The following is a 141491-nucleotide window of genomic DNA, read 5'->3' as shown; positions in this document are numbered from 1 at the left end:
TTGTTTCACTTTGGCAAGTGTGAGTCAAGCTTTCCCTCGGAAGCATTTCAAAAGCTGCACTCCATATAACCACATCTGTACACAACCTTCTTTTAGAGGAGGAAAACGTGCATCTAACAATTATGTAGTCAGATAATGTTATACAAAGAAATAAATGGTACTATAGACAACACAATTTTATAATATGTAGATGCCTTGTCACTATTTCTAGTAATTATTATTTTCTTTTCTTTACTAGGGACTAACTTCAGGGACCGTTTTTTTATTCACTGTTTTATATCTTTGATGCAACATTTATACTTTTGCTGACACATGTATTTCCATGACGATAAAAAATACAAAAACACAAGCCAAATGTGTTTGCTTCTTTTTTTTTTCTTCCCATCCCATTTATTTAATGCTATCAAATACATCTAATAAAACTTCACAGGCATATAAGACATGTACTGTGAGATTCTTTTTTGGCTTGTAGCATCAAATTGGTAATAGGTTCAGACAACTCATAGAAAATAAAAAGTATTCTCATTTCTTCATATGTTAGAAGCACAACATCTTGAAAATTATGACCTTAAAAGAAAATGTCATTGTAGAGCTAATAAAAACTTAAAATGAAGGGGTCCAGTTACAGTTAAGGTTGGGATTTTCAAGATGTATTTCAGAGGTAAGTCTGTTTTGAGACATAGCAAACAAACCATAGAACATATAGAAATAGGGTAACAGCTGGGCTTCTTGGCAATGACTATTACTTTATAGAAATTTAAAATGGGTGATCATATTTATTTTGCTTTCTTGTGAATGATTGTGGCTTTAATATTGCACTTGGAATCTCGTATTTCTGACGTGCATGCTGCTTTCCAGGAGAGGGCAGTCCATATCCAGGATCAGTAGCTTTTCATCACACTATTAATCCAAGGAATATAGTTGGAGACTCGAGCATAAACACCAGGTTTCATGGGTTGGGCACAGCCAAGGCCCCAAGAGGTGACTCCATGTTGGACAAATTTATCTTGGTCCAGACAGACTAGAGGTCCTCCACTGTCCCCCTAAACAGAGAAAGAACAGGATGATTCCTTCCTACAGGAGGCACAGAAATAGAAATACCTCCTACATGTGAAGGACACAGTACTTATAATGAAACTGAAATTCTAGCAAAGCAAGAGTTCTCCATGCATGTTGTTGAACACTTTTCTTAAGCACTTTTCATGTCTCCCAGGCATTACATTTATTTTTGAAGTAAGAGGATTTATTGAGAAAGGATTTGATTGTCCTTCTTAACTTAAACTGTGCTTCCTCCCTCAGTCTCTTTCCTGAGGTGTTCATGGGTTCCTGTTGTTACTTAGATGATCCAGTGGCACTGATACTTGGAAATTCATAGTTCCTTTGGCCCTTGTTTTGTCTGCATGGCAATCTCTACTGCATCCTTCCTTGATTGCTAACTGAGATGCTGTTAATTGAGTTAGCTTAGGCATTGGAGGTTAAATGGTTGAGGCCAGCAAGGGGGCCTGGGGAAAGAAAATCAGACCTTATGGCATTCTAAGCTGGCTCCCATACATCTGACTGGTGCAGCTATGGTTACCATGTGCTCTGGAGGTCAGGCTTATCTGAAAAATTGCCCCCCTTCCCAGCAGCAGACAAGGGATACATAGGCATTTTTCAGCTTAAATACCCTGTGGTGTTGTAACAACCCAAGGATAATTCTGGGCCTCTAAAGCCCCAAAAAGCAGTGCCCTATTTGATGTGAATGTGCTTACAACTGACTCTGATGCTCACAGACTTACCTGGCAGGTGTCTGTGCCACCATGAATATTCCCAGCACAGAGCTCGTGGTTCCTAACTCGGCCGTTCAAAAGTTCAGGGCGATTGCATATTTTATTCTCAATTACAGGAAAGCCAGTTTCCTTTAAGAGCCCTTCACCAGGAGTACCTTTGCAAATAAAGATGAGACCAACAATGGATGAATGACAAAGGTAATTATTATAGTCATAAAACAGAAATATCAGGGTATGGATAAGCAGTGAAATCAGCATAGTGTGCACTGTTCATACACTTCCCAGGCACAATATGCAGATACACCAAAATCAGCAAGCATTATCAGTATTATGGCACTTATCACCCTCTACCAGTCACCATTGACCTTCCTGTTCTCACAGGACATCCATGTGGATCCAGTGCCCACAGATACTTGTGGGAGTAATTCCCAAGCCATTTTATTTCTCTATATCTGAATTTTCTGTGGAAGAAATTAGGTAGGAAGCAAACAGTTGAAAATGGCATTATGGGTAAGAAGACAGCAAAGGTTCCAATGCACTTCTCAACCAAGACAGAGTAGGAGGTTTAGAAAATTTTAGAAATATTTGTGTGACATGTGAACCAGCCTGATTGGGAGGAAGAATAATTCAAGAGAATGAGCAAACTCACATCAATGTGATTAAGAAATAACCTAAATCTAGAAAAACTTTCCATCCAATTGGGCAAAAGCCCATTTTGGGAAAAAGCACGTGCACTGAGAGAGAAGTGGCTCCTTAGCTCAGCTTCTCCTCTTGTACCATCTGCTTAGAAGCTTTCAGTTTACATGGCATTGAACAATTCAGGATAATCAGTGTCAGAGACAGGCAGTAGAAAGTTTGGCAGGACCTGATGAATTTTGATTAAATAGGTTTTTCATGAATAGCTTGTGAGTGGCACAAGAGAGGGCACACTTTGGATACCAGTATATACCAGTCTGCAAACATGGAGCTTTCAAATGTGTTAATGTTGTCTCACCTTTTGTATCCCCCCAGCCTGTCACATAGCACTCCTCTCTTCCTCCCAACACAGAGTTTTCTTTTGGCAAACAAACTGGGATTACATGATTATTGATGACTGCTGGGCTGAAATAACAAAGAAGAGCAATCATTAGCACAATCATACTTAATACTACCTTCAGGTTTCTAAAAATATTTTATATCTATTTAGCCTTTTATAATTTAAATCCTTAGTTTCAGTTAAGGCACTTTTTTCTGACATGCAAAATTGCTTTTTAGACTCTAAACCCACAGAAAGTGATACACAAAAGAGAAAAGTCTGAAACGGAGGATAACATAAAAAGAACCAACATTAATCCAGGAGAATGCTTTGACTTAGGCTAATACACAGCCAACAGAACCTAATTACAAAGTTCTCACAAAGGGTATGATTTAGTGGCATTTAACACCTAGGTGTTAGCTTATTCTTTCTGCCTCCAGTCTGATTTTAAATAACTTTCTGTCAGGACACTTAGCATACAGCAGTACCTAAGTCCATCTGACTTGCCTTTGGGTGCAGCTAAAGCTCATTTAGAAGACCACATTTTTAAGATGACCCTGCCTTTGTTTTGGACATGCACTGCAGTCCCAGCAATGAAAGCACCACACATTTGCAAATTCCTTTTGATTGCACAGTTCCACAGAGAGCATTTCTGATGAATGAAAACTGATGCAAGAGGGGCCATATTGGGCATTACATCAAATTCTTTGCCTGCCCACCGGCCAGCCCTGCTGGAAGAGGAAATCTCCCCACCACAGCATGGAAACAGCATAGAGTGGCAGCATGCTAATGTTGTTTCAATCATCACCTTAGCAAGGTGCAAGCATATAGAAACACAGACTGAAAGCTCCTGTAGGCATTACCTCCTCCTATTCTGCTGCCACTGCCTCACCTTCCAGCAGCTGACAGCCAGTGCATTCCCAACCTGGCTCACTGTCCCTAGCCCTCCTCCCCTCCGGAAGGTAGCTTTCCCATTCTGAAACCCTGCAGCTTCTACAGAAAGGGAAGAAAGAGGGGGTCTCAAATCACTAATTGAACACAGAGTGTGCAGAAACACTCATTTCTACAACACCAGCAACCACTTTTCAGTCATCTTGTCCCATCAGAACTAAGGAGTGCTTCAGGTGAAAAGGTACATTTTCAATTTGAGCAGAGCAATGTCTGCTCCACGTGGCTCCTTGAAAAATTTCTCTACATCACGTATTTGCACTGATGGCTCTCTTGCTATTTCTCTGTGTAATCCAAGGTACACTTTGTAGGCAGATGGTCGTGAGAACCTGTTGGAAATGATTGCACATAGTGAGCTGATGAACACAAAACCAGAACAGAGACAACTTACAATGTTATTGAGCACCTTGTTCTATCAAAGCCAGCTTTGGAGTAAACTTAATCCCTTATAACAGCACATGAAATCAAACTGGCAAAATTTATCACTGTCACTCTGTTTTAGAGTCAAAATTCAGCTTTAATGAATGGCAAATAGCCTTGGCTCAATTCACAACTGCTTGCAAGCTGTTTGCAACCAGCTTGGGCTGGTTATTGGGTCTCTTGTTTCTCCTGTTATTTTCTACCTCGTGTAAGAAGTTTCTGGTGCAGACTATAACATGTACTTACTCTTTTAAGCAGTGGGCAGCAGTAAGAACCCATTGAGGATCTATCAGAGTGCCCCCACAGAAATGCAGGCCAAAACTGTAATAGACCAAAAAAGGGCAACGGTTTAAAATGGGGAAGTTACATGTGTGTCTTTACAAACTAAAGACATTATTCCACACTTTCATTAAGAAATGTTTTGCTTTTCTTGAATAATGTTTCTTAAAATGATGGTATGGTTCTGCAGACATTTTTAGGAAGCCTTGTATTAAAACACCTAGATCTTCATTCTTACTCAGAGTTTCTATTACTGGAAAACCCTGTGTTCAATGACATTCACCATTTTAGAAATTTTTACTTTTTCTAGCTCTTATCACAGTCATAAAGCCCTGCAATTGGTCTTGATTCCCAGTTTTATTAATAATTTTGCCAGTAGGATCAAATACTTGCATGGAAAGACTGATCAAGAGGTGTACTAGCCATACTTTTATTCACTGGAAACTGCTTCTACTGTAGAATGCCATGCTTTTATTCACTGGAAACTGCTTCTACTGTAGAATGTAGCAACAGATTTAAAGTTACTCTGCCTTTGACTGAAATTGGAATTTACAATTAACAATTGATCATCTTGCTATTTGTCACAAACCAGAGCGTTCTTGGTTGTCTGAATGACCTTCTTGAAGAATAGCACATACAATGTTTAGCCTTGAGCTATTTTTAAATTGAAATCAAGCTTAGAATGCTTAAACCACTTACTGTAACACTGCATGAGAGGTCAGGTCTTTTTACAGGTAGAGTCTAATGTAATGGGGAATAACCATACCTGGTACGGAGACTGATCTGCCAGGGCCAGGAGTGTGGATGTGAAATACACCCTGCAACAATCCTCTGAGCACACAGCTTTGGTCTGAACTTGGCTTTTCCACACTCATACTGAGGAGGAGCTTCGGAACAAGGGAAAAAACATCACTGTAAGGAACTTCAGTGATTTGCTTACATTCACTGTGAACTCAGTAAACTAAAAGGTGAACCTGTTACATTTGTCAGCCTCTGAATCTCTTCAAGGAATTCTATACCATACATCACATATATATATATTTTTAGGTTACCTCTATCTGGAACACCTTAAAATGCCTAGTACATTTGTTTTCACATACAGTTCTCAGTGGACAGCAAATTACACAATAATAGTTCTACAGTCAAAAAACAATCCAAAATAAAAACAGAAGGGAAAGGAGAAGGAAATTAAGAGAAATAAGAAATAAATTCTCCTAACATTCTTAAATGGACTCTTATGGATGTCAGCTGTGCAGAAATTGCACTGGCAGATATTTTAAACTAATCTTGGTACAGCACACAAAATTCTAATGCTGTCTCTGAGGTACAAAATTTTGTCAGCTCTTATCTTAGGATCATTTGGTACTTCAGATGCCTCTGAGTTATTAAAACTATAGATCTTATTTGGCTTTGGTGAACTGACTCTTATCAACAGAGAATTTAAAATTTTGTCAGCTAAAAGAGCTGACTAATGAAATTAAAGGCAAAAGCCACGTTTCCTCTCTTCTTTAGATTACCATCTCAACAGAAAACCTATTAATTTAAAGAAGAAATGGATCATCAGAATAGGGTACAAAAATAATTTGAAAATGTGATTTTTTTTTTCCCTTAAGAGTCACAGCCCAACATGTACACTGCAGCACTACTTTCAGAGCTCCAGTGTGTATAAAGCAACAACTTTCTTTTTCTTGTTTGCTTCATTTTTGGGTTTTGATCTGAGATTCTGCTCACCACTGAGACAATAAAGCAGCAAGACAGTCACAGTTCTTTTGAGAGCTACCTTTCTTCCTAGCATAGTTTTTGTTGTGAATAGACATGAAAGGACTGGAAACCAAAATGTTATAAAACTTTATCATTGCACACTTTGTTGTTCCATCTCATACTACTAACAAAGTGCATTTGGTTAAGTATTTAGGGTCAGATGCATTTTGCAGACACCAGATATGGTACAATAACCAAGGAGGGACAATCTGGTTGTCATCCAGAACAGAATCAGAGCCACATGAGCAGGCAGTGAAAACATTTTTCTGGTATAAGAGCATGCCTTGTTCAGCAAGGCCACACACAGAATTATGCCATGAGATTAGGCTGGGGCAGGGAAAATTTCTGCTGGAACTGCCCATTTTGGAACACATGGCAAAACCCTATGAGCTTCAGTGGCCTCCATATCTCATGGTATGTTTGGGGCTTTCAAGGAAGACCAGTCTTAAGTCTTCAGACAGAGATCTTGAACATCACTTCCCAAGGGCCTTAATTTCTAATCTAAATCTATTGCACTTAGATCAGCCTTTCAAACTGATCACCGAATATTTTCAAGATGTTGTAAAAAGGTACAGGAAAGGGAGACATTAGTCTTTGAGGGAAAGGAGGGGGGATCACTAGTCTTTAAAGGAATAATTACGGCACTTGGGAATGTCACAGTACTCCCAGGCTTTTCTCGGGTCTGTTGTGTAGCACCAAGGTCCATTCACATCTCCATCAGGATTCCTGCAATACTGTAACAAAGAGTAACGGCATCAGCTATTAACCAGGGAATTAAAAAGGCCAGCCAATTAAAGTTTCAAAATAAAATAAAATTTGGGAAATATTTTTTAATTTCCATTCTTATAAGTGATTTCCAACTCCTTTTGTCAAAAATTATTTCATTTTCCATTTGCTCTGTGAGTTTGGAAAAGGATAATAAATATCAGACTTCTTCAACTGTCTTCAGACAGTAATCTTCACTAGGGCAACCTTGGATCTCTGAGGTCTCAAAAATTATGAGATCTTGACTTTGAATGAAGGTATCTAAAGCACTGAAAATATCTACTGCTTTCCTTGCAGTCAATAGGAGCAGTAGGATCAGTCCTGAGGTCTTTTCACATCCACTCTGGCTGTGTGACTCAGGGTCAAGTGAGTGTTGTGTGAGCTGCTCTTGCTCGCCTTGATGGCTGTGGTGATGCAGGGCTGCAGTGTTCACCCTCAGGCAGGTGCTGGTTAGCTGAATCACTCTCTAGGTTTTTCCTGGGCATACTGACTGATCTCTGCTCAGCACAGACACCTCACACAACTGCATGCTACCAGGTATCTTTTCTAGCTCCCTTCCCTATCCTGAAACATATCCCATGTCTTAGAAAAAGGGAAAAAATATTTGCTACCAAGAGCCCTTGACAAATGCAAGAATAAGAATTTATGACAGGCTCATTTTTTGAGGGAGTTTCCCCAGACTGAGCTGGAATTCACTACAGGGTAGGTGATGCCATCAAAGAATTGACTAAGTCAAGTCCTAAGTCATTTACCTGGTAAAAAATTAGTTTAAGCTGTCAACATCAAACATGCTCTTTATATCACATACAAAGCTTGTCACAAATTAGGCAAATATTGTAAATGGGATGTTACAAGTCTAAAGAACTGGTGATTAGTACATTTGTTAAGACTAAGGCTGAAAAGGGAGATTGCCTTCCAGGAGGGAAATTTCTAGGGGATGGGGACTACAATCCATCAGCTATATATCTCAATAAGCTTGAACATCAGATTGATCACCATCCCACCTGTCCCTGGTACTACTGAAAATTATGACCCCAGGTGTTCTGTCTGTCAGAGGAGACAGAGGCACTGCCCACAGACCAGCTCTGATCAGTCTAGTCCTCAGCAGTGAGGAGAAGCAAGTGCCCATCTGAAGCCCCTTGGCTGTGCTGCAGAAGCATTCAGCAGAGCTTCTGGGCATCTCTGTGCCCCATGATGACCACATTGGTCATGTCAGCAAGAATTAGCATGATCAGGGTTTTGGATTTAACCGAGGAAAAGAAATTAACAAAGACTTGTCACCAAATGCTCGCTGAGGAACCCTGGAAAAGACAGGCAAAGCTCAATGACAATGAGCGTTAAGTGAACAGTTGTTTACATTTTTTTCCAGGCCTGCTCTTGGATGAGTTTTGGGAGTGAAATAGTCGTGGCTATGAGGTTTCTGAGAACTCCACTCTTGACAAGTCCTGCCTCTTGCAGTTTTTGCCACTGTGCCACGGTAGTCTATTCCATTTCCAACAATGCAGTCTGTGAAAAATGAAGGAAAGGAAATGGTTGTTAGCTGTGAGCTGTTGCACCATTTGATGGTGGTGAAGCAGAGATGAATTTGAGGAAATATTACATGTATTACAATTTACATGTCTCACATATTATGTAGATGAGGAAATAAGGGCTACCTAGTGTCAAGGATTGCTAACAAAAAAAAAAAGTTTTCTTCATGATCACAAAAGTCATAAATCAAAGAAGCTTACATTCAGTCAATCTTTCATGACTCCAGAAATCAGGACAAAGACTACGTATTCATAAAGTATTTTCCTTACAGACACTCAGATCTGTCTGATGCCACATTTTACAGTATGTAAAAAGCAGTAACATGCATTTAGTTAAAACTATTAACTTCTATCCAGTGAAATGCGTCATAGCAAAAAAAAAAAAAAATTAAAAAAGAAAGCTGCAGTACTCTAACTAACTACTGCACAATAGAGTTGCATCTGAACTGAATAAAAAAAAATCCAGGTGCTCTGTGATGGTAAATGTAAACTTAGAAATGTGAAAGCATGGCATAGGAAAAGACTTTTTTGGAGCAGGTGCCAGCAAAATGCCATCACTATTCCATTTTCTGACATTGCTAGTTGCCCTCTCACAGTAGTGCGGAAACAGCAGCCATCTGCTTCCTCGTGTTTCCAATATTTCCAGGTGCAGTGGGTAAAAGATGGGGTATTAGTCTAAAATCCAATGCATTCCCTGCTATCCAATCCCTACTAAAAATTATACTAAAATGCTCAGAAAATGAAGAGAGTGGATACAATACTATTGAATTCTGTATTTAATTAGAGTTCCCTGTATTTCATCCTCATTAAATTCTTGAACATGTTTCCATAAAAACCAGCTTCCTGGTTATTCCTGGCATTTCTGGGGAAGCTGAAAGTATCTCACCAGGGTCCAGGGTTGTCTGAGGAGGTTTAGGTACAGTCTGGTCATCACACTTCTTCAGGTCACAGTACTCCCACCTCACACCAGGGTCAGTGGTGTAGCACCATGGACGGCTGTCAGCATCTGGGTTTCTGCAGTAATTTTGGGTCAGGCCCCTACAAATGCAAACATATTATATTCCTATCTGTGCCACTGCCCTGGGGAGAGCTCAAAACAACATTTTAGAAAGCATATCTGCTGTGGAGTTAGCATATATCATTTATTATCTACATTCTGTCATGGCCAGCTGAAATCGTTTTTGCAGCAGAAAGAAATAGGACACATATATGGGATATTTAAATATGCCAAATACTTATTCACTGATTAACACTTCGAGTAGAATATAATTCAAAAATCCAGATAAGTAAATGCATACATGTATAGCAAAGATATAACTAATTTTATTTTTTCACATAGGGTAATAGTTTTTAAAAATAAATAGATTTTTGCATTTTGGAAAAAATAAGTAAATATTAGGAATAAGAAAACAATCTATCCCTTCCTCAAAGTTTTAATGACTTGCAGACTAGGAAGCACAGACTTAAACTCATGAATAAATTAATGCATAGAAACAGTTCATTTCAGCATAAGGGAAAATTTATGATAACTATTAATTGCCTTAGAAGCAATGTAAAAACACACAGTTAATTAGTCTAAAGTATAATAGCAACAATTGTGGTTTCTTCCAAGATGAGGCAAATAAAAAAGGTTTCCATGATAAATAAAGTAGAAAAGGAAGGGATTATTTTTATCTAGTACACTCCCTTTCCATCTTTATAATCATTGTTGTGCAATGATGATGCAAATCAAAGCGAGTTCACGAATGACCACTGTCCAATGGAACCTGGGAAGTGCACGCACGCGTTTGGGAAGTTCTCTTCCGTTTTGTTGTGCCGGTGCGGTGACATTGAGCTCCAGGCTTGACATTTCTTTCCCGAGAGAGTGAAAGAAGCTGTCCCACGGTAAGTCACCCCATTGCCCTGATAGCACTCCTCAGTAACTTCAGCCTGTCCAGGCCCATCAACTGTATCATCTGTAGGGAATTACAGAAACCAATCTCTTGCATCTTAATACTTTGACACTTATACTTGAGCACAGAAAGACAACAGAAAACAACAAGCCAGAGTGTTTCATTGACCACCACAGCATGCTCTCTGTAATGGAATCTTTCTCAGACTGTAGATCAAAAGGAAGATTTCAAAAGGTGTTTGCAAAAATTTCATGATATACTAGATTAAAAGCATTTGTACATAATTTTACTGTCACACGTGGGGATTTATTTCAGATAACAAGCCAAATAGTTAACATATTGATCAAATAGTGACAGCAACAATGCAGCTGAGCAGAGTCACACAAGATTTTTCAAAATATACCATGATGACCCTTCACTTCCACTTGTCTCCTGTTCTTACCAGGGGCCTCTGGCTTGGTGCTGTCACAGGAGGGGATGTTGCAATATTCCCACCGGGCAGATGTGTTGGTGGTGTAACACCATGGCTGCTTCTCACCATCAGGATTTCTGCAGTAGTTTTCATCTAGGCCGCTAAAACAGAAAACTTGACTAATAAAAAGTCTCTCACAGAAATCTATTAAAGGTTATGAAAATATTGCTATTTACAGTTGTATTTACTGGTAGGTAACTCTTGCTCTCATTTACTGATGCCATCTCTTACAGGAATAATTGCAATTCACTGCTGTTTTGCATGTGCTACACCAGATACCTGCTCGACTGCTGGATGAATTAAGAGTGTGTAGTACTTTGAGGTCAAGAGTAGCACAGCAGAAAGAATCTAGGGTGAAATAATCTAGCCCCAATCAAATATAATAACTGTACCATTCGTACTCCACATGGTTTCATTGAGCAGCCATACAGCAAAAGGAAGAAATGAGGAGGAAAAAAGTCAGTCAAGCTTGAAAGTCAGAAGAGGAAACACCAGTATTCAAGGACTAAGAAGTCCATAAAAATAAATGTATGAAAAAATGGGAAATATGAGATCCAGCAGGTGATGAATGCTGGTGCAACTGAAGAACTTTGCAATATCGATGAAGAGAACTGCAGTAATTTTTAGACTTGGTATTTCTCATGGGCACTGAAGAACAGAGGAGTTTCACTTACTGGCAGGGATAGTTTTCAGGAGTGCGAGCGTGCCTGTGTGGAGACTGAGAGCTCCAGTGCTGGCAGGTATTTCCTGATTCAGTAACAGATATTGTGCCTCGATAGTCTTCTCCTCTCCCTGAGAGACACTGACGGCCTGGTGCAGGAGGTGGTGGGGGTGTTGCTGTTACAGAAAAAGGAACTGAAATTAATCAGTGCCTTCTAGTTGTAGTAAAAAACTAAACCAACAAGCCACTCCGAACTTTATAATTATGTGGGCTTTTCAGATTTCATTGCAGGTAAGTTCTAATTACCAAAATATCTGAAAAGTCCAAAGGCAGAGAAAAAAAAATCTAAAGATATCTTTCTCAACTTTTCTTTCTACCATTTTGAGTTCTTCACAAGTCAGGCTGCCAGAAGGGCATTTGCATCTATACCTTTACATACAGGATACAAAAGTCAGGATATGAAAATGCTAGCAGCTTCATCAGAACAGAGCTAGAAAGTGAGCAAGTGACAATGGTGTGAAGAAAACTGGGGTGAAAGTGTCAGGCCCATCAGTGACACAGAAAAGGTGCATGTGTGAAACAGACATACTCTGGCTGGTGAGAGACAGCAAGGATGAGGTCAAGAGAGAAGTCCCAAGGAAAAGTATAATGGCAAAGACATGTCTTTAGGAGAAAAGAGAACTGAAAAGGTGGAGAATTGATTTGGAAGAGCAAAACAAAAGCCAAAGTATTTTCAGGAAGAGTGAAACTTCTTGGCATCAAAAGAGGAACATGAGAAGAAACACCAGAAATGCCTGGTCATAGAAAAGCACATCAAGGAAGGGAGATGTGCTCCAGAGAAAACCATCAGAAATGCCTATGACAGAATGTCTGGACTCAATAAAGCTATCAGAGGTTCATTCTAAAGTGATTAATTTTTTTCTTTGAGAAAAAATTCAGCTGTCTTTCATACTTTTCATTATCTTTGGGACCTCCTCTGTTCTAGAGGTTCTAGATCCTCACACTACTCTGACTGGAAGAAGTCTAGAAGTCAGACTCACTGCAACGAGGAATGTCACAATATTCCCAGCGTTTAGTTGGACTGGTAGTGAAACACCAGGGACGAGGTTCTCCATCAGGATTACGACAATAATTATTCTTCAGATCCTTCTCTGGAAAACTGAACCAGAAAAATAAGATTTTTAGGTTTTAAGATATGCTACCTAGTAGCTGTAACAATCATCCTGTCTGGTGCAGGTTCTTCAGCCCACCACTGATGATAGAGACCATCACAGAACCTGACTCACTTTTCCGGGAGGTATCCATGCGAGTGAGGTTGCTGGGAGTCCCAGCGCTGGCACTCAAGCCCAGATGTTGTTGTTGCAACTACTCCATGGTAGTTTTCTCCACTGCAGTGCATGCACTCTACTGTAGGAACAAGGCAGAATAAAGACAAGAGAGACAGAAAGCCCTTCATGAACTGGTCCAGAAACATTCCACCTCGTCTCACATGAAGCACCAGAGCCTGATCAGAGCACAAGGCTGAAGCACAGTCATTTTTTGGCAAAGTAAAAGCTTATTTTCCTTGGTAAGATGACTTTAACTAGTTGATTATATTTGTACTATTCCACTAAAAAAAACCACTAACCAGCATTATGGACTACAGGCCTTAAAAGAGCTAAATTGAATCCCTTTAGATATAATTTTGAATCTGTGCTTTGCTACTGTCACATTTATTGAGTTTTGCACTAGCAGCTGTCATTTGTCAATTCTAATTTTATGATATACAAATACACCCATACACTTGCTTTTTATCTAGGGGAAAAAAAGGACTTTGTATAGCTGTTTTCAGGGTCTTTTGATATCTTCCTTGTTGATGTTGAAAATGCTTTGAAAAGTTTTGTGCTGAACTAAATTCAGGTTTGAAGCAAATGCTAAATTAAAAATAAAAGTATCTGAATAACTTCTTGAACATATCTTGCAAAAAAATGGAAAGAAGACAGTATGTGTATCCTGACCTTCACACTCAGGGATGTTACAGTAGTCAAATCTTGTATCAGGATCTGTTGTGTAACACCAGGGTCCCTTTTCATCCCCATCAGGATTTCTGCAGTAGTTTTCCTCCAGTCCTGCTTTGGGATATTTTTCAGGTGTGTAACTGGAACAGAATTAAATGGGATTACAGAATAAAGAAAGTGTCTCACCTATTCAGCTGAGACATTATTTTTATTCTAAAAATAAAATCTTTATCTGAGGACAATTTTGAGATGTTGTCTTTAGAGGGGCCCCTAATTGTTACTGTGTGCCATTGCTGAAGCATCAGAAGTGCTACAACGATAGACTTCAGGAAATACAGTGCCTCTATGGCCACTTATGCCTTAATACTTGCATTTTCTTTAGCTATTTGTTTCCAGCAGTTATTGTTCAGTCAGGGTACCATGTGGCATGTAGTGAACTGTTTCCTCTGGGATATGTTCCCCGGGAGATGCAATGAGATCATATTTCTGAAATGTGAGAGACCTCTGCAACCTGAATGCTGCAGCTTCTGAATAGAAGGTTACTAAATAAACCCAGTTCAGTATTTTTTATTAAAGACAAGAAATACCACCTCGTTAATCGTGGATTCACTGATAAAATGATGCACCTCCACCTCATGTGCCTTGTTATACCTTTGGCCAAGAGAAGAATTTCTTGCTCTGGTGAGATTACTGAAAAATTCTGATTTCAGCAGAATCAGATGTTCCCCTGTCGTGTTTTGCTCATGTTAATAGCATAAAATTTAAATGTCAACCAAGGCTGACAGTGTCTCTATTCATCATGTAGCATCACTTAGAGGTCTCTGAGTAACAACTCAGATTAGAGAATGATCTTATTCTAGACAGGTATAGAAAAATATTTTATAAGGAGATTTCTAACACCGAAAAATGGCTTACAAGACAAATTTGCATATATGTATGGCTTGACAAAATTTCAGAAAAAAACATATAAACAGATATGAAAAGACCTTACTTTGGTTTATGTGGGGAATTCTCATCCCACCTCTGGCACCGCACACCGTTTCGAGTTTTGGATTCTGTTCCTCTGTAATCCACTCCTTTTCCCTCCTTGCATTCTAGAAGATAAACTGAAATGATATGTGCTTAATCAGTATCATGACATATCCACTGGATTCTAACATATATAAAATCTCTTTTCATGCTTACACACTTAAAAATGTTCAATCATATTTTGACTTTCTTAAGTTTCCTAGAAACTAGACATTTTACATTGTAAAAACCTACTAGTTAGTTGATGTCTAAGTTGACTTAATTGGGACTGAAAACTGTATGTGAAAGCAAAAAAAGTTCTACATTAGAATTCCAGAGAAATAAGTGTAACACAATCCAGTTATTTTGGGAACATGCCATCGTAAATTTAAATAATACAATATGCTTTAAAAATTTAAATAGATACTATAATAAAATAGAAACACATTCTCTTTTTCTTATCTCCTGTAAGATTATTATATTTACGCAGAGTAATTAAAATAAAATCTTTAAAGACAGTCACCCAAATTCAGGTGAAGACAAGGCAGCTCAGTTTAGGGAGTGTCACTGTCAGGTAACGTGTCCTCTGGCTCAGAAAACTAAGCAGGAAACTCATTTACCATTCCTCTAGGGAAGCCTTTTGGGTTGGCACCTGGTTTGTCTCAGTGACTTTAAGTAGTGTCCAAACCAAATACTTGTAGAGACCCAGTTTTGCAACAGTTTTTCTCAGCATCGAAGTTGTGGCAAAGCTGACATACAAGGAGAATAATAACAGAAATCTGGAGAAATAATGCCATTTTACACAGATCTGTCTTGCCCAAAGTGAAAAGAAGTAATATTTGAATCCAAAATATGGGTCAGATTTTCTGGGGGCTAATAGTTTAGACTTGAATTTATAGATGCACCTTCAGACATGCTTTTACTTCAATGCAAGTTTACTCTAGAAACTTTAGCTGGAAGCTGTTTGGATCCCTCAAACAATTTTGCAATAAAATAACATTAAACCTCTCAATTACTGAACATTGAATCAGTCAAGTGCTGACTCCTCTTGTTTGTGTAAACTTTTGACCGTTTATATAACCTTTAGGGCTCTTCCTTTCTGATGACAAATGGCTAACTTTGATCCCCAAACTCAACCCATGTCCTTTGGGTTAACTGTTTCCAAACAGATATGTAGATAACAATTCCCAAATGCAGCTTTAATTCTTGTTACTTTTACTCTAAGTTAGAGAAGATTAACTTTCTCTTTTATAGCACATACTATAGAAAAAAGAACTTCTGAAACTGTCAGTTTTATAGTAATTGTCATCCTTTATGTTGAATGAAATGATAAATAGCAACCAGGTCTCATTAAGTAATTGAAAAAAATTCAGCAAATAAGAAGATGAGCAACACAGACACCATCTGAGACATACACAGCAGGTTGTGTTTTTGATGATACCAAGGGCCGTCTTTTGGTTTCTGCAGGTAGAGATACAATTTTTGGAAATTTTAGTTTTGTCAAACAACAGTTTTTCACACCTTTAGCAGCCTCAAAACATTAACAAATACAGTGAGTATTGTGTTATAACCTCAGTAAACCCAAAGGATGTCTCCAAAATAAACCAAAATTGCACTCTAGCTCCTGATCACAGTAAGCAAAACCAATATGATTATTTACATACAAATTACTGATTTAGTCTTTCAGCTTTGTTACTTGTTAATTCATACACTCAGTTTTCCTTCTAAATAGGAATTGTAGAAGATTTCTTAGTGCTACTTAATTGTGTTTTATGGAAAGTCCCACCTGTTTCTGTGTATAATGAAAGAGCTAATGTTCTAAACATTTAATTACCCGCAGAAAAAATGCAGCTGGCCAAAAGCTTGAGAAATGATTAGGCTGAAAAGGACTTTCAGTTGTCTTTGGTCCATAGCCCCAGAAATAGCACATCCAGGTTCTAAGGTGGGTGAGACTGCTCAGAGCTGTCAGTATCTACAAGGGTGAAGGCTCCACAGCCTCTCTGGGCAGTGTGGCCCAGTACTTACCAACCTTTCTGTGAAAAATTACTTCCTTATATCCACAGTGCCTGGATGAAATCTCATCTGGATGTTAGGCTGCAACCCAGCTAAAGCTGTTGAACTACTATCTAAAATCTCCTTGCAGCTGCTAGACACACAGAACAGTCTCCACAGGGAGGGATAAGGACAGGTCAACAAAGAAATAAAGATACAGTTCTCTGGAGCTCACAGGTATTCACTGTAAAGTTATTAAGGAGATTTTTCTCCCTTACGTATTACTAAGTCAGGGAACAGCACAATGAAATTTATGTTACATTACAAATACACCACATTCCCTCTTCCCTGTGTATAGCAAGAGTCCCATGCTCAAGAACGTAATTTAAAAACAGTCTTAAAGCCTAATTGTTTCCTTGCACCTAGCATAAGGTAATAATTTTTGAAACAGGATAAAAAATTGGATAGCTGCCATTTCTCAGAGACACACTTCCTATTTTCAGAAAGAATTAGAGACCATTTCTGTCAAATAACCATAATCTATGACAAAAATATTCATAAATAAAATATGTACAAAAGGGGAACACAAAAATTCACCATGCCAATTAATTACGCCACAAAAATAACAATAGGATAAAAATGTTACCAAATTAATTAACTGAAGAGTATTAACATCTTACAACAATACACAAATACTATAAAAATAGATAATTTTTATCTGAACCGCAATCCAATAATATAAAAAATATATAGACATACCTCTTTTTTCATAAAGAACTGCATTTGCTCTTCTGAATATCATTGCTGTTTTGGTGTTCTCAGTCAATGTTAAACACTGTTGGTCTTTACTGGTAAATAAGAAGGCCCTGTTGAAATTAAGAGGAGAGAGCAATGTAAGAAACAATACTGCATATATGCTTATTTTCCTGAAAATATTTTTGGGTATTAAGTGTCATTTTATCAAACACTACAGTTCAGTGATATTTAAGACTGAGAAATACTTTCAAATCACTGAGTATTGCAGCTCACATTTTCGGTGGTGATTTTCACTTCTAAGTGTTCATATCAAGCTTATGTTGAAAGGGAGCTACCAGAACAAATCATAACAAGGGATAAAAGGTTTATAATTTGCCAGAGGTTGAAGAGACCGTGTTGAAGGGGATAGAAACACAAGGCACCTTGACTTTATTATTAACTTTATACTGGGGAATGTCTCACTGACAGAATGACCACTAATATTTTAGTGGCCATTCAAGGAGTGAGACATTCCCCAGCATGCAGCAGTTACAAAGGAGCAGGTAAAACACAGGACCAGGACCTTAAATTATCTTGTTGTACCTCTTCTGAGAGTAAAAACTTTATAAGCCATAGCCTTTTGTCTTTTCAGCAAGTGCCTAGGCTGTAAACTGCAAAACTGGAGCAGAGGGTTTAGCCTTTAGAATAGCATCTAAGGAAACCTTCTGACAGGCACAGTAATTCCTACAGCTGGCTTTTCTGAACTGAAAAAAGAGCAGTATCAGCATGGCATTCAGTGGGTAGATCCATATCAGGAAAGCTGCTACCCCCAAACAAGCCAATTAAGCTGTCAGTAATGTTAAATTTTTAAGTACTGAAGTAACTAAGGACACAGCCCAATCCATCTCTAAGGTGGGATAATATTGATCTGAAGCTTTAATTGAAGATTGGTCTGAAGCATTAATGTGAGGATGCTGCAATGTTGGCCTGGTCTTAAGCTCTAAATAACATTTATCTTTCTTCCCTCAAATCCTTCCTGCCAGATAGCACCTGTTCTTGCTGGATTGTAATAGATCTCACATAATTAATTAAGGAGGCATTAACTTGATGTTGTTTCCAGTGCCAATGATGGCAGGCTTAGTCCCAGGGCAGAAGCTAAGGAGTGATACCATGTCTGAAAGGAATATTAATTCCCTACAAGCTGTAAATACATGATCTGAATATACAGACTTGCCCTCTTTGCCTTCCTCCCTACTTTCCTGAAGTACATGCTACTGCAGCTCTGCCCTCTTTGTGGTTTCCAGAGTGAAGCTGGATCAAAGGGAATAGGTGTTATTTCATACAGTCAGCAACCTCTGTCATCCTTGAGGGTTACAGCTTCTGAAAATGTCTCCTTTTCTCTTTTGTTAAAACACAAAGTTACAAAACACGTATAAGAAGTCAGAACCAGTGTAACTCTGCCTTGATTAAACTCATTAAGCAAAACCAAGTGCTAGAAACAGCACTGCAGACAATCAGGTGTGCTGCAGAAGTGGTAAATTGGAAGAGAAATCTCCTCTGCCCCATCTGTGTGGACTGCTTCCCACAGCAGTAATGGACATCTCACTGCCCCAGTTTCCTGCTATTCTGCTGGAGCTCAATGGGCTGCAAGGCTTTGCTGGAGCCTATTGCTCTGAGCTTCAGGCATTGGATCTCCTGCAGCAAAGCAAAGACCAATGATACAGGCTCATCATCACCTTTCATGCTCACCCCTTGAGCCTGGTTAATGCAAATGCAGCAGGAGGACTTGGCTGAAAGAAGGGTTTAGAATCATGAAGGTTTAGGTGGTCATCTCTTTCTCAAAGCAAATAGAAACTACCCAAGTTCAGATTCTAGTAAAATTCCAAATAATGGGTTTATATGCGAGATAATCAATGCAATGAAAATAAGCGGTGCCATTATTGCTGTCCTAAATTTCCAAGAAATTAATCATGAATCCCTGTAGCAGGAGAGCAAGAGTCTTGATAAAACCATGTCAAGTTGGTTTGCAGCATGTCAAGCTGTGCATCAAGATATTGTGATGTTTTTCAATGAAAATTCAACATAACTTCCTTAATTTCTCTATATTTCTTGTCTTAATCTGTATGTCCCAGGCATTCTGTTTCTATGCCTTTTTTGTTTTTCCAACAAACCTCAAACCCCCACATAGTCACAAGGAAACCTTTGAAAGTTCAGACTGCTGATAAAAAAAGACACATAAAATAAAATAAAATAAAATAAAATAAAATAAAATAAAATAAAATAAAATAAAATAAAATAAAATAAAATAAAATAGTGGGAACAAGTGGAAATTACCTGCAAGCAAACTTCTCTTCATTTTCACATTTCTCTGCACATTCTTCCTCACTATTTGTTCTATAAACTTGCTTCATTGGGTTGAGCAACCAAGCTCCCTCTGTTTTCACATAGCGGTCTAGGATGCTTCCTTGCACTAAAAGGAAAAAGATAGAAAGGAGTGAAAAGGGGAATGATTATTTGATTTATTTCAAACTCTCATGTTAAATTCTTTGTCACCTAATCATGTGATATCATCATTTAATTGCTGGAATAATTGGGTTAATGGTGACAAAATATGGGTAAATCTAAAATGCCTTCCTGGTATGGTAAAAGGTGGCACCACTGAAAACTCAGTGTGAGGCAGGATAGAGAAATGGCTTGAATAGTGATAACACAAACCTGTGATGTAAAGTAATGGGAGCACAGAAGATGACCTGAGGAGCAAAAAAAAGTGAGGAGTTCCAGAAAGAAAATATTGGCCATGCATACTTTGGACATTTGGAGAAACAGGACTCAAGAAAGATGAGAAACAACATGAATTCAGATTTATCAGTCACCTCCTTTGAAAGGCTCCTCCTCTTAAAAGAATCAAACCACCCTGTTGTTTCAGTTTGTCATTTTTGTAATAACCCTGTACTGAATTTACTTAATAACCAAGGTAGAAGTTGTTGACCTCCATCACAATGAATCAACACAAGACACTAAACTGGTAAATAAATTCACCTAACAACCTCTGGGCTACAGCTGTCTGTCAGATATATAGGATACTAAAAGGTACAGCTATGAATAATGGTAAACTCAAAGAGTGCTCAAGAACAGTCCTCCTTGTAAAGGACTTTGGCATTTTCCTGTTACAGCTCTGCAATCTCAGAATTAGTGCATAGCACAGTGACTTTCATGACTTCCAGCTGCAGGGTCATGGAGTTGGACGAGTCCTGTGATTTTTAGTTTCTTTATCAGTGGAGCATATGACTCTTCTGATGAACATTTGGCACTGGAGTTACTTGTCCTGCAGGGTTTCAACCCCAAACAGACACCCTGGCCCCTGGTCACTGCAGGATATCTCAGTTCTGCTCTGTTTTTGTGCCTGGCTTTATGCAATTGCTGAATAAAAGGCAGACAGGGGATGAACCAGACCATGACTGGAATCTCAGCAATAACAGCCATGCTGCAGAGAGGGACTTCCTCACTTTCTCCAAGCCCTGTCTGTCTCAGCAATGTTCCAGTGCCAGCAGGAGGGACAAAAAGCCTCTTTGTCCCCCTCAGACCCACAGCCTGTGAGCAGGGGCTCCACTGGGCTGTTCAGTGATGTCTTTCCAGCTGAGAGAGGCAGCAGCTCCTCCCTGTCCTGAGTAAGACCCTTTAGTGTGGAGCAGGCTCATATGTGTCCTGCTATTAAATTCCTTCACCTGAGAGACAGCTGAGCCTGCAATTGGGTATTTCCTTACAGATCATTTTGCATCTACATGTTGAAGCTGGTAAAACAGGGATGAAGACCAAATTATGCTTTTTCTCATACAATTGCAAAAGCATAGAAGTTACTTTAGACAAGGGAAGAGTTTGTCAGAGTTTGTCCCTAAGGGTTGGCAGTTACTTTAATAGTATGCATGGAAGGAAAGGATAGCAGCTGGAAAACAAAAGAATAAGTGAAAAAGAGTCCAATGAATTTTCCACTAGTTATTTCAAAACAAAAACACTGAGAAGAAATGAGTTTTGAGACAAAACATTAAACTAGGTTAAGACAATATCATAGGGATGCTGCAATACTCTCCACAAGGAAAAGAAAAACAAGTAAAAAATTCCTATTATGGTACAGCTTCCATGCAAATGTAATTCTGTTCTGTTTTGACATTTTGCAATAATATTGTTATTATTATTACAACATTTGATTTTAGAAATATTGACAGGGTCATAATTGATTTGGGTCATAAAAATATTTTCCCCCTTTTGTGTTATATTTACATGGCAAGACATCATACTTTAAGAAAACAAAAAGGAAAATATGCAATCTGAATAAAAAAACCAGTAAATTTTCATGTTACCATTTTCCCTATATCTGTGGTGTTTTACAGTCTCAGGAATATGTATTATTATCTTATTCAGAAATGCAAATATTTACCACTGTTTGAGAAAGGATCTGCAAACAAAAATACAGTATATCAGATAAAAGCCCAAATTGTATATTTTTCTCCCTAATATAAAATTCCTACTTAATTAAGAAGGTATTTAATTTTACTAAGGCTGTTCTTTTGCAAAAGCAAAGCTTAGAAACTATAAACAAAGATTAAAATTTTAGCATTAAATAACAGAATTTTTTTAATGCTGGGGCATGTGTCTAATATTTCCAGCTAAAATCTACCCAAATATTTTCCTAACTGTTATCTCTTCTTGTGTTTTAAAACAGCACATGTAAAATGCTTGTTTATTTCACTGCACCTTTATACATGCATTAGCACATTGTATTACACATGTATTTTTTACTGCAATCACAACATACTGAGTGGTTGTATAGGTGCCTGCAAGAAACTGCATGGTCTGAATCTCACAGTTCATTGGAGTTTAAGGTTTTCAGGACAGGGAATATTCGTATGCATGAAACCCATATAAATATATCTAAAGAGACCAATTCAGTTCTTGTGTGTTCCCAAATATTTGTATCACCTTCCACAAAGTTATCTTTTCATACCAAAAATATTGCAGAAAGTAACAGTGATCAGATTTGGTCTCCCTATCACATGGAATGAAAAATTCACTGTTTAGAATGTGGTTATGAAAAAGAGTGAAACTGCAGTGTGTAGAGCAAGCTCTCCTTTCCTTTGTGATTCCATTTTGCACAAGCATTAACAGACTTTAAAACAATCAGAATAAGGACCAGGGTAGCTGGCAATAACATAGAAAAAATCCCAACCCAAACCTAAGATAAAAGCCAGAAACCAGAGGGAGCCATGCCTTTGTACAAGGTTTGACAGGCTGCTTCCCAAGGCTGTCCCTGCCTCTGGCCATGGAAAAAGTTTGCTGGGAGCCATTAGTTGCCCATGCAGGCACCAAGGCTGCTCCTTTTTCGGATTCTCTAATGAACACAGCCCTGGAGAAATGACGACTCTCACTCTGTTCAGCAGCAGCTCTTGCTGGCCAGTGAGTCCCAAATCCAGCATTGTCCAGGGAAGTTGTGACACAGGGATTTGGGGACCTACCTTCCTCACATGGAGCTCACAAGGGTCTGGCCCCAGTCTCACCTAGGCAAGCAGAAGGCAGAGCACTCTTACCTGAGCTGAGGAAGAGCAGAAGGAGAAGGGCAGCTTTGCTAATCCCCATTTTGGGCCAGCTTGGCGGGTGCTGGAAGTTGTGTGTGTCGGTGCTCGAAGTTTTATTGACTCGCACTGGAGTGAGGCAGCATCAAACAAACAAGGCAGGAGGATTAAGTTAATCATTCTCCCATGCTGCTCCCCCCTTGCCATGGTGTGGCCGTTCAAACAACCTTGAATTGGATGGATTACCAAATCAGATTCAATCATTTCTACTGGATGCTGTTAAAGGCAAAGGCACTTTCTTGTTTTGCAGGATATGTTTTGTTCTCAAATGGTTAGGTCTTTCTCTGCTAGGGAAAAGACGGGAATAATGTTGGTGGAAAGCATGGAAAATCATGTGTCTAGGCAGGATCTGAACTTCTCTTGACACTGGAGTCCCAATAGTAAATTCAGCCATGCATACCTGTACTGATTTAAGAGAAGCAACTTCTATTTAATCTCATAGTAAGCATGATTATAAGATTCAGATACTATTAACACTGTAAAATAGTTTAATTTTACTTCTTTATTAAATAGTTCCTTTTCTGCTGTCTCATTGACCTAAAGTCTTCTATTTTTTCTTCTATTTGGGACTAGGACTTAATTTTAATTTAATTTAAACTTTAGATTTAAGAGTATACTCTAAACCTTAAACATTAGGTTTAAGAATCATAGTGTTCTTCCTTAGCAGACATCTAACCTCACACTGCATGCACAAACTGACCCAGTGAGGGTGTCAGACTTTGTTCATCTGTGTTATCCTGATTTCAACATCAGATCACTCTGCATTTCCCAAGCAGCCTTTACCTTGGAAAAGTTGCACTGCAGCACCATTTAATGGCTTCTCTTGCATGTTAACTCTCTGGTGCTTCTTCCAAACAATTTATTGAACCAAACATGCTGGTGGTTCACTGGAGGCAGGAGCAGGATGAATATTGGATGGGGAGAAATGGACACTGCTGGATCATGCAATTCAATCTTCTGCAATTGAAGGCCCAAAGTTTACAGAATCATGGGTTGCTCCTAAAAATTAATGAGGCTGTCCAACATCATCCTGCCTTTTTTAAGTAGAAGTTATACTGTACTGAGGGCTTGGGATAAAGTTAAGAGTGCAGTAGTAAATATGTGAGAGAGGCATTTTAGCATGAAAAACAGATTAGCTTATATTTTATTGATTATCTGAAAAATTTAAAGCTGATCCTGCTTGTGGTCCTATACTAATTTTTATCCTGTAGGGTAGGATAATACCATGCTATTTGGTTATTTCCTGTGCCTAAATCTGTTTTAATGCAACTTGTGAACCACAGCAAAGCATGGGATATCTGTAGGGGTTTCGGGATACCACTGATGTTAGTCCAGGGAAACAAAGCAGAAGGGCCTTGAAGAGGAACTGATTGGATCTGGATTCAGATCAGGGAAACATTTGAAGGCAGACAGGGAGAATGGTTTGGACATAATGCAATCATGTGTGGGATCAGGCTTATCAGGCTTTAGGAACAGTTACTCATTGGGAAAGAAGTGTAAAACAAAGGAGGAAAACTCCCAGTAGGTGTTACTAGCAAGCAGGCTTTTGAGAGCTATTCAAGTCTGGTTTAGCTCCATGTTTTTAATAATCCTAACCTAATTTTCAATTCTAGCTCCAGATCCTGGTTTCTGTCTCTCCTGCTCTATACCCCCTGACTCCCCAGCTACATCTGCTCACCAATCCCTGTGCTTCCTTCCCATCAGATATTATCAGACAGTGAGTGGGTCTTTTCCTTACTCCAATGCAAAATTTGTTTTCTGCTCAGCCTTGGCCTCTCAGCATCTTTGGCACCTTCTCAATTTTTCTGTATCCCCCATTTCCATTGATGTAGTCATTGGGTGTTATGCTGCATATCTGGTGGTAAAAATCTAAGAAAAAGGTCACATAAGTGGGTGAGTGCAGCTGTTTCTTCTGCAAGAAGATTTGAAAGGCTGCAAGCTTCAGCCAGGTTTGTAAAACTCATGTATTTGAGATTTTAACCAGATTAGCTTTTTTAGTTTTCAAAATCAAAGAAGCTAATTGTGGTAGCCAAAGGTTTAACACATGTCCAGGATAGTCTGGGAAAATTTGCATGCATCAGGTAAGTAAACTCTTCTGCAAGCTCTCCTCATGTTAAAAACCTATATATACTTCTTCACAATCTATACTCCTTCCTTATAGTCTATAGTTGTTGCCACTTTAAGGCTTGGCTCTGGTTCTTCTCTCAATCTCATTGTCTCAAATCTGTTTAAAATGCACCTACATTGGTGTGAATGCTCTGAAGAAAGCAAAGAACACTCATTGCCATTTCATTCAAAGATGGCAATGCACATTTGAAAAAATCTTATTAATCTCTGTCTAAATGGATATGATCCTGGAAAACTGGATTTGAGAATATTGTCAGCAATTGTGTTTGGTACAAAAACAGTCATTCTGTAAGCTTTCCACAAGAAAATGGCAAAACAGAGGTGTCTTTTATCTGTCACACTGGCAGTCCTCACTGTTGTCTTGTGATAAGGATGTGACCTGTCAAGGCATTATATTTGAGAGGATCCCTTGTAAACTGTTGATTTAACCTTTTGTGCCTTTCCTTCTTTCCTCTTTCCCCTCAAGGATGCACACAGTATCTAAATCTCTCCCCAGTTCTGGTCTTGTGGTGTTTGTTCTCATTTATTTGATCACTGTGAGGCCCACCCATAGGTGGAAGTTTATCAGATTTTATTTCAGAGTCAGGGTACATTGGTTAGCACAGTGGTTAAAATATAAACAACAGTAGGAGGCTTTTTAAATAGAAGTTGACCCTTGAAATTGGGTTTACTGTAAGTTCAGAAAAAGTTCCCCACAAAAGAAATTGCAAACAATGTCAGAACACAGAGCAAAATTTTTTGAATAAATTCTCTTAAACATAAATTCTCTAAATTTCAGAATCAGGAAACATCAGAAAACAGACACTGAGATTATCACTTATTTGCTAAGAGGAAAGAATCAAAGGAAAGATTTCGTTATCTTTAAATATCTTCAAAGAAAGGGAACATTTCAAAAGGCATCTCTAAGGCATTGCTCATCCAAAAGACTGGGATGAGCATGAAAAAAAAAGTAAAGGAGTTAATGTAATTGCTCCAAAGAGTCTCCATGATATAGAGCCATGAGGAGAGGGAAATAAGGAAAAGTATTTTTACTTTTCTTTTCAAACACCACCAGAAAAAGTAACAAAATAAGATGTACATAGCCCTGATCCACAGAGCCAGATGGAATTCTGGGCAGCAACCCCAGTTGGATAATGTGGATGGCTTCTAAGAGCAGATGCTGCTGAATGTAAGGTAGGGAGGAGTTCAGGAAAGGAAAGGTAGCCAAGTTAAAAATAAATCCTGTCCTCACTCTGCACATGAAAGAACACAGAGGGCAGAAGATCTGGTAGATAAACTCATCTCTGTGATTTCTGACCACAGATGCTAATCTGGATTCAAGGTAAGGAAAATTAAAATAAGGAGATAGAGAGAGGATTTTTTTTCAGTAGTGAAAGCTTCTGTCTCTAAAATGTTAATTTGTTTTGGCTGCTGCCAAATGTAAGAAACCAGCAGAATAAACTCAGGCAAATGAGAAGGTAGAAGTGAGCAAACTAAGTGTCACCTTTATAGCAGAGAGATCTAAAGAATTAATTAGTGAGGTTTCTGCATTGCTGAAAAAGATATCTGGAAATACAAAGACTGTGCAATTGCCTTTAACAGAAGTGTGGAGAGCATTGAAACTATAGAGAATCTGACAGCCAGCACGTAGCACACGTTGTGCTACAAGACTTTGCACATGAGGGACAATGGCATCACGTTGCTGATAGACAAGAGGGTAAAATCATTCTTCATTTCCTAAACAGGGAACATCAGAGAAACTGCAGCTAAAGTAAAGAATTGTGGACAGTCGAGGAACTGTGCAGCTTTGAGTCCTGCTTGACTATTCCAGTATGTAACATCCAGCACTAGCAGTGCTTTGGGAAGTGGTTCAGCAAAACTGCTGTGGTGATCTCTGCAGCCTGCTCCACGTTTGTGTCAAGGGGAGCACGTCCTGCACCCAAACTTGTCCTTCCTTGACTTTGCTATTCTCCTGCTGTACTGCTGCAACCACCCTGCCTAAAGAGTGCTGCCCACTCTTTTACATGGGGCTGCAAAACGCAGAGAAGCAGCACGTAACAGGGCCTGAAATGCAACCCATATGTCTGATTTTCTTTTTAGTTTTGTTCTTGAAAAAGTCTGTAAGAAGGTGAGAATCTGCATTCAGGCTCCTCAAAGACTGGTGCCCTCCAGGCCATTGCTGCACTTCTTTGTGTTCAGCAGGCGAGCAGTTCCTGCCTCTGCTGTTCTGAGTCACAGACTCAGCTGAGAGCTGTGCTCTGGAGCCCATGTAGAGGGAGGGTTGTTGAACTCTTATCAGTCTTTCCTCTGACACCTAATGGTGCAACTTAACCCTTTGACCACTCTTTTCAAAATGTTTAGAGTTCTGGGGATTTCTTGGATGAGGGTAAGGGCAATTTGGCAGCAGAATGTGGAAAAGAAAATGAAGAAAGGCAGCATAATGATTATTCCACTTCTGGTTAGAAAAGCAGGGCAGAGACTGTGTGGAGAAATTTTGCATTTTACCCAACAGTTGTCTGCTATTTGCAGATGTCTGCTATCTGTAAGGTTTTGTTCTTTTCTTTTTCTACACACTTAGGCAGTTTTGTACAATGATCAGTGCTGTGGTGTTTTGATAACTGATGGTTCCAGCTAGTGATGAAATCAACTGTCTAGAAATCTCACTGAAATAAGATGAATGTTTACAGTTCCTTACTTCTATGACAGTTTCAGAAAAGAGGGACAAGCCACCTCCATTTTCCACACAAAGTGTATATTGAAATTTCCAAGTGCATTTTCTGCTTGTCACTTACATGTAGGTTTATTTCCATGCTTATTCTTGGCTCATTAACTTGCATAAAGGAGGGATGTTCTAATCAGTTTAATCTTATGAAAAGTAAGTGTTAAAAGAGTAAAGGCAGAAAATTATGTTAATATTCCATTCAGGGCTTTTTGGAATGGGATCAGTTCAAGACACTTAAGTTAGAGAGATTCTAACAATATGTCAGCAAGGTGAGAATATTACCTTCAGGTTTAGTTTAACATTTTGACAAATCGCATGCATGTGTGTGGGCATGTGTATGTGTGTGTGTGTTTATGTGTGTGAGCACAACCTGCTATAACATCTTTGTTTACAAACAGTTAATAAAAGTGTTAACGACAATTCCAGTTTAATAGATGTTGTATAAAAATCCTCTATTTTTAATTAATTTTTATGTCTCTATGCAAAATGACCTTGTCATTATGTTCCACAGCTTGCATTTGCTGAAGACAACGTTGGAAAAATTGCTTGGTTCTTTATTTCCTGACTCTTACGTAAACTCCCAAGTTGAGATCATGAAATTTTGATTTAGAAATCATGGAAAACTTGCTGATCAACTTTATCATTTGCTCCTATTATATTTTAAAGTAAATTTCTGAAAGATATGTCATTTACATGTGCTGTGTGTCCCAAAGTCTGTAGCATACCATGTTCTATTTTTGGCATAGGAAGTGCAGAAACATGAGTCATCACAAACAGTGGGGTGGAAGGTGGATGAAAATGGAGTAAAAAATTAAACAGATGATGCTGTCAGCAACTGGAATTATCTTAAAAACTTTTTACAAACTTGTTTTTCAACCTCTGCAACACCTTCCCTAGTTACAAGCCACCCATTAGTCTTCTGACATCTTGTGTAAGGCACTTTCTTGGAAAAAAAAAAGCTTTTATAGCACTCAGAAATGTTCAGAGTGTTGCAGTTGTCTACAGGGTTAAGATACAGGAAAACAAAAAAAATCCAATGGTACTACATTTGTAAATGTGACAGAATAAGGACATACAGGTCACCAAAGCAGACCCAGATAGATGAAATGAGGAGGATGGTACTTGTGTACCAAGGAGTCCCATCCAGTGACAAAGGGCTGGTGTTTTCATCAGAATCAGTGTCCCAGTTCCTACATTCTATGACAATATATTGACACAGTCGTAGTAGTAATGACACAGTCCTAGTATTCAACTGTAAACATGAAAAAAATATTTATTATTTAGACACATCAAAGACTGGAAAATGCAGGAAATCTTGCCAGATGTATCACCTGAATAGGTGCTTGAATTGGGACAGATGACTGATAGTAAATCAAGAATTCCCATGCTGCTAGAGAACAGATAAAACTGCAATTGTTTTCTCAGCTGGAGAAAATAATGCAAGATATTCAGACTGTATTCTCACAAAAAACATTAAAAATATCCCAAATCACAAAATAACACATAGAAAAGACTCAAATGACTGTGGAATCAAGTCAAAAGTGATCCACAGAATATTGCAATGTGAAGGCCTGACAGTCTCTCACTCCTGAGAACATCCTATAGCAAGAGGATGGGCTGCAAACGAGTCACAGATTTCTGGGCAAGAAGCCTGATTTCCAAATGTGATGCTTAATAACATGAAACTTGTTATTCTGTCTGTCCTGCTGTGATCTGTGCCTTACAGGCAGACTGTGCAAAGCCTCTGCAGGCAAGAGCATCACCCAGGGGGGCAGATCCCCAGCAGGCACAGTTCAGCATCTGCTAGCAAAAGGCAGTATCAAATACCAGAAATTTCCATTAGTGCCCACAGGACCTGTAGAATGCCTCACAGGAATCAAAAGAAACAGGAACAATTTTTGGGTCTGGCCAATTATTACAGAGAATTGGTGCCAATGTTTTTTTAAGGAGCAGCACTACTGGCAGAACTTTCAAAGCCAACAGTGCATGGGGGATAGAAAGCAAGTGCCAGATGGCTGCAAGCCTTTTATGTGCTCTGGGAAGTGTTGTGCTCAACAGGTTCTGAAAGCATCTAAACTTACTGAGCATGAAGCTCAAGAAAAGTCTTTGGGGCTGTAGCACAGCAGGAGAACTAGGGAGAGACACAATGAGTACCATACCTGAGAAAGGAGAGCTGGTGTTGAGTTCACATTTCAGGTTTTCCTCTGACCTTGTCCCACTGGTAGATCAGTGAGGTAACAGCAGGCTGCAGAAGTGCCTGTAGGCTGAAGCACGGTGCCCTGTAACAGCCTGTTCAGGTGATCACTGAGGAAAAAGTGGATTTCCATTCACCACCATTTCCATCATCCCTGGGTGAGAGTACAGGGGTCTATGGTAGTGTGAGAAGCTCCACACCAAGGGCCACACAATTTGAAAAGGCAGCCTGTTCCTATATCCCTGTAGTGGGGACACAGATCTAAGGGCAGACTGAATGGGAGAGCAGGAGCTTGGAGACTGGAACAATATGCAGAAAAACACCAGAAAAAGGTGCTGTCAAGAAAGACTGGTATAGAAGAGCCATTCAAACTAAAGAAATTGATGAATGGGTCAAAATGGAAGCCATAAATCATTGATGAAGATTATTAAGGAATAAGCAGAGGGTCTGCAAATATATTATTTTTTTTCAGCTGTATCTATTTGAAAACTTCCAAAATAGGTTTTGCAGAGCCTGATCTCCATAGGGTTCTTTATAGCAACAACAAAAAATCTAAATACTAGATATAGCTTTATAATGTGCTTTATATCAGGTGTTCAACAGGAAGACAAAAAATACAAATATCCTTCTTCAGATTTAGAGATCCATTTCTATTGGTCAGGTGTACATTTCTTTCATATGTAGGCTAATACATATTCTGTTTGGAAGAGGCATGTTTTTTAATGATACACAGAAAACTAGAACAACAGCTAAAAATTCTGGAACTAGCCTTGGTTAGATACTGGAAGTCTGGGGGTCAGGAGTGGTTCTGTTGATTTTTGTTGCTGTTGGAACTGCCCCACTCACTTTCCTTGAAGTACTAACCCAGTACTGCTTGAAGGACTAATCCAGATTTCCTGACACTTCCAGTGCCAGTCCTTTTCCATTGCTCTGGTCAGCATCCAGGCCCAATTCCATGGCTGTCTTGACTAACTTGTGGGTGCTTCTTTCTCCATTTCCCTGCAGAAGAGTTAGCCTAGATTTATATTGATTTGAACTCTTTCTAACATAAGGTGTTTTCCAGACAAGCAAGGCTTTGTAAAACCAAGATGACATTTTCCCAAAATCTAGTTTATTTAGATGTGGGATTCTGTCTCTGGTCCTCCTCCTGTGCTGATTATGTGACAAAGCTGCATTACATAGCAGGACTCTCTTTCCCACTGCTTAAATGCAGAAATGGTGTGTTGATTTTCCCATCCTAACAGACTTCTAGCCTGTATAATATATTTTTTTTTTGCTTCCTATCTTTCACTAGAAGATAGGAAGTAGCTGCCACCATGTGGCAAGCCGAACGAACCAAAAAAAACCCCAACAAAACAAAGCAAAACAAAACTTGCAAGGTAAAAGAGAAGAAAAAGATGAGAGAAAAAATACTGTCTGTGCTAGAGAAAAGTGCTTCTTAATAATGCTGATGATTTACACTAATATTAGAGTGACTATTTTTATATTTATTTTCATAAAACCAAAAATGACCCAAGAAGGGGAAGAAAGTACAGCAACCTCTAGAAGCTTTATTGTGAAACTCAGAGACATCAACAGGTTTTGTTCTTTTTTTTTTTTTTTTTTTTTTTTCTCTTTTCATATTCTATGGATGCACATACAAAGAAGAATCCTTGGATTTGTTTTGCAGGTGGAATATTAAAAAGATGGGTCTGGTAAGTGGGGTGGGAAGGGCATCCCTTGCATACAGCTCAGCAAAGCCAAGTGTGCTAGTGGGAACTGGGACTGAATGAGGACAGAAAGCAGCATCACTGCTGGAAGCTGCAGGGATGAGGAATTGCCTCCTGCTGCAGCAAAAGCCAGTCAAAGCTGGGTATTCTCAGCCCTCAGCACAGCTGGAGTGAGAGCTGGGCAGCAGGACACCACAGGGTTGATTTTTAATGCTGGACTGTGAACAAGATTTGTGAATGCCATATTTGAAATAGAACTATTAAAGTATTCCTTTCTCAAGTTAAAAAATGGCCACTTTGCTGACGATAGTGATTCTTACTCAACAAGTCAGTGGAAACAGGGAAAGAAGTGAACTTAATGTTTTAAAAGACAGGCTTGAAGACTTTGAAAAAAAAAGTTATAAGAACATGTCAAAGGACTACAAACTAAAGTCTCCAAACTGACTTGATTAAAAAAACCAACCCTTTAGAAGAAAGGACACCCGATGAACCACATCAACAATTACATTATGAAACAAAACAAGTACATTTCAAAGAATAAATACATATCTGAAAAAAATGTTATGGGAATTAGCCTACAAATAAAATCTATTAACCACAAGATAGATATTCAGGAGATCTGTTACTCTTTATTAAAGCTTATTGTATAGTTAATAAACAGCACAAAAGGAAAATCATTTAATTAAAATATATCCAAAGATGCACTAACAGTACAAGGGAACAACTGTAATTTTTAAAGTTAAAAAAGCAACAATGCTGCATTTAGTTACAGACCAATTCTAGCTCCAATATCCAATGCTTCCAAAACACTTCACAAAAATTAGACTTAGTGACATGCTGTTACACTGCCATCCTGTGGCAGAGTACCTGAAGTTTTCTGAGAACACAAGCGTTTTCCAAATGATAACCTGCTTTTAAAAAGACTTAGCATTCTTGTTCTGAGGACAGGAAAACATCAGTAGAGATTTAGCCACACCTCAGGAGATGTTGCTCAAGACACGTTAGTACTGAAAACACAATAAAATTTTTCTCCAGAGGGTTCATGACCTCATTGTCTGGACACACAATTTGAACTTCTGGCTTCTGAAATCCAGTTTTCTGGCAATGAAATAAAATGTGTTTACCTTCTTATCCTCATGTTGCACAATAAATAGACATTTTAGTATGTGGAACATATTGAAATACGAGGGATAGTTCATGTGATTCTCCCAATACCTTCAGCCCATTTAAAATGAAAAATAAAACTACTTATTAAAAATGTAGGAGTCTTACATTCCCAGTTAATACCAGATCCCTAGGACTGTGCCACTTCACAATTCCAGCCTTGCTTCAAGTCTCTGCATTAGTATGATGACTAAGACTTGATTTTCTTAAAACATTTTAAAGTCCTAAACTGAAAGCATTTTCAAGAAAGAAAGAAGAAACTAGGTTTCTTTAAACGTTTTGCTGAATTGTAATGTAAGATTTTTTTGCTTTTGGCCTACAAGTAAAAACTGTAGTAGACTGAAAAAAAATGTATTGCAGAATTTTTGCTTTGGGAGAACAGCCACCCACAAGAAGCTGAGAATACAAAAAAAAAAAAAAAAAAAAAAACCAACAAAAAACAAAACAAAACAAACAAAAAACCCCCCAACCAAACAAAAAAAAAACCAACCAAACCCGAGGTCATAATTAGTCTTGTACCTACCCTGGAGAAAAACCTTGAGATGGTAAATGTGGCTCAACAAAGTCAATGATGATAAAGAATATTTTTAAACTCTCTTCTGAGAAATGACTGCTTACTTGCCCCTATGAAACTAAGGGCATCCACTTCAGGACTAGGAGGCAAGTCAAGGACTGAACTAACAGGGAAATCTTTTCAGTTTAAAGACTTTCAAATCTCTGAGAAGCAGCCACAGAAATTTAGATTGCCAAATAAACATGTACAAGCATTTCTGCTGCCAATATCACATATTTGGGATACAACAGCTTTTCAGCATGGTTAGTCCTTGTGACTTTCTTGCAAAGCACTAGAAATTTAGCATGCAAGATGCAGTAATCTCAGGATGCAGAACATCTTGCATAATTGTTCTGTAATTACTAAAGAAATTGATTATTGACTATCAATATAATATATGTAAAATTCTTCTTTCAGTTGCCCCAGCTCAAGCTTCAACTCATGTCAAACAATCAGCTCGTTAGCTCAGAATACCAAATACCAGAAACCTGATTATATTTTGCTATCAAGAGAAAATAACCCACAGTTAAGCAATCAACTTTTGCCAAAATATCACTGCACCTTTAGTGCTCTCAGAGTTATCCAGCCCCAGACCTTGTTTCTATTTTGTGCACTCGAGTGACACCTCGAGGCTGTTCCTGCATGTGACAGATTTTACATTTTGTTGAAAGTCAGGCTCTGACAAGAACCTTGATCCATTCTCTACCATCCTGGCATTCCTGTGAGATTTTCTGAATGCATCTGGTATCTACAAACTGCTTACCTGTAACCTTCAATGAGCCACCTTACTTCCTGTCCCTTTCTACTTCCCACACATCCCAAATATAAGATAAGGAAAAGCTTTCTCTGCACCACCCCCTGCAAATTGAAAAATCAGATGAACACAGCCAGCACAAGCTTTTGAAGTAATTGAAAAACTCCATGTATACATGGTCTATCCTTTTCAAAAGTCTTGCTTTTCTCCTTCTAGCAGAATAGGAATTGCACACTTGTTTTTGCTTACAAAAAGGATGATTTGTGTTTTAAGTATGCTTTCCTTTCTTTGGTCTGTTCCACAGGCCATCAAAGTACAGACAAAACTCATCCTGTTATTTTGGGGGCTATACAGGTTCCCCAGCATTCTTTACATGCTGCTCCTGACTTCCATTGCTTTTGCAACAATGAGTAAAGTCAAGATATTTTAAAAAATTTTCACTGTCAGGAAATTGGAAAAAAATATATTAGTGACACTGACACATTGCAACATTTTTAGCTGTAATGAAAGTGTGATTAGCAGCATCAGGAACTGCTTAATATCAGCAGGTCATGTTTTGCACTATGCAAAGTATATCAGAAGAACTGTAAGACACAGGACCTTGTAAGAAGTAACATGAGGCAAAAAAGTCTTTTTTACATGAGTAAGTCAAATCTTGGCTTATAGTAGCTTTCTATATGGAACATTCTTAACTCCAGAATAGTGATTTTTAACTAGTCCAGGATGAAAGTAACAAGTTTAACAGAGACTTATTTATTTTATCTATTATTTATGAGTAAAAACGGCAGTATTGTCATCTGTCTCTATCCCCCCAAAAACCCAGCTAAACAGTCAGCTAAAGAGGTCAGATTTATTCTCCCCTGACATGGAAAATGGGCCTGACCACTACTTGCTGACAGCTCTCAGATGGCACAAATGCCTTGTGTTTGTCAAAGGTGTAATAGTCACAGAAATCTTAAAGGCATTCTTTTGAAACAAGTGATCCTGGAGACCTGACACAGCTTTTGGTGGTAATAGAAAACGTGCTGATGTCTCACGCCAGGCTTGTTTAGAAGGCTTTATAGCCAATTACTGCTGGTCAAATTATAAAATATCAGACCTGCTTCCCACATCAATGATTAAAAATGTCTGGTTTTGCATTTGCCGTAATTGACCCTCTCAGCTGACAGGAAGTTAGTTAGGAAGAAACAGCTGGATTTCTGGTCCAATCTCTTGTTCAATGCAAGGCCAACCTGAAAGTGAGACCAGGTTGTTCAAGGTCATTATTTCATGGAGTTTGGAGTACCAGGAAGGACAGAGGGATAAAAGAATGGAGATTTACTAAGGATAAAGAGAAGCACAAGAATGTTGAAGAGTTAGTTTTTGTTTGTGCTTTGCCAAGGCAACCCGGGACACCTGCCTTATGAACAAAGAAATATCCCTATCTATCAGCTGAGTGAATACAAGCATTTGAGAAAACAGAGGACAGGTAAATATAAAGAAAAAAGAGATAATAATGCATCACTATATGTGTCACTAATAATGCGTGAGGAACAGGAGAGCCAGGTTTGGAAGGTGCATTCTTTTGGAAGCCAGTGGAATTCATTGACAGAATTTGAGGGATGTAATGCTTGGGAACTATGTCACAAACTCAGGAACACAAACATTTGCTCATGTCTAGTTTGTGCAAATTGTGCCATCTGAAGGCTAATTTTATCCAATTTGTTTCTGAAAAAAACTAACCACGATCATGAAAAACCTTGCGCTGATTTCTCAAACCTTCTAGTGCATGAGGCACCTTTGACATCCAAGTTTTAATCAATTTTTACACAGAAGAAATGAATACACAGTTTTTCAATGAAGAATACGCTTAATTTTAGTAGGTAATTATGCCTAAGGGGGAGGGGGAAATCCTCCAAAACACTGATTAAATCAGCTACTAAATCAGGCAAAAAATAAAGGTTTCTCCAGCACCCGCATAGCTCCAGGACATCCATTTATGCTGCTAATTGCAGAAAGCTTGTGTGCATCCCAAACACTCGGCACTTTCCCTCCTGAGCCCCACAGAGCCCATTACCCGGGACTTTATTCTTCCGCCAGCAACTTTTGTTAGAGCTAACATGTACTTTCGACACCTTTTTTTTTAATGGATCATAAAGCACCCGTGGGAGGGCTCCCATTTCTAATGCTTGTCACCGTCTTTTTATTTTTATTTATTTTTTTTTCCTTATCCCCGCGCCGCCCTGCGCGCCTGCGCCGCGCGCGCCGTTTCCCTGGGAGCCGGGATTGTTTTGGGCGGAACCACCCGCGCGGCGCTGCGGAGGGGGGAGCGGGGGCAAGGAAGAGCCCACAGGCGGAGGGAAGGGGGGAGGCGGGGCGGCCGCAGCAGCCGCCGGGCCACGGGAGAGGACGCGGCCGACGTGAGTGATGCCCTCGGCGGGGAGCGGGCCGGGACTGCGGCGGGCGTGTGCCGCCGCTCGGCCCGGGGCGCGGCCCGGGGCGGGTGGGGCTGGGTAACGCCTCCCGGGCGCTGTTCCCGCCCCGGGGCGGGGGGCTCAGCCTGGGGCTGGGCACGGCCGCAGCCGTTCGGGGGCCGCGCCGGGACCGCGGCTGTTGGCGCGCGCGGGAGCGGGATCGGGATCGGGATCGGGATCGGGATCGGGATCGGGATCGGGATCGGGATCGGGATCGGGACTGGGGAGCGGGAGCGCGGGCTGGCGCGGGCGCTCCGGGAGGGAGGGAGCGGGAGTGGGAGTGAGGGCGCAGCCGGCGAGCCCCGCAGTGACTGTCTCCGTCGGGCAGGCCTAGGGCTGTCGCCGCCTGGTCCCGGCTGGAGCCCTAATCCCCGGATCCGTGTTGTTTCGCCCCCCCGCTCCTGACGAGCTCTGTGGGTCGCTGGGGTGTCGTGCGTGGGCAGCTGCAGTGAACGCACAGTGCTGCTCCATGGCCGGCGCCTCCACAGCGGGGATGGAATGCGGAATGCGCGTCGCATCCTCGCTGGATAATTCCGTCCGTTTGTCCAGTTGTGGTCGGAATGTCCCTTTATATCGTTGAAATTACCGCTGTTCTTCTGGCAAAGCAAAACGTCGCATTGGAAATTAAAATACTTAGGGTGGTCTCTTGCTGCGAACACATTTTCGTAATTAGCGTCTAAGATAAAGCAGAAACTTAAAACTTTATAAACAGTATAAGTCTTCTATATTTCCTTACATGGAGCTGAAGTCCATAATTTTGCCGTCAGAGTCTGTTTGTAAGTTTCTCTTGACTAAAGGTGCCAAATTTCTGCGGTAAAACCCCAGTCTGACAGTTCCTATGAAGGAAAAACTTTCTGATATGTTGCTGTCAGAAAACCAAGGGTAGCACCAGCTTTTTAAAGCATCTTTTTTTTGTTAGTAAGTGTGTAAGATTTTTACAGGCACATCTAAACCGGTAGAAAACTTGTAAAAAATGTGGTGCTGCACTTTCATTAGTTTTTACACAAGGGTTTACTTGGTCTGTCAGTTTCTGTCAGTTTCTGTCAGTTTCTGTCAGTTTCTGTCAGTTTCTGTCAGTTTCTGGACTCATATACTGAATTTTCATTAATCAAACTAGATTGATTTTTGATGTCAAATTTATCAATAGTGAAGAGGAACAGATTCATCTCAGTGTAATTTAGCTGTGTAATTCTGAGCTGGGTATAATTCTGAGCTGAAGCTCTTTCACATCTCAGAGTAATGATCCCTACATGTAGTTTAATTAAAAACCTAATAGTGAAACCCAGGATTTCCCTCTGTGATCTAAAAGATGAGGAATAAACAAGGCCTAATGTTCTACTGGTTTTCAGCCACTGAAGTTTATGCTCAGTTAACTGCGACAAATGAAGAACAAGGAATTTAGTTGAGGAAAATCCTAAGTGTGCAATTATATTTTGTCAGCTCCATTTCCTAAATGGTTATGATTAGGTAGGAAATTTTTCACTTCCCATTGTGTAGTGCAAATTCTGTATGTTCTGCTCATTGTAGTATGGGCTTGATTTATATCTTTTATTAGTGGTCAGTAAAAGTGGGTTTTGCATATGGTGAGCTTTGTGGCATGTTCAGCATAGAGAATCCCTGTATTACAGATGTAGGATATAGCAACTCAATTGTATTGTAAAATACTGTGAAAAGAGCAGGAGTTTAATGTAGAATTACTTTGTAAATACAGATCGAATATTGGAGAAGAGCAAACCAGGCTATTTTCAGAAAAGTATAGTAATTGGAAGTTTGGGCTTTGTGAATTTGTTTTGCTGTTTATTCCTGGTGGCTGGACTATCACTGTTCCAGGTATGTGTTTTTGTCAGTCTTGGATTGTCTTATGTTTACTAACATGGAAGAGATCCAATCTGATCAGGCAAAAATGCATTTTACAAAATTAATGATAACTGCCCTTACTCAGACTGGGGCATGATGGTTGCTGAACTTGGATATACAATTAAATCTCTCTTACTCTAAGGTGAGATTATGCTAAGTAAACAGCCTTGCTCTTATCCTTGTTGATTAGTGGTCTATATTTACACAAGCCTGATGGTTGCTTTAATGCACCATGTCAAAGACCATGAGGTTCTAAATTAGAAATATCTAATGAACAATAGCACTGTCTTTAGAGGACTTTATCTCTTAGTTTTATTGCCACAACAGGGTAGACACTGAATAAATTAACAAACAGTTGTGCTCTTTGGTGAATTTTGCTAATTCTTGATTTTACTGAGAGTGTTTGTAGGTGCAAGACGAGCCTAACCTTTGGTAAGATGTTTGTTCCATTATAATCAAAAACTATCTGCAAAATTAATATTCTAACCAACCTATAGTTTGATTAGGCTTTTTGATGGACTTATTTATTTAGCCTTTGACCAGAAATTTATTTCCATACTTGGAATAGGCACTGATTTCATTTTGCTTTTGTGTACTGTATTGTCTCTCTTTTTTTTTTTTTTCTTTAAATTGAAGAGTCCTTCAGTATTTCATTTCTTGTTTGCAATTAGTTTTTGAGGGCTTGTTGAAATCATTCAACTAATTAAAAGATACCTTCCCATGTTCCTGTGGTTCTCAGTCAATGATGAAAGTGATAGGATCTGCTGTAGTTTTAAAAATTCATGTAGTTTTCTGCTCATCTAAATTACGTGCTTTCTAGCCAATTGTGAATTGACTACTTGAAAAGCAGCACTTTGTAACTGTAGTACTTTCAAAATGCCCATTTGGTTTAACCAAGTATAAATTGCAAAAATTTTATTTTTCAATGGTGTTTTAATTTTTTGTTAGAAGCGTTATTTTTAAGAGTTACTGCTTTAGTTGTGACAGTAAAGCTTTGCTCTAGGAGTCAACATATTTTAGATAGTGAAAATACTGCAACCTCAGTGTCATTACATGCCTATTGCAAAGCTGAACATTTTCTTACTGCCAGTGAAGTCCATTTGGCCGTCCTTGCTCTTTTGAAACATCCTTAGGTAGTTGTATACTTAGTGTAAATGCTGAAGACATGAAGTAAACTGATTATTCTTGGCATCTGACTAGTCAGTTCCTCTGTAATCCCAAACCAACCTGAACACTTTGCCTTTTTTTCCTTAATTTGGTTTAGTTTGGATAGCCAGCATACCAAAGCACTGTGAGTAATGAATGTGAAATGACCTGAAAGTAACAGGCCTGTGGAAGTAAGGCTGTGCAAGAGATGACAAATATGTGAGGGTAGGGTGATGGAGATGCTTGGGGACCCAAGTACAGCCACAGCTCTTTCCTGTGCTGGTGAAATGTGCGTGCCCAGGAGAGATTTAATGCTGAGGCCAAGTGTTGTGTTTGGCTCACTTAACTGCTAATCAACTCAGCCTCAAATCAGAGTAGCTGCATGCAAACTGCCTATGTGTGTAGTAATCCAGAATAACTCCTGAACTGCATCCAGGCATAGCTTGGGTGAGTCTTAGGTGGCTTGGACCAAAATAGTGTGAGAATAATGCAACCACACATCCTGGCAATATTTATTGCTGTGTCTGGATTTGTTAGGATCAGTGTAGTCTGTGTGTGCCATGAATGTGAGTTACTGGTGTCTAACAGGAGGTGTTGCCTATGGAGAACTTGGAGCTGTTACCTGGTGGGCTGTGGGGGACACAGGGACCAGAGTTCTAAGGGGAATATCACACCTTCATAGGAGCCTACACTTCATTAGTTCCACTGTTTACAAAACAGCTCTTTGTGTTAAAGTTTTTTGTGGAACAGTCTGAATTTTCTTGATGAAAAGATAAACCTGTGTAATATTTTTATTTGCCTTCAAGCTTTGTTTGGATTGCATTTGCAGGCTTTTCTCCACAACCAGGAAGGCCTAACAATTTTTTTCTGTAGAGGAATGAGTTTCATGTAGTTGCTTGTCTGCTTTATAAAAAATACAAGTGCTTTATTTAAACATAAATATTTAGAGATTTGTAATAAAGTTAGATTTGTTGGCAGATACTAACCTTTGTATTGAAAACTATCAGCTGGCTTCCTCAATCCTGCTGTCAGGAGAGGAATCAGATTAGAATGGCTTCAGCATACATGGTTTCATGAGTCATTATTATTTAAATAAACTGTTGGGTTTTTTAGAAGATTGGAGGGCTACAATCCTGATTATTTGGCTACCCCCCGAAAATATAGCTAATTAAATTGCTGTAATGTTGTTTTTTATTTACCCTCAAATAATAAGTATCAGAGCTGGGATTTGATAGCAGAAAACTATGAATAATTTATAGACATATAGGGAAATGCTTATTCCTAAATAAAACATACTCATCCCTAATTCTAATTAGCATAGATTTAATTATTAACTTGAAGTCTGTGGACCGCTTATATTAATGACAGTTGTTAAATACTTTAAATAGAATGGTGAATTCTGAGGAAGAAGCAGCTGTTGTGTAGAGCCACTTCTAACTAAGGACTGAAAATGCGAGCAGGTAAGGATACTTTGTGTTTGATTTCCAGTACATATTTTATAGTTAGAACCGGTGCAAAGGATAGAAGTTATTTGTGTCTTATATAAATCTTTAATGCTGCATTGGCTTCTTTTTGAGTTCACGATTATAGCTGATCTTCAAAGTGGTGTTATTTTTTTGTTTTAAATTCAGGGGCTTTTGTAAAAGTTGCAATGACAGTGGTAAATATGCTGTAGCTGAGGATTCAGCAGCCTTTCTCAATGGTGTGCCAGGTTGCACTGTGAATTCAGGGTTACAAATTAAGGATTACTTGAGGGAAACTAGAGCACCTACTGCTTCAAGGGTTCAAATGCTGCTGATGGCAGTATCATCATTCATAGAAAGGCAGGAGAGCCAGCTCCTGGCTCTTGCAGGTCTGTCTCAGGTTGGTGCTGCTCTGGTTTCCAGACCAAGTAAGACCCCAGAGCTGCTGCTTCTCCTGGAAGACAATGTGTCACCTCTGCTCCTAAACAAGGAGGGCAGTAATCTGTCCTCTGCTTTGGCTAGCCCAAATTGTGTACTGATCCTGCTGCATGTACCCTTCAAAATATGCTTTCTTCAGGAGACAGAGTAGATGGTGCTGACTTCAGCCACAGGTGAAAGACTGATATGTCTGTGTCTGTGCAAAGCTGCTGAGTTATCCTTGTATGGGTTATGTTGCTAGTGGAAATTCTTAACTGAATACAAAGTGAATTTCTTGGTAAACTTTCCCTGATAAGTAATTCTCATCCTTTTAAAGCACGATTATGCACTTTTTTTAGCAATGGTGATTAATGAGATAGCAAATCATACTCTCCATTTCTTTTTGCAGTTGAAAGTGAGGCAAAGGCAAAAACTAAAGTCCGCTTTGAGGAAATTTTCAGACGCCATGCTGGCATAGCAGACACAAAGAAACCAAAGAAAAAGAAGTTTGACTCTCAAGAGAGTATTGTGGTGAGTTACAACACATGCAGGCTTTGTTTGGTTGCCTTCCTTAACAGAAAAAAGATCAGGAAAATGTATTGCGGGAAGGAGATGTAAGCATTAAAAAAAAACAAAACAGAAGTGTAAAGGATGTTTCTGCATGTACCCCTTGGTTTTGGTGTGGCTTTTATTTTCTTTTTTGTGTGCCAGCAAAGCAGCCTTGTAACTTGGAGGTATGCCATAATTGTATAGACTATAATCATGGTGAAAAGGAAGTGGCATATGCAGGCATGCACTTATTTAATGTTCACCTGTACTTGTTTTTCCATACCCTTTTTTCATACAATTTTTCAGTATCAGTACTGACTTTACTGGGAGTTAATTAGATGTTTGAGGGCTAGTAAAATTATAGTTGTGAAAATATTTAATTTTGAGAATACTACATCTGTGTAATACAGGTATATCTAATACAGCTGTGAATTGAGAGCTGATGAGAAGGTATAATAATATTAGAGAAAATTATTAACAATTCGATTTTTTACTTTTTTTTAAATCTCAGTAATCAGTGAATTATGCGTGTTCTGAGCTTTGTGTCTTGAGTCGTTCAGTGTTCACATGTCGACTTTTGTAATGGTTTTGACCTTAACTTTTGACTTGCAGAGTAGGAAGAATTCTATAACCCCAACTTTATAGTTAGATGACATTTTTGTTTGTGGCTTGTCTGTCAGTAAAGGAGCCTCAGAAATCTCTCTGGGTTGTGGTTCACATTTTTTCTTTTTCCTGAAGAGGAGCATAAAAGTTCAATATGAACTTTTTCTATATGTACCTGATTATTGACTTAGAAAATTTGGAATTTTCAAAGAAAGTAAATTATTTAGAAGATGAATGTTCTGTTTTTTTATTTTCCTCCTGGTATTTATATTTTCAGTCTTTTTTCTTAAAATTTTGTCTGTATCAGATTCTGGAAATGAATGTTCATTGATTAATACTCATTTGAGACAAATAAGTGGTATTTCATGTAATATCATAAATCATAAATATCATACATGTAGTTGTATATATTAAGTATATTCTGAATAGATACATTAAACTTAGTATTGCTAAATATTTGGTCTCAGATTGACAATCTGAAGTTGGATTTTATATGGACTATCTAAAAATGTATGTTTCTTGATGTATATGCTTTGTAGTCAATAGTCTGTACAAAGAATCAACTTGATATCTAAAAATAATACAGACAGTTAGAAGGTGGCTTTTTTCCTTATTTGCTGGCATATATGTAAATAAAAGACTAAATTCTTCCACAGTTAAGTTTACTTATTTATGAAATGTGAATTTTTAATTCTGTAAAATGCAAGTATTTTTCAACATGTAAGTGTATGTTCATATGCAACTACATATTGCTCATGAATATTTTAAATTTGCTTTGGTTTTAGAATTGGTTTCCATTCCAGAAGTCTCTGATGTAAAACACTAGTGTTTTGGAGTTTTGTAGAAGCACTTAAAATCACAGTGATCTGAATCAAAACTGAGTGGTATGCATGTAAATTATGAAGCATTTTTAGGATCAGTGCAGAAGTTCAAATTTCTGGCTTTGTTGAAGCTTTAAATATTACAAATCAAACCACTTAAAAATTAAGGACTTGAGGAGAGCTTGTATTGAAACCTGTTACTGACCCTTTGGAGTATTTCCTTAAAGTGTGACAAAGTTGCAGGAGCTCAGGTTGGTATTTTCCATGCTGGTTGCATTCAAGTAGAAATTTCTGTAAAAGCTTCAGCAAATAAACAGTCATTTCTCTATAAAAAATAAATGTGTGTGGGAGTGGAAGAGTAGGTAGACAGAGGAGATTGGCTGGTTTTGTTCCCATTTTCTTCAGTTCATATGATACAACTGTACAGAGTTTCACATATCTTGAAATAATGTGAAATCTGTCAGTGATGGTTGGCTTCGTGTCATGCACTTGCCATAAATGGTCTCCCAGCTTTGATCAAAAACTAGTCATGGTTCAGAGCCTATTTCCACTTGATATGTTCCAGTCTGTTTCCTTCCTTTGTCTTTGCTCTAGCCTTTCTTAAAGATTAATAAGATTTTTTCCCTTATAGTCCACTGTTTCTTTGAAACTTGAGTTCTGAAGCTGCAGGGGGTTGCTATGGTTTTAAATGATGGAAAGTGAGGATAATGGGAGTGCTTGCCTGCTCTGCTCTCTGTGCCTATTGCCTGGAGAACCTGCCTGGACAGCAGGAAAGCAGTCTGCTTGGGAGAAGAAAGGTTGATGTCTGTAGGGCAGGATGAGTTTGAAGCCACAACTGATAGGAAAGAAGAGCTTGTACTGGAGATGGAAAATAAATCAGCTGTGGCCAGCTAAAGTTCTGCTTTGCTGTTCATTAATAGCCACTGGGGCAGTGGGTGTGAAGCCTAAAGGCATTGTGGAAAAAACAAGTAATTGAGACACAGCCAAAAAATTAATTTGCTAATATCCTTTCTAGGGCAGTCACCATATTTATTTTTTACCGATTGTGCCTCCTATTACAACTTACAGATATATTAACTTGTGTGAAGTCATCATGAAAATGTTCGAATTTACTTAGTTCAATCTAAATTCTGTGGTTGAAAAGAGGATGTTTAAATTTTTTCTACCAGATGAAAAGGTTAGATCCCTCTATGGAGGCAAAAATTTATTTCTTAGACTGTAGTCTGATCAGATTGCAATATTGGGATGGACATATTGGGATGGCACTGCTAACTTGGGTTTTGTGTTCAAGACAGGACTGCAACAGATTTATTTGGATTGAAGGCTGAAAGGCACTGAGTAATTGTTGAGATTTCCACTGGATTTTACCCCATTGTTCCTTGTGCGTAAAATAGGAGAACTGATAATAGTTGACTGTATAATCGATCTACACATTTTCTCAGTGTTTTCCATCAGAATTTGGTGAAAAAATTCTGAGCCCATCATCTTATCTGTAAATTAATGTTCTTCTAGCTTTGAATGTCTATATTATATAGCCTTACACAAGCAATAGCAGTAAAATTGGCTTCCTAGTATGTTAAGATTTTCTTAAACATAGCACCCAACAAGCCATCATCACAAGTACATTGATTAACAACTCAACTGTAGGTTAATGGTCTTTTACAACCATACATATCAGCACTTCAGTGGGCTGGCAGTGTCCATCCCTAATTTTTCAAGGTGTACCTGTATTATTATGGGCAGAAATTCAGGTACCTCTATAAATCAGGTTACACAAGTTTCCAAATAACCATTACAAGCTCACTCTGTACGGTGCCAGCTTCCACTCATGCGTATTTGAGAAGTCCTTTTGAAAAGGTGCAAGATTCTTAGGCGTTGTCCCTGCTGTCTGCTTTGGGGCAGGAATGGCAGTGATGTGGCCTGTGATTGACTAATTGTGGTGTGAGCCTTGAGTGTCAGCCCATCCCCTGCTCCTCTCAAGCCAGTAGCACAAGCAAGGCTATTTTTGGGAGGGAGTTCCTCTTCCTCTGCCCCGGTGTACTGTGGCCACAGAGCTGTTTTGAAACAAAGCCTTCTTATTTGTTCCATATTTTAAGCTGAGAAAGTCAGATTCAGCTCAGCAACCCTCTGGAGTTACTCCAGAGACAGGCCTGTCTTACTGAGCTGCTTTTCCAGCCTAACTCCTTTCTCCAATTCAGTGTTTATGTATTGATGATTGCTCTTAGTTGACATCTCTCAGTCCTGTGTTTCAGAGAATCTGTATCAGTATTCTCACCTCTGCCAGAATCCTAATCTGAAGGTTTTTATAAACCTCTTGGCTTTTGCTTCATTGTTTTGTAACTTATTTGCATCTTTCCTCTGTGTTTAACTATGTCATGTAATTACAGCATGTGGGAAAGGTGGCTGAATTGAGATCATACAGGCTATTTATCTGAGGAATTTGTTTGAACTGCTGAAGCAGCTTTGTGCTGCCTGCAGTATCTATTAATGTTCCTGAAATTTGCTGTAGTTTGAGATTGTGATTTGTTTTTATTATAAGGAAATGGCCTCAAGTTGTACCAGAGGAGGTTTAGATAATAGGAAAAACTTTTCCATTGAAAGGGTAGTCAGACACTGGCTGCCCAAGGAAATGGTGAAGTTACCATCCCTAGAACTGTTCAAAAGGCATGTGGATGTGGCACTTGGGGATATGATTTAGTCGTGCTGGTTAATGGTTGGACTTGATGATTTTAAAGGTCTTTTCTAACTTGAGTGATTCTATGAATCTATGGGTTTTTGTTTGCAGGCAATAATAAATAACAAATTATACTAAGTGTTTCAGTTTTTGCATCCTTTAAGGAGATTATTCTTGAATATCAGAGTGATTTTAGAAACTCTTGACCAGGTCACAGATGAGGGCTTTTGGTTCAGGATTTCTCAAATTCTCTACTACTTGGACTTAGTGGATTGATCTTTTAACAAAGACAAAAATCAGCATCACCTTAGTTATTGGCCACTGTTGGGTTTTAATTGTCAGTGTGTCTTAATCTTCATTTCTCATACTCTACAGTTAAAGTTATTCACAGAAATAAAGATAAGGTAATGAAGAATCTATTAGGAACATTATTCTGTTTTGGGGGTTTTTCTTAGTTTATACAGAACTTGCTCTTTAATTTTGTTATTTTCCGTACTGTGTTCTGTATTTGATGTTATTTATGCACATTCTCTTGAATCATTGACTTACAAATAAATATGATGTTAGTGGTTTCTTTAAGCAAGCATAAGATGAAAATGCAAGGCTTATTTCACATATTGTCACAAATGTTTATGACAAACACGATTCTGTAACTGGGAGACATATCCTGACTAGAAGGGAACCATGATCAGGAATATCTTGAAATAGATCAGGATGCTCACAGCCCCTTACAACCTGACCTTGAACATATCCAAGGAGGCAAGGAAGTGGCATTATAACCTTTAGTAACCAGAAATAGAAAGTTGAAGGAGAGAGGAAAGTTTACAATATGTGTTCTATAAAATCATCAAGAAGCACTTAAACAAATGCATTAGTTGAAATTGAGTTCTGACAAGCAGCTTTCAGTATAAGAGACTACAAACAACCAAGCCTGAAATATGTCTCTAACTTGGATTTTCAGTCAATGAAAGTATTTGTTTTCGTGGTGCATGAGGTCTCATCCTCCACAATGTAAAACACTGGCATCTGTTTGTGGAGTAGACTTGTTGAGTTCCTTTTATTTCACTTGGATATATGTAAAAGTTAGATGAAAACATAGTGTAATCTTGAGGATGAGGTACCCAAATACCAGATGGTTTTTTTCAGTGTGAATTTTCTGTTGAGTTGCAATCTGTCATTTGCCAAATTGAAGCAACAAAATAATTAGATCTTTGATTAAATTTTACTTTGAGTAATGTTGGTGAAGGAATAATAACATAAAGTGCAGTGTTTATCCTTGGAACATGATTTTTAGTACAAATATGCTTTATGTTCTTTTCATTTATAGCTTGATACCTTTAGAAATAATATTGATCTATCCAAGGAAAGTGTGAATGATGAAGCAATTATAAACAACACATATAATCCTGAAGAAGAGAGCCCAAGATTTACAAAAAATAAATTAAGAGAGAAAGCGTCAATTGCAAAGAAAATAAACAATGATGTTGTTAGTGGAGAAGAGAACAAGCAGCCAAAGTCGAGCAAGAAGAAAAAGAAATCACTGTTACAAGAACAATTTAATGAGGAGGAAGATTTATATGAAGCTAAATTGGGGAGTTTTGAAGAAAACACTAATGATTTTCCAAAGAAGAAAACAAAAAGTAAATCACAAACAGATGTACCTCATCAGGAAGGTGATAGAAAGATCAAAAATTCCTTGACTGAAGTGAGAAATGTAACTGAATTAGAAGAGGAAGAGCAGCTAATTCAAGCCTATCAGCTGCACATGGCTGAGGAAGAGGCAAATGCAATTAAAAAGAAAATGAGAAAGAAACTTAAAGAACAGATGTCTGAATCTACCTCCATTGTTCAAAGGCATGAAGTTGCACTGAATAATGAAGTGGGCAAAAAGAAGAAAAAGAAGACAGAGCGAGCAGTTTTAAGTGAAGCTGAAACAAGGTAACATGACAAACTGTACACAGTGTGTTGTCTGTGAATCTTTAACAAAATGTTGCATTACAAGATAAGCAGCAGCTTTCTGATAAATTGTTCTTATTTTCTAAGTGATTAACTGGATGATTCTGTTATGAAAAAAAATGGTACTAAATCCTTTCTAAAAAGGTTGTCACAATTAATTTTTAGCTCATGGATTCTTTTTAACATTTTAAAAAATATATTCTTCATTGCTATTTGATGTTTGTTTACTGTGGAACTCAGCTCTTAACTAACTTAAGGTAGTTTTGTGTATGATTTTTTTTTTTAAGTGGTAAGTGATCCAGCAAAAGAGTATTTGTTTAACTCTTGACTTAAATAGTTCTGCAGTTGTCTGGAAATTAGGGGGAAAGGAAAGGGGGACAGCACTGAAAAAGACAAGACACTAATGGGGCTGGGGGTTGTTGTGTTTTCAAGATACACAGCTGATGAGTTGCAGAATTTCAGGTGGATTAATAATGGCAATGAGTAATTGTATCAATATATGCAGTGGACTGTGGCTGCTGACAGTGATCCATTACCTTGCAGTGCAATGTCCCTTTCTGAGCTGCAGCATCATCATCCAGATGAAGGTGGCAATGAAAGCCAGTCACCTGACAGACTATGTGGATCAGAAAGGATGGATAAACAGAAACCTAAAGCCAAGAAGTTTAAGAACAAATCCAGGAAAGGTCTGCCAATAAAATGTTATAATACTGTGCTACTTTGCTGCCCTTTTTGTGGTGCTACAGAAATATTTGTCCATAGTAGTAATATGAAAGTGATTGAGCTATTTGAGTTCTTATATTTCTTAAGTTACTCAATTGTACCTCTGTTCCTCCAATTCTGAAGCTTATTTGTGAGGATGTTTATTTGATAAATCAATCTAAAAATCTTGAAAATTCATTTACTGTAAGTAGTTTTGAGTTGAGATAGAAGTTACTATATTCCACCAGTGACTGTTTACTTTGCTCTAATTTCTAGAAGAAACCATGGAAGTTGCTGCAGAAAATGATGAGGAAATGAAGAATTCGGAAATTTCAACTCAATCTAAATTTGATTTTGGTGATGATCTTGTTTTGGGAGTTTATATCCATAGATCGGATCGACTTAAAATTGATCACTTGGTATCTCATCCTGTGGTTAAAATCCATATTGTTGATCAGAGAAGTGGCTTATATGTGAAGAAGGATTATAGGTGACTTAATAAACTGTTTCTGTTACCACTGATTAGAATAAATAAGTATACTCTTCCCTACAAAATTAAATATGAAAATTAGAACAATGGGATATTTTAAGCTTGTGTGGATGTTAATTTCTATCATAATATGGATATATATTCATGCAACAAATGAGAGTGATCTTTCTCTTTTATTTTTGGCAGTTTTAAATACTCTCTACTGCTGTATTGCTCTTGAGGTTCTCCCAGGGCAGTGATCACAGCACCAAGCCTGGCAGAGTTCAAGAAGTGTTTGGACAGTGCTCTCAGGCACATGGTGTGACTCTTGGGAATGGTGCTGTGCAGGGCCAGGAGTTGGACTTCATGATCCTTGTGGGTCCCTTCCAACTCAGCATTTTTTGAATCTGTGATATTTCCAATGCAGTCCATTCTATGTTCTTCCCAGAGGCAAAATTTCTTAAGTGCCAAAAATACATAAAAGCCAAGAATATGCAAACAAATTCTAGTAGTATAAATAGTGTCTGTCTTTTATATTAAGAACTTTAAAAATCCTTAAATGAAGTTTAGTTCTTTATATTTCTAATTATTTCATTTACTTTTTTCCACTGTCATTTTCCATAATTTTCCTGAAACTAAATTTTAATGGGGCTTAAGCAGTAGACTCCACTATGATCATTATGCATTAATTTGCTAACAGTAAGTTAATTGTTAGGATTTTCAACTTCAGTTTGTAGTTTTTCTATATACATTGCAAATTGCCTTAAATTTTCACTGGACTTAGAAAAAATTGTTATAGAATCAGGCAAATAGTATTTGATATGTTTATTAGCTTTCAGTAATTGAAAATACTGTTTTGTTCAAAGTTGTTTTTTTTAAATGCTCTAACAATTGTAATTCTTTGGAAATGTTCAATCAGCAAGAAGGAAGATTCATCTTATGAACAAGAAGATATAAAGCACATTCTTCCTATAATGACACAACCATGTGACTTTAGAAAGTCAAAATCAGCAATTCCAGAGTGGGAAGAGCAAGTAATATTTAATGAGTGTTTCACTTACTTTATTCAAAACACTGAGGAAAACCCTCAGGTTATCTTGTTTTTTGAGGTAAGATGAAATATTTTGCATCTGATTTGTGCACATTCTGTTTTTTGGTTGTTTCTTCAACAGTATATATTTCACTGGATCAGATGTTTTATTTTAGTTAAAGTGGGTTAATAGCTTTAAGGCACAAAGTCAAGTAGGGATACCAAAAAGTTGTTTTTTATAGGAAATTATCATCTTTTGATAGTAGCAAGGTGTACAAAGCTTTCTTGTAAAATCAGCTCTCAGACTTCTGGGGAAGGCTGGTAAGATATGGTGGATATCACTATTTTCACGTTCTTGAAATCTGAGAAGAGGTTTAAATACAAGAAAATCAAAGGTGGAATTTGTCTGTATGTAGCAGCACCTCATTGTACCAATGAACAAGCTCTTGCGTTATTTCCATTAACATTCTAAACATGTCCCAGTCTTCATAAAGTAACTGTTAATTTGTCCTCCAGTACAATTATGTTTAAAGGAAAAATTTTAGGTTATGTATGCAATGCAAATTTTAACTTAGGCATTCTAATATTTGTACAGAGAGATTCTATAGAATTAGCATAAAAATGGAAACCTAATATAATAAATATTATTCGTTCCTTTTTTTTCCTCTTTCAAATAGATTGAGTATAATTTATTGCCATATGTTTCTTAATGGTTTGTGATGCTTGTAAATGAACATATTTATAGAATTAAAATTCCTTAATTGCTTAACACAAAACTAATTACATTTGTATGTAAAAATTCTTCATGGAAATAATGTTGGAACCAAAAGTATCATTCCACTGAAAAAAGGCTCTTTGACTTCAATGTGGTTTATGAAATATAAGTTTGAAAAAAAGTATTATTCTAAGGCTTTTTTGTATACTATGTAAACTTCCAGGAGTAGCTAAATATGAAAAAATTCAGGTCCCTGACAGAAAAATGGAGACTCATAGGCATCCCTGGAAGTGTTCAAGGTCAGGTTGGATTGGGCTTTGAACAACCTGATCTAGTGAAAAATGTCTGATCCCACGGATCAGAACTCTGATCTTTGAAGGTTCCTTTCAACCCAGACTGTTTTATGACTGATTTGATGACAAAACTAAAAAAGCTAGGAAAGAAAAACTTTTTGACTGACATTTTCCATCTAGATTAATATGCAGCTGGTTTTAGTTGTCAGATTTGTAATCTAAATGATTTCTGAATTATTAGGAAAATTACACATTTTTTTCTTTTTTTATTGAGACATAAAGAGAGCAAGAATAAGGTTTTTTAAGACTAGATTTCTTTCTTAATGGAGGCCATAAATAGTAATATAGATAAAAATATAGTCTAAATAGTAACATTAGTAAATTTTATTTACTGATAAAATAGTAATCAGATAAATGCATAAGATCTGTTATTTCTAATTTCATACTCGTGTGGAAGAAACACTGGTTTTGTAATATCATAAAATTTAAACCTGTTTAATTTAGTGAATTGGCCAAGCATATTTTCAGCAGTTTCTTTTAAATTACCATGAAGTATACATTTATTAGAAATACATTTATATTCCTGCTGATACTTCTAGGTCCTTGATTCTCCAGGTGTGCATGATCTGAGAACCAGTTCTGATGTAAAAATTCAGGAAGGTCGTTACCGAAAAATCTGTTGGGCATTTCTAAAGGTACTGTAAATATTTAAATGAAGAAACAAAATCCATAAATCCTTTTATCTGAAAATCTCTAGCTGTACTAACTAGGAAAGCATTTTAAAATATTTTCAGCAATAAAGATGGGGAAAAAAACCTCCTTGTTTGCTTGGCTGTTCTCTCCTTTTCCTCTTCTTCCACCCCATGAAATCAACACAGTAACAGGCTTGACATTAAAGAGTGGGTTTTTCAAGGAAGTATAGCACATGTAAGATTTTTTGTTTGTTTGTTCATAAATTACAGAAGGTTGTTTTGTGCTTACGTGATTGTGAAGAAAATGACAAATGCACTAATTTCTGTACCACAGCTGTTCTGTATTCTAGTGGCATTTTCAGTTGTCCAGTCTTTGAAAAGACTCCCTAACTTATAGAATGCTTCTCATTTTCAGTTGCAGAGTTTGAAATGCTGTGGCAATTGAGATACAAATGTGCCAAATGTGAGGTATAGGTAATTTAGCCAGCACATATGTACCTTTCTACCATTTTAAGAGACACTTGAATGTGTCAATTAGTTTTCTGAGAGCTGACAAACTTCAATTTCCATGAGGATTGTCTATTTACATCTATGTGTATGTGTGATAATTGACAATCATTGAACAGTCCTCAACATAGAGGAAATGTGAGAAATACAGAAGATAATGGACTGCAGGTGTAGGTGAAGGGATGGGGATCTCCACAGTAATTCAATTCAGAGATTGTTCTGAGCTTCACCCACGGTAAATCTACTGGAATCAGGATCTGCTATCCCGTGTCTGTTAGCAGAGCTGGTAGGAACTGTGCATCCAGGCATTCAGTACAGCCTACTCCTGAACACAGGGAAGAACAGTTTTTCAGCTGATAAATATGAATAAAATTGTTGCCTGTCCTTCATTCTTACTGCATCTGCCTGCATTGTTCTTTCATCTGTATCAGTCAAAGTAGAAATGTCCTGATTCAACACTGATCAGTGTTAATGGCTGTAGGTACTTCTTCTGTTCATTTCAGCAGAGAGGACTCTGTCTCCTCTGAAGTTGGAGAGGTCGCTGCATTGTTGTATATTCTGCTCTGAACCAAAGCCTTACCAATGCCCTTCGTTGCAGCATTCAGAGGACAGATTTGGAAGAAGCTGTTTGTGGACTAGCAGTCCTTTAAGATTTGGTTGGTTTTAGCAAGTAGTAGTTATAAAAAAAAAAAAAGAAAAAAGGTATTGCAGAGGTCTTTCTTTTTTCATAAGGTATTACTGCTGGGGAAGCATCTTGTGAAACTAGGCTGCCATTTAATACTTAATCTTCATTATTTGATCCTGGAGGGATTAAGTACATACTTAGTTCATTATCACTTTTAGAGTTAGGATATTTCTGCAGTGAGAAGTGGATTTCAGAAGCTTATACTGTTAGTTAAGATATTAAAAATTATCAATTACTTTTGTGTTCATCTTTCTTCCTCTTTCCTCTTTTAAATCACCCTTCCAGCTTGTAGGTGCAAATGGAGTTCTAAACGTTGGTGGAAAACTTCGTCTGCAGTTATATTACCCACCTTCAAGGACCAAGTTACATTCAAATGTTGTTGAGGTTTATGACTGGTGGGCAAAGTGTCCTAGAAATCGTTACCCATCGACTTTATATGTAACTGTAAAAGGCCTAAAACTGCCAGATCATGTAAGTTAATGTATAAATAAGACTTTTCTGTAGGAACTAGTACCTAGGTGGAACATGTGAGTCTGTGTTTCTATGCATATATATAAAAGCTGTGCTTACTTGCAATATATAAAATATAGTAAGAATATTCCCTCTCAAGATAGGTGTTTAAAAGTTAGCCCTTCATAGGTATCTTTGAAAAATAGGCATACTTTTTTACCTACATCTTTGAGTATTTTGCCACTGACAGTCAGAAAACTTTCAGAGTACTTTCTTGAAGAATAATGTTCCTTCTTTTTAGCAGAAATTCCATCTTTAAAGTCCCTGAGCTCACACAGGTGTATAAATTCTTTGAGAAAAGATGCAAGTTACTAAACTTTGCTTCCCTGCACCCTCTGGCTGTATTGTGCTGGTTTTTTTTTTTCACAAATGAAAGCTTCTTTAAAAATAGTCTTACACTGGTATGTGCTGAGATGGGCATTCAAGATAAATATGGCATTTACTCTTATGCAAGCACAATATTTTTCTATTATATAATTTCCCATTTGTATTTAGACCTGTAGTAATACTTTCTTTTGCTCGCTTTCATACTATGAAGGGTGGTCTGTGGAAGCCTGGTGAGGTGTGCACCTTCTCAATAGTACATTGTAAGACAATAGTGGAATAATTATAATTTTCACTGACCTTGATAGTTACTAAGAATAGGAGATTATTGATTATTTGAAAAAAATGTCATACCATTTGATTGACACAACTTTGGAAGCTTGGATTACTTTCTGACTTCCTGGTCACTTTAAATGGCATGTTACAATGCAGTTTTCATGTATTAAGCTTTTCCCATATCTGTGTTCCAGATCCAAAAATGCAAGACATTTAAATTAAAAAGTACCTTATAACCTTTTTAGAAATTACATTGTTCACTTTAAAAATATTTTTTCCCTGATACTTAGTTTTGTTTGCCTTAAGGTTGGTCCTTTGCACTCTACGGCAGCTGTTCAACAGGAACAAAATAACACAGCACTGTCAGAGCTCCAGAGAGAAGGATGTGAACCTTCTTCAGAGGAGAAGAAGGAACCATTTAAGTGGTCAAGGTTGCCTGGACAGGTGAAGCATTTTTCTTTAATTTTTAAGTGAAAATAATTTAAATATTTACTATATTTTTATACATATTATAAAGCAAATAATTAATTAAAATAATTAATAAAGATATTAAACAAAACATTAGAAACTCATAGATGGTAAAGGAGACTTAGCAAATATGGATGATTTAACTTATTTTCACCAGAACAGCCAGATATTTTTATCTTCAGAATTCTCTAAGAATTTGAAAGAGTAGGGTTATTTGGGTAATGGAAATAAGACAAGAAGCCAGTTCTCTGATTTCTGCTTGGTTAGAAATATATTTTCTTGACTTTTCTTTTGGTTTGTTGAAGACATTTTTAAACTATGACAGAAAGAGCTTGCATTGAAGAACCACATAGCTGCTGTGGATATTGCCCTTCAGCTTAAACTTAAAATTTAGTTTTGGAGAAAAACCTATTGGGTCCAAAACAGGTAATATGTTGGGAGAAAGTAAAGGGGTCTGTCTAAAATACTACTTCAGTTCTTTGAGATGCTTAAGCTCTGGTTCTGTCTTTAAAAGTCAGATGTTTAAATATAGATGAGGAATGTTAAAATGATTTGGTAGTACACCAAAGATTTGAGTGCCTGTGATTGGGTTTCCAAGTTCACACTGCAGTCATTAGGTTACTAAAAGTTGTGCTTAGACTCTTTAAACAAGTTTGACTTACAGTCTAACTCCACAGCTTACATCATTGATGGTAGGCATTATTAAGCATTTCTTAAGATTAAGGAATTTGTTTCAGTTTAATATTTTAAAGGTTTTTTTAAACTTGTTAATTGTTTGTAATAATGGGACAGAAAGAGATATACATTCATGGGTCCTAGGTTGTGCTGCAGAACCGTCTCTGTTTATAATACATTGAATTTTACTTTGAAATGCCATTAAGATATTATGAGCCTTTTAGAACTCGCACATGCCAGGAGCTACGAGTGTGTTCTATGCATTGGATAGTTAATATTCCTACCAACTGTTCCCTGAAAAGCCAGGCTTGCCGCATTCCCAACAAGCACCTGTTTTCCCTGCGAGGTGGAGATATGGGCTGCTTCTGCATCCGCTTCTCTCACGATGGGAGAACCCTGGCAGCAGCATGTGCAGGAAGGAATGGCTATCCCATTGCTTGTAAGTTTAAATACATTTTGGCTGTTTGCTTATAATCCATGTATTTGGAAATTAAAGGTTAAGGGAAGTTAATTTTTAAATTGTGCTTTTTTAGAGTTTCTAGTTTGTAATTGTGGTTAGAAGATTGTTCTCTGCATTAAAGAGCATTGAGGGAAATGCTCTTTCTGTGTTGATAGGGCTGGAACTGGCTTTTCCTACATGGTTACATATACACAGTTTAGTGGTATGAAATGACACAATTTCTGCCCAGAGGCCTAATGAGAATACTAAATCAGTTTGCAGAAGGAACATAATTTCTGATGATAATGTTTCAAGGAAAATTACATTTTATGCCTCCATCTCACACAGTTTTCATGTAAGTTTTTCTCCTAACCTGTCTTGAAAGTTAGTTACCAGAATGTTACCATTTCCAGACAGACTTCTAGAAGCTGCTGTCTTCCACAGTCCAGTTCAGTCGAAGTACAAACATTCCTTGCAACACAGACTTTTGACTGCTTTATTATAGTAACTTCAGCTGCATAATTCTTAAACTGTGCATAAAAGTTTTGAGATTCAGAGAGAGCAGTATTTTAAGTTTGCACGAAGTAAGTGTTTAAATGCAAGGAACAGTAAATCTAGATTCCTTTTATTGCACAGCCCCAGAAAATTATCTCAGTGTTAAAACATTTCTAAGATTGGTCAATTAGTTGTCAAAATTTTAAAAAGCCCCAGCATAATCCTAATTGGGTTCTAATGATTTAGTGCAAATAAAGTGTTTCTTAAGGGGTAAGACATTTGTGACATCTGTGAACCACTAGATGGAAGTAGATGCTTGCTGTCTATTCATGTCTCGCACTTACTTCATCCTGTTGCCTCAAAATGAGAAGATAAAGAAAATGAGTTGATTTAGACTAGCAGAAAATCAGCCTAAGATTAGACTAAACTTTGGCTCTAGTAGTTACTAGTAGTGTTTGACTGCAAATACTTACAAAACTTCTATTTTTCCATTTCATCTTCCCTAGTGTATGAAATTCCTTCTGGACAGTTCCTGAGAGAATTTTATGGTCACCTTAACATAGTGTATGATCTTTGTTGGTCAAAAGACAATCAATACCTTCTTACTGCTTCCTCTGATGGCACTGTCAGGTCAGTATGATGAAATGTTCTAGCAGATACTTCTAGCAGAAGTTGAAAAGAAAGTGTTCTAATTCAAGGTTTTACTACAAACTGTGCTATAATGTTTTAATTAAAGATTTGATTACCATGTGACTAAAATAATAAAATTGCGATTGGGTTAATCACTTAACTGTATTTACTATTTATAATTTAATTCTATTTGAAACCAAAGTTTTTCAAAAAACTCTAGTGTCTAAATCTACAGTGCAGTAAAAAACTAAAGGAGTTTTTGTTTCAACAAGTCACTGAGACAGTTGTAATATTCTGTTCCTGGAGAAGTTGCCATACCATGAATGCACTATTAAGTTTGCATAACTGAACACTAGGCAGCAAATACAAAATTTAAGATTCACTTTATTTGTGTAAATTTACCAAACTGCATAGATATATGTTGGTGGTGTTCTTTTGCTTTTTTATGCTTAGTAAAGTAATTCAATTTAAACTGCTGTAAATTAATTTTGATACTGTTATTTCTTAAATGGAATCTTCTATATTAAAGTGTACTTCCCTTTAGTGTTAATATTAAAATATTGTTCCATTCGGATTTAAAAGCCAAAACCCTCAAAGTTGTAGATACACATGGAAATATTGTTGAGGCAGTGTACAATTTTATTGTGAGCAACTTCATTGGTTTTCACAGAACTTTTTGAGTTTTTTTAGTCCTCCAGATCCTTGTCTATTTTTTTTGCTATGCAGCTCAGTAATGCTGCAGGCAGTTGCATAATTGAAATGCCAGAAGAATTGTTAAATGATATATTGTATGTGTGGAACTGTTTTAGGGTTTTTTTGCTGCTTGTATGTAGGCATAAAAAGAGTGTGTTGAGAGTTCAGCATATATTTTTTAAATTTGGGAGTGGATTAAGTAAGAATTTTTTATATTGAGGTAAATATAAATTTCAGTCTTTTATATTGCCTATAAGAAGGCTGAGCTGTTCCTCAATTCTTGAATTTCTGGCAGCAAGTTGAAACTGCAGTGGTCTGTCTCATTTTCTGTGTGCTGTGTACAGTCACTGTACGAGTTATTAGTTCCTGTATTTGTTGTGGGTTGCCTTCAGCTCCTTAAGAAGTCCCAGCACTTCACTGCTTTAAAATAAAATACTTATCAGTTTATTATTTAGATTATCTCAAACTGAGTTAAGGTAACATAAGGTAAATTCATGAATTTATGTGAATTCTTCTTTATATAGTGTTCTGTATTATCCTGAAGCCTTCCCAAGGTTTAGTTGCACATTATTTGTAAGCAATAAATTAATTTTATTTTTTTAGATTAAAACCATTCTAAAAGATAGGTAAACTCCTTGTGACCTTTCTGCATCAAATTGCAAATTAATTGCTGCACTCAAACGGGTTGCAATTTTGGTTTTAAGTCACCTCTGAGTAAGCTTAGAATTATTCAATAGCCAGCAGAAGTGGTTGCCTCAACTGGAGGGGTGCCACTAAAAATTCAGTAACATTTTGTAACTGAGAACTGTGTGTAATGTGCTACCCACCTGTATTTAGTTATGCAGGTACTGTTTTATTCTTTATGGACTCATCTTTGTGGAGGCCTCACTAATAAAATGCATGCCATCAAATAAAAAACACTAAGAAAAATCTGATCTTAAAGTTATGGGTGGCAAAGGATAGGGAATAGATTAATAGTAAGAAGGGGATTTATGTGATGCAATCATCCTTGAGATCATGATCACTGTGTGGCTGGTAATCATTACTCTAAAAATTTCTGGGATTTTTGTTTCTATTTAGTGACCCTAAGTGTTCTTTTATGACTATTCTTGTTCCAACATTGTTTTAAATGAATGATACCTCAGAACAGCTTAATTTGGTTGTAACTCCTGAAAGAAAGAAAGTAATTCATTCCATGGATTTCTTTATGAGTATTTTAAAATGAGAAATATATCCATTAAGTGAGTAAGTAGTCACTAATTTGCTTTGAAGACTGAATAGTAAATTTTTCTTAGTTCTTGTTAGAAAGTACCATATTAAAGGATTAAATAGAGGTGAGACAATTTGCTGGAAAGAACAGGTATTGTTAAGTGTTTGCAAGCATTTGCCTCTAGACCCAGTAGCACAGAATATGGCATGAGTTACACCTGTGTGTATGACTGCTTTATGCAGTAGAAATTCTAACTTGGTTTCCTTTTAGAATGTGGAAAATAGAAATGAAGGCAGCATCTGCTATGAGAGTTTTCCCTCATCCCTCATTTGTCTACACTGCCAAGTACCACCCAGTTGCTGAGTTGTTGGTTGTGACAGGATGTTACGACTCAGTGATTAGAATCTGGAATGCAAATGTGAAAGAAATCCATGGGCAGCTGCTACAGGAGCTTGATGGCCATAAAAGTTTCATCAACACACTTTGTTTTGATGCAGAAGGTATGTAGCTAATATTGCTTTTACAAATAGTTGTCTTTCCAATTAAAGGCCAACTTGAATGTTGCTATTTTTCTTTACTTCGTGGAGGCAGTCTGTTCTTCTTAGGAAGAAATTATTTACTGGGAGAGTGCTGAGACTGGAACAGGTTGCCCAGACAGATTGTGGCTGCCCCATCCCTGTGTCCCTCCCCATTTCAGGGAGGTCAGAACTAGATGATTTTTAAGGTTCATTTCAACCCAAATCAATTTATGACTCTTTAATAAGGAAAATGAGGCAGTAGTAATTAGATTGTGAGAGTTTTAGCACTAAATTGAAGATGTGGGAAGGTGATGAACTTTTCAATATTGACAGAGAAGAGGAAACACAGAGAGAAAAGGACAGAGGTTTGAACATTGTGGATCATGTTAACTGGTAGGTTAACAGCTGGAAGGGAATTTTGTATTGATATGAACTAGTGGAAGAGGAGTTGAAAATGGGTGAAAATTAAAGTTTGACTTTTTCTAGTTTTAGACTTTATAGTTAGGTAGCTCAGTTTAGTCACTTGAGTAAGTACTACAGAGAGAAAAGCTGTATTTTTACAAAGAATAAATATTTGTGCTTAAGGACCAAATGTTGGGAAACACTACTTATTCTAGTTCAAGGTTGTCTTAGTGAATGTGTAAGTAAGCATTTAGCTATCATGTGAAGCTCATTGAGCTGTAAATGCTCACTTTTTGCTGGTTTTAGAATATGAATAAAAATGAAAAAAAATTAAAAGTATATTCTGCACCTCAGTATTTAATGTATATGCTACATCCAGATTTATGGTGTCAGCTTATGTCATGCAATATGACCAAAATGCATTTGCAATGACTATATTATATTATAGCAAAAGAGATGGAGACATTTGTATTTGCCTATTCAGAAAAATGAGAGAACAAAAGGTTGTTTTCCTGTTTTGTGATTATTGTTTTATAACAAAATGGTGTTTTGTGTGTGTGGTGTTTTATTTGCAACACATTATTTCTCAGGGCACCACATGTTCTCAGGAGATAGTTCAGGACTCGTAATAGTTTGGGATACACCTGTCAAAGAAAGTCCTCCACACCTTTTTCAACACTGGAAGATCAATAAGGTAAGCAGGTTTCTTAAACTAGCATTGCAATTTTTATGTGAACTCTTCCAAATCTTGTAATCTGATTTGAATTAAGTTTTTTAAAGACATTACCTTTTGTTTAACTGCAGAGGTGTATTTTCTTTATAGAAAAGCTTGTACAATGTGCAGTGATTCACTGGTTTAATTTTTTTTAATTGTTTTGCAACTTAATTTAGTTGGGCACTGGAAGAGGCTCCTGAGGAAAGTGATCACACCACCAAGCCTGAGAAAATTCAGGAAGTATTTGGACTCTGAAGGCACATGGTGTGATTCTTGTTGTTGTCCTGTGTAGGGCCAGGAGCTGGCCTTTGATATTCATAGTGGGGCCCTTGCAACTAAGAATATTCTAGGATTGTGTTTTGGTTTTTTTCTATATAAAAGATGAAAATTCTTGAGATTTGATAGCACTGTTTTAACAGGTAAATGCTCTCTAGAGACAAAATGGACCACAGGCTTTAAAAAATATTTGTTCATACCTTAGTGCCCTCATATTCAGAATCAGCCTCATGGTGGTAAAAAGTTTATGTCTAGGATGTAATGCCTTAATATAGAAACAAACTTCTTCTTCAACCAAGAAAATGAATTGAGCAGAAAAAGAATAATGCAAGAGAAAAATGGACAATAATGTGTAAAAGCATGAGTTTTGAAGCACAAATTTATATAACTTTCTTTATTCTCTATCTTTCTGTAGGAAATAAAGGAAAATGATATTAAAGGAACACCAATAAATCATTTGGAAGTGCATCCGAATGGAAGGCATTTATTAATCCATGCCAAAGACAGTACCCTGAGAATTATGGATCTCAGAATGTTAGTATTTTTGGTGACAAATTTGTATTTTCTTTACGCTTTAAAATTTACATGGGCAAATAAAATACCATAAATGTATTAGTTGTGTAGCTGGGGAGAAAAAAGATGTCCTGATAATCAAGGATAGAAATATTAGGGTTAGGAAATGGTTTCAAAACACTATTGTATTATAGACATTTTGGGTGATATTGAGTAAGTATTTCAGAATAGAATATCTAAAAATTACTAGATTGCTTGGGAGTCTAAAGTGGCATGAAGAAGACAGTGTTAATCTTCTAAAGAATCCCTTTTAAAGTGCAATCTGGGCATGAAAAGAGTTTGGAAGTGGTAACATTTATATGTTAGTTTTGCATTTTTAAGACTCTGAGAAGGATATTTTGATAATGAAATGGAAGATGATTGTCATAAATACTAAAAAATGAATGATGTACATATCATGGTTTATTAAGCAGGCTGTAGGATAGTTTTACAGTTTTTGATGGTTTTCTCATTCTTAATTGGTATAAGCATGATCTTTTAAGAACAAACAAAAATAAAAAGCGAGGAGATTATACACTCACTTGAGTTTGATTTTGGAGAATGACCAGCTCAAACCAATAACCAAATCACAACAGCATGCTACTCAGAGCTTTATACAATTGGATTTTTAATATCTTGAAGGATAAAGATTTTGCAACTTCTGTGAGCAACATGTTCTAGTGTTCATTCACCCTTAAAATAAAAAACTTTTTTCTTATTTTTCTACAGAATTAGTTATATTTCAGTTTTTCTCTCCTCTCCTTTCATTGTGTGGGAGTGACCAGAGTCTCTCACCAGTCGTGTACATATGTTGATAAGATGCACTTGGACATTCTGTTCTGGAAAGTCACATTAAAGATATGAACAACTTTTCTAAAATGTTTCATCCTTAATTTCATAGATTTCTTTCCACCCTTCACCACACAGAAAATCCCTGGAGGTATTTAAAAGATGTGTGGATATGTCCCTTTGGTGCATGGCTTGCTAGTGGACAGGACAGTGCTATGCTAACAGCTGGGCTTCATGATCTTGAAGGTCTTTTCCAAACTGAGCAATTCTGTTATTGTACTGGGCTGAGTGTTTGAACTAGCTGAGGACTTTACTGTAATATGGTGAACTTTTCTCTTTTACTGCAAATGATAAATTATGATGACCATGCTAGAAGCTAAACTGTCCACTCAGTCAAAACATGAAATTGCTGGATTAAGAGAGGGAACCTGTAGTTTTTGAGGCAGTGTTATTCTGTTGCTCTTCTTTCTGAAACATGCAGAGTTTTAGTTTGAGAGGGAAGGATGGGTATGCATATTAATCTCTAAGAAAAGGTTTAATACAGGGTGCAATTTCACAATTATTTTAAGCAAATAAGGTATACCATCTCCTACAATCTCCCACACCTTCGGCCGTGTATTCCTAGCATTTCTTTTTTATCATCTCTAGAGATCTTTTCATGTGGGGCAAGTCAGATCAGTGAACTGATCCAACTAAAAATTAGCCTACGAATACAAATGATTAATTTTCATTTTAATCAATTATCTGGTCAAACTCATCTGATAGTTGCCCAAACACTAGAGAAGAAATGAGGGAGAGCCTGGGAAAATAAGGGTGGAGAGGACACCACCACACTGCTACTTTGACCACAGCCCACAGTTACATTGACTTAAATCTATCAATAAACCACAGGGTCAGATAGCCAGCGGTGATAATTTTACACGTCAGCATTAACTGTTCATGCCCTGCATGAGAAAAGAGGGGGTGGAGGTCACAGATGAACACAATTCACTTTGATTGACAGCTGGTTGCTCTTAACTTTCATCTTTCAAAAACTTGCTTTTTTGATCTTTTTGGATAATGCTGCTGTTCTGTCACTTAGGTATGTGATCAGGGATTTGGTTTGGTTCTGTCCTCACCTTAGGGTTTCATATGAAGGTTAGTTTTACATCTTGCAGGACTCTTCTAATGACATCTCAGAGATACTATCTTTTTTTATTCATACAGCTAAAACTCTTATTTGGGCTAATATGGTCTTTCACTGAGATCATTAAAGCTTCCTTTTCTCTTACTTGCCAAATAGAATTTAATCTAGAGTATATTTATTTTAAGTACTGTTTAAAATAATTTTCCCATCGTACTAAATGTACTGCACTTCTCCCAGCTTTTGCAGTAACAAATGTGAAATCATACTGACTTCTATCCTTGAGAGCTGTGGTGGCTTATTGCTGTTCTTTTTGCCTCAAATTCTGCATTGTACTGCTGCTGGGTTAGTCTTCATGTTGAGCTTTGATATATTTTTCCAGGCTATGCCTCGTGTTTAAAATAGCCTCTTACAAGCTGATTTATGCTTCTTTCCATCCTTTTGTGGATTCTCTCCTATGTGATGCCTACAGTCTGTTTGACAGTAGATCATTATTACTGTGCTGACCAATAGTATTTCACTGAAAGAAGATTAGGATACCTAAGTTGCAAAATAATATTCTACATATTAATAATAAATCAACATTTATGTCTGAAATTCATTGATTCTACTGCTGGTTTTCTGACCAAGGAGGAGACATTAGTCTGACAAGCTGAAGATAGCTGCTGCATAAGTTTAATCATTCAAGCTCAACAAGCATAATGAAAACTTTCCTGACAAATCTTGGAGTAATAGTGCCAATTTCCCTGTTTTTTTGCAAAACCCAGGATCAAGATAATGCAAATTACTGCATCTCTATCTGTTCTCTAGATCTGAGGATTTCCTTTTTCTGCTGAAAGACAAGGATGTATATTTTCATCTGTACTGTCAGGTGCATTATGAAGGTTAGGGAAAATAAAAGGTGAATAAGTACTGCACTCTGCAAAAAGTGTGTGCTTACATATCTGTTTGGGATGCAAGGTGTACAGATTTTTCTGAGGAGTAGAGGGGGAGCTGACACTTAAAAAGTTACATTGCCTATGCTGAATATATCTTCTGTATTTGCAAATTTTCTTTAGCTTGGCGACAAAGAAATATGTTGGTGCCACAAATTACAGAGAAAAGATTCACAGCACCTTAACACCATGTGGTACATTCCTGTTTTCAGGAAGTGAAGATGGAAAGGCTTATGTTTGGAATCCAGAAACAGGTAACTAATTATTTTATGGGCTTAAGCCAAATTGTAAAAGCTGAGGGGCAAAGGTTTTTTAAAGTTTATTGAAATACTTTTAATATGGAATAAAACTTTAGTAAGATGTCCTTGAATCCTGAAACTTTAGCTCCACCTTTTAAATAGCTGTTATTAATCTCTGAGATTTAATTCTCTAGAGGAAATTAATAGAGGTAGTGTTTCTAATATCCAGCATGACTGGAGCACCTGAGGCTCAGCTTTTTGTATACTGCAATACTTTCCGTGTGGTGGGGAATCTTGAGATGGCATGCACAAAAGATTTTTTAGGTCAGGTAAGTTTTCTGTTGAGTTGTTTAGATTTGAGAATCAGACTCATGTTCAGAACCACTTCATCTCTGTGGTAGGTGGTCAGAGACTGAATATTTTTGGTGTGTGGTAGATAACGTTTCTCTGTGAATTAGTCCCCAAGCCAAGGAGTTTCAAAATAGCTACCCAAATCTTTTGGCTAAAATGTGACAAAAATGTAGGCTAGATTTTCTTCTACAGGAGGTAAAAGAAACAAACAAAAAAAAAAAGAACAGAAAGTAGCAGAATGCCATATTGGACTTGATGACATTATATTCTGTCTGTAATTGTGATCTATATAATTTTTTGAAATACAGAAGTAAATATTTTGAAAATGGCAGATAACTAACTGGTCTGTTTTGAATTTCTTTCCATGTTTCCTACTATGTTAGCTTGTGTCTCTGCAACTACATAATTTGCCTGAAAACTTTAAAAACAATAAAAGGAAGGAAGAACTTTGTTATTAGTATGCTTTTATTGGATTTTGACTTCTGTTTACACACTGTATTTGCATTTATAGTGCCATCAGCTGAAGAGCTAATTTTATTTATATTTTTTAATAATTCTCTGCTCAACTTTCACTCCTGTTATCAGTATTATATAGCTGAAATCCACAAGTAAGATGCTATCTTTGTACAATGCAAGCACAAACAAATACTGTGGAACGCCACCTTTCCAGAATGTGCTTATCAGAACAAGAGAACTCATCTAACCTGGTGCATCCTCCTCTGGCATTTCCTGCAGCTATTGCAACAGCATTAACTTTTCTGACTTACTGAGTAACTTAAAAGCATGCAGTATTTCCTTTGCCTTGTGCCAAAATATTACTTTTCAATCAGGAAATTGACTAAAAACCATTTATTTAGTGGTAAACACTGCAGTAATACAATATTTAACCAACTGTTATTTTGTTGTATATAATGTTTTGAATATTTTTCCATGGCATTAGTAAACTCATTTCATTTCTGCAGGAGATCAGGTGGCTATATATTCTGACCTCTCCTTCACATCTCCACTTCGTGATGTTGCCTTTCATCCACATGAACACATGGTGTCTTTTTGTGCCTTTGGTCAAAACCATCCAATACTTGTATACATTTATGATTATAAAGGTACTGTACAAATTTTTTGATACTTACCTGTAAGTATTTTATTTTTGGGAGCAATTTGTTAGTATTTGTTATTCTTTTGAGAAAAAAGGAAAGCACTCATTTGATGATAATGCAAATCTTTTTTTCTGGGAGATATCAAAACTGAATGTAACATGATCCTATACAATCTGTCCTGTGTGATGTTCTATGTGACACTGTTTTAAACCAGGGTTTTGGCCAAGCCAAAAATCACCAGGGGTCCCTTGAGTTTTTTTCATGCTCTGTGATTTTTGAAGCACTTTATCATATAAAGGCAGCATCCTACAAAAACCCTATTTGCACTATGAAGGTGGATTATGGAGCTAGAAAATACAATTATTTGGAAAACTAATTAGTAGCTTAATTGGAATCTGAGTAGTTTGTGCCAGTTACATTACAGAATAATGTTGAGGAGCTGTATAGAAATAAATGAGATTGTATAGACTTCTAATAAATATCTGTTACAGCTGTGATGTCATAATGGCAAAGATATATTTATTCCCCATGTTATATGAGAAGATAGTAATAAGTGCTAACTTTGAATATTGATAGTTATAAGTATCTTTGAAGTTTTGGTATACAAAATAAGATTCAGATTGTGCTTTGCAGACTTTTTTGATACTTGTATTTAATTAAGGACATTTGCATCTAGAGAATTAATGTGTTAATATGAATGATGCAGAAATTTTTGTATGAGTTACATTTGCAGAACTGTAAAGCTAATCCTGTCTTTATACACTGGCTTTTTAAGTAACATGTGGTAATAGGATTACTCATATAAAATCTTAGTGTAGGTTATTTGTTGAATTGGTTGACTTTTACAGAAACATTTTTTGGAATGACTTTGCAATCAATATTCAGTGCTGTTCTTCAATTAAGTAGAATATTGGTATTTTATAAAAAATGAAATTTTTGAGGGTGAAGGGTTTCTTCAGAATTTTTTGATTGCTGAGCAGACAGTGAGACTTACAAAACTTAACATAGTGGTTTGAAATATATAAATGTGTGCATACACATCTAGAGATCACACAGCACAGTGGTAGTTTTTTGTGTCTTCTGACTTAACTGGTGATAGTAAGATTTTGCATAGGTTGTGGTCTTCTTTTGTGTTGTTGGTTACTATCTTTTTGTTCCTTTTTGGTTAAAAGCACCCTCTTTGCTTTCAGAAAGTAATGCTATTCTGCCATAGCATTGAAAGAGTTAAACATATAGTAATATTAATTTTAGTCACTGACACAACTTTTGAGACTCTGACAGCATGTATTTTATGTACACCAACAGTTTTATTAATATCCTGGGCAGAACTTTCATGAATAATTCTTTTAACCTTTGTTGGCTTGAGACCATAGTACAAAGAATTGCAAAAGTCAACTTGTCAGCCAGTGTGTCCTGTGCCTGTATAATATGTCTGCCAATTTATGAAATATTGTTCAGACACCATAAACTCACTTGAACTAGGCTGAAAAAAGTGTGAAATGTCACTGACTTGAACTCAGTGCAGGCTTTATGACTTTATTGCCTTTGAAAAATTCCTTTCTCTTCCCACTCTTTCCCCCACCCAATGCCAATATTACTGCATGAGGGATACTGCTGTTTATAAGCAATATAAAAATACCAGTTCTGTATGAGAGATTATTGAACACAACTGGAGTGAGATATTGTGGTCAGAAAAGATAGGGAGAAAAGTAGTAGTAAGGGTGAAATTTTATGTCACTTTCAAGTTTTCCCTATAGCACTGTTGGTACAGTTTCTAATGGTGTTTGCTGAATACATGTCTGGCAAAATGACTGTGATCCTTCAATTCTTCTTCCCATGGCAATGTAAGGCTTCACCTAAGACCTTAATATTGATTATTTCTACAGTTGCACAACAGGAAGCTGAACTTGTAAGAGATCTCAGTTCATCACTTACCACAGCTGCACCAAGAGGGCCACACTTCTTTAGCAGTTTTTCTGAAATTCCTGTGCAAAAAAACTCAGTGATGTCTCCAGCAGATCAGTTTGTCAGTGTTGCAAGAGCATCAATGAGAATGCAGAAGGTGAAACAAAAACTCGATTCTGTTGTGGTAAGTCAAATTTAATTAATTTCAGAAGTATATAGTCTTTCCATATTATGGAACTGGTATAGTTAAAAAAACACATATGTGTTGTCATGGCATCTGGTGTTTCGAAATGGATACATCTCTTAGTTATACTAATTGCATGTATAAGTAGCTCTTAAGAAAAGAGCAATCATAAAAATCTTAATTTTGTTTTTCTACTGATGACAAGGGATTTTTTGTGCTAATGCCCATTGCTGTTTGTCCATTTATGTGAAATCAAGGATCCATAGATCATTATGGCTGAGATTCCTATCCACCTTAAAAATTGTATGTGGCATAAATAGTAGGGGTTTTAGGAAGCTGCAGGTTTGGGAGGAGGGCATGCCCTGTTTCAAGCGAGCTCAGTGAAGGACAGTATGGACCCACTGCATAGCTAAAACTGGAACAAAATAGAATATGGCACCTCTGGGAAAACAGACTTAAGAAAGGTCAGAACCTACTAGAGACAAGAAACACCACAGCAGAGGAGAAATGCAAAGGAAAATGTGTCAGTGGGCACACATGCCTCCCTACAGGAGGAGGGATATAAGGAGGCATGTGTAATGAGGAGGTGTGAAGGAGGACACAGAGGGAGGCACGAAGGTGATGCAAGACACACAAAACAATACAGAAATGGAAATACAGGGGAAATAACAGAGTAGGCTTGAAGGGAAAGAGAAGAATTACACGAGGACACAGAAAAGAAAACACAGATGATGATACACCTCCAGAGGGATGGCAAACCAAGGAAGAATCCATGCTGGACAGGTGCAGTCCCTAAGGAGATGTTGTCTGGTGGAGGACCCATACTAAAGCAATTGCAAGGAGCCAAAAATAAGAGTCAAAAAGAGCAAGTCACTATGAACTAACCTCACTCTACTGCTTCACTCGTCCATCGCCTTTCCAAAAGGGTTGAGTGTAATGTAATGTTTAAAGAAAGGAGACTGAGGATTAGAAAGGAGAAAAAAGAGGTGTCTGAAGTGAAGACAGACAAAGAAGGATGAAAAGTGTTTTCTTTGGTTGGGTGTTTTACTATTTGTCTTGTTTCTCAATACCCAAATTGGTAATTAAAGCTTTTGTAATTGGCAATAAATCTAATTAAGTTAAATTTCCCAACTTGAGACAATTTTGCATGCAACAAGGATACAGAATGTTCCTGAATAGCACTGTGAAGTTATAATTACTTTTCACAATGACATGAACCGCATTTGAATTTGCATTTACTGCTTTCCATTTTGAAGTACTTTTGAGTACTTGTAGATGTTTTTAAATGTAGTTTTAGGTTTTGTCTGCATTAATGAGTAGTGAATCACAAAAGAAGCAGATGAGTAGATGAAAGCAGTTGTTGCTGAGGTTGCTGTAACTACTGCCATCATGCTTTAGGGGTTTTACTTTGGATTAGATTTAGTCTGGTTCCTTGGCTTTGGCATCCCAATTAGGCCTGAACTTTAAAACTGTCTGGAAGAAAGTTATCCCACAGACCTTCACACAGCCCACAGATTTGTGAACTGTGAACTTCCAGTGAACCCCTTCATGAAACAGCACATGGTAGCTCTCATGGATAGCAGTAGCATGCTGCTGCTACTTTTCAATTACACGTGGCCTGACAAAAGAAATCAAACCTTGTTTCTATGTAATGCTCATTCTATTCCTGCTCAGGTATAAAGTGAGCACTGGTGCCTCACTTGGTGTTGTTTATCAGGGAAAGGCACAACATGGAGAGAACGGAGCATGTAGCCTTTTGTCTGGGACAAGTACTCCAGGAACATACTCCAGAATAAATTCTTTTTTGTTCTGGATGTCTGGTCATATGAAGATAAAGGTGGGGTTAGAGAATTTATGAGTCTTTGTCATTGCAACTGTTTACTCCCAGATTAACCAGTGATTCTGGACTGTGGAAGACAAATCTGGTTTAGCAGAAGCACATGGAAGTTCCATGTTAGCATGTGACTAGATGAAATAGATAAGCCTACAACTGTGTTTGGGAGAATTACTTTCAGCCACTGGAGTTTTGTAACCCTAGATTTCCACTGAATGGTTTGGGATGAGTAAATCCATTGTGAGCACAGTAATGACCTGTGTTTTTGACAGCATCCTCCAAGCCCTTTACCCATGTGGAAGATGTCAAAAATTTCATCTGTCTTCTCACTGTGTGAATTCCAAACTGTACAGGATGATGGTTGATATCTCTCACATAGCAGTAGTGATTGTAAACACTGAGAGTGCTTCATTGCAGGGCTTTATGAACCACTGAGATATTGGGGAGGAGATTTATTTGAAAGGAATCTTGATGCTAATCTTTTCAGTGATCCAACATGAAACTCAGAGAACAGCGGTAGATACTTTTCAAGCAGGGATAGGATCATTTTTTATTGATTTACCAGATTTTGGACAGCCCCAGAATAAAATATAAAACATTAAAATTTAATATTTCTACTACTTTGCAATTGGAAATTAGTTTTAATGTGTGTGTAATTCCCTTTCTCAAATGAAAAATTATGCAAATTTGTAAGTGCAGGCTTTGGTGGAAGGCTTATTAGAATGCACACTCACATGAATGGTTTGCTAAAGTGCTTGTCAAAGTAGGACTCTTAAGTTGCCACTCAACCACATGTGTGAGAATGTGCTAATATTTCTGGGAACAGACAAGTGAAAATGGAGAAAGATGACTTTAGGAAACCACACAGAGGGTGGCTTGTTGCCCTGTGGTTGAGTTGGAACATTAAAAATCCAGATGAGAACACAGGTGTTACCTTGTATGTATTTCACAGAATCATAGAATATGTTGAATTGGAAGGAACCTCCAAAGATCAACTCCAAGTCCTGGAGCTGGATAGCACCAACCCCAAGAGTCACACCTGTGTCCGAGAGCATTGTTCAAACACTTCTTGAGCTCTGTCAGGCTGGTGCTGTGACCCTGGGGAGCCTGTTCCAGTGCCCAAACACCCTCTAGGTGAAAAATCTTTTCCTGATACTCAACATGAACTTCCCCTGACACAACTTCAGACCATTTTCTCAGGTCCTGTCACGGGTCACAACAGAGAAGAGATCAGTGCCTGCCCCTCCTCTTCCCCTTGAAGAAGTTGTAACTGCAATGGATCTCCCCTCAATCTCCTCAGGCTGAACAGACCAAGTGACCTCAGCTCCCCCTCTGGGCCCTTCACCATCTTTGTTTCTGTCCTTTGGACACGCTTTAATGTCTTTCTTACATTGTGGCACCCAAAACTGTCCCCAGCATTTGAGGTGAGGCTGCTGTAGTACAGAGTAGTCCTGGTCTTCGGGTCATGTTTCCATGCCCTTGTCACAGACATTTAGGAAATACCATGTTGGGACAAGGATGGTGGCACCATACCTTGTAGACCTGGCCTAAGGTCACGCCTGGAGTCATGTTTTATGAGACAAAGGTGCTGGAACACACAAACAGCAAATCTGCCAACATGGGGTCTCTGGTCTTAACATGTGTCGATTTACCAGCTTAGCTACTGGATTTAAAACTAACTTTAAAGTGTAGAGTTTGGGGTTCTGTGACTTGGATACAGGATTGGAAAATGTTACGTCAATACGTGAAAGTTTGAGTTAAGTTAGATCGATAGAATACTCTGATCCTGTATTACCTTGGGTTCTTTGTCTTATGACCCATGCCCCTTTCCAGGTCCCGTTAGAACCAACAGCTTTTTTAATTTTCTGTTTTTCTTCTTTTTACCTAAATATGAACCTTAATATATGATATATAAATTGTTTCTTTCCTTCTCTTCTGCAGCATTGCTGTTCTCATTAACTGAGAAATTAGAACCAAGAGTTGACTATTGTGCTAAAGCTTTAGCAATTCACAAAAGCTAAGAACTTTTGATACAAAAGGTAAAAATTAATTTCTCTATGAAAGCAGAATGCAGAATTAACTTCTGTACCACATTGAGAAATTACAGAGTAGTGAATCTTGGCAGCAGTTATTATATATCCCTGCCTCAAGGAACAATGTATCTTACTAATGTATGTTTCTATTAATGGAAGTTTTTGATGGGAAAATACTTAACTCATCTCTTTCTCTTGGAAGTGCTCATAAGTGTTTCTCATTCAATGTTCCTTTGTTTTGTAAATTTCACTTCCATCTAGAAGTGCATAAAAATATTTATAACTAGCCACAACAGGGGGATGATATATGTTGTATAGGTATGGAGAGAAATGTTTTCTTTGAACATGTAGTATTCTAGCTCTGAATTTGGGCCTTTAGATGTTTGATGCCTTTGTAGCATTTAAGAATACCATCTGTATATACTCTGTAGTACTAGTCTTGGAATCAACTATATATTGGCTGTTTTATCTCTCAATATATGAGTGCTAGAAGTTAAAGTATGATCAGCTTTTCCAGTCCCTACTTCATGATGTATTTCTGAAAAATGTTATTAAAAGGTTGTCCAAGTGGTTACCAAAATTTTGATACTCAGCATATTAAATGTGATGTTAGACAAGTAGAATGTAAAGTATTCTTTCCTATGTACAGAAATGCTTACAACTATCTGGATTTTGTTTTTTGTCCTTTGAATATATTTATTACTGTGGCATAATTGAAAAAGAAATAAGTACTGTGAGAGAATCCAGAAGCCTGTATCTTAGATTGTGTGAAATGTACTGAACTTCCATCATTGACCTATATGTTTATAAAATATATTCATAAATGATGCTTTGGTGTAATGTACATCAAATACTATACTGTTTAGTCCTTTCAGATGGTCTCCTTTTAGAATTTAATGGGCATGCAAAATACATCTTTTTGTGTTAAAATAAAACAGAATTTAAAGTCACCCCTTCTAAGAAAAAAAATATGCTATTCTTTTGGGGAACACATAAACATAATACTGAGACATCCAGTTGAAGAATACATAAACTTGTGCTTTTGTCTGCAGCAGAGACCTAGAGGCAGAGCTGGATGCCCAAATGATTTGTATTTTTCATGCTGCTATTTTCAGTCTCCTAAGAATCTGTCCTCTGGTTCACTTTAGTTTTGGTAAATTCTGCAATACCATGCTTGACTTCAAGGGTTTAGTGCAGATGTGGAAGAAGAGAGTTCTAAAGTAACTTAGTACAACTTGTACCTGGAGATGGAAAACGAGAGTTCATAATACATGAAGTACTGAGGACTCATTTTAAAACACTGCCTATTCTGTGAATGTTCTTGGCCTAGTACAAGATACTGCTGCAGTGCCTCTGCAGCCTGAAATAGCTGTTTCACTTGATCATGCCTGCAGTACAAATTTTTTATCTACAAACAACCAGGGAAGGTGCTGGTATTCTGTCTTATCACATGTATAAGAAATGTGAAGTATTTTTAGAATATCTTTTTTAGTTTTTTATCATATTAGTAGAGAACATGATCCTGTAACACTGGCAGTCATTTTCCATATGACCTGCACAATGCATTTCACTGGATGAGAGCTTTTAAATCAAATAAGTGGGTTTTTTAACAGTGATGTAGGCTTTTTCCATTCCTCTCTTCCTCTTTAGACTGCTAGGAAATGCTCTTATTCTAAGAAATTTTATTGCAATTATTACTTTACACAACTAGCTGCAAACTTCTAAGGATGTATTTTATGAACCATGATTTATTTGATATCCTGTAAACCTGTGCATTTCATTTACTTTGTAAAATATTTTTTATAAAGTTCTTTTCTATTTGCCAAACAGATACTGTTGAATTGTGGTTTCATAACTAATTGTTGATATGAAGTGGCTGCATTATTACTAGAAGCTTTATACTGGTAAAATACTTAATCACATATGAAAGTTTTGCCAGAATTTTACTTTGTATGCCTTCAAGAAATATTTCATTATAAAGTAAGGTTTTAGAAATTGGGATGATTTTTTGTTGTCAATTCATTAAGTTTTCTAGGTTTAATCAAGTTATTTGTGTTAGAAAAAGTTGAACAAATAGCTTATTTTTTCTCTCTGGCTTTTGGGGTTTTTTTGTTTGATTTCTTCTCCCCTGCCCTCTGAAAATCTTACAAAGCAGGCCAGGTTCTTAGCATTTTATATTTTTCCATGTTAGTAGATTTTTTGCCTAATAAGATTTATTTTCTTTTTAATACATTCTTCATTTTTAGCAGCCATCAGGTGAATTTTAACACAACACAGTTAAAATAGATGTATGTGCTGGTTTTGCCTGGCTTAGAGTCAAACCATGATCTCTTTCAGCACTGTATGTCTCTCAGTGGCTTGTGTTTTATATAAATGGTGTGTCAGCCAGAAAATGAATTGCATTCATTTTAAGCACAAAAATATACCATTATGATAATTTTATCAGAGGGCTTAATAAGGTGGTGTTAAGGATTTATACTGTGTGAGGATTTTACTGGTTGGTTCTTTAATTTTGTTTTCAGTTTTACCATATTAGCTTTCTTGCCACGAAAATGTGTACAGTTAAGGAAGAGTTAATTACTGGTTAAGCACTTTGACTATGTATGGGTTTTACTCATTGATTCTTTAATTTTCTTTTCAGTCTTACCATATTACCTATCTTGCCATAAATGTTGGTAAAGTTATGAAGTTTAATAACTCGGTGTTTGTTTTGTCCCTACTGAATGGAGTTAAACAGGGCTATCTGAGTACTGCTATGTTTATTCAAATGGTATTTTAAAGCAGAGAAAGCTGGATTCATTCATATTAAAACCCAGCAAATTATTTCTTCTTCTGCCAGCTGGCTTCTTTCTCAACAACCAAGATGTTAAGAAAGCAGCTTTTATTAGAAACATTTAATAAGAGAAAATACCATAAATGGGCACTGAGTCAAATAATAACATTGTTGACAACTTCGGTAATTATTAATGGGGCTGTGATAGTATTTCTTGCAACATGAAGAACATTCTTCCTGCCTGAAAGGAGGTTGTGGCAAGAAGGGAACTGGCCTCTTTTCCTGGGCAACCAAGTGACAGGACAAGAGGAAATGGCCACAAGATGCATCAGAGGAGGTTCAGGTTGGAAATCAGAAAGAATTTCTTGGCTGGAAGGGTGGTTAAGCATTACAACTGTCTGTCCAGAGAGCTAGTGGAGTCACAATTCCTTGAAATGTTTAGGAAATGTCTGGATTTGGCACTTAGGCAGTGGTTTAGCTGACAAGGTGGTATTTGTTCAGAGGCTGGACTCAATGATCTCGGAGGTCTTTGCCAACACAGTGATTCTGTGTTGGGTGCAGAAAGGAAATGGATCATGGCTTAAATACCTAGAGTCTATAGCTAAAAGTTAATGAATGATATATAAGGTGAAGCCTAGAGTACAGCCAAATACAGGGGGGACTGGGGGCATTGTGTGGTGTGTGGGGTAGGTGGGGTGGGATTGAACACCTCTGAGTGGTTACCTGATTAGCTGAAGCTCTTTACTCTTTCTAGAGTCATAATGTCCTAATGTCCTTTACCAGCAGGTACAAAGGAATAGGTTTGTATATGTATTTGACAAAATGTGAGTTAGAAGATTTTCTGGTGTCTTATTTTCATAACAAAGAAATAAAAGGAGAAGTATCTAAAAGGAAAAGTATCTTTGGGTGTGTTTTTTATGGGGAACAGGTTACATCCATCTTTCATTTGCGCAAAAAAATAAACCATTTTAAAATTAACTGAAATAATGGGTTTTTTTTCCCCTGGTCCTGGTTTGTTGGTAGCACTAATCATAACATGAGATCACAGTTTATATAGTAACCTACTTGGCTCTTAATAAGACAGATCTACTTCTTACTGTTATTGGTGATGACATTGCCCATTTCTACTAGAATGTGTTTATCTAGGCATGTTCTTAAACTGAAATGCCAATTTTATCCAATCCAGGAGAGGTTGTTCTCTTTGTGTGTAATGCATAAGTCCTGTGTATAACCAAGCCTTTATTTAACTCTTTTGTGTCTTGTGCAAAGAATTTAGTGTTCCTTGTAGCTAAATGAAAGAAGCTTACTATTCCAAGTGTTTACGCAATCTTAATTTCTGCTTAACATTTTTTTTTAAAGACGAAAAAAAGAAGGGAAGAAAGTGTTTGAAGTCATGTATGATTGAAATGCCAGGACTCTCGCAGACCTAAGGAACTGAATATACGTAATCTTTGTCATGAGACTTAACATCTGTAGACAGTGACTGACCTGTAGGATCAAGGCCCTGTTAGTGTCAATTTTTATTTGTATGTCCTGGTCCCTTCTGGGCTTCTACAGGGAAAAAACAGCTGAGCACTCATGTTGCAAAGAAACCATATTGCCGAGTAGACAAGTAAGGGAACTGTAGGAAGCACTAGGGGAACATACTTGTTTGAGACAAGCAAAGTAAGTCTGTTTCAGTTTTGCCTCTGTGCGTGGATAATATCTCATTTTAGCTTTTCTACTTTGTCTGGAGCTATGTGAGAGCAGAATAGATTATCTCTAAGTGATTGCAGGACCCTACCACAATAGAATCCCAGCTTTTGTTTGAGTCTTTTTTAGTGCTACAGTCAAAGAAATGATTGTGCTTTTACATAAATGTAAACTTGATTCAAACTTAGATTGCACATTTAAAAGCTGTAGTGCCATACATGCTTTAAGCATTATTGCCTATGTGTTTTCTACTTACTTCGAGAAAAATATCAGATTGTGTTGTGAGAGTTTTTTATTTCAGATTCAGCTTTCAAATTCTGAAGAATAATGTCTTAGTAATGCTTTTAAGCTGTCTTTAAAACCAGTGTCCTAGAGACATAAGTTTTCATAAGAGAAACCTGAAACTAAGAGATTCAGAAGTAATACACAGCTGACCAATGTGATGGCTTCTAGGTGTGTGTGGCAATGTGGATTGTATTGATTGCAAGGGTAATAAAATTGCATTCTTAGGAAAAAGAGAAATTGCCACCTTGTCAAGTCTTAGAATATTCTATTTTTTGTCTCATGGAATTCATTTTTAATGTGATAACTAGTTTCACTGAAAATATATATTTGCATAATTTGCATAGAGCTACCCTAACACAAAAAAGAAAATGCAAATCATCTTTGTTTAAGCCTGGCAAAAATTACGTAGATATATTTATTGTGACAGAAACAATAAGAATATTTTAACTCTTAGTTTTACTCAATTCACAATAGTAGTAAACTGTGTCTTTGATAATGCTGTGGTTTATGCATGAAGAAAGCAGAGCCTGTTGTGAAAAATAAGTGAATTCATGGTTGGCTATCTTAGCCAACTTTGCTCGTTGTAAAGGTATTTAGCAATGATTTCCCACCGCATGCATTTCAAAAAAAAGATTGCTTCATTTTGTTCTGTTGGTAGTCTTATGTCTTCCTGTTGTAGGAGAATTAATTATTTTTCTTAGAATAGTGTACTTCACCTGGAAACAGTTGTGCTGGAATCACTATTCCTCACTTACTAACTAAGTGCTTCCCATTTTTGTTACAATGTTGTGCTGTTTTTCCTCCTTTGGCCTCTTAGAGATTTAAATAATGCTTAGGAGCTTGTGGCAGAAAGGTCATTAAAACTCTGGTTTTTGTCCCTACTTTGGATTGGCAGTTTTTTATAGCTCACCTGAATTCAGCTTCACTGCTGTCAAGGGGAGGGATGAAACTTCCAATAAGACTGCTTACACTTAAAACTTCACTTTTAACATCTCTTCTATGAAAAACATTTTAATCTTGTTTTTAAGGCCTTGGACAGGAAGGAAGTATTCTCAGAGAACTTATGCTGTGTTTTAGAATGGGTTATTTTCTTAAATCCTCAGGACTGCTCATTTGGTCTTCTCTTGTGTGCATCTTGTTGCATTTGATTTCAAAGCATGCTATACTCTCATGTATAGTGAGAGTGTTTGCATAATACAGCAGGAAGATAAAGAGAAGTGATGTACAGGAATAATTTACACAGAGTTCCATATCTCTTATATAATTTGTTCAAGGGCCACAATCAAGACAAGCTTAGCTTCCAAATTCTTCCTTTCAAGATGAACTGGGGAGGCATCTATTAAGTCATAGTTTTCAGTAGTTTGCTCTGTCCTGTTTCGTTTGATTTCCAAAGGCCAGTATATTCAAACTGTCTTCATTTCCTGGTATTATCTGAAACCTAATTTTTGATAGCAAATTTGAAAGAGACTTCAATTAAAGTATTTGACTGGAAAGGCTCTGTTTGTCTTATGGAGTAGTGTGCACTTAGCAAGAAGTTCATGCAAAGGGGAGATCTTCTCATTTATCTGGGGGAAAAGGGTCTCCCTAGAGTTTACAGTGGTTTAAAGAAGATGAAACACTGGGGAGCTGAGCTCAAAACGTTTGCAGAACGGATTATTTTTTCTGTGTTTGAGTAAATATGTCAGCTAATGGCTTTCCACCATTTTTTTTGTATCAGGTAAAACTTTATATTAATGAAGCTTACTTGCTAACATACATAAAGTAAGAAAAGCAGATTTTTTTTTTGTTGCAGTTATTCAGAAAAACAGGCCTCCATTCTGATAACATTTTCCTGCTACTGTTTACACTGTCAGCTTTGGAGTATAGTCATTTGCTGCAAGATTCCTTGTTAGTCTAAGACTGTTTTAATATAAACTTTCCTCATTAGAATTAAATGCATATTCCTGCACAGAAAAAAACCAGACACATTAAGATGAAGGTCAGGTGTAGTGGTGCAGGACAGATATGGTGGCAGATACCCTCTGCTCCAGTCAAGTGATTCAACACGCATTTTTACTGCTATATTACCTGCAATAGACACCTGCCAATACCAATATTATGCATTATTGAATTGAAAAATGTTTATTGACTTACAGAAATAATAGTATACAAAATATATAATTTTTGAGATAGTTAAACAAAGTGAACTGATGATTGTCTCCTTTCTTTAAACAGAATTTACAAGCCAGTAGTTTGAAGATCTGCAAAATATCACTGGCCCACAATTGAAGTTTAAGGTTCTGACCTAGAGTTTACTGAAGTTAGAGGTAGTGCTTCACTGATTGGAAGCTTTTAGTTGGATTAAGTGACCAAATGCTTTTATTCAATATGACAAAATAGGTTTGACTTTTGGAAGGGTTAAGAATTATGTTGCCTTATGTAATAACTCTCAAGAATTTTAGCATATGAATATCTTGCTTGAAGAAAATTACAAATATTTTATTTTAGGCCTATTTTTCTTCCATTTTGGCTGTGATCTTTTAAGGCAATGAAAAGAGATTTGCCAAATTCAAAATTCTCAATTGACTCAACCAAAAACTTAAGAGCATTAAGGTTTTTTTTTCAAAGGCTGTATTGGATAATATGATGAGTGAAATTTGGGAAGGGCTTTTGCTTTGAAATAGTTGGATATATTGCAAGGAAGTCCATAAGAAAACAGATTTTAACTGCATTATCTTTGTTGCTATGGAAATTAGGACTGGAATTATATTATCTGTAATTTACATGTAGAAAGTGTCTGGAATTTTGGTGTTTATTGCTTTGCAGAAATCAGTTCTGTGCTAGGATTGGTTTAAGATTTTTTTTTTCCTATAGTGGTGAGTATCTTTTCATGGATGTAGTGTAGTTTGAGTACTCAAAATGAGAAGTTATTTTACATTTATATGTTTATGAACATATGTACATGTATTCTTATTTTCATGCACAAAGATGCAACAAAATGCTGGTTCAAACAAATCTGTTGCATTGTTTGCACTGCTTGAGAGTTAGTGTCCATATATAAGCATACAATTCAGTTTATCACTGTGCCAGTAATTTTTCCAAGTCTGTATTTCTAAATACTAAGAAAAAATAAATATTGAAGTTGTAAGTCATCATTGACTTGAGTTTTAATTTTTTTCCTGGAATTTAATAGTTATTTAGAGTAATCAAATATTTCTCTTCTAGCTATTGCATCAGTAAGTCACCCAGGAAATTACACTTCACTTTCTGATTTGTCTTCCTGTTACAGGCAAACTCAAATCTCTTGCTTCCTGCACCATCATCTCTGTCACCACACTCCAAGCTAAGACTACCCAGCGCTCTGAGTGTTCCACTGAATCCTTTGTATTCTTTCACTGCTGAAAGTGGTAAGTTGCTTTATTTTTTCACTCTTTGAAGGGAAGGGGTGGTAACTCCTATGAGGATTTTTTGTTTTCTGCCTTTGAAAGTTTTGCTGTGTAGCTCTTTCAGGGACTAACCCAGTTTTGTTGTATGCAGTACTTTTTATTAAGTGCAGTGTGATACAGTCCAATGCTGATGCATGTTTCTTTGTAATAATTTGTTTTTCTTTAAGGTGTATAAATACTTATCAGTGCTGTAAGTTCGTAGAAGAAGATGAGATTTCCAGCTTTTCTTAATTTAATATTTTGACAGTATTTTAATGCTTACTGAAGTATTTTAAACATGAACAGTCAAAAATAATAGAATTTAAAAGCATATATACTAATATAGAACCATAGTGCTTGATAGTCTGTTGGCTCTAGTTTTTAATCTATTTTTAGATTTTTTTTTCCTAAATATATTTTCTATTGAAAGATTTTGAGAAGAAGATAAGCAATGCAATTATGTACATTTGTGATGCTTACTTTGGTAGTAACATCTGCTTCATTGCTAATCACAGTATTTAATAATAAAATCTATAATTTCATGCTATTTTCTCTTTTTTATGGGCACCTGTAAAATAAGACGGAAAATTGGCACCTTCATTTTTAAGTGTTTTTGTTTTGTATCCTTAAGAAGAGTAAAAAGAATTCCAGAGGGAGGGTGGAATACATAATGAAATAAAAACAGGTAATAGAGATTTAAAATGTAGATTGTAAAGATAGTAATAATCTCTATAATTATATAGAATTGTCTCCTAAAGGCAGACAGGTTTTTTTCACAAATGAAGTTATGATTACTTTTTCTGAGCAACTGGGGAAATGATCCTTAGCAGGGTCTAAAAGATTGACCACTGGTCTCAGAATCACTCTTAGTCACTAATTCACAATGCAAATGGCCATACACCAATTAACTTCAGTATTTTACCTAAACAAATGGGCTTGGAGCTATAATAACATTCATCTGTTGCTGAGTGGATGCATGTGGTTTCCAGAGTGTGTAAATCTTACAGAGGCTGTAGAACACATATGCTTACATATTGTGAATGCTTAAAATAAGTGAGCTAACCCTTTAAATATACTTTTAAGTTGTTCTACATGGCTATTCCTAGTATTGCTCAAACCAAGGAATTTAATTTTCTTGAATTTTACTTTATGCAGAGGCACAGATAAAAGTGTTGATGGAGACTTCCTAAATAGCATGAGCAAACATAGGTGTGTGTTACAGCTGTTCATGAATGCTCTGTGTTTCTGTTTCCAAAACTAACTGATACTTCCAAGATGATCCACGGGTCTGGGATAGTATTTATACAAGGAAAGCAAATAAAAGGAAAATATGTTAAAGAAGAAGCCATGAGAGTAGAAAGATTTTTAAGGGAAGGCAATGATAAAAATACTAATGGGCCATAATTGAAATATATTTTACTGTAAGAAAAGATTTTTTAAATTGTGGACTACTTCTCTGTCATTTTGTGGGCCTCCAAGTTGCTCTACTGTGGTAGACTTCTTTTCAGTGAAACTTGAAATAGATTTGCTAATCTATTTCATCATTCCCCATTAGGTATAAACTGTGAAGATAAGTGCTGGTCTTCATAGTGCCTAACTGCCAGTTAAATTTTGCTTTTCAATAATAGAAAATCGTAGTTAAACACACCTATTGATTTATTGATTGTGCTGGAAGGACAGAGCCTTTATTTTCTGAGTTGGTTTTATATACTAAATGTATTTTCATTTTGTGCTTGTGTTAATTAGGATGTCACATTGTTAACAATTGCCTGTACTAGAGATCCAGCAGATGGTCACAAATTTCTGGAGGTTATTTTGACAGTTCAGTTCTGTCAACTTTTGCATGCATCTTAAAGCAAAATGCAGAATTCCCATTTACATGTGTAAACCTCTGTTAGCAATATGTTTAACCATGTAACTGGTGTATGTGCATGCTCTAATAGTTTGGTATGGTGGTAGCTGATATCTGGTAGGATGGGCTGTGTAGTAGCCTGAATATATGCAGCCCTTTCTTTTTAAATGGCAGTTCAATTGTCTTGGTCTTGCCTGAGGTAGGAAACAGTGGAAAAAACAGTGTTTCCATCTATGGGCATATATGGGCAGTAGCAGTAATACAGCAGATCTTTCCTGACTTCTAAATCTTTTCATATCCAGATACATTTGCAGAATTAGCTCTTTGTGACTTTGTAATACAGTACTTGAAATAAAAGTGATATTCACTGCTGTGGCTTTTAAATATGTGTGCTCATTTTATCAAATGTGTTCTGTATACCCTGACACATTGTATGTTTTGGCTTTTCTTTAAGTGCATGATTTCACATGTTTATAGGCTTTAACAAAGCCCCCGCCTGATTGTACTACTTGCTCTGCTCTTTCCCCATTTCCCTCAAGATCAGTTAGCTCATGGATACTGAGGCAAGACTGCCTTTGTTTCCAACCAGTTTGCTCTAAATTAAGTAATTAATTGTTTAATGATCTGATAGAAAGCTTCAGTATCCTCCTCAAGGACAGAATATTCGTTATGTGAGATGAGTAAAGACAAGATTGTGATATTATTGACTGTGGAGCCCAACCCTTCTCCTTAAAGTCGATTCTCTTAGAGCTCAGGACTGTCCATTTGGGTTTTGAGTATCCCTAAGGATGGAGACTCCAAAACATCTCTGGACAACCTATTACAATATTTGACTGTTCTCACAGGAAATTAAATTATACTTTGTGTCTTTTAGTCTGCATTGATGCATGGGATTATTTCTCCCCTAGTTCAGGACTTGGCATTTCCCCTTGTTGAACCTCAAGATATTCTTGTTGGCCCATTTGTGTGGCCTGCTGAGGTGTCTCTGAATGGCAGCATGTCCCTCTGCTGTATCAGCCCCTCCTCCCAGATTTTTATAGTCTGCTAATTCATTGAGGGTGTGCTCAGTCCTGTCATCCAGGTCATTAATGGAGAAGTTCAAGTGTGGACTCAGACATCAACCTGTGGAGTGCACCATGGGTCTAAAGTCTCAGTTAGATTTCACGTGAGGGGTTGCAAACCTCTAAACTCTCCAGCTCAGCCAGCTTCCAGTTTCCTGCACTGTCTATTTTACACAGTCACACTTGAGCTGTTCATCTGTGAGAATGTTATAGGGACAGTGTTGAAAGTCTGGCCAAATTCAAGGTTAACAACATCTACTGCTTTCCAATTGATTCTATGCATTGCTGGGCAAGAGAGAGTTTTGTCAAGAGCATGGTTAGAAATAATAGAAAATAGTCAAATAGTAATTTAGCAAAACAATAGTAATTATCAAATTACTATTTGTCAAATAGCAATTAGCAAATTAAGTGCCACAAAGCAGTTACAAGACATGGATCTACTTATTTTTATTTGCTATGTACAAAGCACTTCATTAGAGGTATTTCATCAGATTTAACAATTAATTTAAGAAAATGTACATTGTGTGCTTTCCTCTCACAAAGATTGTTTTAAATTTAAGGGAAAAGCATGGTACTTAGGTTTCCTTACCTTCTGTCATGATAGTCTGTTAGCTAAAATTTTTCATCAAGAATGTGACTCGTTTTGCCACATCAGGATAATATTTGTGTGTGTTTCAGTATAGTTGTAGCTGTGCTCATAGCTATTTCAATAATTTGAAAAGTTTGCTAGATGTTTGTCTCGGGAGAAAGTCATCCCCTTTGAGTTTTATATCTGTAATTTAGATTCATGAAGTCTTATGGGTGTAAGGAATCTGTCCCTAAAGGTATGTAATATTTAAGGTTGCTGAACTTCTTTCCTTCCTCCTTTCCTTTTTTTCTTCCCTTCCTTGGTAATATAAGTTGATTAAGATCTGTCTTTAATAGTCAGAATTGAAGTTTTACCTTGCCAGTGCTGTATAGCTCTGGCTACACTGGTACTTTGTGCTAGTTTTATCATTCGTGGCCTGTAGTGCTGTTCTGCAGCACTGCACTGTAGTGTTACTCAAGACTTTGTCTTAAACATTCCTCTCTTTCTTCTCATATGCTCCGCTTTCATTACTTTCAGGATGACCCATTTCCTAGTTGTTACTTTTAAACAAATAGGGAAGTAGCAAAAGCTCCAGATTTTCAATTGCTCATTCTAGCTGGCAGACATTAAAATTCCCTCTGGTGTTTTTTTTTGTTTGTTTGGTTGGTTGTTTTTTTTGGTTTTTCTTTTTTTTTTTTTTGGGGGGGGGGGTGTTTTTTTTTTGGTTTTTGGGTTTGGTTGTTTTTTTTTTTTTTTTTTTCTTTCCTCCTTAAGACTGTGAACATCTTTGGACAGTGAAATCACCTTCCTATAAGACACTGTTTTGCAGGTCTGTGGCATGCCATGAAAGAAATATCCGGCATCTTTGGGCTTTATTCAACAGTGACTCTTCAGTAACTACTGTTATGTTCAGGACATGCTTTCTAAAATAAGATTCAGGTTTCAAGTCATTGTAATTAACAGTGACCCTAATTGTTAATTATGTGGGAGATTGAAGCTTGACTATAAATACTACATGGATCTGTTCACTGAAATTTGGACTTCAATAAAACCAGTTAATTAAACTTGCTCTTAAAAATTAATTACGTATGTGCTAGAAACATGATGGTTCTTGTATCTTTAAAGAAAATCTCAAAAACAAAAAACACAACATTTTGGCAGGGTTGAGAACAATTAGAAATTTTCTCTCCATTAACACAACTGACAGTCAAAGGTGTTTTCCACCTATATAAAGGGAAAGCTTCAAAGCACTCTTTATTGCTCTCTAAAGATATTAACAAAACTGACTTCAAATTATAGGCCTCTGTTACATTTGATAGACTATTTAAAACTGCTTCTTTCAGACTCAATCAAATGGTGAAATAGATTTCCACATCAAAGATATCAGAAATATTTCTGCATCAATTAAATGTTCTTAAAATACCATTTTTATTCTTGGGGTTTTTTTTAGAATCAGAAAATGGAGAGACACAAAGTAGCAAAATTCACATTGTGCAGAGATGCTGCAGAAACACATTAAAGTTGCCATCTCATATGTATGTTAAATCATTGATTTTTTTTTTTCCCAGTGTTTCATACTTTCTCCCCAACTCTGTAACATCTGTCCTTCAGTACTGCAACAGCCCTGGAGGAATTGGATGGGTTTGGTTTTTTTGGTGGGTATGTGCCTTTCACATAATTTTGTGCCACTCAAGGAACAAGGTCTGCAGAAAGCTTGTTCAGTATGACCTTACTCTTTTCATCTCTTACTAAGAAACTCCTAGGGGAAAGAAAACTTATACAAACTGTAATTGAAAATATATCAAATGAACATTGAATTCAATTTCATTATTCTAATAACTTATTTTTTCTAATTTGAGAATAATCATCAATAAAGTATTCCCAAGAGATACTTAGAAAGACAAGTCCAAGTATAAGGTGAAATACAATAGTTGTAGTATCTCTTGAAAGAAGTGGTTAAAAGACCTAACATGACTAGAAGAAGCCATGTGGCTTCTAGAAGAGCCATCTTCCCCTCACTACTGTGCTGAAAATATGTAATTTTGACCTTGGGAGGGAACATTTTTGTTTGGAGGGAGTGCCAGTGGGAGTGCCTGTTGAAGAAATGTGTTACTGGGATCCAATCCATGCAGACAAATTGAATGGCACACAAATCACTGAATACATACTTTTTTTTTTTTTTTTTTTCATCCTAGGATATTAGTGTTAATACTGTATTTTAACAAATAATTTTTTAAACATAGGAGTGAAATATCTTCCAATTCACTTTTTAAGAGAAATATCTTGAGTGTGTAAAAGACTTCTGGCCAAGAATATAAACATAAGGAAATAACTGTATTTTGTTTTGAAAGAATTTGGGTATATCTGTTGCCTGTTGAATTGTGATGTGTGCTGCCTCATTAGCCCACCCAGCAGCTTCATTTAGATTTGCTGTGATGGTGAAAGCAATTAAGCCTGCAGGGCTGCACAGATCAGAGCTATGGAAATGGTGTAGCAATTTGCCATAATGTCTAAGCCCCATTGACAGTTATCTTTTTGTCCCCAAATCTTTCTAAAACTGGGGCAAGTTTTACGGTGAAGAGAACCAAATACACACCTAAAAATATCTTAGAACCCACATTATTAGTTGTAAGTGGTTTGAGTGTAGTACTATCTGTTAGGAGGAATAAGTAATGATAGGAAACTAATTTTATTATATTTATGAAAAAACTTACAGTAGAGAAGTAGGTAATGTATAATAATTTCACTAAATTTCTCAATTTCTTTAGCATTGGTGCATCTGCTAGCCTTTTTTTGTGTTACTGACTGAGAAAATAATGAAATGATGTTATGAGGCCTGTGCAAAATGGTTTAGTAGTCTTTGCATTGGTTGCCTGATCTATTTATCTTTTCTGTTTCTTCTTCCTACTACTACTCTCTCCTTCTACAGAGGGAGAAATGCAAATTTCTTGTCCACTAAGGGATAGCCCTAATGGCCTTGATGTGATCAGGCAGTCCAGTGGGTGAAATATGTTTTGATTAGCAGTCTGCTACCCATTAAGTCTGGAACTGGAGAGAAATGCAGAACACTTTTAGTATGTCCTGTAGAGGTGCTGCCAACATAGGAAGTGATACATGAGAATAAATGCTTGCAGAGTGGTTAACTTCCTGCAAGTACAATCTGCTGCTAGTAGATTATGTCATGTGTTTGAAAGAGGGGAATGTGTATCAAGATGAAAGAAATAAGTGCCTAGTACTTGTCTTTCACTTTTCATTTATTTTTCTATGTTCTTACACAATTTGCTGTCTTCCTGCTCTGTCCCATATCTGAAGAACTAATTCTGCCCAACATGCTTTTCAGAAATTTAACCTTCAAAAAATTTTCAACAGACCTTTTCTAATATTTTTATGGGAATGGATATTTTTTAATATGACTCTTTTCATTTAATTATTCTAGTGGGACACTGATGCCAAAAAATAAAAAAATTTGCCTAGTATTTTCTTCTACATTCCTAAATGTAGAAATGTGATTTGTTTTCTGTTATTACAAGAAATAACTTATTGCAACTTAGCAGAATTCTCACATTTTCTGTAATTTGTAGGATGTAATTGATTTTAACTCTGTGGGCTGGATCAAGTATGTATGTTTTCTTTCTTCTGGAAACTGAATTCAAGTTTCCCACCGCCACTTGGTCTGGATAACAGTAATGCAGAATACTAGCACTTTTTAAGTGAGGAAACTTGACTTATTTTAGTTCCTTGATTTTTGAGTGCATTATTCTGTTGTGGGATTTTTCCTCCTATTAACCAGAGATAAGCATACCTTTACTAGCCTTTGTTTTAGACATTACTGCATAATCACTGATGATTTATTAAATGAGTTAAGTTTTAGATCCAGTTAGCTGATTTTATTTTCAAAAGATGGTAGGAGAACTGAGTAGAGAGAAATCACCAGCTCAACACCACAGATCAGCTCTCAGCAAGTGTCAACTGACATAATTACACTGATGTGTGCTAAAAGTATTCTTACCATAAGCAGAAGAGCATTAAGTCAAAAGTACTTTTTATATATGTCTGTTAATTTGAATGGGAACTCCCCTGGGGAAAATGATCATTCATTTTAAGATATTCATATCTCTCACTTTGACTTAAGGGAAATGTGTAAGAGAAGGGAGAAAGAAAATAAAACTTTTTTTGTGTTATTATTTGCTTATAACGCAATGGAAGAACTGAAAAATGCAGCTTACAGATATTTTTCTCAAAGGTAATTTTCTTTTAAAACTATAGGAACCTCTATCACAAGATGTTTTTGTTCTTTTTTAATACCTCCTTCTTTTATAAACTATTTGACTATACCATTTACATTTTGAAGTAGCTGTGACTCAGTTTCTTCAGTGCAAATAGATTACAAAGGCTCATGATGTTCCAGTTTACAGCTGACTTTGGCAGTAAATAAAAATTAAGAGTATCAGGACACACCTGTACCTTCATCATGGCTTAGAGGCAGCTCAGGCCATTCTGCAGGGGAAGGAACTTTCTCAGAGTCCTGTGACCCTGCTGTGCTGCCACATCACTGGACAATGTCAGAGTTCTGGCTCAAGGCACAAATACAGGACCTTGTTTTGAGGCAGAAGAGCTGGGTGTTTACATTTATAAAATGAATATTAAAAATCACTTCTTAATTTGAAAACATAACTTATATAAATAGATTCATCTAACCACAGAAATGTTCCAACAGAATAGTAAAGGCACAGAGACATAACCATTAACATTAATGACAACGTAGTTCTTCTATTGTAAAAGGTTGCTTATCCAGTTTCTTCTATCTGATTGATAAGATGTTATGAATGTCAGAAGAGTTTTTATTTTCTAGTTAAACTTGCTAGAATTGTTTATATTGAGATCAAAGATACACATGTTCCTTTATTATATGTTCTTTTTCATGTTTCTTCTAGGTAAGTTAATTAAAATATTTCTCTAAAAATTACACTAAATACAGAGCACAATAACAGCAATCTTTGAAGATTCCAAAAACTTTATCTAAAGAACACCATTTATATTTACTTGAAATTGGTGTATGTTAGGGTAATTACTGCTGAGCCTTCAGGCTAAAGGAAGTACTCTCAGCCAAATTATACAAGGGTGTGGATTAAATGAAGCATTACTCTCTGTTTGGCAGCAGTGGATATAAATTGCAAAATCAGGGTGTGACGTAGTACTGTGGAAAGTGTGTGCCAAAAGTGATTTGGCCTAAGTGTGCCCTTACTTTCTCAGTTATGTGGATCTTAAAACAACTGAATCTAATTAATTCCTAAGTAGAGAGGTCCTGTTAACTGTTTTGACTCTGAGCTTGTCTGTAATTTTGGGCTATTGAGCCATGAGACAGCAACATGCTTGAATGGTCACAGAGGGAGAAACAGTCCTTCTGCCAAAGACTGTGCCATAAAGCATCAGTTCTCTTGTTCAGCAGAAAGCTCACATCAGCAAGGATGCTGTCTGTACAGCAATAAACATGAGTGAATAAAATGGGGAGATTGATTTCTGCTTTTATTGCCCCAATCCTTCTGTTCCTGTCATTTACAGAGGAGCGGGGAGGACTGTGCAAACACCCCGCTAGCACAAGAGGGAGACATCTCTGTCTCCCAAGAGGAGACCAAAGTACTTTGACTTCACTGCCAGTTTTGACAAATTAGCAAAACCTAAGTGCATCAAAAAATAATAAGATGTATGTTTTAAGCATACATTATCCATCCCATTCTGGTACACATGCATACTTTTTCAACTGCTTTAAAAAGCCTTTGCTAATTTTGTCGATAGATTTTTATGTGTGAAGAAACTATACTTCCATAGATTCATATGCATCATGTTACTTCATTGAAGCAACGATTTTAGTGAGAGCAAACTTCCCTGACATGATTAATTCTATTAATATAACACCTTTAAAGTTAACTTTGGATGTATGTGCTCTGCAGTAGGTTGTGGTACTGATGCATTTTGGTCATTGTAGTTTGATACAGATCATGTTGGTCCTGTAGCAACTAATGATAGAGGATGGTGGCTTGGGAAAGCATTAAGAAAGCAGAAGGCAGGTACAGAGAAGTGGGGGCTTCTATGAGTGTGTAACAGACTTTGCTGCTGTCACACAGTAGTCTGCTGTTATATACAGAGCTGGCCTCAATGTGCTGCCTTGATCCAGGTGAAATTAGAGTTTCACTGGAGTCTGCATGCTCATTGTTAGCTTGCTTTCTTAACCTTCTAGCTCACTGGAGGTTCTAAGGAACAGTGACTTGTTGCTTGTTGGCCTCAAATGAAGCACTAGAATTCTCCTAAAACTCTGCTTCTGAAAACTTATATTTGGGTGTTTTCTGCAACCTTATGGTGTGCAGTGAAGCAAAGATTGCAGAGCTTCTTTTCATGTTTTCCTCCCACAATTAGGACTCAGTTTCTTTAGTTATTAGTTCCTCAGGCAAAGAAAAAAGATTCAAATGACAAACAGGCCAATTAAAAAAAAAATTCTTTTAGTGTCTCCGCTGCTCACTTGACCCTGGGCTTTTTTCTGGCTTGTTGGACAGTCCCTTTGCAGAAGGCAAATTAATGGACAATGTAACAGATAATATTCAACACTGTGTGTCATCTAAAGATTGATTCCAGCATACTGCATCCCCATATGATTCTAGATACCACATCCCCTTGTCATATCCTGTCAATCTCTACTCCAGCTGTCTCTCTATGCTAGCTTCTGGTGCCTTGCTAATTGGGTTCTTTTACCAATTAGCTGAAGGGTGTTGCAGTGGCATATCTTGATGCAGGTCTTTCTGGAATCCTTTCAGAACCTGACTGGTCAAAGGAAGCAGACTGCTGCAGCTAATATGCCACATAATAGAATACAGAAAATTGGAGCTTCTTTCAAAATATGCATTGAGCATCTTTTGGTGTGACAAATTGCCTAGTAGCAATTGGAAATGTCATGAGAATTCATTGGCCAAACTTCTGGTTGTCATTATGCACCTGCAGAGCGCAATAAGATTCACTTTGTGAGGTATTGTATTTTCAGGTGAAGACCTTGAATAGGTTTCATTTTGCTACTCCTTGCATCTTTGAGTTTTCATTAATGGATAATCACATTTAAGCAAAGTTCATCTCTGCAGTAGAAGTGGAGGTGGGGGGGGGGGTTGTGACTGCCTTAATACAGAGGAGGTATCCATGAGGTGTGTCACCTCTTCTACTAGTTCAGGAAAATCTTGTAACAGACTTATGCATGTTGTTAGTTGAAGAACTGTTGTGAGCCAGGCCCTAGCTAAACCTAAGCTGGTCTTTCTTTCCTATGAAGATTCCAAGCATGTTCTTGGAATTTTTCATTTTTGAAATAACTTAAAATGCAAGTTCTGTATGTGTGTGTATATATATATAGATTAACTAATGGCAACTTTTCACCTTTTGTGTCCATCAGTTTAATCTAATGTAATGTATGTTCTGCCAAATTATATTTGCTTTGGATTTGGCTGCTTCTGCATAAAAAACAGCAACTAGAGGAGAAGAAATGTAATTGTTCTGCTGTTATTTGCAAGATTTGGAGTGCAGTCCCCACCTAATGCACATCTATAATATACCACATCCTGTATACCTTGATAACAACAGTACTTTATTGGAAATTTGTTTTTCTTCTAGTACAGAACATAAAGGAAACTTCCATCTTTGTTTGCTACTCACACATGTAAAGGATCTTCAGCAGCTGAAACTGGTTTTAATTAAGACTCTTCCTGCAAATCAGCTTTTCTTACCAAAACAATTTTCAGAGTAAGTTCCAGGAATCACTCAAAGAGAACTAGGTGTGTCCAGGGTTGTCTGTATCACCAGTTCTTGAGTTAATAATTGGCATGTAAGCGTGTGCAAAAACCATCTAGGAAGGTTTACTGAATAAGGCTATTAAAACATATGCTTTGAAACTTCCAAACTTAAGAGTGTTACTAGACAATTTTCTGTGTTTTTCAGTTGTTTGGTCCTTTTGAAGAAGCAAATGTTTGTAGCAGTTGGCAATGAAGTCAGTTTTAAAGAAACTCATATCATTCATAATGCATAGAAATGGGTGGTTCCTTTTAGAAAAGGCAATGGAGAAGAATTTCCTGTTCTTGAATATTCAGACCTTAATTGCCTTTCTCTTACTGATGATTATGGAAACTTAGCACTTGTTGCTTTTGTCTGGGTTTTGACTTATTGAAGATTCTGTATGAGCATAGTCAGTAGTGATTTTAGCTGCAACTGGTAGTCAAACCAGAGGGGATGGGTCATATAATTAGGCCTACATGTTAAAGTACTGTAGTTTTTAACAGTTTGGCAGTACCTATATGATGATGTGAAAAAGCTAATATGGTATTGTATTATGTACTTAAAATGTATTTCATGTTACTTTAAAAAATATTTAGTCAAATGGTAATTCTTCATTCAAAATTTAATTTTCATTATTAGTTTTGTTTACATCTTTTGATTTGCAGTGCAAATAGTCTTGCTTGCAAAATTCCTATACAAACAAGATAATAATTCACTGGATAGATCTGTTACTTCTATTTTCTGGATTGCTTCTGAGATAGTGAAAATTCTTATTGTGTTCTAATCCCAGCTGTGGCATTTTGTGTTCCTGATTGAACCTTGAAGAAAATTCTGTTCCCTCCAGGATAATCCAGAGTTTTAGAAATGTGTTCTTAGCCTAAAGCTGGGCACATCCACTCTTTATGAATCTGCCTATCTTTATTTGCCTTCTTTTACCTCTCTTCAGATCAGGTACCACTGTTGTAAGTTAAAGGGATATTGCCTCCTAACTATGTTCATTGGAAACATTTTCCATGCTTGTTTATTTTGTGTATCCCCCACTTAAGACCCAAATGTTCTAAAAATCCACTGCTGTAAAAGCAGTGACAGCTTGCTGTTGCATTCTATAAAACTTTGCAGATCTTGTAGGTAAAGGAAACTGAAAAATCAATATCATTGAAATCTATGCCCAGCTGGATCTTCAATGTGTTGCTTTAATGTTGGACATAACATTTCAGTATCTTTCCCTCTGTAACATATGATACCAGTATTAGTCTCAAGTGCTTTTTCATATGTTATTTACAAGGAAATATATCCAGGTATTTGAACCAAAGTGGATGCAGGCCGTTATTTAATTTTCCTATACAACTGGATAGGAATTAGAAAGGGCATGTTCTAATCACTGATACGTAGAAAAATTTTTTCTAAAAGTAGTTAGTTCATAATTTTTCTGAAAACTCAAAATGCATGTGGGATAACTCTCATGGAGTAATTTGGTTTCACTACACACATATTTCCATGAAATATCTGACCAGTCTAATTTCTGCACTACAAAGTGGAAAGAAAACTTGGAAATGTATTTTTAAAAAAGTCTTCTCTTTCTGAATGTCAAAGTTTGTTTGCCATGAACGTTCTTCCTTACTCTTTTGATTTGAGACCAAATTTGAAATCTTATGTGATGCTTTCCTGATATAGTGTCTGCCAGTGGTCCTGCATTTTTCAGGTTTGATAATGCTTTAATTTTTTGGCTATTTTGTGTAATTTTCTGGTAATACTTTGTCAAAAATGATATTCAGTACTGGCTGAAAGTGCTAATGTCATAGAGAAAGTAGTGGCTATTCTGGTCGTGATAAAAATCTGAAATATCAAGCTGACTTATTTTTTCCAGCATACTGCACCTGATGCTGGTGATACTGTTTTACCCTGAATGTAAATGTTAAAAAATGCTACATAAGTTCTTCAAGCAGTTACAAGATTTGAATTTTTTTTAGATTTTTTTTCCAGTCACGATGTAATTTGACATTGTGAGACTTACTGGGTAGTATAGAAATTCAGTAGTTTATGTAGTAGCTGGTTGTTTTTACTTAGTTGACAAGACTTTGTGTTGCAAAGATGTGTTAATGGCTGATTTGGAAAGATATTTGTGGTGTTCTAAGTACATTTTCTTACAAGCTTTCCACTTGTATAATGGCAAGCTAATTTGATTTGAGTAACTGTGAGTAGCAAGCCATTGCTGAATTCCTGTTGTGGGAAGAACCATGTGAAAAAGATTACTTTGTTTTCCTTCCTTTCCTTGTATAATTTTCATTTTTGTCTTTTATCTGTAGTTAAGTATGTTTTTTTAAAGACACAAGTAGAGTAATGAGGTCATAAGATACTTGAATATGAGAGCTGCAGATAGAGTTAAATTCTAAATAACTATTACATAGGAATTGCCTGTATTAATAAATAGAATTTAACTGTTCTACATATTTGTAGAAAACAGATAATAATAAATCCTGCTTAAGAGGTCCATTTCCTCTGATTCAGGGAGGATAAGTTAAAGTAGAAGCAAAAATATTACTAAACCCAAAAGTGAAGGTTGCTGCTTCAGTGTTGGGTATCTATGATTCCAAGGGACTGCAGTTTTTACGTTTAATGAAGTGTTTTTTGATAGGGAGCACCACAAACTACATGTAATAGAATACAAAATAAGTTTCCTCTCTTTTTTTTTTTTTTTTTAGTTTGTTTGCTTTTAAATAGTCCAGGTGAGCTTAGCAAAAGTAATAATGACTTTCTCAGGATATCTGCAGCGCTAGAAGAAAAATAAGTCTTATTAATACAAAGAATGCGTCATAGTCTGCATTTTCCTTACATCTTTATCTGCTATCTAAAACTTGTAAATAATGCTGCCAATCTGATTTCAGAAAGCTGATGGTATCTGTGCAGGCTTATTGATGTTTGCTGTAAAATCACTTTCTGTTCTCCAGGTTGTAGAAAGAAACAACTGGGTACTCTAACCTCTGCTCATTTTCAGGGATATCTACTGCCATTGTGATGTAATGTTAGGAGTTGTCGTAAATTAGCACGTTCCTGATTAGCAAGAACTCAATAAATGTTCTTTACTTCAAAAGAATGCTTGGACACGTGCTACTACTTGCATTGTTTATATATGGTACTGTAGAAACTTAACATTTGCAAGAAAAATGTGAGATGATGGTTCGATAAGATTACTCAGAAATAATTAGGTAGGTGTGTAGGCTGCTAAATGTATTTGATTTTAATCTCTAATTAAAAAGTTGGATTTTTTAATTGTTTTTGTGATGCAATAGTTTTTACTTCATTATGCTTCTTGTAAATAGAGTCCAAATTCTGCCTTTCACTTAGGGCCTAAGTACAGAATAAATGTTTTCAAATGAAAACCAAAGCCAGTGATAGACAATCTATATAGTCCTCCTTGTGGAGGACTATTCTTAGAGCAAACACATGTATGTGCCCTTGTATTCCCTAGACCAGGAATTAAAGTTATGGCTAACCTTGAATAAATATCTCTATGCATTCTTTTGGCTGATGGGAGATATAATTATATTGTGGGATCTGGCAGTGCCAGAAGCATAGTGTTTTCATGTTAGTGCTGTCTGATTCTGAGGTCTCTTATATGAGGATTGGAATTAGTTGATGTTAAAGCAAAGGTATCTCTCTGTGGATCTACAGGTGTGAATTTAAGCCTTGCTCTGTTCCACTGCTCCAGCGTTCACTTAACTCTGCTGCAAGGACAAGCTACCTGGTCACTTGAGCTGTGGAATCAGACAACCAGATGCTAGAGATAACTGCATCAATCCTTGGATCAGGAAGTTTCTGTGTTAAAGCACGCTAGAACAGTTGTGTCTCTCACTTCAGGAAAACTGTGACTTGCTCATGGTTTGGGAACCCAGGGTTGTCCTAGTCGCTGCAGATGGGGCATCCACTGGGAAATCATATGCTGTGTTGAAGAAGCTGCAGCACTATGTATGGAACTGCATGGTCTTGAATTGTGTAACTCCCTTGAGTTATTTTTCTAGATAACTCTTTTTCATACCAGTGTTTAGTAAACAATTGGTTGAAAAGGTAAACATTACTTACTTTTTCATTGAAAGCTTATTCTTCTCTACAGACCTTTCTATATATAGTGTAGTATTTTGAATGGCAAACTAAGTTTGATCTATTGGCCTAATTTCCCAAGATTATTTTGTTCGTTTTAGAGTTTTCATTGTATTAATAGGCATGAGGGATTCTCTTTGTCATATAGATTTTGGCTTTTGGTTTTAAGTGGATAGATTTAGGTTAATAAATTTGAACCCCACTTAGAAAATGAGAATGACATTGAGAAGATAGTTCAATCTTTTCTGGATGCTTTGGTAGAAGAAAAAGGTGGGGAAGAGCAAGGAGAGTGCTAGTAATGGCATGGGCTGACATGGAGTAGACTTCTGTCAGTGCAGAGTACACTGCAAGAATCTTACAGGTAGAAGACCTTTGCATTCAGTCATGTTGTCATCACAGCACCTTTGTCTATACAGCATGGGAGAACTGCCCGTTTTAAGCACTTACATATTAAGTGATTTGCAAGATCACAGAATCACAGCATTGTTTAAGTTGGAAAAGGCCTGCAAATCACTGAGTTTAAGCTTTACCAAGAGTTGCCTTTTCAACTAGACCATGGCACTAAGTGTCACATCCAGTCATTTCTTGAACATTTCCAGTGATGGTGACTCTCACCACCTCCCTGGATAGCCCATTCCAGTGCTTAAAAAGCCCTTCCATGAAGAATTTTTTCCTGCTGTCTAACCTGAACCTCTCCTAATGCAGTTTGAGATCATTTCTTCTTGTCCTGTCACTAGGATACAGACTTAACTTCACTAAAATATTTTTCAGTACACTTTGGTTCTATCAATTCTCCTGTTCAGTCTGGGATATCTTCAAAATCATAGGTGCTAAACTAAGTTATGTAGAACAGTTGCAGGTGGGTTTCCACCTAAAGCAATGGATATTAGTGAAACATCTGTTTTGCTGGTAAAACAGAAATATATGTTTGTGTTAAGTAGGTGCATCCACTCCTTTAATTTTCTGTGACCTGCATCTGAAAATGCTTGTTGAGGGTTTTAAATGTATTTGTGATCCTGTGTTTAAATAAAGGAAAACAGGTTCTTACCCAATATATAAACTATCCTTTTATATAATGAATTCTGTTTGATCTATTAGAGCATAATTGGTTTGAGGATAAAGTCTTTGAGGGAAGATTAATATATATTTAGATAATTACAAAATTATCTTCATTCCCTTACATTATGCATAGTTTGTAAAATGAAATTGCAGAAATAGCTGAGAGCATTTACTTTAAAAAACTCAAAACTTTCATTTGAAACCTTAGGAACCAGAAGTAGAGATTACATGGAATACTAAAAGATCCTTTGGTCACAAAAGTCATACTTTTGGTCATAAATTAGGTGACTGTGCTGAAAACATGATTGTCTTTACTGGAAGCAGTTTTAAAGCCACACAAGATGAGTAGGAAGAGGAATGAGCTGATCTACACATATTCATCACATATCTGACTTGATTTTTTTTCCAGTGTTTGTTATTTAATTGGGTGTCTTTTAACTACACTGTGTTGCAAGAGACCATGATATAATTCATAGGAATGTCTGCAATAAGAAATACCATTTCCTAGAGGAATTGTTTATTTTCATGTCTTCCAGGACTTTTTGTAGCTTTTGGGACATTAGCAATTAGTGTAAACCTAAAGTAGAACTCAGTTAAAGGCAGAATAATGTGTAACTAGAATAGGTAAGATTTTTTCCTCTCTCTGCACGCTTTAAAGATGTTTGTCACTGAAATGTCTGGATATTAACATATTTTAGTTTTCTTAGATATATATTTGTCCTTTACTCTGTGATTTTCTGAGTTTTTCAGGATAAACTTTGGTATGATTTCATTATCTGTAAATTCTATGTGACTAGAATCCTTAGATTTATTATGCTCAAATAACTGTAATAACTGTAATAAAAATGAATTTTTCATGAACATTGAAAGTGAGAAACAGCCTTATTTTGAAAAGTTCATTAAAATAGGAGTTCTTCTGTAATGAATATTCTCTTAGCCTTTTTAAAAAGAGCATCTTTTCACAAAAACATTTCACAATGAGTGGTTATAGACAATCCAGTAGGATAGTAGTGGAATTATGTGACTGCCTTGAAAGACTTCTTTCCCTATTTTGCCTCTTATGCTATCAGTTTAAAACAAAATCTTTAAGGATGCTGTTATTTAAAAGACAGTGTTCTTAATTATTGCAAGTAGTTCTATTCTGGGTCACTGTGCTGCTGTCATATCAATTTCTGCATAAGTCAAGTCTATTTGGTAGTGAGCTCATCTTCTTTGTGCATTTCAGTCTAACTACTTAGAGTTTTATCACCTCACACTGATGTGTTTGTCTAGAGCAGAGGGCAGTGAAAGCATGCAAGAAAATTGGGGACTTGGTATTGCAGACACATTTTGGACAGGACAACTGCTTGGCTTCTGTCCTCTTTCCTTTTAGGTTGCAGTTACACTGGCAAAGAAACTGAGGATTACACTTTCAGTTCACTGTTCACATTGTATAGGAAACTACCAAACTTTCAGACTCCTCTGAATGCAGACAGATACACTGGTTTTCAAGTGAGTTTCTTGATAGGCTCACGACATAATTGTAACAATAGGATTACCTTATCCTAAGGAGGAACTGTCCTGCTGTTAAGCTGTGTCGATAGGAAAATTCTGATCGTTTGAAGTAAAGGATTAGCATTTATTGTTTTGGGTTGCCTGATGTGCAGCTAGACATTAGCAGTAAGTTCTCCTAGGAGTAATATGTTCTTCTTGTGTAAAATTCCATATAAAGGAAACCACTGTAGAATCAATGCAGAGTAATAGGAAGTGCAGTAATTCAGATGTTGATATTTTCATAGGGAAGATTAGCTTCTCAAGATGTAGATAATTTTTAAGGTGAAGACAGCAGATAAGAAAGAAGATTGTTGGAAAGTACAAGTAAAATGTCTGCATTAATAAAAATGCTTCTCCATTAGTAATTCTGAAGCATCCTTAAGAGGACAATCTAGATTGCCCTGGGTGTTGGGGGGGGGGTTTCAGACTTGACCTTACAAGGGATTTAATGACCTTTCTATAAGCTCAGACTAAGCGAGAGTCCCAGCAGGTCACGGTGTCCTGTAAACTTAATTTTTAGATCAAGTGGAAATGTCCTCCTGGAATCCAGACCTCAGTTTCAATATAGTAGTTGAAAAGCGTGTACAGCCTGAGTGAGAGAGAACCAAAGCAAATGCTGCTGAGGCTGTTAGTCACACCTGCTTGATGTCATTTACATGCTTCATCAAGCATGGAACCATATCAAGCCCATAGCTGTGGAACATTGCTTTAAAATTCTACTGCTTCATTTGGGGAAGAAAGGATGGATATTCCCCTGCTTGCTGAACGGAGCTTGTTTTGTGAATGAGGAAGATTTGATCAGAATTTTTTTGTTGTTGTTGTTTGGATTTGTATTGTTTGCTTGACGCTTTTTAATATGACTGTTTTGAATGTAGGGGCTACTAAAGGAATGCTTGATAATTAAAAGCAAGTAACAGATAACACTAAAGTCTGCTTTGGGGTAACCAATAGGCATGATCATAGAGTATTTGTGCCCAGGTGTGCTGTGGTCTGTTTGCACCTCAAGCAAAGTAATAAGAATTTTCAGTTTGTTTTGTCTCTAGTTATGGGAAACACTGAGTCTGAATCAGTGCCAGTTTCTAGAATCTTGTACAGCACTCCTTATATCTTTGAGTTACACGTCTGTCTCTGTCCCAAGCTTGCAGCATAGCAGGTCTGTGCTGCCCTTTATGGGGGCTTAATTGGGATTATTGGTCTAAGCATACCGTTTTCACCTGATAATCAGCTGAATATAGAGGCTACACAGGAATACTGGCATGCATAAATGTACAGTCCAGGAGCACTTGGAAGCAATGAATGTTTTCCTTAGAAAAATATGGTCAATGGTTTTTCTGATAAAAATGCAGATTACTGTTGTTTTTAATTGAAACTTGAATATTTTTACAGACGAACAATTGTTTTTATCAAATATTTTATGTATCTTTCATCTTAGTATGAGTTTGTGTGAATTGGCACAACACTCCTATGCTCAAATTGGCTGTCTAAAAAAAATTATCATGCAGAGATTTTATTGGTTTTCAGTGTGTTTTTTATTCAGACTTGATACAATGTGTATGTGACAGTATATCCATCCATATATATAATATCGTCTCTGTAGCATCTGGTTTTCTGACTTTGTGAGTGTGTACATAACAACATCAATAGGAGTAATATCCCCCCTGACTTTTGGTTATAGGTGAACAAATGTTTTAGCAAATCGCTTATTTGGAAAAAGGTTGCCTTCAGGACTACTGTCTTTAAGTATGGATTGAATTCAGAAAATGGTTTACATTCTCATCTCTTTCTTAAAAGAGGTGGGAAAAAGTAATAAAAGCAAAGTAAGCCTTTCAAAATGAAGTATTTCAGAATTTATACAAGATTTTTGAAATTATTAAGATCAAAATGTTTTTAATTCATACCTGAACCTGAATAATCCATTACTGCATGTATTTTGGATTTCTCACAAGTAGATTAGTCACATGCAGATTTGCAGGAGCATGGTTTAACTACAATTAATTGAGTGTGGAGCTTTTATTCTAGTTAGAAATATCTAAATATCTTAATGATTAAACATTTATGAGTAAATCTTCTGTGAAAGTCAAAACCACTAGGCTTTAGAAAATATACTGTAGGTGGAGTTGTGCAAGTTTCCTTGTGGAGCTCTGCCAGTAGATGGGAATCTGAATCTGAAAAGTCCTCTTTATTCAGATACTGGACTCCTCAAAAGCAGATTTTTGGTGTGGCAAATAAAAGTGAGTTTTCAGAACTTATTTTTCTTTAAAAACAAAACTTTTTTTCAAAGCTAGTGTCTCACAGAGAAAATCCAGTGAGCTTAACTCTGTATTGCCTGGCATTTCTGTACTTGAGAAACTGTTCTCCAGTGAAGCGGTCGTATTTTTCGCTGTCATGTTCAACGATTTTCAGATTTTTTTGTATCTTTTCTTTTTAAGATGTTTTCTTAAGTATACAGCTGAGGAGACCAATAAAAGATAAATCCATAGATGATGAAAGGATTTTCCTGAGCTTAGTAGTTAACATAATAGTCTGAAAAGAAAAGAATTTACAAGTACTTGTTCAAGTGTGCTATGTAGAGAGTGAATAAAATAAACAGCAAGATGTGTTGTGATAGGAACTCAGATGATCAAAGGGACTACTGAATAGAAATAGTTATTCTTTCAGATAAAATAAGGAAGTAATTCCTTTGTGAGTTTTTGTGATCATTTCTGTTGGAAAACTTTGTATGCATTACTTGGAAATTCAATGAAGAGAAAAGCAATACAGCCTAGATAATAGTGTCAGCTTTGAGCACGAGATGGCATGTGGACATAGCTTGAGCTACTTCTCCAAATCATTTGAATGGAAATATTGGATTAGTTAACCTTGTGTCAGGTCTGTTAGTTAAATAAACCCTCCAACTGTTCCTGACTGAAGGATGCATAGTTGTGACTGAAAGATGCTGCTGCTTTTCATTAGAATTTTGTCAAACATACCCTGCTAACATAATGATTTTAAAATAAAATGGTTTATTCGATGGAAAAGGATAACAAGCAGAAAATTCACAGCCTTTTCTTTTCACAGGGTGCTTCAGCCCAGTAGGAAATCCTCTTAGTCGAACACTATTGGGTAGACTACAGAAGGTAAGGAATTCTCTCTTTGCATTTTTTTTAAATTGCTGTTTAACTATAAAATGTCATTATTCACAAGTTCTCATTGTAGAGAGGTGTTTTTTTTTATCCTGTCTTTATTCTAAAAAGAGGTATTTTCAAACCAGTTGTCTACATGGCCAAATTAGCTTATGCTGTGACCAGCTGGTAGTGAGATCAGATATCTGCAAATCAAAAGCTTTATACTTTTTTCATTATTTAATTTTTGTTGTTTAGAAATAAAATCACACTGCCATGTTTTTAGTTTTTACTAAGAAAACAGGTGTTGATGAGTGGCTGGAAGAAAAGCTAAGACAGTAACTTGGAATGAATTTCTCATTGCAGCACCATTTTCATCGTTTACTCATACTTCATCTTTTTATAACAAGTTGAATTATATATATCCTCTGCTTACTTAATTGCTCATCTATTAAATATTGATTGTAAGCCTCTCCTGATTATATTTGTTCTTTTCTTTATTTCTGGTTTACTGATCACCATAATAAAAATCCAACAGAATCTGTAAATGCCATTAATTGCAACTATGCATATGATGAACCTGAATTAAAGACAAAATGTATGGAGAAACTAGTGAAGAAAGAACAAGTGGTGCATCTGAATAATGAATGTATTTTTGTCTCCATGAAGCTGGGCCTGTTGTACTGGAGATGTTAATCCTCCTGCTCCTATGGACAAAATGCCATGTTTTAATATTCTTTTGTAATTTCACTAATTTTAATTCTTGAGAGAAATGTTATAAATGGACATAAATTAACTTGGGTCATTTATATCTGTTTTGCAGTTTCAATTTGGAGTTTTATTTGGATTGCTTTAGGATTTTTTGGACATACCTTTTTAACAGGTTTTGTTAAGACAGTTGTGGAAAGCTTGTAAGATACATAGGATTTACCAAGAAATTTTGAAAGCATGGTTTTATGTTGGTGTTATGTTAGTTGCTAAATGATTTCTGTGGTCATGTTTTCAAATTTTTAGCCATCAATATGTAATTTTTTAGGGAAAAATATTTATTGTTCAACCAGTTACTGTAGTGTTCACCACCACAGCAAGCTTGATAAACATTGGCAGGACCAACTGTTTTGTGAAATGCTAGGTAGCAGCTACTTAAAAATAGTTTTTTCTGAGAGGGCTAAATTAAGGTTTTGAAAATATTTTTTAAATATTTTTTACTTCTATAATAACACATCAATATAATACATTCTATAAACACAATATATATAAGTACAGGTTAACTGAATAATTAATATAAAAAACTAGCATTTTTAGAAATAGCAAAATAGTTGAAGAGATTTAAAATCATTTCAGGAGCTGGAGTATTTACATTCTTTTAAATTGATCATTTTCCCTTTTTTCTTTTCTCTCTTTTTTTTTTTTTTTTTTTTTTTTTTTTTTTTAATCCTTGAAGTTTTTACTGCAGCAGCTGTGTTTGCATTTCTGATTTCTGTTTGTACATTGCAGGTTTCAATAAAGTGCAGCCTGGTGCAGTTTTGGTCCTTTCTTCCTCTAGGCAAATTATAGATTCTCATGTTTATTAAATATTGAAGGACTGTAATCAAATCAGGATTGTAGTCATCTGAAGCCTAAGGAAGTAACTTTACAGTGTCTATAGACAGATAATTATGAGTGAAGAAGAGTTTATCATTCTTACCAATTGATACATTTAACATAATTTTAATTTAGCTATTAATACTGGTATTTGTGTTTCTGTTTCCCATAGATGAAATTTGTAGTTAGTTGTCCTGAACTAGAACCAGAGAACAACAACTGAACACAAAAGTACTAAGAGTATCCAGCTGTTTTCTTCTAAGTTTCATCTTATGTAGCATTTAATTTAAAACTTCACTTACTGGAGTAAAAAGATTACATAGCATTCTTAAGGGAGGAGACAATCAAGTAAATCTCTAATCTTTAGGATCTTAAGGAAAAAGAAATACAGTGGAATAACAGTAACATCTCAGATTTATTCTGTAGAATATTTGAATGTTTGGCATATTAACTTTTAAGCCAACCAAGGGTTTTCAATCAGGCCCTCTAAGTTAATTTATTCTTTCTCCTTTAAGAAAACTAATCAAGAAACCACTAAAAACCAAAAACAGCAATAAAAGAAATCCATGAAAGGTAACAGCCTTAGAATGTTGTCTATTTCATACCGAGGCACAGATTTACTGGACAGACAAGAGAAGCTGTGACATACATTCCTTGTGTATTTTCTGGAGCGTTTGCATAAGTAATATTCCCAGTTTCTCTTACACTGTGTCACATAGCAGGTATGGCGGGGGGTGGATGGAAGCAGTGCTACTGTGAAGCATCCAGGAAATAGATGTTTGTCCTTCTTCATGTCCCTGAGTCTGTCACTGATGGGAAAAGGAGGGAGAGTGGCTTTGGCCCTGTGTGCATACACTGGGGCTCACCCCGGTATGTGTACAGTCTGCCTAAAATTAATCTTAGAAAAGCTTATTTTCCTAGTGTTGTTATTAAGGGTTAATGCCTAATTAGAAGTGGCTTAATCTGTATGTTTATTATGTTACAATGAAGAATATAATAAATACATATAAGGAAGAAGCATATGAAGCTATATGAATCATTAGATTGTAATTTTTTTCATTAAATTTTGATATTGTGGTAATTGAAGTATATTGGTTCAGTAGTAAAAAATGAAATGCCAAGATTTTTACAGAAAAGAAAGCAGTAAGAGATCACTTGTTCTTTCTCAGTGCTCCTTTTCCTAAGGGAATGAGTCCTATTTATTGCCCAAATCCTGTTGGGTAGTCTATATTATATATAGATCTATATTATACATATACTATACTATACTATACTGTACTATACTATACTATACATCTGCATCGCAAAACAAAAACCACCATTTGAACATTCACTGAAACCACCCATTAAAAAGAAGCCATAAACGTTTTAATTAGGGCTGTTATTAGGAATTGATAAAACTTGATACAACAATGCATCAGGGTACTCTTACATGCATGTCCTCTTTTGTCTCAGCATCTTCAAACATTTTTGTTTGGTTTTGAGTTAGAAATGTCAAGGGTCTCTAAGAGGGTTAGTCATGGATAACCAGTGTGATACTTCATGGTCTAGAACTCTGCATCAACTGATGGATCTATTTATCTTCCTCTGAAAATGTTCCTTAATGCTGAAAGCTGCTAACAGCTTTGTTCAACCACAATCAGTGTGATATGGCATACTTTTCCAGCAAGCATTTTGTTTCTGTTTCTCAGATGGGATGCCTCCCAAAAAGACCACTCCTCAGAATATAGCTATAGCCCTACAACTGTTCCAGTGCAAGAAAAGGATTAGCTAGTTTCCCTCCTGCATGAAAAAAAGGAGACATTAATATTGTATTGAGAATTATGTATTCATACCATTCAGCATGCCTGTGGCTTTTTTGAAATCCTGAAAACATGCCTTAATCTTGTGACACAGCATTTTAAAAATCATATTTCTAAGCTGAAAGGCTGCTAATTTTTGTTGGGTGTTTCTTGGTGTAGCTGGTCCTTGGCACTATTTGAGGAATGGCTGGGCACTGCTCGAGGGATGGCACTGCACACCAGTTGCTGTGTGTGTGGTAGGCAATTGCCCTGGACAGCTGGAGGTAGAGGTGTGTGCAGCCAGTGACGTACTCAGAGTATTTCTTCCAGAGGCACCTCTTTGGGTTGTTGTTGCCTTAAAAGTTTAGGGCCGTGTCTGAGAGCATTCAGCATAGTCTTGGAGTGACTCATAGATGTTAGCTTGTTATTTCCACACAGCTTGCTCTCTTCAAGCTGTTCTTGAGTGTTTGAGAGCCACATAAATACTTTATTAAAAAAGGAGAGACAGACAGATTGAGACACAATAATGGGGCAATATGAGTACCTGAACTAGATACCTAAATAATTCTGCTAATAATTCTGATGAATCATTTTTGAGCAACAGGAGGCACTCCCATCCCACAGGCTAAGCACATTGCCTGCACAGTTCTCTTAACCTTGAGAATGGAAAATGAGAATTAGCTAAAACTTGTACAGCAGTGCTGACTACCAGTAGACCACTGAACAAGCAGTGTACTCTGAACTGCAGCTCCACCAGTCTTTGTTCAAAATTTGTTTATCAAATCAGGCAGTTGCACTTTTTTTTTTTTCCTTCTGTGCATGTACATAATTATTTAGAACCCTTTTGGTGGTAGGCTTAGATGTTCTGGTAGATGATAAGAACTGAGTGCAACTGTTCACTTTTATACCAAGTTCATCTGTAAGTACTGTGTGAGTCTGTGAAATCTGGGGACTGGATGGAGTTCAGGATACTCAGTGATTTCTTTCCCTTATAGGATAAGCCCAGCTAAATTATGAAAACAACACTAAGGGCAAGAATCCCTGTTCTCAGGAATGGCATTTATTCTAGTGAGATCTTGGAAGGATTTTCTCTGCGATTTGTAGTGATTTTCCTTGGATCACCATAATAAAAAATTTTAAAAACCCCAAACATTGAAAATAAAAAGAACAATTCATCTTAGATATATTTTTTAAAAGCAGAAGAGAAAGAATTTAGTAAAAAGATATATAAAGGAGTGGCTGTAAAATATGAAAGAGATGAAATATGTTGGATTAAAATTTTCAGATTTAAATGGTTATAATGCAGTGTATATGTTAGAGGTAGAAATGTTTACTTCACAAAGCACACATTTTACATTTCTAAAATATTATAATTCCTGTGTAATATTTCTGTTCTGTGTGGTAGTGTGTATCCTTTGATTCAACAAATTGGTTTCCCCTTCGTGAAGATAGACCATTGAAAAAAAATAGGTAACACAGCAAAGGATTTCTACTCTTTCTTTTTTCCTCTAGTTTGTTGTTCTTCTGCTAATTTTCATAATTTTTCTATTTTAATCTTCTTTCAGCTTAAACATTCAATTATTTTACAGAAATCAAAAATTTTTAAGGTACAGGCTTATCCTGGTTATTGCAATATATATCTACTATTATTTTGAATTCATTGAAAGTGTGAAGAGCAAGTGGTAAGGATAGAACAATTAGAATTAAAGTACTGGTTATTAAGACCAACCTAAAATTCTCCATTATATGGAAGTGACATCTTTTGCATACTGGTTCAGAGTAAAGTTCACTGCAACATCTTAAATATCTGCTGTAGTGTTTGCAATGCAAACAAGCTTGGACTGCATAGCCATCAGTCCAGTTGTGTCTTTAGTGCAGTGTACATACTTGAGAAATTTAATATCTTTTTCTAAACATCTGCCAGCCAATAGCCAATATTACTCAGTGTTGCTTAACATCACTTCTGCTTTTTCTTTTTTGAGAAAAGCATTTTGTTGCAGATAATTCTTACTGTCTTATTGGAGAAATGAAAATACAATCATAGTTTAGCAAAATGCTTCATATTAAAATTTTAAACAACTTATTCTTCTAGAATGATGACACCCTGACTGCACTGGGAGTGGGAGGAGGAAACACTTGTCCACCCAGGCAAGAGACAGTAAGTATTATGTAATTTTTTGCAATATCTTCTGTACCTGTTATACTGTATCTGCTTTTGAAAGCATGCCCCTTTTTTTCTTTTAGCATGATCCCAAGGGTATTTTTTTTTTCTTCTACTGTAGCTTTTGTAATTACAAAGATGTTCATAACTGTATAATTGCATTACTTCTGGGTTTATGCCAATATTAAAAAATAATTTTGTAAAATTCTGTTGAATATCGATTTTTTAGTTTTTTGCTTGGATTTTGACCCAAATAGAATTTGACAAATCTGTAAATTTCCCACCAGAAGAAAGTCCACTACTTGAGGTGTAATTGTGAGTGGTTTGCATTCTTCTTTGGTTCTGAGGTGCATTTCTTATGTCCTCTTATGGTTATTTTTCTGATCATATATTGACAGAGAATATAATGGCAATTTCCACATTTTATTTATATTGTCTGGCTTACTAAACCAGTTATGTTACAGAACACATGGATATATTAATTTCTTATTTCTGAGTGACAGACAGTGGAACTTTCTTGATTAGTTTGAACTGTTTGTGGCAGTTTCCATGTGTGACTGAATTTTCGTATTTTTTTCCCAAAAACCACAACATTTGCACCAGAAGTATCTTGCAAAAGACACTGCAAAACAAAGTAGATGTTGCTCTGCCTTTCATTGCTTTTCATGCTGCCAAGTAATTAGTGTTGTATTCTTGCATTCCTTTTTGGGTTTGGGGTTGTTTTGCCTTAAGTGTCCTCATGGTTTTCATGAGATTGTCACTTAACTGAAGTGGGCACTGTTAGAGCACCTCTTACTGGACATGGTCATGGTGCTCATTAGTCTGGTTTACTTTGGTTCTGTTCTACAGTTCATGTTTCTGTACTGCCAACATCACCTGTAATTACTGTTAACTTTCCTAGTGCAGGGAGGAGAGTTAGGATAAAACACATTTCATGGTTTATCTTCTTTTTTATGTAAATTCAGGACTACTGAATAGATATTTAGGTAAATTTCCTGTCTACTGAAAACTATGATGGTACTAATTCTTTGGTGCTGACCAGCTCACAAATTGCCACATAAAATTTACAGTGGTAGAATAATTTCCATCTTTTCCCATTCATAACTGATTTAATCTGTTTAATTGGTGACATGGGATTATGAAAATGCAAGTGACATTGACTATATTTTTACATATGCAACTTGCAGGTGATCTTGCTCAAAGCAGAAATACAAATATAAAAAAACACTGTGAAATTCAGCAGTCTTAAAATGCATGCATGAGTAATACAAAAGAAGGGGTTTTTCCTATCCATATGATCACAACTTTGCTATCTCCTTCAATACCATTAACCCTCCTATTGCTCCTAATGATTCCTGTTTCTGATCTCTATTAACAATTTTGTAGAGTAATATGAGGTGAAGACTCTAGGTAGGGAAGCAGCATTCTGTGTGTAAAATAGGTCATAATTTTGTTCTTCACTTATGATGAGGGAAGTGAGCAATTCCCCATATTCTTTCAGTTCATTTGTTTTCCTTTCATGCTTTTCTGCTCAGAGCTCACTAGGACAGATTTTTGTTCGTAGGGCATAGGAAATAAGAAATTGTACTTGATATTTTCATATTCAGGGTAGAAAACAGACTTCTAGTAGTTTATTATATGTAGTATGCGTGGTCCTGATGACTGTTAGTACTCTTTTTCATAAAAGTATAGCTGCACTGAATTTCACTGTCAAATAGATTTATTATGTGAAATGGAATATAAATTTATTTTCTACTGATATTTATAAAACTGTATATCCAAATGCTTATTGCTAAACAAAACAAATGAAAAATAGAAAAGAAAAATGAAAAAATGGAGTGATCAAAGAGAAACTTTGCAATGTCTTTTTGCATTAAATTTTTTCTTGGATAAAGCTGTCATACTGTTGAAGTATTTATTCAAACACATATGCTTCATGAGCACACAGAGAATGGGATCTGAAGGTAGTGTAACAATTCTGAGAAACTGACTGTATGAAGTTTTTTTTTCCCTTTTGCTTCACAAGCAAATTGCTTATAAAACTAACAGCTGCTGTTTTGAAGCTAATCTTAGTGAATTGAATGTTCTTAACCATTTCTGCAATCCCACAGTCCTTTATCTTGCCTCTCCTGCTGCTTTCCCACCACCCCTGATCCCATTAGCAAAACTTGAGGCAGCCTCAGCTTTTACCAAAGTGCAGCTTTGGTTTCAGCTGCTTTTCTGCAAGAGGAAGTGAATGTTGCGCTTTTTTCTCTGTGGCATGGTTGTGATAAAGCTGTGGTGTTCTTATCTCTCTTTTAGGTAGTGGCTCTTTATGACTACACAGCGCATCGATCAGATGAGCTAACCATCCATCGCAGTGACATTATCCAAGTGTTATACAAAGATAATGATAACTGGTGGTTTGGCAGCTTAGCAAATGGACAGCAAGGCTATTTTCCAGCTAATTATGTGGCTGGTGAAAGTAAGTTTACTGCTGTCTTCCTGGTATACCGGTGTGGGTTTAACTGATGCTCCAAGATTTTACCGTGCTGTTCTGCTTATTGTTCTGAAGATAGGAATTTATGTAGTACACACGTGGCATAATGATGACTTATTGTGGTGCAAAAATTATATAAAGTCAGCTAACCAGTGCACTTGGTTAAACATTTCAGCGTGTGGAATAAGTCAGCTTATTACTGACTTAATTATCTGTCAGCTGTTTTGATCCCTTGTCTCTTCTAACACAGAGTCACCTCATTCAGGCTCCAGCTTGGCAATGTTTTAGGACACATCAGGGCATTTCGTAAACATCTTAGGGTTTTTTCTTAGGCAACTTCTATTAAATCTAGCTTTTGTAGAAACTCTTAATTTTCTTCCAGCTCTAATGGAGAATGTTAACTTCTCAAATATCTGGATTTCAGTATGAAGTTTTAAAAGAACAGTAATGGTTAAATCTCACATTTGAGCATTGAACTTGCTACCAGGTCCTTTTCACTAAAACAGTTTTAATTAAACTGATACAGACAAATCCAGAGGAATTTGAATAAATAATATAGGAAGCATCCTAGTTAGTCCACTGCTGTAAAGATGCTCAGTGTGCTGGCAGTTGTAAATATTCAGCTTCTGGTTACACGCTACAAGAAATTCATTTGCTTTCCTAAACTATCAAACTATCAGTTATACTGGTGTTTAGAAATCTTTTAACCCAACATTTCTCAAGATTATTTCCCCCATTTTTTAGTTCCTCCCTATGTTTTTGAAGTGAAATCTAGTATTTAAGCCTCTTTCCTAAAAAATATTTGCACATAACACTGTGCTCACTTGATGAGGTTAATTAAAGTTAGATTTACTATGCCCTTCCCTGTTGCTTTCTCCTTGTTCATCCAGTGCATTTTGCCCTAGCTTTCCTTCTTGCAAAATAACCCAGAGAGAAGTCTGAGGGAAGAGTCTTCAGTGAGAACCTTGAGAAAATATTCTAAAAAACAGTGACAAAAAAAAAACTGAAAAAAAATTTTTGAGGCAGTTGTCCAATTGTGAAAAAAATCTCTGGTAAATAATTTGCTGTTGCAGTTGATGATCATCTTATTGAATCAAAAGAAATGTGTGAGATACATTCAAGTATCAGCTGCTTCCTAACTTCCTAAAGTATGGACTTTGTTCTTAAGTAAATGTTTGAATGCTTTGGTACAATAACCAATATATAAACCACATTTAAATCTAAACTTATGAATATAAAAAGAGGTTTATGGGAGAAATTTTCATACATTCTCGTACAACATTTGCCTTCAAACATTTTTCACCTGTTTTCATTCACATCCTGTTTTTGGCTAGCTTGTAATGTCATGGTGGTTCACAAATTCTTTCATAGCTCTAATAATGGCGAATTATGGTTCCTCTTTTCAGAAGAATATGAAGAACAGCCTTCAGGATTAGTACCAGACTCTGCTCCTCTACTACCAGAAGGACCAACAGAAGCAGAGGAAGGTTCTCTGACACTAGATAAGGTAATAATTTGAGAAGGAAGGATTCTGTAAGTAATGGTAGGTTGCCTTTTGTGTGCCACCTGGACTGTATTAATTTTTGATCTTTTATGTAAAAAATTCTTATGTGTAGATCTCATTCTGGGCAAGGAGGTATATTTTCAGCAGAAGTTTAATATTTCTCTTATGTGGAATCAGCTGTTCCATCATGTGGCAATTAAATACCCTCCTTTACTTCCAGTGTTGTAATGGGTGGCAAGTCTCCCATTGACTACAAGTTTACAGAAGTTATGTGTGTGTAAGCATTCTGGTGTCAGTGATTTTTGTTAGTCAGAATATACGGTATGTACAGAAGGACAAAAAACAGGACCCAGGTTTTAGTCCAGGAAAAAATAGACACTTGATTTTTATGGACTTGGTTTTTTTCCCCTGAATTTTAGAGATTCCACTGTATGCACTGTTGACTCTCACTTCTCCAGGGCCTTAGAAATTTTGCATGCTTATTTTTCCCTTCTGTGAACTAAGACTGCTGATTATCTTAAAATATGGGATATCTTCTAGAAAAAAAAAAAAAAAAAAGTAATAAAAATTAGTTCAACAACTGCTGTAACTTAAGAATTTTTTATTTCTAAATGTTTGTGTTCTTAATCAGTATACTTTCCACAACTGTTAATTTACTGAAATGTTACTAGCACAACGACTTTAAAAATGTTGTTCAGATTTCTTTCAAATTATTTGACTCTTCCATGTACTTTTATAAAAGTAAATCTAATATTTTATGTCTGATTTGCAAAACTCTAGGCATATTCTGTGTTGCTTAGTTACAACTTTTGGGGATTTTTTTGTCAGATGATTAATCTAATCTTTGCTCTGTAGTGTATACAATCATAGAATTATTTAGGCTGGAAAAGACACTGCAATCTTCAAGGTTATAACACTCAAGACTCTTTCTATTGACCTTTTATATGCAGCTTCAGTTTTTAGTAGGTGAATATAGAGTGGTAGCATTTAATAAATTATTGAGTGCAGATTACTCACTTGGCAGTCTTGTTGAAGCCAGCTGTCTCTTGAAGCCAACTGCTATAAATCGAATTACTAAATGTTTTGTTCAGAACTATCCTTGAAAAATGGAATTAATCACTATACTGATTAGTAGTAATTAATCTGAAGTATCCTTTACCTCTTTGTAGCTGAGAAGTTCCTAGCCAAACCATTGTCCAAGAAAGACAAGGGTGCATTGCTTCCAGATACTTCTGTAAAGGCAGACTTTGGAATAAATATAGGAAAAATTACATTACGGAAGATTTCTTTGATTTATTGTCTGCATGGCTAGAGGCAAGAAGGGCATCCCAGAAGATGTTGTAGTTTCACTCCTACCTGGATTAGAAGAGAGAGAAGCTTTGAGATGCCTATTGTTATTAGACTTGGTCATTGTTATCCACATATTTTTTTCTGTTCTAATCTGGTGGAATCCAGCCAATTTACTGTATCTCATTACTTTTATGTACACAAACTACTGTTACTAACATTTGAAACCCATATTTGTTATTCAGCTTTGTGAGAAGCAGCATTTGATTAGTTTTGATTGCTTAGAATTTTTGTATCATTAATCGTACTTGATTTAGTAACACTCAGTTTTACTAATATTTAGTTAAGATGCTCTTTACTTGAATTCTGCTAGTACCTTGAGTTAAATTAACTATGTATTTAATAATATGTTGGAATTTTGTAGTAGTCTACATAGTATCTACAGACATAAGAAAGATATAATTAATCAAATGTACAGTAACAGCCCAAAACCAAGCAAATACATTGCTTTTCATCTTGCACAGAAGCCAAGGGTAGTACAAGCTCCTGCAGAGTCTAGAGGAAAATTATAAAACAAGTCCTGGAAAAAATTATATAAGGGGATATACATACAAGATTAAACTAGCAACAAATGAGCACTGGAGACAGTGTACAAAGTAGTACCTTATGTGAAGTAAATGCACTCTTCTTTCTTTTACTTCTCTTCTGCTGTTAAATGAGATGAGAATGGAACACATCTACTATCAGTAGAAGGAAATTTCTGGTTTTGCCATGCTTAGTTACCCTGGAGAACTCAACTACTACAAGACACTCTTAAATGTGTTTGCTTAGGGATTAATTGCTTTAGTAACACATTTTAGGCTGAGGTAGGGGCTGAGATTTCAGAAGCATTAGAATGACTGGGAAACATGATGTTTTTAAATTTCAAGTTTCATCAGCTCCATATAAACCATCAAGAAGATAGTGAGTTGAACCAAATGATGAATCACATCTCTGTAAGACTTACAATGCCTTGAAGTGTAATAGGTTTAGAAAAGCTGCAGAGTTCTGCATAGAAGAAGCAACTTGTCATTCACCTGTTTGCCAGAATGAATGGAAGTTGTGCAGGACTTTGGCTTTAGACAATACCAGAGACTCTTGAGACAAAACTGATAGGATGAACTCTGAGGGGGCTCATCGGTTATGGCAGTTCCTGTCTTGCAGCAGTGACACAGCAACTTTTCTTCCTATTCCTTTCATTTTTTTCAGTACAGGACCTGATGAAGGGAAATGCCAATTTCCTTTATATGAGTAATAAGAAAAAGCATTACTTTGTAAAACCCTCTGTTTTGTTGGGGTTTTGTTGTTTTTGGTTTTGTGTGTTTTGTTGTTGTTTTTTTTCTTTGGCAGAAAAGCTTTTATTTTTTTAATCCAAAAATATTTATTGAATAATTAGGTTGTTACTTAAGTTGTTGACCCAAGCAGGAAAATATGAATGGATATTTTAATTGTTTGGGTTTTGGACACAAGCATATTTTCCCAAACACTTAGTTATACCTAGGTCTGCTAGATCTGTTGTTCTTTCTGGGGTTTTTTGATTATTACTCATATTTAGATGTTTAGCACTGTTAAGACTGCAAAACAGTTACTGTGAAAATCATCCTAGCAATTACTTGTGAGATTTTGCTACCATTCAAGACTAAAATGTTGACTATGGTTGTGGTTTTAATTACTGAGAATACCAGATAGTCTAATTAAGAATTATTCCAACTCCAGATATTACACATACATATCTAACTAATCGTCAGAGCTTTATGAGTGAATAAGGTGGAATTATTAACATTAGAAGAGGGTGTAATGCTTAAGATCCAATATTAATCTTTGCAAATAATTTTTAGAAAGCTTTAGTTCAAAGAACTTTCTTTCAAAATACTTTCTACCATCAGTTTTGCATTCATAACATAATAATTTTATGCAAACCTTGTTTTCCTGCCTTATGAGTTACTTAACTCCTGAGCCACAGAATTAGGTCATAATCATCTTTAATTACAACATGCATGTAAACTGCCAATAGAAATTTCATGGAGTGAAGTTCTTGCTGCACTGATGAAGAATTCCAAGAAATCAAGATGGACTTATCATCTGTCTGCTCCAGTTAGTGTATTGTTTTCAGGTTCCTTATGATGAAGGTGGAAAGAACTGGAATTTAGGTAGGGTTCTATTAGAAACCAGAATGTGGGTTTTGCAAAATTTTGGCCAGTCAGAAACATATTCAAGTCAAAACCCTGTTTCTTCAGGAGTTCCCCCCCACCCCCAGAAATTTTCTGCTGGCTGTAAGATCTTGTGGACGTTTTATAATTCAATGGCCTGCCACTCACTACATTAAATACGTGTAACTGGTTTCTGAAAATTAAATATGCAATGCCGTGTTGCATGAGAATAGTAGGAAGCAGTAATAGATGAAACAGTAAATTTAAAGCTTCAATTAAAATTGTAAGAAAGTATTCTTTCCGATATATTTATCTTTGGAAAATTATGCCAAAATGTAAAATAGAAAAAAAAAGAAAGGGCTTACTGGCAAGAACCACATTATTATTGCACTATTTAAATAATCTACCCAAACATCATCAAAACTTGATTCCATGTATATTTAACCAAAGTTAGGGATTATCACTGTTCACATAAATAATCCATGGTCTCATTCTTCTTCCCCTAGAGAAGGTTGTTGTCAGACCTTGTGAATACTTAGCCTAGTATGTCTGAAACCAACCTACCAAACAATTTTTGTTTTTCCCCGAGCTTGAGCTGTTTACATGTGGGGTTTTTGTGGGCTTAATATTAATTTATTGAATCTAAAAATTTTAAAAGCATGAAAAACTTGTTCCATATTTCAAAAATAATAGCTAGAAATTTGTCTATTAGTTTCATCAAAAACTTTTATTTTATAGTTTGTACTGTTTCTATTTTCTCCATTAATGGTCTCTTTCTTCAGATTACTAAGGAACACTTCAGAGACAGGTTATCTTTTAGGAATAGGAGGAGGAAATAGGAAGATGTGATTATGCTAATGAGGGAAACACTAAGGAATAAATACAATGAAACTCTTGCAGTGAATAGAACTGAAGACTTCTGACACATAATGAACTGTGTTCATTTTCAAGATATAGCAGAGATATAGCAGATACGAAAAATAGTGATTTTCAATTGAATTAGAATGTATAGTAGTGAAGTTCATAATTCTGAGCTTCATTCCTACCAAATATGACTGCAGATCTCTCTTTCTCAAAGTATTGACATCTAGACTGAAACAAACTATGCTTTCCTGGAAACAGTCAGCAAAGCTACTGTGTAGTCTTCCACATAAATCGTTAAATAGAATTATAAAATAGATTTATCTTTTCAAATCCTACTTTTGAAGTAGTAATGACTTTGGTTATTCTGTAATAAATCATTCATCTGAAGGAAGTATTACTATGAGGAATGGACCATTGTTCTTAATCTTTACCCAACATTAACATAGTTCAGCTTTTGGTTGTTTAGTTTCCTATTTCTTGGTACTCCATTTTTCTTTTAAAATGCAGTTTGTGCTGTTTAAGATAGAATCATAGAATGTGAAGGGGTTGGAATGGACCTTAAAGATCAGCTGGTCCCAACCCCCTCTGTCATGGGCAGGGACACCTCCCACTAGACCAGGTTGCTCAAGGCTTTATCTGACCTGGCTTTGAACACTGGCAAGGCATCCACAACTTTTTTGGGCAACCTGTTTCAGTGTTTCTTCTCCCTCACAGCAAAAAAATTCCTCCTGATATGTAACCTAAATTTCCCCTCTCTCAATTTGTACCCATTATTCCTTGTCCTGTCATTACAGGCTGTTGTAGGAATGGTTCTCCCTAGTTCAGTGCCCCCACCGAGACTCTCCCAATCCACACATCCTCTCTTGCTCCCACTTCCTCTCCCCCTTTCCACTGCACAGGGATGTAATTGAGAATTGGAGGCACAAAAGGTGAAGATTGTGGGTTTTGATAAGAACAATTTACTGTAAACATCAATGAGATAAGAAGATGAACAGTAACAGCAGCAATGTTAATAACAAAAGTGTGCAAAAGAGTGATTCGCATCCAGAGATTCTCTCTGTGGAGCCTGCTACAATGAATTAGTGCCAGATGGCTTCCCCCCACCCAGTTTCTGACTGGAAGGAACACCCTTCTCCAAGAGAGTCCTTTTTCCCCCACCCCTGGCAATGATGTGAGGGCCCTATCACATCTGAGTCCTGGCTGTGCCCCTCCCAGCTATTGCACAAAATTTAACACTGCCCTGGCTGAAATCAGAACACAGAAAAAGAGTCCCTCCCAGCTTCTCTGTAGGCCCCCATTAGATACTGAAAGGTTATGAGGTCTCCATATAATTTGCTCTTCTCCAGGCTGAACATCCCCAACTTTCTCAGCCTGTCTTTGTAGGGATGGTGCTCCAGTCCTCTAATCAACTCTCTGACTCTCCTCTGGACTTGCTCCAGCAGTTCCATGTCCAGAACTGGGCACAGCATTCCAGGTGGGGTCTCACAAGAGCAGAGTAGAGGGGCCTAATCACCTCCTCTGACCTGCTGGCCACACTCCTTTGGATACAGCCCAGGATTTGTTTGGCCTTCTGGACTGTGAGCACACATGGCTGGCTCATATTGAGTTTGCCATCAGACATCACCCCCAAATCCTTCTCCGCAAGGCTGCACTCAATCACTTCTCTGTCCAGCCTTTAGCTGTGTCTGGGATTTGCTTTGTTGAACTTCATGAGGTTTGTATAGACCCAGGTCTCAAACTTCTCTGGATGGTATCCCTTCCCTCCAGCACGTCAGCTGCACATGCAAGGTGAATTACTCTCTCCTAAGTACATGTGGTGCTACTTAATTTGTAAGCTGGTAGCTACATGTTCTGTCTCAGAAAAAAATTTACATCTGTGTCTACAGTATTACTTGAGTCATTGAAAGAGAAGGTATCTGGTTTAGAAGCAAATTAATACTGCTGGGGGAAAAAGGAAAAGGTAAATTTTATGCATGGATGTTTACTGTAGGTGATCAGTCTGTTTAAAGATAGAAAGAATCAGGCTGAGCCACTGAGTTGGTCAAGCAGAACCAAAAATGCTTTTGAGTGGCATATATTATCTCAGCAGCAAGCTAACTTGTCCCTTTCCCTTTTTTCTCCTTGGGTCCTCATAGCCACTTTCTGAAGAGAATTGAACTTTTTTTATGTAAATATTAATGCAAAGCTGTGATCCCATATAAATTCCCAGAGGCCAAATCGTCAAGACTGAAAACAGGTGTTCTAAACCATACTGCTTCAATCTGAAGTACCTTGTCTCCACTCTTCCTCCTCCTTTTGTTACCCCTCAGAAACTCACATAGTGGATTTGATTTCTGAGATGCAGTATTTGCTAGTGTTAAGCCACGACTACAGTTTTCACCCAACAGATTTTTCCTTTTATGCAAAAGAGAGAAATTTGTGCCAATGTCTGTCTTGTATACAGAGCCATGGTTCTGCTAGATTCTCACAGCTAAGCTAATACTGTTAGATATAAGGCCCAGAATATGGTCAGCCTGATTTAGATGGGCTTGTCCTTTAAAAAGGCTAAGGAAGAGAAAAAGCAGTTGTAAGTTGCATTTTAAGTAGGAAGATCGTGGCAAAAGAAATACATGTATTTCTGCTAGTAAAGGTCTGTGCCAGTTGTTCATTTAATGGGGAATGTGTGGATGGGTGCAGAATAGCAGGGAAGAAAATGAGAGTGAGGTGTGGTGTCACATTTCTCCCAAACTTGACTTGTTAGAATAGTTTTGACAGCAGGCATTGACATAGTTTGGGGTAGTTAAATACATGGCTGTGAATCTTTTATCCATGGACTGAGTAATAGAAAATAAAATACAGACTTAGAACAGAGTGTAGTGTCCTGAAGACGAGTCTGAAAAGGCACAGACATGTTCATTCTTGCCATCTGTGATCCAATGAGATTTTAATTAGATGAAGTTCTGTAGAAACAGCTTCTATGGGAGAGTTCCTCTGTAGGCTATAGAGCAAACTCATTTACTGTCATGGCTTGAATCATCTGAATGGATTTCCTGCACCACTGTATTCTGTCCATTTACTTCTAGTCTGCCAGAGAACCTCTGCAGACCATCACTCTTAGGGACAACTCTGCACAGCCTAGAGGAAAACACCTCCAAAAACATAGATTTGGGATGAAACTATGTCTCTAGCATTTCCTTTAGATGCCCTCTGCTTCAGGTTCTTTCAGAAAGTGTGTTCTGAAATACCTGATTGCTCCCACAATTTGCACAGGAAGGGTTTAGTGCTTGATTTACTGCTGTGGGTTCTTGATATGCTTTTGTGTATTTTGCCTTTATTTATATTGCCTTAGTTGCTTGTTCATGGCAGCAAGAAAGAATGTTAAATACAAAATAAAAGATTTTTAAGGCAAGTAAGCCATTTTGAAAAGGAAAATATGTACTGTATTGCAATTTTCATTTCTATGATCATAAAGCAAAAAAAACCTTTAGAAAATCCATGCTTCTGCAGTTGTCATGGACTAATGTTCTCTTCTTCTGGTGGGCTGTATCTCAAAAATAGGGGTAGAATTAGAACATGGCAATAAAATTGAACACCATTGGTGGCACTGTACAAATGAGCCCATTTTTTTTGTACTATCATCTGTTCTTGTGAACAGAAAATATTCATAAATATCTGAAACGTTGGGGTATTTTACTTTAAAGCAAACACTGCCCTAATAATGCTATATTAATATATTAATGTTTAAGCTCTTCAGTCTGGAGCAGTGGCATGGCTCACACCATGCCTGTTCCAGCACCAGCTTTTCTGCATCTTAATACAGAGGCAGTGATGACAGTGCAGAGCTATTTGGAACTTCTTGGGAGATCTGCCCATGCATAACAAGTGGTTGAGAGATTTAGAAGTGGACAAAGATGAGATCAGCAGTCTCCTCAGCTCCTCCATACTCCAGCCTTCCCTGGTTTGCTTCTCCCATTGACATGTCTGTAGCAAGTTCCCAATGTGTGTTGCCACTCCTCCTTTGCCAAGTGTCTCCTGCCTGTTTTCCCAGCCTCCACTTCTTCCTCCTGATGCTTCATCCCCTTGTGTCACCAGCTCCTGCACTTCCTCCTTGCATCTGCCACTGATCCCCTCATTTCTTCAGTACTGCTACTTGTTACATCACTAGGATGGGGAAAGAAGGGCAAGGAGTAAGCTGAGAGAGTGTGTGAGATAGACAAAATGAGGTAGTGGCAGTGAGATCTGCTTCAAAAAGATCTAGTTTCTAGTTCCTCCTTTGTTACATGCTTGAAAGTTTGTGGGAATGAAGTAAGGAAGCTGTCATAAGCAGTACTGTGGAGTGTTGAGAGTCTGTCACCATGGACCTGGGAATTCTCATGAGTTGCCATATGAGATGAACAGCTGTTCAAATGTCTCCAATTGTGTGCTCTTCTTTCCTTGGTACTCATACTAAAAAGCTGTGCTTTAATATATGAAAGGCTATGTGATGAGTCCTTTTTAAAACACATCATAAGAATTTTCAGTTAGGCTTCCTGGATTTCAATGTAGTGGATACTTTAATTCTCTAACTCTAAAACAAGGATAATTTTCTGTGTTTAGGTATCTTGAAAATATTAAAAATCTTAGCCTAATTTTTATAAGAGGTCAGTCTTCTGTAATAGCACTTTAGGGAATTCTACTCTACCATTCTTTGGAATGGTTCATTTTTTATTATAGTATTAGTGTATTGAGAAGATTCTGTAATATTTACTCAAAAAGGTGGATAAAAATGGTTCATCATTCACACAGGATTTTCTGAAAAAGATTTTGTTTTGACTACAAGCAGAATGAATTCATGATTGTGTATGGCAAGGAACCACAAGGTTATAAATGCTGAAGGAAGTATTAATTACTTAGAGTCATTCCCTTTACAACACTCCCTTGTATTTTCATATCAGTGGTATTCTATTTCCTTCTTTTGTGTTTACTTTTACCATTGACTTAGTCTCAAGTTTATTACTGTATTTACAAGGATTTTGTGTGTGAAGTAGATGCTTTTTCTTCCTAGCCCTGCCAATGCTACATTATTGTATTCTAATAGGCTGACTTTTGTCTAACTAACTAATCCAGCAATCTGTGTTTTTACAGCAGACTAATTCTAATGACTAATGTTTGAACATGGTTGTTGTGGGCAGTGTAAATGAATGAATTCAGTAAGTCAATGGGAGCTTGATCCTGTTTATTCTAAGTCAGCAGAAAAATAATATTAAACTAATAAAATAATCTGTCCCTGAAGACTCAGGAAGGGCATTCACATTTCCTTATGGGAATTCTTTCATTAAGTTTGAGACCTGTTTGAATTAGGTTTGTTTGTAGAGGGAGCTAGTTGTACAGAGACCCTCTGATTACTTTGGAAATGGGAGAATTTACTTTTACTGATTTGGGGAATCTTTTTAGCCCTGAATTACAAAATAACCTAGAGTGATTTGAATTGTTTTTGAATGAAACTTGCAGGCTTTAAAAAGACAGGTTTTTTTGTGAATACTATGCAATAAGAAAGCTTTACAGAATGCTGCTTTTTCACTTGTAGCAGTGCAAATAACATTTCTTTTAAAACAATGTGTGTTTTAAGCTGTCTTCAAGCAGATTCATAACTTCTTGTTTCTACACATACCTGAAAACTTTTATTTGGAAGTAGCTTTTTTTTTTTTATAGCAGGGCACTGTTTCCTTGTTTGTAACCACATAGGAGTTAACATTTTATGGCTGATAGACATTCTTTTTCAAACGAGGTATATTCTCTCCTTATTCAGGAAGCTGGTGGGTTTTCTATGCACATGTGTTGGCCCCATTGTCTATCGTCTTTTTACCTTCCTGCTTTTTTTGTTTCTTTTACAGATGTCACCAGGCACCAGTAAGTCAGCAGACCTGAAATTTATCTCCAAACATGACACAGATAGAGACTTACCCACAACACAGTAAGCAAGAAATGCTTAAAACAATTTGCAGTGTTATTGCTACAACTGTTGTTTGAAAACTGTGAGAAATGTTGGAAGGGTTATTTTTTTCAAGCAAAACAAGAAGTTAGCTTTAGGGTGATCAGTGAGAGAGTGCTTCACACCCAAAATGTGAAGGAAATAACAGTTCATATACATATGCACACCCCCAGAAGAGCAAGGACTATAATGTACATGACAATCAGAACTCAGAGATATGTGATTGTTCACTGGCATCCCTTAGCTATGTATTAGGATTTATTGCTGCAGACTAAAAGCTATTTTTGCTCCTTCTAAAAGTTAATTGATGTAAATTCCAAAAGGTTTTCGCATTCTAAGAAGATGCCAGCAGCACCTTTGATGGTGACACTTGCATTTCTTAAAAATTGCAGTTCTCTGTTGTGTGAAAGCTGTAAGCAGATAAGAGCTCAGCATTTTGAATGGGAGCTTCCACAATATCTTTAGCTTTTGCATCCATTTTTGCCTCAAAAATTGATGTCTGAAAATACTTCCCCTGTTTGCCATTGTGTTTGTCACCTGAGCAAAGTTATTTCACGGATCATTTTCCAGACTGGTTCCCTCCTCTTATAAATAATCTGTATGTTATGCTGTAGATGCAGATACGTACCTCATTTTAACCTGCCTTTAAATCTAAATTTTGTATCTCTAGCTGCATCTAGATTTGAAAATAAATTGTGAATTGAATGTTTAGCCCTTGAGTATGATGAGGAGTGGGCTGAGCAACTACACATTGACAGAATTCAGTGTTGAATTTTGAACACTACTATTCTAGTAGTATATACATTAAGGAAGGAAATGCCTTAAAAGCACAGTTACTTTGACGGTTGATACAGTCTGTTAGAAGTCAGTATCAAAAATTTGGGATGACTCAACTCCATTGGTAGGACTTCAGGAAACAGTTATTTTGAGTGACCTTTCCAGGGCATCCACAGAAAAATGTGGAACCACAGATTTAAAATGTGGAATGACAAATTATTTAAGAAAATTCAAGAATTTTGAGTCATACCAAATACAAATGTTCATTTTAGTGGAAACCAGGGCTATTCTGAGAAGATGTTACACTGAAGTATTAGAGCCCAAAAATCACTTCAGTTACATTTCAGAAAGGCAAGAGAAGACATCTACATGCCTGAGTCACTGAAATATGCGCCCTCATCCTGAGCAGGGAGCAGGAGCATCACAGAGATTCCAGCCTGAATTCATGCATGCTCCATGTCATAGCACTTCATAGCAGTGACCACATGTACCAGGTTTTTTTTTTCAGGAAAGACTACAAGCTGTTGCCTTATTTTGAGCTAGAAAAGGATCCTCTGACACTGCTGATGCCACTAGTTTGAAAAACTGTCAGTAATGTTTATACGTATTTATACAGCATACATCAGGTAATAAAACAACTCAGAAACAGGGCTGCCTATTTTTCACGAAAACTCTTACTTCACTGTTACCAAAAACATGACCTGCCAGGACTCTAGTTTTCTTACTCACTGCAGTCAATGTGTCTTGAAATATCCTTAGAAATTTACATACATGCAAGTGTTGTTATCTTAAATGGAAAAGGTTTATATTTCAGCATCTAACAGCAGTATCAACATGACTGGAGATCCAGTCCAATATGTATTTAAATAGTTGCTACACCTAAAACATGCTGTTATTTTCCTGTTTTCTGTCAAAATGCACTTAATATTCACATCACATTGACGTATATGATACGAAATTTATTTACTGCATAATTCCTAAGAATCAAGTGGTTGCCAAGTACACACTTTCAGTATGGAGAAGTGAAACTTTAACACCTGCACAACTCACTAAGCCAAATGAATGATTGCTAGTTTGCTTATTAGAACAGTGTTGTTCACTACAGCCACAATACCTGTTGTAAAAGAGCATGGATGACAAGTCCTTGAGAAATGTCTGTTTCTTGAGAATTTCTGGGTGGATAACAAGGTCTTGCAATAAGAAAACAAATTTTATACAAGATGGTAGTTGACCTCCATCTTAGCCAAGCAGTTGACATGTTTTCTGCAGACTCTAGAAGAAATGAGAAATGATGCTAAGAGATTTTACTCTTAAGTTTTGATACATCATCACATCTGATGTTCAAATAATAAAAAGACAAAAGCAAATAATAAAAAAACAAAAGCTGAATAATTGTGACTTTGTACCCTCGTTTCCTCATGCAGCAATACTCCTCAAATTGTTCTAGGGATGCTAACACAGAGGGTCTTAGACTCCCAAACCTTTTCCTGAGGATGTTCCCAGTACTACAGCTGCAGCAATGCACATATTCATAACATACATTTTATGTTATGTATGTTGCAATATGTATGTATGCATGTATACAGTTTAGCTTTAAAAAAAGGTTCCAATTACAGGCAGGTATTCATCAGTTCATTAGCAAGGCTGATGTGTAAACATTTTCATCTGTAAAATCTGATTACATTAGGAGAGTATCATCAGCTGTGCAGCACTTGTAACACCATTTTGTGGAAAAGACACACATTACATTCTTCAGTCTTGATTTATCCATTTGCTGATGTGCTTCAGCAGCATTGAACAGTTCAGATCATAAACCAAGACCCTTTGTGCTAGACACAATATGAATTTTGCATAAAGACAGTACCTTTTTTTGAAGGGTTGGAGATGAAGTATTGTTACATATTTGTAGTTAAATAAAGTTATAGCTTCTGCCAAGAGTGGGAATTCATGGTAGAAGTAGTGTAACATCTGCATAAACCCTGCCATCATGTGCAAAACCAGTTAGAGGCATCAACTGCAATGCAGGAGCCTGGCTGATCCATTTGGCATTGTATGAAGGCTGATAAGCATAAATATACATTAAAGTGATTTCTGACTCTGTCCTCGTTCAGGTGAATTAAAATGGAAAAATTAATTTTAAATTAATTTAATTAATTTTTTTAAATTAATGCACTTTGACTGCCTGTCTTATTATTGTTGCATAAATAAACCAGGAATCTCTCCTTAATTGTAAGTATTTTGGTCTCTGAGCTTAGGAAAGTGAAAAAAAACAAACAAGTGCAATTGCTTTTATGAGGGGAGGAAACTGGTAATTTGTATTTTTTAATTTCATCTGTTGTCTATTGATCAAGACAAGCTGGTTTTTAAGATCATGAGCAGTTTTTTTCAAAGCAATGCTACGATAAAAAGTAGTCTAGTGGAGCGGTCTCATATTTTGTCTTCATGGTTTTTCTCTTTGTTCTGCTGTGGAACAGTAGTTTTTGTAGTTGTTTCAGCATTGTGCTCAAGAGGACAGGCAGACAATTGCTCTAACACATCAGCTGTAGGTGGAAAAAGCTCTAAATTTGGGCTAACTTTGTGTTTCTTTTGCTCTTTTTATATCCACCTTCCTCTAGAGGTACAAAGAAAAAGAAGAAAAGGATACAAAGGAATGAGAGAGAAAATCAGCACAACTTAATGAGTGTCGATACTCCTCTGTCATCAGTTACAACTAATGGTGTTGAAAACGAACCTACATCCCGTGGGGATGTGGAATTGAAGAAGAAGAAGAAAAAGGCAGTGAGAGGCTCAAACTTAAGCACAAATGGAAGGACAAATATTGCCTTTGAGCCCGAGTGCCATGACGCAGAGGCATAATTTATTTCTGAATACTGGGGCAGTGTTCATTACACACGTTGAAGGCTGCAATTATGATCTCTCTTCTAGGATTAACAACAAACAAATTAAAATACTTAAATATGCAAAATGGTACCAGTTGTGACTTATCAATGGTGCAAACCTGTTTTGGATGACTTTTGCCCTGGGTTCCATGAAATCAACAGAACTTGGAGGTTCAGCTCCTCGCTGGAGTGGAAAAGAACTGAAACTGTCAAATACAATGTTTCCTAATTTGATATCTGATTAAACTGCCACTTAGGCATTTATATAGGCTGTAGGTCAATCCATTGGGAGCCAAGAATCGAGTGAAAAAGAGTGATCTAGAGCAAAACAAGTCCAGCCACTAGGTAAGTTCTTAAATTAGCATTTCAAAGTGTGCTATAAGTAAAATAGAAGAGTGTTCATAATGGTAAAATACCAAAGGAGTGCTGATACTAAGGTTTATGTGAGCTTTCAAAAACACAAGCTTTCAAAAAATAATTTTCTGGCATCAAATATCTGCTTGGACTGCATTTTGCAGCTCTGAAAGGGAATTGTGGAGTAACTACCTATGCAACTACACTGTCTTCAGTAGGACTACATGTTCTTATCAAAATAAATTAGTGTTGCAAATTCTAGGCAGTTGTATTTTTCAAATAAGGTGTGCTGCATATAGTGAAGATTCATTGCAGTTTTGTCAGATTTCCTGGCTGCTTTGGCAGCAGTCTTGCCAAATATACTTTCTTTTGCCTGGGTGAAATATTTCATATCCAACTATGCTGTTTGTTTCACTTGTAATACTTATTCACTTGTAAGCATCATTGATCTATTTTTTTACTTGAGTATTATTTTGTGAACTTTTACTAATGGCTTCACTAATTATCTATCGTGTTAAATAATTTATATTTTGTATTAAACAAAACACTTTCTATCAGTTAGTGTTGGTATTTTTTCTGGCTGATGATGTCCAGTTTATTTTTACTCTGCTAGGAAATTCTTTCTCCTCCCCCTCTGAAGCAATAAATAACATAAAATTAGAAAGCCCTTATTTAGTAGACAGGGCACTTGATTCCATTAAAAAAAGAAGTGAAAATAACAATGCTGGGCACTGATGTGTGAAATGCACCCAGATGCAGAGGACTAGTTGCTGTATATTGTAATATCTTCCTTGCACTTGTTTTGAAGCCAGAAAACTCTGTAAACTTCTTTCTTTCCAGTAAAGCACAGCAGCAAATCCTCTCTTTTCATGCCACTGGTAGTTGTTTGCCAGCAGCCCTAACTTTGCTCTGCCTAGAGTATGTGCATGAAGCCCTGCCCTAAATGGGCCTTGCATATGTGTGCTGGAAACTTGGTAATGTCTCTTTCCCCAGTCAGAGGTGATGTAAAATTACCTCAGTCCTGGGGCTGTCTGATTCTGTAAAGGCTCCCCACCTCTTATGTCCCTGCAGTGTGTCCCAGCTCATCATCCTGTGTGACATGTGGCATTTAGAGATTTTATAAAGGGGAAAAATCTTGGCATCTTACATTTCTCAAAATGTCCTGGGTCACATTTAAAACAAGGGCAGAGCGTGACATCAGGCTCCACGTCAGGGAGAGCTGAGCAGTAGCCAAGATCTGGGAGCTCATTGGAAAGCATTGTAAAATGTTAATTTGCCATTGTCGACACTGAAGACAGAAATAACACTTCAGATAAACACCACAGAGAGATGGTAGTTCTAATCAAAGGCACAGCACCTCCTTTCATGCTTGCGAACTAGGGCTCCAATTATGTTCACTGCTCTGAAGCTGAATAGAGCTGCTTTGCCACACTTTCCAAATTGAGAGGAGAGGCAGCAGTAGTGTCTTCCAAGGCACAGTTCCAAATAACAATTAAGCAGAAGGAATCAGATAAGAGCCAAACATGAAAATGCAGGAGTTGAAAATAAACTTTTCATAATGTTTTCTTGCAATTGCAATAGCTTTTGTTTTGCTTCTATAATTTTTTTTCTTCCCCACCACATGGTTGGTTAGAGACTTCTTTTCCTTTATACACAGTGTCACCCTGGTGCTAGTTTTCTGCATTCATTTAACAGAAAAGGAACAAAAATATCTGAAAATTTAAAAAAGTCTATGATCCCTCAGTAGTAAAATTAGAGCCTTCACCCTAAAATCTCTTTAACAAATTATGAGCGTGGCACAATGGCAAAGACAGTTTTTACCTTTTGTTCAGAAATACAGCTGATACATTCATTTTAGAAGAACTGCTTTTTTGGTATTAGTAGAGTCTTTATTCTTCAGACATTGCTGTTAGGATTTTAAATTTATCAAAAAAAAAAAAAAGATAAAACTTTAAAATGCTTTAGATTAGTGTAATGGTTTAAAAAGAAGTTTTTCATTTAAAAGATTTATATAATGCTCCTTGTTTCTTATGCAGTCTACATATTTTCTAAAATTACTTTACAGTGAATATCATGTACCTTTGATGAATACTGCCTAAGTACTTAGAGGACTTAAATTTCAGTGGAAGAAAAGAATTCCAGAAGAATTCAGATATCCTACTGAAAATTTTCCTTTTTTATTAGATGAAGCATTGTGAGTGTCCTGCAAAATTGCTCCCTGAGCCATGATGTGTGAATTAAAATGCAAGGGTTGTAAAAGTCTCTGTGAGACTCCTTAGAGGGTGTTCATTGACATGAGTTCATTGCTGGAATAAACCAGATAAAATATTGCTTTAAAAAAGTGTGAATATTAGATATTTATGGCTGCCTGGTGATAGCAGCATCGTGGGTCTCTCATTGTTCTGGTGTTAGTAGGTTTTGTGTGTGTGGTTACACCATAGATATGCTATTATGTTTTTATGATAGGGCAGAGATATTGAGAACTGTGTGTAAATCAGCAACGCAGAAGAAAGTGTGTGGCCGTGTTTTTCCTGTGTTTCCCAATAGCCATCAAATTGCATTTAGTTTTTTCCTAAAAATAATTTGAGGAACAGACATCATAAAACATAATAAGTGTATTTGTAGCATCACTTAATTCAGAAGGCAGTAGGGGATGGATCACAGTCAAACAAGGGCTAATGAGAACACAGAGGAACATGACAACCGAAAGTCTCTGTTGACTAGTGAACTAAATCTGCCGGCTGGACGCAATTGTCTGAGGGAGAATTGAATGTCAGGATCATTTAGGGTTAACAATGGCCCATTACAAGCAAAAGCAGACAGCTATGAAAAATAGCCGGCATGGTAGTCATTCTGCAGGGACCGTGGATGCAAACTTGATAATGAGGCACTTCATTCACTACATCCTTCTGCTCTAATTACTCAGGTGAATAGGAAATACTTCGTTTAAGGCGGGAACAGACTAGAGCAAAAACACTTGTTTGGTAAACACAAAGAGTGATGGGGTTTTTTAATGATCCTTTTCCAGCACGTATGAAATTAGTATGTATGCAGTGCAACCTATTTTATGGATGTGGAAATTGGGAGGGGATAGAAGTATTTTCTGACTAGTGGAGGGAGGCCAGGAAGATTCATGTGAAGGTTGGTACTCCAGGGTTTTTCCTTTAACATTCTGTTCGATGTCCATACAGAATATTTCCAATAAATTAACTTACAGATGTACACCTGCACTTGTAAAAATATACTGTGTTAGTTCAAGCGGGTTTATTGCTTGGAGTTTAGCGTACATGCTTTAGGAACAAAACTGCTGCATGTAGGGAATAGAAACAAGAGGAGGTCTGAGAGAGGGAAATAAGCAACTTGAAAAGAAAGCTGCTGGTTGGGGGAGACTTGCAAAAATGTGGCAATTAGAAATTGGAACTTAAGAAGAAGGAACAGAAGATAGCATGTAGGTGTGTTATAGGAGAGCTTTGGTTGCTTCAGTCATGTTTTTCAGACTTTAGAAATTCAGATATTTAACCACTTCACTTTTTAAAACATTTGTTTTGTGCCATTTGCAGAAACTTTCTGGATGAACTTTCAGAACCTATGAACAGCATTCTGTGTCTCTCCAGCTCTTAGCTCTCTGGTGTTCTAACCCTGAGCTACAGCCTACAAAGTTCCACATAGTCTATGAATTGCAGAGCTTTCATTCCCTAGTTTCTGGTACAGGTTTTCAGGAGGCATGTTTATAGTTGCTGTCTGTTGCGATAGGCACCTCTGCCTTGATTCACTCCTCTCCAGCCTCTTCATCTGGTGCAAAACAGCTGCAGCAGAGATTGGAACTTCAAGAATCAAGCTGCTCTTTCAAACATTTAATGTCATATGATCCTTTTCTTATGTGTTCTGCTCACAGTGGTCTTTTGTTCATCTGTTGTGTGCAGGTTGCTTGCTGCCCTCCCCTTCAGGAGGGTTTGTTTACCAGCAGTGGGATGTTTATGTAGAGTCCCAGTCCTGCAAGCTGCTCGGAGTAGATGGACCCGTATACTCCAGCAAAATCAGCAAGGAACAAGCTTTGAGCCACAACATCATGGCTGCAATTAGTGTACACTAACTTTAAAGGCTGGGAAAACATTTTCTCTCTTGCAGTCATAGATGAAGATAGCAGCTCTGCATTTCATATAAAACTTTGTCCACCTGATTGTTTGTGAGGACTTTGTCAAGCCAAATGAATTTTCACTGTTTGGCTGCGACAAGCAAGGTTACAAGTCCTGTGTAATGCTCAAATGCAAACGATCAGCAGAAACTGCAGATGCCATTTTTAGCAGAAAAAATGTTTCCACACCGGTAAAGCAATATCAGTAAAATCTATGTTCTGAGCAGACTTCAAATTTTTGTTGCATTTATATCACCTACAAAGGCAGGGAGTGTAATAAACTAGTGTGTAGCAGCTGTAAATTTTCTGAGGATTTATCTAACCACAAATACATCGAAATGGGGAAATAGGTCTATATTAAACTGTGCAAGATGCTGCTGGAACTCAGCCACTTCTGCAACATCCTGTAATTAATTTATTATGACAGGTCTGGCAAACTGAAACACCCAATACGCTTGCGACAGACTGTTATGATATAGCTGTTTGAAAACTCTGTAGTCACATCAAATGCAGGTATTAAAGGAAAAAGAAAAAAGAAGGTAGCCCAGTATTACCATTATTTCTCTGTTACAAAGAAATTTTTCACCGGACTCACATTCACCAGCATCCTGGAGTGCAAATGGCAGAGTCTGCCTGCACTAGCTGGGAAGGAAATTGTTGCAGAATCTATTGGCTTAGATCCTACTGTTCTGGGATCAGAAGGAGAGTTAATGAAGTTCTGTGGATATATTCGACTGAGGAACCTCTTTTCACACATTTTCTGAGTCAGTGCAGGCCTAGCCATGTCTTTTGGTGATGAAGTTAGTAAGTGGAGCTGAGACATCCAGTGCTTGTTTAACTTTCTTCTTGGTCAGCTCGTATTTGTTTTTCAGCACTTGTTTAAGACTCTTGGTTTCATTAAATAACAGTGAAAGGGTTCCAATGAAGTTGTCTGTGAGTTGGAAAGAGAATTAGTACAGATTTCTCACAGATCAGGTTTTTAATATCTCTAATTCTTACAGAGGTGACTAGAACAGGTTGTTCTTGCATTCAGCTGCTTATCCCAAGCTCATTGCCTCAGCTCTTGGGTAAAATAAATACTGAATTTCATCTTTTTCTGGGGGTTATCCTCAGTGTTGGACATCCTACTGTTAATCCACAGCTGAACATAGCTAATTCAGCACTGTGAAACTATATAATTTGAAGAAAATTCTCTTTCTCCCCTCCCAAATTTTTAATAAGCAGAATAGGCTGGTTTGGTCCCATGCTTGCACTGTGTGTTTTAAGGTGCACAAGTTAAGCCTTTGCACATCCATTGCTGCAGGTGGACTGTGCACAGTACATGTAAGTTGCTTTCATTACCAAGTGTTACTTGGCAGTGCTGGTGTTTTATGGACCATAATTATTCCTTTAGTTTCACCTAAGTATTTTTATTTTGCCATTGTATTGTCAGCCTGCTTTTTTTTCAGTGTATGTCATCAGGATCTTGACACCTTTGTATAGACAGTATTTAAAGCAACTTTATGTTATGTTTCACATTCATTTTAGCACTTGATGGGGATATTCAATCATGGATGTAATAGTGACATCAGCCCAAGGCTCATTAAAATAAATGCCATCCAAAGCCAAGCTCTAGCAGCCTGCATAAGCCTATAATAAGCTTATACGGGGGTGGTTAATCCCCATTGTGGTTTGGTATAATGTCATAATAAAAAAGTGACATCAGGGAAAGGGCAGAAGGGGCAGTAAATGTGCTCTGCAGCACAGCCAAGGGCTCCTGACATCTCTCCTTAAGCAACAGCATGAGCAGAACTGGGCAGGTCCAGGTTGCAAAGGAGGGTGGCTGAAGATGGCTCTTACAGAGCCATGGACATCCTGAGGTGGCTTTCCTTGGTGAGGCACCGTGGATGTGTGCAGGCACACAGAAGCTCTAGAGCAACATGTGGCCCTGTGCTGCCTTGCTTCGCAAGGGTACAGCTTGCAGGCCCTATTCTTCATGGAAAACATCCCAGAATCAGGGCTCCCAGTTTGGACTCCAAAGCTGTTGCCTGGTTTGGATGAGAGGGAGGTGGGCTGCCCTTAGGGTCAGCAAGGGCACCCTCCTCAGGGGCTGGTGCTGAGCAGCACCAGGGCTCAGGTTCCTGCTCCCCAGGGATGAGTGCCAGTCACCCAGCCAGCACTGGGAAGGAGGGTGGAAGCTCTAGACTTTTGCTTCACACTTAGTTGAAATGGTAGCTACAGTTCTTTCTGCTTGCTGGTGTATTTTCAGTCAGGGTTAGATTTTCTCTGAAAGCAGAAAAAGCCCTCAATGGCGGCTCTTTGAGTTGAGTGTCTCTGGCATTTTGCCCTTTGTGCTCTTTGTCAACACAATAGTATGGGCTTTCAAGTCGTGTTTGGGAACCTGGGCACCTGGCTCTTGCTGAGGTTTTGACATCAGGTTTGTGGGACAAAAGTTAGAGACTTGGCTGCCTCCAGTTAGATCCCTGAGTAGCCCGAATTCACGAGGAAAAAAATTGTCTGATAATGCTGAGGTTCTGATAGTTGGTCAGGTTCTGTGTTGGAGGAAGAGACCTGAGTAAACATGGTCTAAGATACAATTTTCTGATGGTTGGTGCTATCATCTAGCAACAGCTTGATTCAGTTTACTTCATCAGGAGAGTTAGCATTTTCAACAATGCTTACTTAGCATTGATTGTTTTTTCATGCCAGTGAAATAGAAGGCAATACAGAAGAAGTAATGCTGACAGCCATTCCCAATATCACTATCAATGAAGATTTCTCCTGAACCATGATAACAAGAAGAAGAAAGATGTAACACCCAAATATCTTTCAGCCTAAAAGTACATACAAGGCCTCCACCAAACATAATATTTAATTCAGGTTGCTTGTTCTAAGGACACGTTTTGCAAGGAGAGGAAAGAGTGACTAGTTCAACACATTGGGGCTGACATTAGTCAAATACTGTCAAGGTTTGGTCTCTTTGTAAGCTGAGGTTGCTTCATTGAGTCATTTGATCTCCACCAGTTTCCCATGCTAAGATCAGAGCTGTAACATCTGTGAATGTTTTGGGTTATCTTTTTTCTTTTTTTTTTTAATGGTTTTGTTCCTTTTTTTTTTGTTTGTTTTGTTTTGAACTTGTGGTAAAATATATTGGAAATGTGTATAACTGGAAAATTCATTTGAACTGTAGGTATGCTTTTTCAGAGTGTTGCCATATTTTCCTACCACTAGAATTAGCTAAATTTAGATACTTGCTTTCTTAGGACTCAGCAATGGACCATCACAGCTTTGAAACTGAAGATGGATGTGTTTGTGCCTGCAACAGTAGCTGAATGATGGTTAACCTCACTTGCAGAATTCTGATGTGACTTGGAGTTTCTTGTCATGAGTACATCTCACAGGGTCACATTGAACCCTGTAAATTGAATAAGAACTCAGGCAGAGGGAGGCAAAGAGGATTTGCTGCCATTTGAAGCTGTGCAATACCAGCAGAGAAGTGCTCGAGCAGGGCACTGGCAGTCTCTCTGAGCAGTGCAGCAGTGTGGAAAACAGGCCTGGCTCTACGCAGATTTGTAAGCAGTGGCACATGTCACACGGGATTAAGGATCTCTGGAAGGACATGCAATTTGTGGTGCTGCTCCCATTCTCCCTCCCAGCCGCCCTCAGTTCCCTGCTGGCCTCCTGCCTCCTGTGTAGAACTCCAGCTGAAATGGAGAAACGGGATGGGTGGCAGCGTGCCAGCTGCCCGGGCATCCAGCACCACTTACTTATCTCTGATGGACACCCTGCCATCCATCCCTGGGGTGACACTTCTCCACCACTTCTTCAGGCACTTGTAGCTCAAAGAACTTACCCACTCCTGGAAAAATCTGCAAATAGTGGTATAGCTGCCTTGTTTTACACTGGCCCTTTTGAAGGCTGGCTTTTTGGTTCAGGCAGGTTGGCTGCTGATTTTCCACTATCATTACAACTTTTTTGACTAGAAAGGTGTCAGTAGAAGTAGTTTTTGCTTCTTCTGTCCTAAGGTGCTAAAGTGTCTGCTCTAGGAAGAAAAGCATTTGGAAATGCTTTGGAAAGTTAAATTTAAAGGTGTGGTCTGGGTTCTTAGTGCTGTCTGAAAACCAAGAAAACACTCTGTCAAAAGATGTTGAAATGATTATTTGTTTCCACTTTGCTGAGTTTAATTTACAGCTGGTTTTGTGAGTTTCAACTGAAATCAGATTAGTTAACTTTAATCTTAAACTTGTGTCTAAATACTCAATGACCTAATTCATTAGCTGTATTTTTGAAGTATTTACTAAAAAATACCAGCAGTGATTTTGCAAATTTTGGAAAGAATAGGATTGCATTGTCATAGGAAATATTGAAAATGTTGACAATTTTTCCCAAAGAAATTCTGTGCTTATTTAACGACTATTTTGGAGAAAAATCTTTATGAAAAATACTGACATTGGATATTCAAATGAACTCACTTATTTGGCTACAAAACTGGTCTGAGTGCATAATAAGTGACATGACTTTTGATTTCAGTAAGATTTTTGATACTGTCTTATATGATGTTTTTATTGCCAAAGGGAGGGAAATATGGTCAACTATCACAAGGAGTTGATGCATAACTAATTAAAAAAGAAAAGCTGCATTCAAAAAAAGAGTTATCCAAGTTGAGTTATCATACCAGGGAGATATTGCAACTGAGGTCTCTGAGGTCAGTTCTCTGTCACTTCTATTCACTATTTCCATTAATGAGCTGGATGATGTAGTTGTATTTATAAAATGTGTGCGTGACACCAGGAGTTTGCAGGCTCTTTGTAGGACATGACCAGAATTAAAAATTATGTTGTAAAATGGAAGTAATGGTGCAAATCAGTAAAATAGGAAGATTTGTGCTAGAGGAAGAAGGAACCAAAGACAAAAATATAAAATGGCTTTTCAGTTTCATTGCAGAAAAATGTGAAAGGTGACAGCTTCAAGGCAAACTAAGAGAATCATCAACACACTAAGTCTGTTTGGGAAAAAGGGTCACCTGAGTGATATTAGCAAAGGTGAAGTGTCTAAGATCAGATTATTGCTTCTTCCCAATTTATGCTGGTGAAGCTTCAGTAGGAATACTTTGCTTTAGTTTTGGGCACTGGTTACTGGAGCTGACAGACAAGCTGAATATGGTTCAAGGAACAGCAGTGAGCAGAACAAGAGATTCAGAAACCTATGAAAAATGTGCAAGGGATTGGAATTGTTTGTGTAGAAGAGGTAAGGATCAGGAGATACAATAGTGATGCTAAGATTTTTACAGAAAGCAAGAAGTGAGGTAGCTCTGTTTGGTAAAATCTATGCCCATGTGATTTCATTACAAAGCTTGTCTATTATTTTTACTCTCTCATGGAAATGTTTTGTTTTATCTTACAGCAATGTGATGGAGAAAAAAGAAGTATTTCTGGGTCCATTTAAATTGTATGATCGTATATTTCCTTTCTTTCTCTTTGTTATGTGTACTATTATTGGTTGCACTTTTTTCCCTCTAAAATAGCAAGTGTAAGACTCACTTAGATCAGTGTTGGTGCATAACAACCATTCTTTGAGGAGAAAATTGCAGTGAAAATGTTTTATTCATTATCTCTTCTGTCATAAATCTCTAGCTGGAGCAAAAATCTTGACCCTGAATCTTTCTCCAGAACTCGTGAGCCCATGGCTGTTCAGTTCTAATTGTGCTTCTCCAGTGATTTATGGCATGACCTTGGGTAAATTGAACCTCCACCTCAATTTCCCTGTCTTTACCTGAAGATACTAATATTTCTCCTGTGGACAGACTGAGAGTTAATCTGTGTAAGACTGTCTTGACAATGTCCAGTCCTCAAGCAGAATCTCAAAAATTTAGCTGTCACATACCTGTGACTCAGTAGTCGAAAGGTAATTGGTATTTATGGTGGGACTAAGTTTTGAGGGTTTGCAGTTTTTTTAAGTACTTCTGTAAAATCATGGTTTTCAGCCTTACGGCTTGGAAAGGCAATTTTGATTATTTTATTTTTGGGGCTGCCACTATCAGGCATGAGAGGAAAAAGCTCTGGAAAAGGCCTTTGTTTGTAAAGGTGGATTACTCAGCTGTAGTTGGACACTATAACTCATTACAATATGCTCTGCTGGCAGCTATAATAATAGAGCAAACTCCACTGGAGCTCCAAAAATCTGGGATGGGAGTCTGGCCAGAAAAACTGAAAGCCTTGAAGTATGTTCCATGGCAAGAAAAGAGAGGTTACTTCTCCCCTCAGGTTTCTTGCATTCAAAATGGTAATTACCATCAAAACAGAGAGAAAGATAAATGCTGGATAAGCTGGCAAGGAAAGGACCCAAGTTTCTGTCCTCTACAAACAGGAATGCCTGCCCAGCACATATGATGGTGTCTCAATTTGATAGGAATGGAAGTATCTTTATTTTGAAACAGGACTCATAAAAGCTATGGCCACTTAGGCTTTTGAAAAGTATGCAGACTAAATGATGACAGCAGGTAGAGAACAGTATTTCTGGTGGGTCCTGACCTCTGCACCTTCATTTCATTAATTCAGTGAGCCGTGTGTTTAAAGTAAAATAAATACTGTGGTACAGCTGGAAATGTCTCACTGTTGAACAACTTGGCCTTTTCCCTGTCCATTTCTCTTCTTTTGTGATGTCAGTTGGCTGAATGGTTTGTAATGTCCTCACATTTTGTCTTCGTGGGGGACCCTTTCTCCACAGCTCAGAATTAACAAGATTTCTGTTCAGGAAATTAGGTAGTCTGTGAATGCAACCATTTGGTGGACTGGAGGGAAATAATAGGAAATTAACTGCAACATGTTACAACGTTTCGGTTTTGTTATTTTCCCTACCTTTTCTCATTCCCACCAACTCTCTGAAAGCTCCAAATCTACTCCAAGCATTAATCACAGAAATCACTTTTTGCTTGCTAGTAAAATGTATTTTCTGCATCAGTGTTTTAGTTTCATGCTACATAGAGTACATGTGGATTTTATGGCACATGCATTGAATAGTCCCACTAGCCATTCAAATAACTTGGGGTTTGGTGTCAAATGACGGAAGCTGGACCTTTTTTCTAGAGGAGTTGCTGATGCACAGCTGAGTGCACACAATCACTGCTTTTAATTGTCCACAGCATGCTGCACACTTGTGCCTGAGAAGGCTCCAAAGTGCTGGATGAGCACTTCAGGGGCAACGTTCATCTCACACCCCTTACCCAGACCGAGCACCTTACAACTTTAAAATGTGCCAGTTCTGCAACCAGAGACGTTTCTGAGCTCCACTGCTGGGCAAGACTTGCTGGAGTCCCCGGGAGCTGTTGGGCTTCCCTGCTCTGGAATACCCTGACGAGGACTCTGGTTTAGCTCTGCCTGGGTGCTGGCAGCTGGGCTTGAGAGGGTCTCAAGCAGAATGAGCCCCAAGAGGCTCTGCCAGAGCAGTGCTGGCCCCTTGCCCGGCTCAGAGCAGGCACAGCCCTTCCAGGTGCCCCCGGGGCGCTGCCACTGCCGCAGAGTTAAAGTGCAACTCGGGAGCCTGGCTCCTCAGCCCCTGGTGCCTCGTGTAGGTCAGGCTGGCAGCACCTATTGTTCTGCAGCATTTGAAGGGCATCCAAGTTTTGGCATCATTAGATTATTGCCATGGTGCTCGGGCTGCAGATCCTGCACAATAAAAGGGGTTTTGCTTTATGTTCAATCACTATGAGCTTTTATCTGCAGCTTTCATCTAGTCTCCATTAATGAAAGAACAAATAATTCCAGGGACTAAATAGATGTTTGACCATTCAAATATATGCAAAGTGATATGATTTATAAGTGGGAGGAAGTTGTTTTTCAAGCCTAGAATTCCATTTGCTGTGGAATTTCCATTTAACAGTGTGAATCCAGTTAAATCCTGAAATTAAGAGAGCATGTTTTGTCATACTTCAGCTCCCTTTCAACTGAGGGCTCCTAATGGCTGATAGTTCTAAATCCCATTCCATTTCATTAGAGGGTGATTATCTATTAATACTATTAGCATCGCTGCAAAGAGGAAAACATCAAGCTATTATTCATGATTTGGCTGACTGAAAGAGAAGGAATAGGCTTCAACTGCAACAAGGAAGATTCAGGTAAGACACTGAGAAAGCATCATGTGAGGAACTGAGAGGTCTGAAGGAACTGGGCATCTCCACCACCAAAGAGTGTTTTCTATTTTTACAGCCAACAGAATATCCCAGACTTGCTGTTGCAGTCTCCTGGCAGGGGAAATGTTTTCCCTTCCACTGAGTCTGCACATGGCATTCTGCAGAGCGAGGGGTATAGAAGGCACGACAGCAGAGCCAGGCCAGTGTCACTCGGTGGTTGCCAGGGGATTGCATCACAGCCTGGCTTTCCAGCCCTTCCAGCCCTGCAGCAGGCTGGAGATCTTGGGCTGCAGGCTCCCCTTTCCCTGGCAATGCCCCTCAGGCCAGAGTGGGAGGTTTTGCTCAGGGCCAGGAATGAGACTGCAGCTCAAGAATCCCCAACTCCGGGCTGCTGAGGTGTTTTGAGGTGAATCTGGAAGGGCTCGGTAGCTCTGACACCAGCACTGAACTCCTGCTGTACCAGCACAACTGTCCCCTATTTTCCCCTCTTTCCTCCCAGACCTATGCATTATTCTCAGTTTACCAAAACTGCCTTATTTACAGCTACAGAGGCTTTGGCAGAGCTAAGTCTGGGTTTTGTCACAGCTGGAGAGCAGCTGCAGAGCATCCTTATGAACTCTCCACCCTGAAAGCTGAGGCACCAAAGACGGAAGGTAAAAACAAGCCCAGATGTTGCCTGAGTGTTTGAATTCTCTCTCCTGCCATCACTCAGCTGTCAGTGGTGGGTAGCTGTCAGAATTTGTGACAAATTAGAGGGACAGTTAGCTCTAATTCAAGTTGCTATGGAAAAACTGATGTTGGAGGAAAAAGTAACCTGCACCAAATAAACTTTCTGTGAGGCACTGCTAGTGAGGTTAGACATGCACTCAGCATGTGATTGGAGAAGGGGAAAAAAGCCCAGTGCATTTTGAGAGGGGCATTTTGAGGTATCAGGTGATGGCAGCAGGAAACCAGGACCTTTCCCTCCCTGCAGTCACTGCAGTGAGCCTGGTCCTGGATGGCTGGAGGGACCCTTAACTGATGGGTGAATTCCACAGAGGCTGTCAGAACTAAATAAACCCCAGCTAGAGAGTGAAAAGGAGGCAAATATGTATAATAGTCAAATGGTAATGATGGACATTTCCTTTTTAATGGAAGGAGGTATGAACATCAGGAATGAGATGAAAATGAGAAGCAAAGCCTGGGCTACATGTAAATGGAAAAATTTTACCATTGGGATTATGGAATTGTCTCCTCAGGGTAGTAGTGGAAGGCTGTAGTTTAGGACTCGACCAACCAGCCAGAGGAGGAGCACGAGGCACCACCTTGCAGGGAACAGTCCTGCCTTTGGCACTTGGATGTCCTCACAGGGCTCCTTTGCCAGCCTTCTCCTTCAGGACCTGAAGGAATGTTTAATGTGGACGGCTCAGCCAGACTGCAGCTTTGGGAATTCTTATCTATCCTCCAAGTCTTATCTTTTATTTCAGTTGTTTAGATTTGCTGACTTCCCGTCTACAGTGCTTATCCAAGTTTATTGTTCAGTTTTACTATTCCTTGCTTAACAATTGCTCCTTTGCTCTTGACGGTGCTTCTTGAGTGGTTTCTCTGTTTATCTTTACCACCTTGTTCAGGTGTTAGAAGTAACATGCTAACCTTGGAGCTAGCTCAGCTATCCAAAGATGCAAATTTTCCCCACAAATTTGCTGGAGTTTTTTTTACTTGTGTAGCAACATTTTTATTTGTAGCACAGTTCTGAACCAGATATGATTCTTGCATTTCTCTACTAATTTTATTCTAGTTTGCATAGCTTTTGTGTTGTTTGCTTTTTTGTTTTTTTTTTTTTTGTTGTTTTTTTTTTTTTGATTGTTTGGTTTTTTGTCAATGTTCCTTTCTAGGCAAAAAAGGGTTAATTAGTCTCAGTAAAACATTGACAGTCACTGGGGACTGCTACAACTGAGATGAAAAACAAGACTGCACCTGTATGCTGGCAATTTCAGATAGATTCTGGTCAACTATTTTTCTCTCCTGCTTTGTTCTGCCAGCTGCCTCAGTGCTTTGGATGCAGGTGGAAGGATGGACTTTGCTATCTATAAAAAAATTAAATGGTGAAGACCAACTTCCGTCTCACCTCCCTGGGGATCAAAGTGATTGCCACAGAACATGGCAAAGCAGGAAGCAGGCTGCACATGGTCTCCATGTGAAAGAAATAGGCTGAGAATTTTTCCCGTTTTTTCTCCCTCCTTTCTTTCTCACCTTTTTTTTTTTTTTTGTTTGTTTGTTTGGGTTTTTTTTTTTTTTTTTTTTTTTTTGGGTTTTTTGGTTGGTTTTTTTTTTTTTTTTTTTTTTTTTTTTTTTTTTGGAAGAGACAGTGATGATGCCTTGGATTTTAGCTTTTATGCTTTTCAGAGTCTCTGCTGTGTAGTGTGCAACTCTGAAACTTCATGTTAGGTGTTAGTAAGTTCTCTTCACAGGATAATTAGACAAAACAATCCCTTCCTAGCTAGGGAATCAGACATCCTTTACCCAAAAGCATGAACAATGGTGAGCGAAAGGGGGCAAGCCAGGGGGCTGAGACTTCATGGCCTGGGCTGTGGTTGGACAACTGACCCCAATATAGATACTGATATTGTAGATATGTAGACATGTAGAACCAAAACTTATAAAAGTGTGAAAACTTGTGACTGGGATCCATCCTAGGTTTTGACTTGGGTGCAGCCCCAGCCAGGCTCTTGCATTGCCCAAGATGTATCCTTTTCAATAAATACTTATTTTAGTCCTTTTGCTCTGTCTAGTCTCTGTTCCAGGTCAGCCTTCCCAGGCATCAGTGAAAGCCTGAAAGGATCCCAAACTGATTGACCATAACTGAGGGAACAAGCCACCATTGTATAGTACACACCCTGCAATATCACTGCTGCAGTTCCTCGACAGAGGAGCTGTTGCAGCTCCTGCAATAAGCAAAAGAAAGGCACAAGATTGCTTGGGAGCTCTGGCTGTATGTCTTCATATGTGCCTATGAAAGAAGTTCTCACAGAAACTGTGTAGATTTATTTCATAATATGTCTGTGTATGATGAAAATGAGTAGTCCCACCTGCCTGTGAAGGTGCCTTCACTGCCTGTTGTGAGCAGCAGAAAGTGGACTCTGAAGGTGCAAGATCTATTCTTACAACAATATTTTACTATTAAATAATTCTAGCAGCAAATTTGCTTGACACAATAGGAACTTTCTGCGTTGTGCTAAGCTGTGTCTTAGATTCAGGCTCTCCTTGACGTTTTTTGGTTGATGTTGTGATAGAAATGAGCAACAGATATATGAGTATCTGAGTAAGACCTGAGATATTTAAATGTGTGTGGAACACAAAACTTGCCGGATAACAGTTTCCATGAACGGGCTTTCAGCATGGGGAAAACCCCAAAATATCCATTGGAAAAGTTAGTTATGCACTGTTTGTGTGGGTTTGAAAATACTATCAGAAGGAAAAGACATCTGATTTTTCCCCTCTTTTTTCAGTGATATGAACAGATGCTTAATTTAGGTTGTTTTCTCAGGTTGTTGTTTTACATCACTTCTCTACAAGCCCACGCCTTCAAAGTGCCATTTAAAAAAAAAAAAAAAAAAAAAAAAAAAAAAAAAAAAAAAAAAAAAAAAAAAAAAAAACCAGGAAGAAAACCAGAAGTTGCTAAATGAAGATCAGTGAATTACAGCAGCTGAAATTAACCCATGCATATTGCAATGAAGTGTGTGGGGACTTTGGAGGAGGTAGCTGGGTTGGGTTTGTGTAATTTTATTTTGAGCTGCCTGTGACCTTCTAATGCTAATCCGCCTGAACAGTGTATATGTAAGAAAGATTAACAAAATCTCACATGCCAGGGCATGCAGTGCTCCAAAAAGAACATGTTTGCCTCTTCTCCAGCACTGAAGAAAAAGCTGACCTGGTCTACAGATAGTTCTCACCTGTCCCTACAGCAACAGGTACCACCACCCTCGGTGTGAGTGGGGCAAACAGGGCAATAGGTGGATGGAGGTTCTTACCTGCTTCAGTGCAGACACAGATGCTGCTGTGCCTGGTGCTGCTTGGCCTTCCTGTCAGTGCCACCCCTAACTTGGTGCAGGAGCTCTGCCAGTGCTGGTTTTGCTCCACCACTTCCATGTGCAGTCATGGGACAACGCTCTGTTCCACGTGCCTCGAGCAATTAGAGTGCTCCTGTGCCTCTGATTGCCCCAGGGTGCAAGTGAAGTTATGCTTTCTGCTGCAGAGAAAATCAAAGTCTGTCATATCTTTGCATTAGCTCAGCCATTGATCTAAGGGGTTGTATCAGGCAGTCTAATAAAAATATTGCTCTCCTTGTAAACCTTGTCTGACTCTGTAGTAAATGAGTTACTTTTCCTGATAGCTGATGAGAGTTTGCTTGGTGCTTGAATGGGCTTCTGAACTTTCTATCCTCACTGTAAA

General features: G+C 37.2%; 2 protein-coding genes across 4 annotated transcripts; one reads left to right on the top strand and one right to left on the bottom strand.

Moving 5' to 3' along the window:
- Positions 1 to 503: 503 nt before the first annotated feature.
- On the bottom strand, positions 504 to 22975 carry LOC306798682 (plasminogen-like). Its single transcript, XM_079298891.1, has 19 exons — positions 22826 to 22975; positions 19578 to 19713; positions 17268 to 17374; positions 14500 to 14614; positions 13509 to 13648; positions 12798 to 12918; positions 12552 to 12670; positions 11525 to 11687; positions 10821 to 10951; positions 10270 to 10441; positions 9373 to 9524; positions 8315 to 8463; positions 6833 to 6926; positions 5198 to 5318; positions 4399 to 4473; positions 3921 to 4061; positions 2764 to 2870; positions 1779 to 1924; positions 504 to 1043 (listed from the first exon to the last, which is right to left on the bottom strand). The coding sequence occupies exons 1-19, from the start codon at positions 22872 to 22874 to the stop codon at positions 882 to 884; spliced, it is 2400 nt and encodes a 799-aa protein (XP_079155017.1). The 5' UTR covers positions 22875 to 22975; the 3' UTR covers positions 504 to 881.
- A 13416-nt stretch (positions 22976 to 36391) lies between these two features.
- On the top strand, positions 36392 to 125374 carry AHI1 (Abelson helper integration site 1). Of its 3 annotated transcripts, none has more exons than XM_079298873.1 (25): positions 36392 to 36471; positions 40917 to 40988; positions 41818 to 41939; positions 47383 to 47993; positions 48555 to 48697; positions 48990 to 49203; positions 50102 to 50291; positions 51820 to 51915; positions 53390 to 53575; positions 54521 to 54658; positions 55664 to 55796; positions 56798 to 56921; positions 59095 to 59324; positions 60335 to 60438; positions 61151 to 61269; positions 64258 to 64388; positions 65687 to 65827; positions 67708 to 67910; positions 79796 to 79913; positions 100966 to 101024; positions 106467 to 106532; positions 108837 to 108999; positions 110421 to 110521; positions 120711 to 120790; positions 124201 to 125374. In XM_079298873.1, the coding sequence occupies exons 2-25, from the start codon at positions 40979 to 40981 to the stop codon at positions 124439 to 124441; spliced, it is 3723 nt and encodes a 1240-aa protein (XP_079154999.1). In that variant the 5' UTR covers positions 36392 to 36471; positions 40917 to 40978; the 3' UTR covers positions 124442 to 125374. The 3 variants fall into 3 exon arrangements, with proteins under 3 accessions (XP_079154999.1, XP_079155001.1, XP_079155000.1); XM_079298874.1 differs by lacking the exon at positions 36392 to 36471 and adding an exon at positions 37048 to 37079 and having other exon boundaries at positions 124201 to 124589; XM_079298875.1 differs by lacking the exons at positions 106467 to 106532; positions 108837 to 108999; positions 110421 to 110521; positions 120711 to 120790; positions 124201 to 125374 and adding an exon at positions 101307 to 101378.
- Positions 125375 to 141491: the final 16117 nt, after the last annotated feature.

This window comes from Erithacus rubecula (genome assembly GCF_903797595.1).
Source record: "Erithacus rubecula genome assembly, chromosome: 2".
NCBI lineage: Eukaryota > Metazoa > Chordata > Aves > Passeriformes > Muscicapidae > Erithacus > Erithacus rubecula.
Note: the sequence above shows the minus strand (reverse complement) of the source record. Positions and strands in the feature narration are given on the sequence as shown.

Excerpts from the sequence above, each read along its gene's own strand:
- LOC306798682 (XM_079298891.1), bottom strand. The coding sequence starts at position 22,874 with ATGGGGATTAGCAAAGCTGCCCTTCTCCTTCTGCTCTTCCTCAGCTCA. Across the intron at positions 14,615-17,267 it reads AGTTCTTTATGAAAAAAGAG|TTTATCTTCTAGAATGCAAG; the intron begins GTATGTCTATAT and ends ATATCATTTCAG. Across the intron at positions 6,927-8,314 it reads GAGCAGGCCTGGAAAAAAAT|TATTGCAGGAATCCTGATGG; the intron begins GTAAACAACTGT and ends TCTTTGTTACAG.
- AHI1 (XM_079298873.1), top strand. Across the intron at positions 51,916-53,389 it reads TCTGTTGGGCATTTCTAAAG|CTTGTAGGTGCAAATGGAGT; the intron begins GTACTGTAAATA and ends TCACCCTTCCAG. Across the intron at positions 54,659-55,663 it reads GGTCAAGGTTGCCTGGACAG|GCTTGCCGCATTCCCAACAA; the intron begins GTGAAGCATTTT and ends CTGAAAAGCCAG.